Genomic DNA, 110635 nt, shown 5'->3' with positions numbered 1-110635 from the left:
GTATGAGGTTGTAGTGGATATTATATTAATTAAATAGTAGGGTGAAGTAATGATTGTATTGAAAGTATGAGAGAGAAAGTAATTATAAATAAAAGAAAAAGGGTACATTAAAAGAAAATGGGGGGTTTTAAGGGGTAAAAGTGGGATAAAAACTTTCTAAAAATAAAAAGTATTCTAAAGTGCAAGAACTTTTGAAACCACCTGTTATAGTAATGTCAAATGTGGAATATCAAAAAAGAACGTAGGGAGTATCAACTTTTTATAAATTTTACTCATGAACAATTAGAGATATTTAAGATTGAAGACATATATTGATAAATGTGTCAAAATTAAATGGGACATTTGAAGTGAAAAGGAAGGAGTCTATAACTTATTTTATCATTTATAATTCAATTTTTACATGAATTATAATTTGAATAATAATACTTGTTAAAAACTACTATTAGTATTTTTAATTAGTAAAATTTTAATTAAAATTAAACCATTCATAATATTCCTAAAGCTTGACCAAACACAATAATATTAAATTTTTTAAAAACAAACGAATCCACAGTTTGCTATTTAAAAGGTCATTGTCAAACCTTCACAAAACTCTTGACTCAAGACTCCATACAATACAAATTCATGTCAACCGTAAGTGACAAGATCATGATTTTCCCCCCATTATTTCATAAAATAATTAATTATTATTATCCATCAAATATTTGGAAAAAGGAAAGGAATATCCCCTTACCATTCTGGTTGCATATACACTTCCATATTTGTATGATACATATTTTCAAATCACACCATTTTAGTAAAATCATTTAAGATTTTTGGATTTTGGGTTTTGAATCAATACTATGCTAAGATAAATTTTTATCCCAATAATTTCTCAAATTTAAGTTATGTAACAAATTTAAAGGGACAAATAAATATATCGTTTACAATTCTCACAATACTTTTGTCAAAATTTATAAAACTGCAATTGATAATAACGATTTATGATAAAATTACTGATGTCGTCAAAGATTTATTTTTAAAGTTTTAAATCATAAACACCACACTTTATATATATATATATATATATATATATATATATATATATATATATATATATATATATTTCTATAGGCTACTAAGTTTTAATTATTGTTAATTAATAACAATAATTATTTTATGTTTTTTTTGCCTGTAATCTTCAATAAATCATAAAAAAATCACGAATGGTATTCTTTATTTATTCTATCTATTTCTTTTTGTTTGTCCACTTTATTTTTTTACACATTTTTAGAGTAAATTTTGAGTATCAATATCTTTAAATATACATAATAAAATTTTAAAAAACTTTACAATAAAACAAATTAAAAAAATCTCACAATAAATTAATTCTACTAGCTAACTTAATAAAAAAATTATTCAATAAACTATTTTACTAGACAATGCTATATAATCACCTAAATTATTTTTAGAGCGGTGGTGCCTGGTGCGGCTAGCGGGACTGTCTCCTTCCCCCCTTTTTTATTTCTTCCTCTCCTATTTTATTTTTATGTTTCTTTTAAAACTTTCTTCAAAACCTGCCATTGGTTTTCTTCTTTCTCCAGAAATTTTATCTTTCTCTCTCCAGAAATTCAATTGAACTCTACAACCTTCTTCTTCCTTCAATCCTTAGGATCCTTATTTTCATATCTCTTTTTTTCAGATCTTCTCTCCTTCATCCATTCGCTCACCCAATTTGACTTTTCATTTTCGAGTTTCATTTTTTTCAAAAATCGCGCTTTGTAATCAATTATCAATTATCGCAGAAAAAGTAAGCCTAAATTATTAGGGTTTGTGTTTTCGGATTTTTTTTTGCGATTTTGGTTTCTTTTTGAGTTAGAAACGAAGCAAACAAATTCAAAATAAAATAATTTGTTGTGCTGATGTATTGATTTTGAGATATGAAGCGTGAATTAGCGGCATTGGAGAGTAATTCTCCGTTGCCGATTTCTATTGGAAGAATCACTCGTTCGAGTAAGCAACTTTCTGGTGTTAGTAGTCCGAGTGGTGTTTCTAAGAGTTTAGTGTATAAGAGAGTAAAAAGGTCTGTTAAAGTTGACGAAGGTAAAAGTAATGGTGTTATTAATGGTATTGCTAACGTTGTGAATAAGGAGATTGTTACTAAAGGTTCTTCAATAGAGGTTGTAGTGGAGGATATCAATGGGACTTCCAATGTTATAGACATAGTAGATGATGGTTTGAATAATAGTTTACAGTCTGAGGAACCAGGGTTAGTGTCGCACAAGGATTCTCAGGAATTATCTTTGGTAAAAATTGGAGATACTAATGGTGGCAGTATGGAAATTGATAAAGATAAAATTGTCGAAGGTGTTTCCCCGTTGAAGATTGTTAAGGGTACTGTCAAGAAATCGTCTGTTGAGAGATATCCGAGGAGGTTTACGCGATCAGCATTGAAATCCAAGGAGGATATAATGCCATTAGGGAATGTTTTTGAGTATCCAAATGAAGGAAAGCTAAAGACGGTAATGAATGAGACCAATGGGGAAATTTGTAAGGAAATAGTTGTTTGGGAACCTCAAAAGAGCGAAAGCAATGGGGAAGTAAAGAGTTCATTACCTATGAAATATACTAGAAGGTTTACTCGTTCATCTTTAAAGCCTAAAATTGATGGTATTAATGGCGAACTAGTTTCTGTAGATTTGAAAGAGGTGGTGGTACCCGTTACGAGTAATGTGGAGGCAGAATGTGGTGTGAAGAAGCAGGAGGAAAAACGTAAATCAGCTACTCGAGGTAAGAAGTTGGAGATGAAAATGTCTAAACAAATATCCCATGTAAAAGCCATAACAACTGTTCAGGAGCTTTTTGAGACGGGTTTGCTGGAAGGTTGCTCTGTATATTATGACGGCGGCAAGGTATATTTTGTAGTATTGACTAACTTTTCCAGTTAATTGTATGTAGATTATTGACATTTTATGCACGTAGTGGTTGATTTTATGTTTTTGGCGGAATAAGCTGTTTTATTTTCTTATTTTTTTGTCGCTTCATTTGAAAAATAATGATCATAAATTATAGGATGTGAAGCTTACCGGAAGAATCAGAGGTATTGGCATATTATGTTCTTGTGGCTTGTGCAAAGGTTGCAAAGTGAGTATCGGCAATTAACCAATTATCCTCATATAGGAAATTAGGTTTTGGATTTGATGATTCTTATTTTTTGATGTGTTTTTTTTATTGTAGGTTATTCCCCCTTCTCTATTTGAGATTCATGCTTGTAATAAGTACAAGCGGGCTGTACAATACATATGCCTTGAAAATGGCAGGAGTTTAATTAATATACTGAAAACATGCAAGAGTACTCGCCTTAATACTGTAGAAGCCACAGTTCAAAATGCTGTTGGTCCTTTGCCTGAAAAGAAATTACTTGTTTGTCAGAGCTGCAAAGGTGAGTTACTGCCCTTGTTTCTTCTTGGTTAAGATTTGTGAACACTGATTTACAAGTGTATATCTCTTGATGCTCTGTCTTTGACCTTGGGCTTTGTTTGATTTTAGAGCCGTTTTCCTCCATGGACGGAGAAAGTTCAGAGCCAGTGTGCGGTAGATGTGTTATGTCAAACTCATCCCCTATTGGTCCAGTCTACTCAGCTCGTAAATTCTGTAGGTCTGATTTTTTTGAGCTCGATAACTTCATTCTATTCTCATCGGCTAAAAGTTTTGCAACATATATTTTTGCAGTGCAGGCCTGTTATGAATGTTGAGTTATTTATCTGTAGTATATTAGATATTTGAGTCTAGAATATTAATCGAAAAATACTGTTTTATGAGAAATTTCATTTTTAGCCCTGAGCCTGTAGTACGCTGTATGTAGATTGTAGGTTTTTTGGATCAAGAGTGGTTTTAGATTAGTCTTCTGGCATTTTTATTTGTATGATGAATGTCCTTTCAAAGATCTTTCTTTATTTCTCGAGAGGAAGGCACACTTGATGCATGAAGTGGAATTGAAATTGAGGTTACATTATTTGCAATATTTTATGTAATATTTTTATTGAAGATTACTTTTAATAGTTTGATTAGATTTAAGTTCTTTGATTTTGCATTATAATGGACTATATTGAAACTCATCAAAACACGTGTTCTATTTGAAGTTGCTGATGATAGTTTGCTATTAAAGGTGAATCGAAATAACCTCTTTTATATCACTAATAAGGTCAAGGTAGTATACACCCAACCTCCAAACCCCACCTAGGTCTGATCCACTATGGCATTGGGTAATAAAATGTTGTTGATACTAAAATTTCGAAGAAAGATTGATAGTGTTAGATAAAGTAATGTAATTGTTGTGTTAGACATGGAAATCTTAGCGGCATAACAAGAAGATGTATTGATTTTTATATCCTTATTGAGGCTTTTGGAGGACCAAGTCTTTATTGAGAATGGCCTTTTTTTTTTTAAATTCTTGATGTGTGGGAATTGGGGATTTGCTAAAGAGGAAAAGAAGACATAAAGAGCCTAAGTTTTGATGAATCACAGCTTGCTGTTTGATGTACTTTTGGGAAAATTGATACTTTGACTTTCAAGCTTCTCTTAGTTGATTTAATGATATTGTCGTCAATAAGTGGTACTTGGACATAAATAGAACAAGATTCAAATGCCTGTCTCACTCATTCTTTTTTTGTTTGAGAAACATTTGTTCTTCACTCTTTAAATTTTTGCTTCCCTAGCGAGAATGATAACTAAATTGCATATTATGATATAAAATTAAGTGAAGTGTTAGGATTTGTATTACCCTAAAAGTTGCTTGCAACAACAGAAAACAACCACAATGGTTGAGTCTTAATCTTAATAAATTGGTGTCGCGTACATGAACTCCACATGAACTCTTCTTCTCTATTCACTTTGATTTTCTACCATCTCATCAGTAAGTTTAAATCCTTCATATCCCTTTCCACTCCTGTCCTCCAAGTAAGTTTTGGGCTTCCTCGTTCTCTTTTTAAGTCTCTCGAGTTTTAATTTTCCATCTTTATTATCGATTTGCAAATACTTTGAATTTGCACATGCCCAAAGCATCCAACAATTCTTTTTCATCTTTTCCTCAATATTTGCGACTCTATAACTTTTTCTTATATCTTGTTTTCAAAAACCCTTTCTTATATCTTTATTTTTAATTCTATCCCTCAAGGTACTCTACTCATTCGTCGAAGCATTCGCATTTCTGCTACTTCTATATTCCTACTATAATACTTTCTAAAAACCCAACATTCTCATCTATCGAAGCAATTTGCATGCATTAGTTGAAAATCAACAAATTTGTAATAAATCTTGAGTTCAACACATCAAGTTTAGAGGAGGAACACAATTTCTTTTTGCTTATGGTCAACAATCGCTTATTCTCAATCTTCCCTTGGGGCTAGTAGTTTTCATTTCTTTTCTAATGGTAGACCCTTTTTACTTCATTTGGCGTTATTATTGTTACCCCGTTAGAGGTATTATCATTTTTAGGATTTAAATAATCTGGACTATCCTATAAATACATGGCTAACAAAATCTTGTGTTCAGAAACAAAATAGCGAATAACTGGCCCAAAGGTTTTGAAGCAAAAACATTATTAAAGAAAAAAGACGCGTTAATTAATTGAATGAAGAAATAGACTCATCATTGTATTTGAATTGAGTTTGACACTTTTGGCCTACTCAAAATGAATCAATTACACATTTTAATTTAGTATTAATTCATGTTTCACTTTGAAGTTATATCTAGTTGTGGTCGGAAAGACTCACATCCAATACTAACACGTAGTACCTACTTGTTGTCCTATACTCTATCTTTTGGAAGTCTAATTCGATAGGGTATGAATTAAGCTTGTTGTTCTTCCTTTCTTCGAACCTAAGAGCTTTATTCATCTATTCAATAGGACCTAACTTTGCTTTGATTTTAATTCATTTACAAAAGTTCAAAATAATTTTTTACATATTCATTAATCATTTGGGATGTTCACTTTCTTTCTACTAAAAATGACCCTCACTTCCTTAATATTCTCACATTTTGATAATAATTGTAATATTCTCTCACTTTTCGACGTACAATGTTCACTTTCATTCTACTAAAAATGGTCCCCACCTTCATGTAATACCCCATAAGCCCCTTAATTAAATTTAATGAGTGGCACCGCATCCGCCCATAAATAATTTTCATCCTTAATGCACAGTCCCCTTGCCACAGACCTTTCTTTCATGTAATTCTAACTCATTTTCTCATGCTAACATGGAAATAAAAATTGGAGAAGGGAGTTTATATGTAAATTTTTAGTCCGAGTAATAAAAGTCCTTGAATATTTTATTATTCGTAATTAGTGATATGTTTTGATAACATGACTAGAGTTGAGAGGATAGGTTCATTATATTCGGAAAAGGCTTGAAAAATCGCCATACATAAATGAAAGAGAGCCATTTGAATTAGTGGATTTAATTTGGGTTTTGGAAAGAGCACAAATATTCAAGCTGAATGTATCTCTTACATTTTTAAAGGAATCATATTTGAAAATGGCTTTTCTGCCAGAACAAAATGATTGAAGAAAGTTCAACTCTCTTTTAAACCATTTATACATGCATGAGGATCCTTCTTTGTAAATCTTTTAATCCTTTTCTTTATGAGATGATGATATTTTATCAATACGTTATGAAGGATGGCTAGTCTCGATTGCAAAGTTTTGGCTTGTGAAAATACCAAGGATTTTTGATCCTTGATCCTTATAATTTAATATTGTTGTTTTTGAGCGATAGATAAATTTGTCTATTAGTAGTTGTGAGAGGAATAATGTTGATTGTTGTTCTTACAAGAACAAGTGATTGATTTCCTTGTTCAGATTAATTTGTTATGAAGCACTTCGTTTGACAAAATGTATCGATTTATGTAGAGTTGCTTTCTTGGCATTATAGATAAAAAATAAATAGATAATTTTAGTTGTGGCATTTATGTTTAAACACATGCTTCTATTTTGGCATTTGACCCTTATTTAGGGTGTATCTTAAAAGATATGATTATATGAAAGATTTTCCTCCATTCTATATATGGCTTTCATCTTATTACGATGTACTTAGGAAAAAAAATTTTAGTTCTATATTACTTGTAAGGTATGTTTTTAGCTCTTTTATTGCGTGCAATTTGAGCTGGTTCTTGGGGTTACTAGAATTCAAACCAGTAAGATCAAAGATCCGCATGTAGTTAGGAAGCAATTCCATTGATTAATTGATTTTGAAGCCTAGAACTTGGTTCAACCGTCATTTTGTGGTGTAGTAGCAAAACAATTAGCAAGCATTTTTTTTAAGTTAAAGTTTTGTTTTTGTTGAAGCATTTGGCTGCTTGGAGATGAATACTTCATCATGAGCGTCTCTACTTTTTTTGACTTTGTAGATGGAAAAGGAATCATGCATGATCGTTTAGTTTGATGATACGATTGCCTTGTCTATTGTCAATGTGAATATCTTGTGTATTTTAAACTTATGACGATATTTGTTCTTTGCCTAAAATCACATAAAATCGTTTTTTTTACCTGTTAAAAGAAGTGGATTTTTTTACCTTGATGGTCATCTTCTAGCATTGTTATTAAGGAGTAGACATCGATTAGTTTATATTTTGTTGGTGGAATTTGGCTATTTTTGAGAGCATATATTATAAATATCGACTAATAGCCTTTTTACCAAGATATATTGAAATTTAATTCTTATATTTTGGATTTTTAGTCATGTAAGAAATGCGTTCTTTGGCTACTGGAGGCTATTTGTTGTTAGTATATCATTAGAACATATCTTTGAAATGGTGCCTTAAATTTATTGTCGAGTTTCTGGCAGCAGGAAATGGTGGATCACCACATTTTGCTGTGTGTGTAACTTGTCAATTTGGGAAACTTGATCCTTCCCCGTTATGCCATAATTGTCTTACATTTGCTTGGATATGTGTTTCCTCTTTTGCTATTATCGTCTGATGTATAGTTTGTAACTATGGATGATTTGTTCCTAGATAGGATCTATGTTGAAGGTTATGTATGTTGAGTTTGTGGGTAAAGTATTCCATAATTGTTATTTTCCGGGGATGATGTTATTGCTGGATTTTTTTATGGTGACTTGGCAGTTATCGGTGAAGCGTAAAAGTTATTTTTGTTTGTGTTTTAATTTTATCGTGTGAGTATATCATTCCTTCTCTTTTTCAGGTCTTCAAAATTTTCTATTTCTTCTCAAGCTGTTCCAGCATGTGATATGCCTCAAGATAGTAGTCAGAAAAAGTCAGCTGTAAAGTAAGTGTTTGTTATAATATTTTTCTAAAAAGCTTATTTCTGTTTGGATCAAACTCCAGGACCGGTGCATTTATCATTTTCTGTTAGGGCAGGATTTTGGTGGTTTTTTTTATTGCCGACTGTCACATTAGTCTTGTATTTAAATTTTATGCTGTATATTTGTATGGCAATCAGGTCAGCCAAACCATTTACTCCAAATTCTGTCAAAGTTGCTTCCAATTTACTTAAAGATACAAATCAATTAAAAGCAGTTGAAAAGTAAGTATTTGTGTGAGTTCTGGTTTAATATAATTTTGCTTTTGTTTAGCTTATATATTTTATATTATCTACCTTACACAGATTGGTTCATACCCCCTTAGTTATCATTTACATATGCTGTTCCACTGCAATTGATTGTGTCTTCATTTAATGTAGATCTATGCCAAGGCTTCGCAGCAGTTCTAGGGCTGAAAAAGCTTCAGAAACTAAGACATCCGAGGAAATAGTAAAAAAGTATGTGCATTCGGATCCCTTTCTGAATTATGTAAACTTGAGTGATTACCAGTGCGAATGAGACAACACATTACAATAAGGATCGCATGCCGATGTTTGGGTATATAGTTCTAAATGTACCTTGCTTTACACATATTGTGAAAGACTAATCTCCTATGTGAATGAATGTTTCATGTCCTAACTAGGGTTTCTGGAGCCATGCAGGAGGAAACTAAGTTTTTTATTTTTTATTGTAAGTGTACTTTTTTTCTATGGAGATTTTTAGGCTTTTAATAGGTGAGGTGTATTAATTTTGAGATTGAAGTGTGGAAAAAGAGATTGATAGGTTTCTAATTCTGTGAAATGTAGTACATGAGACTCGAAATTCCACAAGTAAATAGTGGTTGTTGATTTTTAGTATTTGAACCAATAAGCAAGGGATTGGGACTGTGGCGATCCCTCCTTGGTGTGAGGAATAGTGCATGGAAAAATCAACACAGTTTCAGATACGTTTGTGGAAATGGTCGTGGGTATTAATGAAATTTTAACGAGATGCTAAAATTACTTTTTACATAATTGAGGAAGATGTTAGAACAAATTTTGTTATAACCTTTTCGACAAATAAAGTTGTAATATCATTGTAAGAGTGATATATCTGTAGTGTACTTGCAAGTTACACAACAGTCTACTAGATGTTTTGACTGTGAAATTTTTGTTTTGTTATATTACAATATTTAATGTTGCGAAAACTCTCAAACATGTTACATAACGATTAAACTAATTGCCGAGTTTTTATCCATGATATAGTGCTCATTTTATAGTACTTTATCTCTTAAGTAAATTTCAATTTAATGTTGCGAAAACTCTCAAACATGTTACATAATGGTATAACCTAATTGCTGAGTTTTTATCCATGATATAGTGCTCATTTTATAGTACTTCATCTCTTAAGTAAATTTCAATGCATATAGTCTTACATTTGCAATGCAACGTTTCCCTCACGGTAGCTAATTCTTCTGAATCTTGGTTTATCCTTTTCAAATCAGAATTCTAGAAACCAAGGAAGTTTTAACTTAATAATAAGATGTTACTTTGTAATTCATGACGAGATTTATGTATACAAATTTTTATTTACGTTTGTCTATGTTAGTGTAGCTACAATTTTCAAGGACTATGATGAATTTGTTTATTATCAAATGGTGGTAAATGAGGAAGAGAATGAAATGTAAGAGAATTGTGTGGGACCAATGTGAAAGTTGTATAAGAGACCAAAATTTTCTAGAGGTGTGAATAGAGAGTTTGTCCGACTTTTTTAATTTCTTTGAAACGAGTTGCAAAGCTTTAATATTGACTATGGAGCTTTACAGTAATAGTGAACTTGAAAATAATTGCGGAAATGAACTTGGAAAATATTAAGGATGCGTTTACAATGTACAACTACAAATAGTCTAATCTCCGACTAGGGTTATCCAACTCATAGTGTTTTAACCTCTTTCATCAACTCCGAGCCTTAAATCAAAACCTAGAGGGGAATATCGATTCCAACAGTTAACGATAGAGGGTTTGAAATCCTAGGTTTTGATAAGGAAGAAGTTGTAGTACGAGTTGGAGAACTCTTGATGGGATTAGGTTATTTTGTGGCCGAACTTCGTAATTGCATCCTTTGTTTCATCAAAAGTTCATTTATGTAATTATGTTCAAGTTTACTATTCTGCAAGCAGAAGTTTGAAGTCAATATTAAAGCCTTGAAACGTTATTTAATGACATCAGAAATATCAGACAATCACTCAATACACCTCCTTCTAGAGAGCTTCTCCTATACAATTTTCACAACAAATACAAAAGTAAGGGTAATATGGATAAAAGGGTATAACAAAAAAGAAAAGGCTCTTAAGTGAACAAATAGAAGGAAGCGGGTTCAGTAGAGAAGTGAACAAGTTGCTAAAGCCAAACAACTGAACAGCTTCATACTTTTACTATTCACTTTTCTTGGTTACAAATTCATATTAATATATTTGTATTCCAGTAGAAAAATAGTATTCATGATAAGTATAATAAATTAACACAATTAGATTTCTCTATGTTGAAAAAGTAGCTGCGCTCATTGCAGAAAATAGGTTTTAAAGGTAGCTCAACTAATATATTGGTTATAACATCTAAGTGAACTTTGTAATAGGTGAGGGATGAAATCGAATTTAGGAGGAACCGGTTCTTGCTTTCTATGTTCTTAATTTTCAGTTTCTAAGAATTAAATTGCAAGTTGCAAGAACCTAGTAATGAATAAAGCGAGGAAAATTTTGTAAAATATATTGTTTGAACCGTTTGGCACATGTCTAAAGATAGTACATTTTTCGTGCAATAATTGTGCTGCTTAGGCTCTTATGTACTTGTATTCATTTTGGACTCCTTGATGCTTTTCAATGTTGTTTTCATCTTTGAATCTTAATCTCAGAAATCTGCCATTTGATTATTCTAACATGAAATTAGGTAGTTTTTAAAGGTTGATTTTGGGCTTTCGGGAGAAAAAGGAAAATAATTAATATGAGATGATATGACTTGATATGAGTTGAGATTGAAGTTCTGTTTCAATGCTTTCACTTCTCCGGTGTAATTAAACTTTAGTCGTGCTTGGCCTGCATGGTTTTTTGGGCCTTCTTTAGTATCCAATGCTTTTTAGTTTTGTCTATGGGCTCGCAATTTCATTTATTGCGGTGAATCTTTTTAGGTCTCATTTACCTTTGTTTCCTTGTTAAGTAGTGCCTCTGTTCCTTTTAAAGTTCAACATAGATCTGAAACTCCCTAAACATTGCTGTCTTACTTTTGATTTATGTTATGGCTAGGTAAGAAGTTTTTGTCTTGTTTTTTTCTTGTCTAGTGAAGAAATTTTCTATGTGACATCTACATTTTTCCAAAATAATTGGAATTTCATCAAATTTTCTATCATGTTTTAATTTTAGTTTGCAAGAAGTTGCTGATGTGGTTAAGACTTGTAGCAGTCCTGTGACGCAAAAATCTTCAAAAGCAAAACGTTTGAAGGAAGTGAAGAAAAGGTATGGCTAAATTTCGTTCTGGATTCATACATTTTATTTTCTTGATGATGCCTGAGATGTATTGTACTGAATTTATTGATCATGAAATAAATATCTTGTTTGAATTTAAATCTTCAATGGTTGCTTTTTTACCTTCATGATATGATTTTTATCTTTTTAACATGAATCTCTTTGATTATGTTTGATTAGGTCATTTAAAGCAACATCATCTACGAAGCATTCCGAAATGATTCGTTCAAGAAAATGTTCACCCAGAAGTGACTCTGCAAAATCAACGAAAAAGTATAGGCTTCATCTGCAATCCTTGTTGATTTGTACTGTTTTTGGTTCTAAATAACTTATCTCCTCTATACGGCTTGTGTATTTCATTCATGTGAAATATTCTGATCATGTTTGTTTAGGTTAAGCGTGACGCCCAAGCCTCCAAAGACTCCTTCGTTTTTTAAATCTTCAGAGAAGAAAACCAGTGGCAAGATTACGAGAAAGTGTGTTTCCTTTGTTTTTGCTTTCCATCTTTTTTGTTTCGGTAGAAAAGGTCATATCTTTGAGAATTCTTCTTATTCTTCGCTAATGTCTGAATTTATCATACGTGTTCTGTTCTTCATTTTTGAATTTAATTGAAATTCAGTTTGGTTTTTCTTGCTTGTGGGAAATTTGCTCGTCATGCTCAGACTCTGCATAAAAGCTGCATGCTGCGTTAAGGAAAAATTTAGATTTTCATGGACATGGTAATACAAGTCTAGCTTTCATAATAAATTTTTAACGTATGAATTGTTTTCTTAACCATCAAATCACGATGACTTTAAAAGAATTACCCAAAGCTAGTATATGAATTATGAATTACTGTCATGTTCGAAAGGTTGCATTTTCCATCTTGCCAAGAATGATGGAGACACTATCATACTATGCTGATTTGTACACACTAAAGATTTGGTTTTTAGAAAGGTTGCACATGTAGAATTTTCAATGTTACTGCAACAGTTTTTAGAATTCCCTGCTGTTCTATTACTGTTTAAATGTTTCTGTTCCAATGTAATGATTATATTGTCTTTTTATTTCAATTATAAACCAACAATTTTGAATCATTAATTTTCATGATTTTTGGAGTTGTCTTATATGATATTTTAGCTATAGCTAGGAAGAGACTTCCTTGTGTGCAAGTGGGATGATTCTTGCATGTTTTTTGGTTGTCTTGCTTTCCTCAAATCATATCTTTTTCAATTTTCTGTGAGAAATAAGGATTTTCTTCCATTCCTCTTAATGCTATCATATGAACCTACTATCACACTATTCTCCCGCTCATCCTGCCTTCATCATCCATCTTTTTCACAACCTCAGGAATAGCATAACCGCACCACCTTCACCATTTAAGTGTCTACCATCACCCGAAAGGCCAAAACCCTCCACCATCACCATCTTCCCTTTTTTCCAATTTCCTAAAGACTCCTGACCAAAACATTGTGCAATGACTCTCCTTCAACTTTAGCATCCCAATGACACTGTCATTCCATTTCCACTGAAATTGCCCGTTAACCTTTTGGTATGATCTGACTAAGAAAAATTCAAATTTGACTGTCGGAAACGCAGGTTAGCAAATCTACCAAATTGAGTTATACTCTCTGTATTCTTGTTTGTTCTTCCTATTTTTCTTTTTCACTTTATGGGTAGATGATAAATGAGGTGAGGACGCAGTTCGTGGGTGGTACATTAAGAGGGGGAATTATGTAGGTGTGGGCATTGGAGGTGTGAACCTTGTGGGTAGATGGTAGTTGAGGGGACACTTTGAAGAAAAAATAATCAAAATTAATGAAAAGGAAACATAGAACAAAAAGAATATAAAGTAGAAAGAATAAAGATGAATAGAGGGTGGACCTATTTTGGTCTCTTCCCCTAGTAATAGATTTGTTGGACTAGAAAATTTAACCAACAGTTTTTAGGCTATGGTATCTCGTATGATGACATAAAGTTTCTTTTAGAGTTTTGTAGATATATTATCTCGTGTTAGGTTTTGACTTTTTTGCTATATTTGATGTCACTTATTTCATTGATTGACCTGAGTAAAATTTTCCATCCCTGCCTTAGTACATGGGTGATGTGTCTTTGGTGTCTTTTTAATTAATCTCAACGATTAAGAAACTTTTTTTTTTTTTGCTATTTGCAGCTGTGTACTTTCTCTATGAAATGCCACTTTTGAATATTATTGCTTTTTGTGGTCATTGCTGTTCCACTGTATGGCACAACACTATTTAATGTAGTTGTGTATTTAAAGCAACTGTTGTCCTTTTGAAGTTTGATGTTTACACCTACTGAATAGACTCTTATGTTTGTGTGACTTTTTTGTTCAGAGATCTTCGGCTACATAAGTTGGTTTTTGAAGATGATGTGTTGCCTGATGGAACTGAACTTGGCTATTATGCAAGGGGGCAGGTTCGAGTAGAAAAGAGTCAATTTTCACTTGCCTGTGTTTTGTGCAAACTTATCTTCTTAATGTTGTAATTTCTTGTGTACAGAAATTATTGGATGGCTTCAAAAAAGGTGCTGGTATTCTTTGTAATTGCTGTGATACAGTGGTGCGTCTTCTGTTTTTACTTTGAGACCACTTGTCATTTTCTTTGAATTTTTGTTTTTTCACCCAAACTATAATACTCAGGTTAGTGCGTCACAGTTTGAGGCACATGCTGGCTGTGCTTCACGAAGGAAGCCGTAAGTCTTGAACATAGTTCAACATAACTTTTTGGAGCTTTATTGTGTTTATGCTCAAGGTTTCATCGTTGTGAATGATCCAACAGGTATTGTTATATATATACATCTAATGGGGTTTCACTGCATGAGTTATCTGTAACTCTAATTAAAGATCGTCGTCATTCGGCTAAGTACAATGATGACCTGTGCTCCATTTGTGCGGATGGTGGGAATCTACTTCTTTGTGATGGATGTCCTAGAGCCTTTCACGTGGGTAAGTTATTTCTTTTTCCAATATGGGGAGATGAAAGGGGAATGTATTCTTTTAAGGCTTCTCAAATTGGGTCTTATTGCAATTTAGCTCGTCTTTTTGGACTTGTGATAGCAAAGTAACTAAGGGTTTTTTTATGGTCGTTTTTTAGTTCAAAATATAGGATGCAGTTCTGATCGAATAGGCTTTCCGTAATGTTGATCAAAGTTTGAGCTTAAGTATAATGATGTACAAGGTTACATGGTGGCTTTTGGCTTGTGAGAGCCTGGTATCTGGGTTTGTATCGGAAGACACTTTTTGAGGGCTGTGAAGGAAATAAGAAATTGGAAGGGGGTGGAGGAGGGGGGTCGCAATTTTCCTTAACTTAGTGGCTAGGATATGGGAAAGCTTTGCATCATTTGACATTTCTGTAACTCTTAAGATAACTGCAAAAATGCTAGTACATATGACTTGGTCCCTCCACCCCTTTGAATTTGTCCCATTTCGATTCCAATGTAGGCTTGTAAATAGTAAGGGGAAACCTCCAATGGAATGAGGGAGTAGTGATAAAATATCCGTAAGCAAAATCTGCATTATTTAGAGTTAGATTAGAAGTAAGCGGATTCATGCAGTCAATGATGATCTTAAAACTGCTACTTAGATGGAGAACATTTCTTAGATAGTTAAGAGAGTCGTATCCATATGCTTCTCTTGGAGGAGTGATGCTGTAAAAAAATTTCAATGGAGAATGTGATGGTCTGTTTTGAGACCCAACCTGGACCTGCCTTTTGAAAACCTCAATCTTTGATCACCTTTGCCCTACCATCAGTGATGGTGCCAGTTACTTCGAATAGGCTCTCCAATCTTCTAGGATTTGCCTCTCAAATAATTTCTTCTTCCATAGGCTTTGGTTCAAATTCTTTATAAGGCTTGAGGTAAGGTGGAAGATGACCATGATTGAAGAATCTTTACACTTAAAGCGTGCTCATTGGTAGTAAAATGGTATTGAATGGTGGGAATGATTATTAAATTAACCTAATTTAGGTAGGGAAACTACTTGACAAAATTTATGATCATGCTTGTCCTACTCTAGTCCTCATCATTTGTCCTCATCGTTACCTATTGTAAAGATGGTAGCTGCTAATGGAAAATTGTGAAGAAAAACATGTTTGAAGATGAGAGTTTCATTACCATGTAATACCATAAGACATTTCATGAAATTAACAATAAATGTCATCCTCATTACCCCCATTTAATACCACCAACCTACACTTGGTTTTTTAGTTCAGCTCGTGTCTTTAAAACCAAATACTTCTCAAGAGAAATAAATTTTAATGAATTAGTACTGTGAAAGCGAAGGAGGTAATTTGAAGCTTAGCTGTTACAAAATTTTGACATTTGCACTTTGGATCGAGATGTTTAATGTATTGTCAGACTGCATGCTTTTAAAGATTTCAGTCTTTGAATAGGTGAACTTCAGGGGAATTATTATAATTAAGTGGTACGAAATAGAGATCTCACTCTTTCCCTTTACTTTGTTAACTACTACCTGTAATGCTTTATTGATGATTTTCTACATGATAGCTTCGATTTCTAAAACAATTTCTGGATCAAAAGCGTTTATCGTTTTGAGCATCTCCTTGTTTGGACACTAGTTTGTACTTACTAGTTGAAAACCACCGGTAACACGACTTGGTATCAAAGTTTCAAGCCAGATATAAGCTTCTTCTTTTTCAGGAATCCGAATTCATCTTGTCTCTACTGATTATGATTGATGCTCTAATCTTTCGTCAAAGCTGTTTTAGAGTCAATGTCTTACTGCTGGATCATAGGATACCTATTACATAATATGGAGTGAATTTAATCTGTCCAAATCTTGATTGTTGATTCGATTTCAAGTTTGCACAGCACTGAGTCTGTTTGTCATAAAGAAGCATGCTAGCTGCTATTACGATTTTTTCCCTTAAATTTTGAGGCTGTTTTGTAGAACTTTGCTTGACAATGAAATGTTGTGGAGTTTTTGTGATAAATTTGGCTCCATTGATGAATAGGTCAATGGTTTGTTGAGAATCGCATCTTAGAAAATCATTTTGGGCGACGCTGAAAGGATGAAAATCTGGAGTTGGAATATTGTGAGGTAGTGTTTAATGTCATCAAGAGTTAGAATACTGAGGCTGTTTCAGAAAAGTTCAAAGATGGTTTTCTTCTGCTGTTCTTTTGGGTGATTCTGAAATAGGATGGGAATCTGGCAAGTGTTAGATCTGGAAAGGGTTTTGTATCCAATATCTATACTTTGAATGCTTCCGGTGCCTGTTTGTGTTGCTTGCATTAGATTGGACTTTTTACGTTATTTTAGTGGTGCTGGTGCCCCATATTTCTTTACCCCCTCTCTTCTGCCCCTAAACGAAAATAGCTCCTATGTTCTTCCGTCTATTAGTTGAAACTTGAAAGTGTGTTAGATTTATATTAAGATTTACAGATGACTTGTATTGTTGATATCCTTCCTTTTAATTGTCATTACAGTTAACTTGTATATTTGGTATCATTTTTTTGAAATTGTCAAATGCATGTATTTGATATCATTAGCTGTATAGTGTGCTGACGTATATATATTCTGTTTTGGATTTATTTTTAAATACAGAATGCGCTTCTTTGCCAAGCATACCTCGTGGTAAATGGTATTGTAAATACTGTGAGAACATGTTTGAAAGGGAGAAATTTGTTGCACATAATGCTAATGCTCTTGCCGCTGGAAGAGTCTCTGGAGTTGATTCCATAGAGCAGATCACCAAGCGGTCAATTCGGATTGTCAACAATCTAGCATCTGAAGTTAGTGCCTGCATTTTGTGCAGGTTTGGCAATTCTCTGTGCTTGGTGTTATCATCCATCTGCTGAAATTTATTCGTGAAGCATGATTTCCTTATATTCATCTTTTAAAATTGTTTTTTTATATGGTTTTTATGTGCATTTTTCAGTATGTGGAGCTAAATAGGATTACATGTCTTGAAAATACAATTTCTTGGAAATGTTCATTATAATTTTAGAGGAAAAGGGTGTGGTATGTGGATGCTTAGGTTTTCCACGGGTGCATCTTTACATTTGTTATGACTTATGAGTTATGACTATGAATGAAGGCTATAATTACCGTTTAGATCATGAGTATATCTTTGCTTGCTTCATGTCATAAGTAAAAACTAACCCACAAGTGTTGTCCATGTTTTTAATAGTGTACTTCTGCCGTTCTGCATCCCATTTGTTTGGATGTGATATTTATGCATGCTTTGGTTCTGTTCTCTTATGAATCTGTTCTCTTGTCTTGACATTAATTGATTTTGGATTAATTGTTGCTGCAGAGGGTATGACTTTTCTAAGTCAGGATTTGGACCGCGTACAATCATCCTCTGTGATCAGGTATTATATTTTCATTTTGTGCTCATGCACTGTTATTTCGGTGGTCTAAGTGTGTTGTTTTTTTTTCAAATGTTTGTTCTATGCAAAGTGTGTTAAGTTTGATGCCTGATAATGTTCTATTTATTGTTGTATTGATTCAAAAAATTGTGAATCTCTTTTGTCATTTACAGAATAACCTTCCCGTGAAAATTTTTTCATGAAGCTTTCTAGTGTTCAACTAGCTTATTGGCATGGTTCATCTCCTCTCTTGAATCTTCAAATTTAAAATGGGGGAATCGTTAAAATAAGTGGAATGTCCACGATCCACCGTTTCCCTTTTGAACTTGAAGCTTTGATGACCATGGACCAATTGCAAAATGCGGTTTTGGTTAAGGTCACGATAACATCTTTGAGACTTTGACCTCTTTTTATCAATCTCTATGTTAGATGGAATTGAAGGCTAAGCAAGATAGTTGTCCAAACCCCATGAGCGCAAATCTCTCTCTTCCTTAGTATGTTTAGCTTTTGAATTCTCTATTTGTGTTGTATTCATGATGTTGATGTCCAACTTGGCTTTTTGTGGGTGATGCATCTTCCTGTTGCTGTCCATTGAGAAAGAATGTGTAACACCTACGCTACCCACTACTCTCAAGACTTATCAAAGGAGGAGAAAGAGGGGTGGGGTGATGGGTTAGTTCTTGGATATTATGTGATGATGTAATGATGTTTTGTATTTTCTATTTTTAGATATGTGCTTAGGTGGCTTTGTTTTTATATTTTTGGCTTAGGTGGCATTAGTGCTTTGTCTATATAAGCGCATCTTGTATTCAATAAAGGTGTCCAGAAAATTGAATAAGGAAATTGAGAAATAAAGGAGTTTACACAACACTCGAAGTTGTGTGGGAGTTTGCATAGCACTCTAAGCTGTGTGTTCATTCTCTTGTGTTTTCTTTAATTCAGTTGTGTGTGTGTGTGTTTGGAGTTTTTGAGACAGGGTGTCTCAGAATGACACAACTTTACAACAGTCAACAGGTGATGAATGAGACTTTGATTTTAATCTGTGATGAGAGAGACTTTGATTGCAATGGATGATGAGAGAGGGATAGGAGGAGGTTTTTTGAAATTGATGGCAAACAACCGGATTGAATGGATAAAGATTGTGGAAAGCCTGGAAAATAAGGGGGAATAATAAGCAATTAACATGTATTTGTTGTTAGAAGTTATTATGAGAACCCACTTCTTGGATTAGGTAGTGAGCATATACAGAAGTTTACTTATTTGTTTGCACCTTTTGCTATGGCATGTGATGTGCCTATGTGGTTGCTTTTGCGAACTAACAATCTAACTGTATTCTGTATTTTACCTGATAAAATAAAATGAATAGTTTAATATGAAAGAACTACCATTTTTCAGAAGTCAGAACATGTTCGAAAAGGGGAATTAGATATTCTTAAATGCAGGCCAGAATTTGGTTATCCGTCTTCTATGTTGACGTGGCTTTTGTTTGTTTAATATTGTTTGTTTCTGGACAGTGCGAGAAGGAGTATCACGTTGGCTGCTTGAAAGAATATAAAATGGCAGACCTCAAGGTGTGCATTATGTTCATTAATATAATTTGTCTCTGAAATACATTGGTGCATTATTTCCTTTTTTGTCAATCTTTTTTATCAAGTTATTTGAGCTTGAGATGATGTTGCATCCATATTTCAGGAATTGCCAGATGGAAAATGGTTTTGTAGCACTGATTGTGGAAGGATTGAATCTACGTTGGAAAATCTTCTGAGTCGAGGAGTTGAAAAGCTTCCTGGTTCTCTTGTGGATGTTATCCAGAAAAAGAACATACGAACTGGTCCGAATAGTGGAACTGACGTGGATGTGAGTTGGAGACTACTTAGCGGGAAAATTGCATCTCCTGGAACTAGACCTTTGCTCTCGCAGGCTGTAGCTATCTTCCATGTATGTTCTTTCAACGTTTTATAGACAACTAGTATAGACACTCGTGCATGCACTGAATTTTTAGTATTGATGTATAAAAATACGATTTTCAAACAATGAAACAAGTATATATTATCGTTATTAACTTAAAAGTTTTTTCATTAAAATGCAACAATCGAATTAATGATACAACCATTATAAAAAATTGATATTAGACAATTGAATGTGAAGAATGATGCAAGTATACATATTTATAATAGGATTAAATAATAATAATAATAATAATAATAATAATAACAATAATAATAATAATAATAATAATAATAATAATAATAATAATAATAATAATAATAAAATGTAAATAAACATTAAAGTTGTTTATAATAAAATAATAATATTAAATAACATTTTAGAGGTTTTGGAACACCTCTTGATATACAACATTCTCATAAATATAAGCCTTTTCATCCGTTGATGTTAAATCAATTGCATAAAGTTCCCTTGTCTTTATGTTCCCATAAAAGAGTGACCTTTGGTAATCTTTTAATTTCCTCTATCCTTGTTAATCTATGAAAGAGTACCGTTAACATAAATTTTTCTCCTTATTGAATTAAGATTTCGCCCCTACCATAACATGTAATTATTGATGTTCTTATAAGTTATAGTTTATTTATGTTTATGAATACAAGATGCATGTAATGTGAAACAATGTCTTATGGATTCCTATTCCTGTGCTCTTTATTGACTTCAGTACTTAACGTGTGATTATATTGTAGCATTACAATTGACATGTTAAAATGACAATGTTTGTTTTGTAAAACACATTAATGTACTCTGTTCACCTCGGAAAACTTGTTAATTCAACATTCTAATTGTGTTTATTCATTATTTTTTCTTTTTTCAAGCAGTATTAGTTGATAATCATGACTGAGTAAACCACATTGTCAGCGTGAAAATTACCTTTTAAAATAATGGTGTGGATAGATGCCAATGCATGTTATTGATTAAATATCTGTTCTGATTCAGGTGTTCATTTATCTCATTAGATGAAAGAGCAAAAGTTGTTATACTGAGGTTTTTAGTTATTCACTGATTAACACTGGATAAAAAAGAGTTCCTATCATATTATCAGCCATGTGCTTACCTTTTTCAACATTAGTATTTAGCATATTAGTCTCTTGTGTAGTCTGACTGATAGCCAATCAATGCAGCAGCCGGTGATCCCTTCTATGGCCTTAGATGCATTTCTTGTTCTGGCTGTGTGGTTTTGTCTTAATGTGATTGTCTTTTCAAACTTTATGAAATACAAGATAGGAAGTAATATTTTGGTGATGCCTTGTTCTGGCTTTAACTTTTCTTATTCTGCTTGTGTCTTCATGTCTTAGGAATCTTTTGCCCCAATTATTGATGTGGTGTCTGGACATGACCTTATACCTGCAATGGTTTATGGGTACTCACCTTCTCCTTTAATAATGAATTTATTATCCTGGGCTTTGTTGGGTAGCCATGTAACTATCTGATCTGACATTTCTATTTGGTTCGGGTTTTTTTCTCCTTGGTAGGAGGAACGTGGGTGGCCAAGAATATAGCGGCATGTATTGTGCTGTGTTAACAGTCAAGTAAGGAAGTGTCCTTTACTTTTTTTTTTTTTTTTGAAGATAACAAAATTTTTAATTTGGAACTCAGTGACTCGAGTTTTCCCTCACTATGTGCAGCTCAGTGGTTGTATCTGCTGGTATTTTCCGTATATTTGGTTCAGAAGTTGCAGAACTCCCTTTGGTTGCAACGAGCAGCGGTAACCATGGAAAAGTAAGTAATTTGTTTAAATGTAGCTCTGTAATTAGTTTTTTCTGCATCAGTATTATCATTCCATGTGCAACTTTGCTTTTATAGGTTCTCCAGAACTAACAAATTTATGTTTGATGTTATTTTTTAAAACTGAAAATCCTGTTTGGAAAAGTTAAAAATTGTGGGAGTATGACTGTATGAGCAGCCAACTCTATAATACTAATAAAAATCGCCTGATAGGAGGGCATGTAGAATGTATTTGACTTAAGAGAACCTACAAGAACATTTACTCCTCAATGATGCCCAGAGTTAACATTTCAAGAGACACTTATCATATATTTTCTTTTTTTTGGGGGGGGGGTGTTGTCTTGAGTTAGCCTGAATTGAATATAGTAAGGACCCAGTAAATTAGATTATGCTTTAAGCTTTCTGATCACTCCCTATTCTCTAAATTAACTGCCGCTTACGCTTCATTTTATGTTGAACAGGTTAAATTGCACGTTAAGCTGTCTTTACTTGCCTCATAAATTTGTTCTGAAATGGTGGTTGATTTTTGTATAGGGTTATTTCCAGACGTTGTTTGCATGCATTGAGAAACTCTTGGCGTCTCTCAAAGTTAAGACCCTAGTGCTTCCAGCGGCTGAGGAGGCTGGGTCCATCTGGACAGATCGTTTTGGCTTTAAACAAATGACATTTGATCAGGTGACACTTTCTGCATGTATATGCGCTTTTGCCTTCAAATTTTTATCAGTGAACAATCTTAGAATTGTGTAATTCTTTCGCAGATCCGTGAACTGAAGAAAAACTTTTGGTCATTAGTGCGGTTTCAGGGAACTTCTATGCTACACAAAGCAGTTCCAGAGTGTGGTGTAAAATGAGAGTTCAGCTAAATAGTTGGCTCTCTTAGCAGATTTTGGTGCTGTCTTGTGTCTGACAGTGCGGAGTACAGCCTACCCATCTATAGTTTATACAGTCTGAGATAATATTTTCCGTTGCTCATAGAAGCATCAAATTTCAATTATAGGTTTTTTCCCTTAATTGTTTAAAAGAAAGAAATGCAAAACATTTGGACACATTTACTAGCTCTTTCAATTCTTCCTTCCCTCCAGTTGGAAGAAGTTCTGTAATTAGTTAGGGCATTCAGCCTTTTGACTGGAAGGTTCTATTTTTGGAGTAAAGGGAAGAACGTTGTACCTTTTATCTTCAAATGTTCAAATTTTGTCTAGTTTAGTAGAAATCAGCGGTTTTTTGGCCTTTGATAAAGTTTTTTTGTTCATAGCCTTTTAGCACAAATCAATATGTGTGTTTTCTGGATTCTGGAGTAGAAAGTTTTTAAGGTTTTTGTTATATATGAGCTGATTAAGTTTGTGCTCGAACATTGAAAATTCTTGAATTTACTTGTGTTGTTACAGTGGAAAAGACAATATATCGAATTTGGAACTTCATTCAGGTAAGTACGTTTACTATAAGCCAATAAGCATGATGGACCGATGGTAAATAATCCACCCGTCTTCACATTTTGGCTAAATCGGTTGGGTTTAAGGCCAGGTTTAGATGAAATGGCTAAACCGGTTTGGTTCTATAAACGAAGTTTTTTATAGAAGAAAATTGAGATAGATCATCTTGCTTCTTTGTTTTAACCAATAATACAAGCCATCCACTATCACATGTACAACTTCAAAGACACCATTTTTCATCCAAGATATAATCTCTAAAACTATTGGGTTTGTTTGAAAAACAAGTATTGGCCCGTTTGACTAGTGAAAAATACTAGCTGAATTAATATTTGTTTCAACCGGTTATTGTGGAGGCGTTTTATAAAAATTAATTGTGACCGTTAGTTGCTTATGTGAGAAAAAAAAGTGTCTTCAAAAGCCAATGAAAAAGGTAATACTTTTCAAATTTGGCTTTAAAACTAATTTTTTAAATAGCTTAATAGTCTTTTTTTCGAATAAATTTATAAATATTGACTAGTCAAAAAGTCGTTTGTTAAACACACTTATCATCTCATTCTGATCATATTATATTGTGTGTGAAGGGGAGACAAGTCCATTTGTATAGCGATGAGAAGTTTTAACTCTATTGATTACTGATACTACTAGACTTTCTACTAACCCTAAGAAATTCCCATTCAGATGCTTGGCCATTCCTATTTGCAATAAGAAGATACTTAAGTTAATTGTCAAAATTCATTTGAAAAGCTTTGTAGTAGAAGAAAAATCCGGTGTTCAAAAAAAAAATGCTAACTTTATTCTGCAATTAAAGACTTTGATATTGTTATTACTCGATAATTACGTTATAAATAAATTTAGGCAAATGTTATATGTAGCCCTAAGGGCTACATATAACCATTAATGCTAATAAGATTCTTTTATATTCCCCATATAAATCATGAGTAATTTTTTTTTTCAATATAAGAGCAATTTATTACTTTAATTTTGTGGTGAACTTGTCAAAGATTAATTATTTTACAAGGCTAATTTAATGAGTAATTTGTTGATCTATTAATAAACTTGTCAAAGATTCCATTGAAATTAGTCCATGTACATTTATTATAGGAATTTGCTAATTTTTATACATAGCCCTTAGGGCTATGTATAACAAAGTCCATAAATTTATCTGGTTTAAAATCATAATCATGTGGTAGAAAAATATGATATTTTAATCAATAGAATAAATCACACATAATAATCATTTTATTTTGTGAAATATTCTAAAAGAAACTTAAAAAGTAGTCCTAGTGTATCCTGCTATTTTGAGTAGGGAAGAAAGGCAACAACCAATCATACTTCCTTCAATCCGATTTACTTGCAACATTGCAAAGATAGTACTATTCATTCATCTTCATATCTAATGTGTCGCTCGGAAGTAGGGTCTAGGTGAGGAAAGGTGATGGACAATCCATACCCGTACTCCCTTCACATAGAGTACTAGAGGAAAGCATTCGAATTCATTCATCATCATTAATTTGTGATTAGTTTTTAATTAATCTATAAGTTAAAACATAGTCAAGTGGGATCTTGTTTAATTCTTCTCAATATAAAGATTGTTAATATCGAATTTTTACAATTTTTTTATTATACATAAATAGAGATATTAATATTTAAATTAGTGCTTTGGACTGCATGAAAAGTCAAATATTACAAGTTTTTTGAAACGGAGGAACTACAATCTAATAGAAAGACCGCAAAATTCCACCTGACATTCTTAAAATGATTTGCCACACAAAATTATTCTTGCCTAACCTAACATCAATTTATTCATTTATATATGAGTAGTTTATTGCAATTAGATCTATTCTTTTAAGTTCTTTTAAAATATCATAGTTTTGAATTTAAAAGCCACATAAAATTTTCAATTAAAATTTCTTATAATATATATTTGTTTTTACTTTGAAGTATTTTCTAATTAATATAATTTTTTCATTAAACTTTATGATAACGTTGTTAAAATGGACGGATTTACTTGGGGGCACATGGTGGCACGTGCCCCATGGTCAATTTTTTTTTTTTTTTTGAAAGTTTGCATCATTTGCACAGCCATACGCGACTTTCTTCAGCAACAACAGACCTTAAAATTGGTCGCTTTCCTTCAGCAACAACAAACCCTAGAACCCAAAAACCAAATGCATTTCCTCGCTGCTCAGGCTCGCTGCCTCAATCTCCCTCGCTGAACGCTGGCTGCTGAATCGGCTACAAGGCTACACTACCTTCTTGATTTGACTCGAAATTCAGGTATGATTTTGAGATCCCAAAAATTTAGGGTTTCGTGATTTAAAACATCAATGCTCTTTATAAGTTACTTTTACTGATTTACTTATTATTACTTATTAACCTTAGAAAGCATTAATGATGCAAATTTGGGTGAAAGAGAAGGAGATTTGAGGGAAAGGGTTTTGCCTAAAGTTATGAAATTGTTGAAAGTAATGGGTTTAAAGGAAAAAGAGCTTTCTTTGGAGATATTGGAAGTGTCATTGATGTACATAATGGAATTGTGACTAATAATAAGATTGGAGGAATTTAGGGGGAAATATAGTTAGTATTGCTATTAAAGATCTTGATTTGGGTTAGTATGGATTGTGATTAATAATAAGATTGGAGAAATTTAGGAGGAAATTTCTTTGGATTAGTATGAATTGTAGGCTTTCTTTTTTTATTTTTTTTTAAATTGATTTGGTAATGAGCATTGTGCTCAATTTTACAAATGCAATTCAGTTCCATTTTCGACTTAACCTTAATTCCATCTCTATTTCAATCGAGTTTAGCTTCCGATGTTTGCCTATTTTTCAAATTTCAATCGAAACTTCATCCTTACGGAATTTCAGTATCTTTTCCTTTAAATTTTTCAGCAAATGTGTAACCCTTATTAATACTCTGCTGAATGGTTGTTCACTTAAGGTAATCAAATCATTTTCATGTTACATTTTCTATGTGAATTGGTTGTAGTTTGGTATGTATCACCGAATGATCTTTCACGTTACTGCTTCTGTGTTTTGGTGAATTTTGTTATGGATTATTATATGCTTCTTCTTTGGTATGATGTCATTGTAATCATCATCTTAAACGTGTGTAATTTATTTTTTCAACTAGCACTACTTGTTGTCTATTGTATGACGTTGTTTAAGAAATGGGAAATGGGTAATGTGGGAACGAACTATTTCACGTTCTGGGTTGGGTTGCCGCTTTCCTTCCCTCCAAACTTTGATCATAACCTATAGACGGATACACCAGGTACGATGATGATATGCCCCCAAGAAGTTTGAACCCTAAATCCGCCCCTTCACTTGTTGGAAGATTACTCAAATTTGCGTTTAAAAGTATGAGAACTTTAATTAATACTTATATTAACAACTAATTTTTTTTTTCATTAAAACCACTCTATATACTAAAATTCTTTATCTATTTTATAAGAAATATTATAAAATTATATTGAAAATATGTAATTGCATCTCTATGTAAAATTTATTTTTATATATACTTTTATACTAACAACTTACATTGCATGAGTTTTTATACTAGTAGTGCAATATTCTTAATGTTAATATATTATGAAACAGAGGAGATATATATTATATACAATTATACATACACTATTATTCTCAAACTTTATTTCTATCCTAAATACTTTCTTTAATAAACCCTAAAATTACTTAGCGGTTCAGCCGTTTCATTCATCTTGCTCTGCCTTTGTTCGTTCTGAAGCTCAAACAATCCATCTTTCAAACATTATTACGCTCTTTCCACTTTTTAATCTCAGGTATTTTAATTTCTCTGGGTTTGTTAATTTTCTGATATTTATAATTCAAAAGCAAGGTATTTTGATTGAAGTTATTGTTTTTTTATTCTAAATTTCTTGTTTAACAATAATAATAAAGTTTGGATTTAAAAATAACACCTCAAGACCTGTTATTTCCAAATACATTATTACTCATTATTTCTATGGAAAAGAAGAGATAAACATTGTTCCATTGCATCTCAAAAAATCCCCAAACCCTGATTTTCTTCGTGAACTAGCCTAGTTTGCTTCCTCTCTGTTCCAGATGTCCATCCAATCCAGCCCATAACTTCCTTCATTGTTAATCTTACATCCTCCATTTTCGAGTTCTTCGGATCCTCTTCTCTCTTGAACAAGGTGTGTCTTCATAATTAATTTCCGAATTTTATTGTGAGGTTATTTGAGTGGGCATGCTCTTGATAAACTAGGGTTTTAATTAGGGTTTCAAATGGTCAATTTGTTGGATCAATGACATTGATTTGTCTATTTTGTAGAATTAGGCAAGCTTTTAACCATTTTATTGAAGCCATTAAAGCTGTCTGAATGCTTATAGTAAATCTAAATGTTATTTTTGAAGCCAAACAAACTAATTTCTATGCTTTTCATCTCCTTTACCTTTTCTTAAATATTGATCCGATTCTATTATTGTAGATCCTATTGAAGCAAACTTTAGCTGAAATGCAATTTGTAATATATTTAGAATTCGTGTTAGGAAGTAAGATCTATTGGCTAGCCAGTGTTTTGTGTCGCAAAATATCGTCAACTTGAACAATTATGATATATAATAGAATTATCATTTAGCCGGTTGTTTTCCACCCAAATATAATTCATGTAGGATTAGTTTTTGGAATTACAACTTCTTACTTTTGCCAAACAAGGTTTGAATTTGAAATTTAAAATTTAGAATTTCCAATGATTTCCGAACAAACTTTGTGATTTATAAATTTAGAATTGAAGATTATAAAGTTTTCCAAACATTGAATTTGGATTTGAAAGTCATAGTTTAAAAATTTTAATTTGAAATTTAATTTTCAAATGAAATTATTACTAACGTTATTTGGATGCTTTCCGGTCTTAAACTTTTAGGGTTTTTTCAATTGTCATCTGTCATTCGATCAAGAATATTTCTGGGTTGACGATGATTTTCTCTTATGGATTTACTTGTTTTTATTTGGTTGTTTTGGATCGAAATTGTTAGCATTTGACTAGCTATATTTTTGTTATATTAATTGGGAAATATATCTGAAGCAAATCAGGCTTTTTCCTTATTTCCCAGATTTAGGGTTCTTAGGAATTCTGTCATCCAATGGGGGAAAACTATTCACCGACGGGTGATAACAAAGACCCAAACATTGATGATAATGGTGAAAACAAGATGGTTGAAACTAGCATTGACGCGATATCTCGTAGGGTTCAAGAGTCCTTATCCATTGAAAACCGACACAAGTTTTGGGAAACACAACCTGTTGGACAATTCAAGGATCTTGGTGATTCGACTTTACTTGAAGGCCCGATTGAACAACCTACCCCGTTGTCTGAAGTAAAGCAAGAGCCTTATAACTTGCCTGCGCCTTATGAATGGATTACATGTGATATGGATACTGAGCAAATGTGCAGTGAGGTTTACAATCTTCTGACTAATAATTATGTTGAAGATGATGAGAATATGTTTAGGTTCAATTACTCTAAGGAGTTTCTTCAGTGGGCCCTTCGTCCACCAGGCCATTACAAGTGTTGGCATATTGGTGTGCGGGTAAAGGCCTCGAAAAAGCTGGTTGCTTTTATTACAGGTGTGCCAGCAAGGATACGTGTTCGTGATGAGGTTGTTACCATGGCTGAGGTTAATTTCTTGTGTGTGCATAAGAAGCTCAGGTCAAAGAGGCTTGCACCTGTCATGATTAAGGAGGTGACTAGAAGGGTTCATCTGGAAAATATATGGCAGGCTGCTTATACTGCCGGTATTGTCATTCCAACACCTATAACAAGCTGTCAATATTGGCATAGGTCTCTTAATCCTAAGAAGTTGATTGATGTTGGATTTTCAAGGCTTGGCCCGAGAATGACTATGAGTCGTACTATTAAGCTCTATAAGTTACCCGATTCTACGGTTACACCAGGTTTTAGGAAGATGGAACTGCGTGATGTTCCAGCAGTTACTCGACTTCTGAGGGGTTATTTAAAGCAGTTTGTTGTGGCACCCGACTTTGATGAAAAAGATGTTGAGCATTGGCTTCTACCTAAAGACAACGTAGTTGATGGCTATGTTGTTGAAAGTCCTCTGACCCATGAGATCACGGATTTTGTCAGCTTTTACACCCTCCCTTCTACTATCCTTGGCAATGCAAATTATTCTACTCTGAAGGCTGCCTATTCTTACTACAATGTGGCTACAAAAACCCCATTGATTCAGCTCATGAATGATGCTCTCATTATAGCAAAGACCAAGGACTACGATGTTTTTAATGCCCTGGATGTCATGGAGAATGACACATTCCTGAAGGAGCTCAAATTTGGGCCCGGAGATGGAAAGCTTCATTATTATCTTTACAACTATCGCTTAGGTAATCCCATCAAGCCTTCAGAACTAGGACTTGTACTCTTGTAGTTCGAGTTTCTTAACATTATCGGAATTGCAGTTCACCATATCCATGTAAGGCCTTGTTTTACGGAGTTGGGAGTTTCTAGTGGTTATGAAATCGTTGTTATCTCTTCCTAATTGATACTCTATTGGATTCTGTTTTCCAAATTTTGCTCTCTTATAGAAATTGCGTCGACTTGTTAACTCCTGCAGTTAATAGGTATCAGCTATGCCTTCATTTGCTTAAGCTAGATTTGCACTTTGGTTGCTGATTAGTGACAGAGTTTTCTCTTGTTTGATTGTCATAGTTTTTTTCTTTTTTTTTTTTTTTTTTTTTTTAAATAATTTATGTTTATCATTGACATTGTCATGTATAGCAGTGTAGAATGAGTGCAAATTTCTTCAGTACTTTCTTCAGCCTTTTGCGGAATTTTTTTTGACAATAGCCCGTTTTGTATTAGACTGTCTCACGGTGAGACGACATCAAAACAAGAAGCTCATAAGCTAAAAGTTTTTATATAATTGGCTATTTAACCCAAGTATTAGGCATTTCTCACGGTGAAACCGTCTCATACAAGAATTTGTGTTTTGACAATGGATGTTATGGGTGCATCTAGGAGTTGCTAACGTGGTGTTTCTGTTGGATGAATTAAGTTCTAGTATTCATAATAGAGGATGTGGCCAAAAAGTCTGTTAGGTAAAAAAAAACCTAAGAATAAGATATATGTAAAACCCATTCACCATAAACGTCAATACAACAAGTATTCAAAACCGTAATTCAAAGCTAGTTTTGCAACTTTAAACTTATTCAAGTCTTTTAACATTATATTTATGTTCATTAAAAATCAACCTAAACCTAATTAGAAGTTTAAAAAGATGATTGGAATTATGAACATATGACAACTCCATTACTTTTAACACCATCAAATGATTTCTATCGCGAAGTTACATTTACACAATCTTCTCTTGTTTGGTTCAACTGAATCTTAATAGCAATTATTATGATCTACAAAGAAGTTGATCTTATATAAAAGTATTAAATCAATGACATACGTCACTATGTTGGGTCAAATTACATCATTTTTTTGAAGTGCTAAAATACTTGGTTCAGATGAGAATGACATCCACACGCAGCAGCCATCTACCACTTCCCATTATAATCTCTCGTCATCTTTTCATCATTTTTTTCGTGTCAGGAAATCTAAATTGAGACCTGTCTAGATTATGGTGCGAGTTATTTGATTAAAATCCTATTAATATTAAATTATGTAACATTTTAAATAGAAGTATGGCTTTCCAATTTGTTTGATTTGCATGTAAAGATAAATATTCAGTCCATCCTATACTAATATCTTGAATTCGCCAACAGTGTTATTTAACGAACGTATTGATAATCCAATGTTTAGTTTTGGCGCCCATAACTCCTATTCTTTATTTCCTAACCTCTTTACTTCCAAGCAAGAAAACCCCTAATTGAACTCCAATCTTGTACGCTAATCACCCTACTTTTTTACTTGATCACATACTATAAAAACCCATCATACCCTTTATCATCATATTGATAACCTATCACAATCACATATTTATATCCTATCTATGAAACTCAAAAACATCTCCTTTTTATGGCTCTTTTCTTTTATCATTGCATTAATTTCCATCATATTTTCCATTTGGTTAAACATTTCTACCTCCAACTTACCCTTTGTAAAACAAGACATTTTTGAGGATTATAACCTCCTAAGGATTTTGAAGCATAGCATTTGGACAAGCTATAACCACGACCAGGACCATGACCATAGGAGAGCAATAAAGGCATGTGAATTAGATGATTCAAAATGGATGTCTATGTTGCCATCCTTATACCCAATATCTCTTACTTTAACAGTGGATTTACATGGTTGTGGAAACTTTACTAGTGTTCAACAAGCAGTTGATGCTGTACCAGATGTTATTAGCTCTTCTTACACTCATATCATTATAGCTTCTGGTCTTTACAGGTCAGTCTTAACTAATTAAAGTAACCAAATCACATTAGAGCACTTTTATGCTAGAAGTGTGAATACAGTATAGGCATTTCTCGTATATCTGACGCTTAATATTCCACTTTAAATGAAGTGTGTTTGAGATTCAAACTCGTGAATTTTTTATTATATTGGCTCTGATAGCATGTTAAGGAACCTTATCAAACCAAAAACTTAAACTAATGGTTGAGTCCCAAGGATATGTCATATATTCGAACACAGGTTCTATTCCAAATTGAAAGTTTCATGTGCTTATTAATAGCACCATTATAACTAAAGGCTTAAGTTGAGTGTTGTTATCTTTAAGTTTGATATCTTTAACTCTCACACCTTCACACAGGAGCCTAATCCTTAGATTTGTAAATACAATATATATATATATATATATATATATATATATATATATATATATATATATATATATATATATATATATATATATATATATAAATAGAATCATTTTAATTCTCAAGAAAAAAAATAATATTTTAAATTTAAATTTTTTTTATACATGTAATATTTATTTAATTCTCAAAATTTGAAAGGATTGATTTCCTCTCATGTATATAAATTTCTTCAACCTTATCTTTATCATATTATTTTAAATATATGAAAAAAAATTTTGAATAGCAATGAAATGAGATATTTTGTTTTAAATGCTTAAAGTTTTTATTTTGTCCTCCATCAAATTTATTATATAATAAAATAATATATTTACTAATTAAAAACATTTATTTTTCTTAATTCTCATGAATTTTAACTTGTGAAAATAACTCTATGAAACGGAGAGATGGGTGGGAGCAAAATTTGAGATTAATTAAAGTTAATTTGATGAATTATAAAAATGATGGCAGGGAGAAGGTGATGATTAATACAAAGAAAACCGAGATAATATTGGAGGGTCAAGGATACCAAAACACAATTATATCTTGGAATGATACTTCTAAATCTTCCGGAAGCACAGCCAATAGTGCTTCATTCACCGTTTTTGCGCCTGGATTTATAGCTTTTAACGTTAGCTTTCAGGTATATATTCATTCCACTCTTATCTTTGCGCTTCATTCACTATTTTTAATTTATCGATTTGGAATAGACCATTTGTTCGAGTATATAAATATATTATGTGGCCTCAACCATTGATCTCGCCTCTTTTAAAGCAGAATATTTAACATCAAATATGATATATAATAGATGCTGATATTTTAACTATCAGCTTAACTTTTTAGTTGAGTTGATTCTTTGACGCGATCCAAAAACATTAGTTGACATGGGAAATATATATATAATAATTGGAGAACAGAATACAGCTCCACAACCATCTCCAGGAGATGAAGGAGGGCAAGCAGTAGCAATGAAAATATCAAGTGATAAAGCTGCCTTTTATGGTTGTGGCTTTTATAGTGCTCAAGATACTCTCAATGATGATCGTGGCAGGCATTACTTTAAAGATTGCTACATTCAAGGTTCCATTGATTTCATCTTTGGAGACGGTAGATCGCTCTATGAGGTATTAAATTTTAATATTTTTTAATTTTAATACTTATTATTCATATATATTTTAAAATAATTTTAATTTAACATTCTTACACTATTTATGAAAATCTCAAATATTTTCAACTAATTTTATTTTAATGTATTTAATGTGTGTAGCCCACTGCCCTCGTGTTTTTTTTACTGGTTTTTTTATAGATTTTCTAACGCTTATGATTCTCACTTTTCTTTGTTCACTACATTATTCAATAAAATAATATTTTCATAATCTATAAAAATTAACTTTTTTTCGAATAGAACCTGAAGTTGTTTCTTGCTACCTCTCTTTCTTTCCTTCAGCCTATCCAAAATCTATGTCCATGGACTAGTAAGGGTAAAGCGGGCTACCGCTTAGGGTCTCAAATTTTTTAAGATCCAAAAAATATTTTTTCATATACAAAATTAATATTAATTTGAATTAAATTTAATTACAATTTATATTTTTTGTTATGACATATGATTTATTAGGAATTTTTATAAAATATTTAAAATTTCTAACAATACAAAAAAAATGAATATTATATTATTATTTAATCCTTAAAATTTAGAAGATCTTTATATTTTGCTCTAGAGCACAAAAATAAACGAGACGATCCAGCCAAGATCATACATGTACATCGGTACATATCTATTGATGAGACAACATCAACAATAGTTTAATATATGTTATGTATTTCCTTAATTTTGTAGAATTGTACCATAAACTCAATAGCTCAAGAGAGTACACAAGGAGTTGATGGATCAATAACAGCACAAGGAAGGCAATCAAAAGAGGAAAACACAGGGTTTTCCTTTGTGAATTGCAATATAATTGGAAGTGGTAGAGTTTGGCTTGGCAGAGCTTGGGGAGAATATGCTACTGTTGTCTTCTCCAACACTAACATGAGTGATATTATTTCTCCTGATGGATGGAATGATTGGAGAGACCCCTCTAGAGACACGTAAGCACTATTTTATATCTTTATTAATCATAAACCATTAATTGCGTCATAAATCTTAAATTATAGAAAAAAAATGTTTGGTTACAATAATTTAGAAAGTTTCATACTGCTTTTCTTAATAAATTCTCGTTTATGGCATTTCTAACCGTCCCTTAATAAACATTAATAATTAGTTTGTTGAAATTCGCTCATTAATAAACATTGATCGGTAGCATCCCAATCATTTACTCCTCTCTGTCGAAATTGCGAAATTTAATCTTAAAAAAATTCTCACATCCATATGTTTAATGTGTTAGATAGAAATAATATTTACATGTGAGGAAGATTTAATATTACTAAAATAATGGATTGTAAACTTCTATATAATACTTGGTGGATAATCCTCTTAATAGCATATGGTTCTGGGAAAAAGTAAACCTTATTAAATATGTATACAAATCAAAACTCCTTAATCGTGGGTTTGTGAGCTCGAGTCTATAGGTGGCTCGTGAGCGTGTCCCATGAATGGAATCACAAGTGATATGTAATGAATTAAAAAAGCCTAACATTGATTTATAGAACTTTGCCTATAAATACTTTATATTTAATTTTGATGTCAAATATTGTAAATTAGAGTAAGGTAACAGAGTTTATTGTAGGTCAATGAAAGCAACACTTTAAGAACATCATATCTTATATGAGTCAAATGTGATCTTTTGTGGTTTATATAACGGATTCTATTACTAATTTTAGCTTTGTGATTTTTTTAACAGAACTGTTTTCTTTGGAGAATATGGATGCATGGGATCAGGAGCAAGTGACAGTAATAGGGTTAATTATAGTAGGCAGCTAAAGCAAGATGAGGCTGCTCCATTTATGGATATTTCTTATATTGATGGGGATGATTGGCTTCTTCCTAATCCAAGCCTTTCATTGAACTCTATTGACATCAATAAACAAAAGATAAAATCTCTTGAGTTTTAAAATGTGCGTATACTGATGTAGAACTTCTTTTTGAATTTGCGTCATAATAATTAGAAAAAGTATAAATATTAAATTATATGGTGCAAATTTAAATAGACTAGAGTAGAAGTTTAGATGATAATGAAATAATTTGAATCATTGTTTGGTAGACATGATTTTATCGTATTTTGATGTTATGAGTTATTGATAAAGTATCTTGACATGCTAACGTTTTACATGGATTGTGAAAATTAATAAGATTAGCATATATATATATATATATATATGTAAAACAAAACTCATGCTTAATAATTGGATAATTATATAGTATAGCTATAAATTATGTATAAGTAGTTGGAATTTGTAATTTAATTTATCGTATAGTTTTTAAGTAATTAATCTTGAGATATGAAAGTAGTTTTTAAGTGATTAATCTTGAGATATGAAAGTTGACATAGGGGCAAAAGCATGGCAGATTTAGCGATGTCAATTGACATAACTTAAATTCAAAATAAAATCAAGTGCTATATAGTAAATATACGTATATGTAATATACCTTAGATGAGTTGGTTAGTATAGGCGAAAACTTGGTGTATGGTTTGGCCTTTTATGTTAACCATATCAAACCGTATTTAATTATGTTCTATAAGTCCAAATCTAAATGATATTTGTTCCAACACCGAACCGTATTTTGAAACATCAAACTAAATACAAATCGTACAAACCGAATGCAATATTTGTGTTTGTCAGCTGATCTCCAAAGAGACTGTCTCTTTGAGAGTCGTCTCTTAGGCCTAGCTTATTAAAGTTTAATTTCTACTTGTTGTATTCTTAATGCCTATTTACATCATCTTTAATGCGTACTTACATTATCCTTAATGCTTACTTGCAATATTCATAAATGCCTACTTACAATGTCCTTTAATGTTTACTTACATCATCCTTAGTGTCTACTTATCGTATTATTAATTCTTACCTACAATATTCGTAATGATCGTCGAGTAAGCGTGCAGTATTTACAATATCTTAAATACATACTAATAATATCCTTAATGCCCACACAAATAACGTACTATACTTTTTCTTTATAAACCAGTCTAATTATAAATAGTATCTCAAAACAATTTGTGTTTGTGAAATAAAACAAATCATGCAGACTCTTTAATTAAATATTATATGATAATGTCTAGCAAATTAAAGTCTTACATGAAAATGTTATTACTAGAACAATATTAAAGGTTAAATTTTTATTTTCTCTTTAATTTTTATTAATTGGGCTATTTAGCCTATATATCAAATGCGTCTTTCTAAAAGATCATCTCTCATGATAATTTGTGATTTCAATCGTCTTGGGACACATCGGATCTTTTTCATCATCAACGAACATTATGAGCATGTCTACAATTGTAGTAAAAACAAATAATTAGAGCAGATCGTGAGCAAAGGAAACATCAAAAACTCAATCGGTAAACACAAATTCTTGTATGAGACGGTTTTACCGTGAAACATGCCTTATATTTGGGTTAAATAGTCTAATAATAGAAAACTTTAGCTTATAGATTTCTTGTTTTGAGGTCGTCTCACCGTGAGATGGTTTCATACAAGACGGATTGGTTTGTAAACATTTTGTGTTCCAAGAGTTGTTCTATGAGTCTATTCCAGAAAATTTGAAACAATTAAGCAATTTAAACAAACAAAAAAAAGAAGCTTCGGGTAAACTTAATTCCAAAAATAAGCGTTTTTATGTCCGAGCTTAAGATTAGGTATGTTCATAGTTAATAACTGCGAACAAAAAAAAATTGGTAAAAAAAGTCAAAATTACTTATTCGCACTTAATAACTGCGAACAAAAGTGAGACATTGTCATAACGTTAGAAGGGACGGAAAAAAACATATAACTGCGAACAACCACGGATTCTACTTTTTCCCCTATCCCTTCGAACGTTATGACATTGTCTTTCTTTTGTTCGCAGTTATTAACTGCGAACATATCAAACCTTAAGCTTGGACATAAAAATGCTTATTTTTGAAATTAAGTTTACCCGAAGCTTATTTTTTTTATTTTTTTTGTTTAAATTATTTTAAATGTTTCAAATTTTCTCTATTCCATGGGCCAAAATACTCGTCTTTTTTTTATTTTTTTTGTTTAAATTATTTTAAATGTTTCAAATTTTCTCTATTCCATGGGCCAAAATACTCGTCTATATTAAGACATTAATAAAGGCCCAATGCCAAGTAAAAACCCTTCTATAAAGTCTTCATAGACCCCATTTTCGGTCCTCTTTATTATCTAGGGTTTTCGCACATTTCTCTCGTCAGCTCTCGCAACCCCTCGATTCGTCATCGGCGCTTCAGCATACAACCATGGTATTTTAATGGCGTCTCTATCTATCTTCCTTTATACCTCTTCAATTACTTTCAATTGTAAATCTGTAACCTAATTATCTTACATCTCTTGATCTTTCTTCAATGGCAGCCGTCACACAAGACTTTCAGGATCAAGAAGAAGCTTGCCAAGAAGATGAGGCAGAATCGTCCGATTCCATACTGGATTCGTATGCGTACTGACAACACCATTAGGTTTGTTAACTTCGTGAATTTTAATTGTTGCTTTTCATGATTATGTTCTTTGATTTTATTTGACGATTGTAAATACCATCCCTTTTATTTTTACTTGATTTGTTTTGGTTTTTGAACTACGCAACAAAATTTGACCTTAACTAGCTACTAATCTATAAAAGTTTATATTTAAGTAGTCGAGATCTTGATGGTGAATTGTTGTCGATACATAATCTCAATATATAAACTGTTTTTGATTTTCTTACTTTTTGATAATCGAAGATTTTTGGGAAAGTTGGGTAAGAAAACGTGAAAAAATTTATAAAATTGAGGGCGTTTATTTCTAAATTACTTGGTTACTGTGATACTTGTCAGGTACAATGCGAAACGCAGACATTGGCGCCGTACCAAGCTTGGATTTTGAGGTGTTTCTCAAATTTCAGCAGGTTTTCTTAGTATTTACAGTTGTAGTTCTGAAAGGGATCGTGTTTTGATTTGATAGTACAATGGTAATACTACTAGTTGAGTTTTTTTTTTTGGAAGTCTGAACTTCATGTAATGAAATGCTCTTTGGAGCAAATTTTTACCTAATGCAACTGTTTCGTTTCGTTTCCCTTCATTTTTTTGTCAGTTTTGATGCATAAGATGAATTTACATTACCGCTTATGTGTCTTGTTCAATTGAGTTTTTAAGTCTGCCTCTCGAGTGTATGTTCTGGTAATTATAGAATGCTAATTTTGTTATTTGATCATCGCTGTTACCCAATATAGCTTCAGAAATGATATTTTTTTCTTGGGATAGAACTTCTTGTTTTATTTTCTGTGAGCCCTTTATATTATGCCACAAACAATAAACTATGAATAAATCCGCCTGTGAGTGCCATTACTATTGACGCTGGATAGAGTATGAAGGCTGAGCGGTAGAGTGTGACAACTAAAAGCTACACCCCTCCCATGATCATGATCTATGAATGTATGTTCAATTATATTGAAAGGCTCCACTTATCGAATTTGATGCTTAGAAGTTTTTGGTGAGCTATGTTGGAATGGTTAAGTGCACCTTATTATTAGAACTCGAGGGTGTTTGGTATTTTTATTTTACTGGAAAGGGAAAGGAATCCAATAAAAAAGGTAAGGAAACTAATTGTGTTACTTTAAAAAGTTGTTTGGTTTAGTAAGTAATGTAACCAAATCCTTCTAGTTATTGTTATTCATGAGCTTTTTCAATTAAGGGAGATAGATGAATTTTTGTTTCCACTAGTTCATAAGGAGCAACAAAGTAACGGATTTCAATACTCCATAATAACTGACTATTACTTCGCATCAAATAAACAAGTTGAAAGGGTATTCATTAATTGTTTCTGTTACCTACTTGAAATTTTAGCAAACCAAACATCCCCTTAATACGCAGTACTGCACTGCTGTTGAGAGAAAATGGGAGCATGTTGAACATTTTTGATTTGCTTCGTAGGTATTTTATATTGTGGTGAGTTTTGCATTGTTGTGTAGTATGTTGTACTCATGAATAGTCATGTCAGGATGTGGTTTTTGTTAAAATGTACTTCAAATTGAGCAATTCTGCTCTTGTGACTTCTGTAAGATTAGATTGATTATTAAAATGGTGCACTCCCTTTTAGCACAGGATAGTATAGCTCAAGTTGAGGTATTCCCGCAATCTTCACTTTAGAGCATTAGCAATACCCATTTGCCTCCCTATATATATTTGTATTTTCATGTAATAATAATGTATAACTTTTGAAGTTATATATCTTGTATTTGTTTTGTAATTAATAATTAATCAATTTGTAATTATTCATGGGCCAAAACTGCCATGAGCCGTATCGTGATTACGCACGCTATATATTGCTTGCGGCTGGAGTGAATCTCACATCTCCGGTTCATTTTTTGTGTCGTGTTGGGCTATGACACGGGTCGTGGCGTGTAATAACTAGAACAAATGATTTTTTTTGTTAATCAATACCTACTAACTTCGAAATATTAGCCTAATGGAACCTGTAGACGCATTTGTAAACCTAATAAAATCTTGTGTTCTTGTATGTTTTTAACATTGCATTTCATTTTATTACTTGCACAATTGTCTAGATCATTTGGTACGCCTTCAAGCCCTTGATTTTGGCTTGATCATTGCTTCCACATCTCCACTGCAAGTCTCCAATTATAACAATTTTAGCATTACATTCTTACAGATGATTTCACGAAGAAGATTTGGTGACGTTTAAGTATGTAATGAAAGAAAGAAGGTTGTGATTTGTGCAAATTTTAACCTGAGAAGCTGATAAATTAGTGGGTAAATAATCTGGAAATTTTGACCCATGACTTAAAAATAATTCAATCCAACCGACCTTTTTTACATGTTTGGTTGAAACCTTTTATCAAAGTATGGTTGCAAAGAAATTAGCGGAGATACACTAGGCAAAGTTACGCTGGACTACTGTTGGGAAAAAATATTTTCTAAGAGTATGTGTTTGTAAACCAATGATGTTAAGAACAAATTACTCCAATATTTTCCATATCACTTTAAATTTGCTTCAAAGAAAAATTTAAATAGAACTTTTTAAATGTGTTATAATGAATTTAAAAGGAAATAGAAAGAAAGAATGATCATGGACCTGATCTAGATTAAATTTGACTGATTTAGCCCTATACAAATTTATGTTTTACGGAGTCAGACTAATACTTGGGCTCATAGGGTCTAAGAATTTTAGACCCAAAGTCATAACCCACGGATTTGAAGGTTTATAGTCTTTAGTGGTTTTTAAGCGAGTTTGAAGTCAATTCATACTATTTTTATATTTTAAGATGTATAGAACTCAAATGGCTCTATAGGCTGTATATAGGTTAAGAATAAATTTAAATTAATATAAAAATAAGTTTGAAATAATTCTAAAATTCATTATGAGTTGGATTATGGTTTGAGTCTACGACGGATTTGAGATGGGTGACGCTGAACCTAGATCCAGGCCCATTTTTCGGACCATAACCTTGTTTTTATAGGCCTAGCCCTGTAATCTTATTCATCTATACGAAGTATTATCGCCAGTAATTTGTTAAACCTTTTTTCTATAGCTCAAGTACTCTTACTGTCTGTCTAATCGAACAGAAGAATTAAATAAATTTTATAGAGCAAGTTGAGATGATCAGAAGATATTCAATCAACCCACGAGACATGCTTCTTTGATTGTCTTTGCCAAATTGTCTCTGCATGCTGTTTGCTATTCTGTTGTGTACATGTTGGAAGCTTGCAAAATGACTTTATCTCAATTAATTGCCCTTTCTAATTTCTAACAATTCGATTTTGATAGCTACAAAATATGGGCCGTTATAAGAATGTGTAAAGTGTTTGAGTACATGACTCAAAATGAAGGGACCTCAAACATAGGTTTACTTGCTTTTTCGGGTATAGGATAACCCGGAGAAAAGAGAAATTGAAGGATGAGATAGTAAGAAATTAAGAATCTTACACAACTTTTTCCGGAAGATAGTGGTGTTATAGTAACATTTAATTGTTTATTTATTTAATATTTATCATTGTAAAACTACTTAACTACCCTTTGACTTACCAATTGACCTTGACTCATAGTCAAGGGGCTTTATGACATGCTGTTCAGCTTAACCAACAAGTAACTTCTTAAAACCCTAAAGTAACTACCCACTCATCATAGTGACTAATTATTTCCTCTTCACAACTACCATGATACCCATGATGTTCAACTTATTCTCTGCAATAACCGCTTCTTCATCCTTATAAATAGAAGTTGGCATCCCTATTTACAACCCTAAGAAACAATACCATACCGAAACTTTGCCAAAATCTCTACTCACCATCTTCATCAACACACCCAAAATATAAACAACTAATATCCTGATATCTACATTCTTGCGTTCAATTTTGTTATCATTTATTCATTGATCTCTCATCTCCGATTTGACTTGAGCATCGACGGGGTTTTCCAGGAGATCACCACCCGAATAAGGCTAACGTGTTGTGTTGCAAGACTTCAGGTTAATTCTACAGAAGGATTACATCTCACTTCCACTTCATTGACCGTTGACTTTGATAACACTTTCACTTCAGGTATTTCAAGTGTCTCTTACAGTTCCTCGTTTCACAAACCAAAACAAGTGGTATATACTTCAACTGTAACAAGACTTGACTCTCTAGTTAACAATTTTTGCTTTAGTTCAATTACTTGTGTTTAGACTCTGAAATTTTATAAAACTTGCTAATAACAGAGTCTTAAAAACTATGTATTTTTCTTTGCCCCTAAATTTACGAAACTAGTCTTGATCTAAATATTACCAACATCATCTAAACATTATGTATAAACATCCCTTTTCGCAATAAACTCTCTTATCTCAGTTTCATAAAACCAATATAAAAATGACTTTTTTTTTATTGAATTAACTCTCATTCACAATGTTAACTCCTTCCTTATTTCTTATACCCATTCCCTTCCTCATCCCTCAAAATTATACCAGTCCGCTATTACTCTCATATTGTTACATGTTCATTAAATTTAGTGAAAATACTTCATTAGGTTATCCAAACGACTTACAAATTTAATTACCTAAATTAGTTTGAAGACTTATCTATTTTAACTAGATGTTTATTGAATTTCAATTAGCAATTAAAGCTTAACTACATTTCAACTAATGTTAACTACACTAAACAGATTAACATATTATATTATCTTTTTATTGCGTTTGGTTAGGTGTAGAACATGGTGAAACTAATGCCAAGAAATAATAGCCAAACTTATTAGATATCTTGTCATAGAATCTATTTTCACAAAACAACACTAAGAAGTTTGCCTAATTAATTCTATCTAAATAGTGGAATGTATGTGAATATGTGATGATAAGTGTAACATAGGTGTTCCCAATTATTGAACGTCTTGAAGTTAAGTGGATGGTGTTTTGCATACAAACCTTTCCCTAGGGTAAACTTCCTCTTGTCAAAATATATGAAAAAAGTTAGATATCAATCATCTATCCTATTCAAAATTGGATGGGCAAGTTTTGAAAGATCGATAAATTTATTATTAGATTTGCACAGGAAAAATCTACTTAACAGCTGATGGTTTTCAAATAAATTTATTAGACTTGTACATAATAAGACTTATACAAAAGGATAGTTGACTGGACACAAACTCGATGAGATTTTATCTTAATACCAATTGATAATAAGAGTAGTCCATTAAGTTTATATGTTAATTAACTTCTCCCTTATTTTTTGATATGGAATCACATATGACTTATTTATCCAAAAAAATATGCAATCAAATTGACTACACTTGATTGGATTTGAGTTGCCATTAAAGGATGACTCGGAATGATAAATTAGTAGCTAAATCTAACACATTAGTACTTCCTCTTTCACTTTGAATTTGCACTTAAACTTAAATGTTTATTAGTTTTCGAGTCTTACGATGCAAATTTAAAGGGACGGATGAAGTATATAACAAATTGTGTTGGTCTTTACTCTTAGCCTTTTGTACAATCACTAAACAAAATCAAGATATAACTATAATTGAAAAAAAAATTTCATTTTTGATAAAAACAATATCATAATCAATATATGATCGTAAATTTGAAATCATCATATCATATATATACAATACTCCTATAATAAAAGAGTTGTAAAATGTTAAATGGCATCTTCAAAGGAATTCGCCAAATAGGGCGTTATTACAGGTTATTAACTACTGCCTACTTGCATGACATTACTTCTTCCAACATGATTAAGAAATCATTTTTCAATTTTATTATATTAAGATTCCGATGAGAATAAAAAGTGTCATTTTTTAACTTTTGCAATTCTAATGAGAATATTTGTCACAAATTATACATTGTCATATAAAGTTTTAAAAAAATTTGTCAATTACAATTTTAGTATTACAGCTTAGTTTTTGAAAAAATTAAATAGCCTCAAATTTCTATATTGAATTAAAATTACATACTATCTAATAAAATAGTGCGATACGTGCTTAAAGATTCGTGGAATGTTAATTTTAATAATATTTTATATTTATATGTAATTATGATACAAACAAATTGGTGCATTTGGGATCTCTAAAGTAGAAGTATATCTCAAAAATGTTGATGTTGTGGGTTCGTGATGTTTGATGTACATATACTCCCATGTTCCATCCCAGTTACTATAAACATTTTTACACGCCAGCTCAAAAGTCTACTTCCTCTTCCACCTCATTCTCGCTTCCTCTCCCTTTCTCTCTCTAATGTCAAAATGGCCTCATCATGTTCCGGCAGTTCAATTCCCGCTCCCGGTACTCCCAATCTTCTTCCAATTTCAATCACAATAGAATTTCAATCCAATTTTCCAATCCATTGATCATAATTTGCATTTTCATGTCTGTTTCTACAGAAGCTGTACAGGTTTTAGTATCGTTGCTTGCCGATGAATCCTCCATGGTTCGACAAGCTTCCATGGCCTCTCTTAAAGACATTGCCGCTCTGTACTTTCTCCTTCATTCAACTTTTTTTTGAATTTTGTTTTCTCTCTGCTTTTGGTCGCTCAATTTTACTCCCCGTAACTTGTAGGAACCCTCTCCTGGTGCTCGATTGCTGCGCCGCTGTTTCACGAGGCGGTCGTCGGGTATAATTTCGTGATTACATAATAGAATTTTTGTTGATTATGATGAATGTTGAGTGTAAATTGGTTGTTTTGTTTTATTATTGGTGAAATTTTTTGCAGAGATTTGGTAATATGGCTGGTTTATTTCAAGTGATGGCGTTTGGTGTTAAAATTCTTGATAAAGTCGATGCGGATCATACATTTATGTCGAAGCTCGCGAAGATTGCTACTTCTGAGATGATCTCATCTAAGGTCATACTTGGACACTTTGAATTTTTATAAGCTTATGTAATTAATGTACTTAGTTGTTTTGCTTTTGATACGCGATTTAATTTCGTTTTATAAAGGTTCTAGTTGGTAATTTCATCTGCTGATGCTAAATTACTATTAAATGGTTTGACTGGAACACTAAATAGTTGTTAGTGTTTAGAATTTTTAATAACTTGAATTGTAGCAACTTTGTTGGAACTCTATGAACTGTTACTAAATTATTTTTCCATTACCGTATTGGCATTAATTGGCTCACTGGGCTTGAGGTCGGATGTGCACAACCTTACCTGGTGCTGTTTTTATGACCCTTGATACCCAATGTTATCCGCAACATCACACAAATAAGAATGTAATTGATTTAATAAGTCATTTAATTATTGTCCATTATCCATTATAATTCAAATTCAAAGAATTAAAAATCTTTGGTTCCATCAAGAATGGAAATTATAAACCATTAATGAGTGGACTTTTTAAAAAATTTTGAGGGAGGAGGGTGCTTGCTTGACTAGTGCAGGACATTATGTATTACTCCCTCCATTTCTATTTAGTGTCTCATTTGCTTTCGTAAGCTATTCAGTATACTAATTTAATCATTAATATCTCTATTTGTGCATTATTAAAAAGTATAAAAAGTTGAATCAAACATCATTACACTTGACTATGTTTTAACTTATATATTAAGAATAAATTATAAAATACATACTAAAAGTAATTGATAAATAGTCCAATAAAGCAAATGGGACACTCCAAAATAAATAAATGGATATATTTTACACGAAGCTCTTTCTATGTTTTTTTTAATCTTGATGATATGGGAGGTTTTTGGTGCTGTTTGTACTAGGATATTTGTCTCTATCACTCAAATGTGCTCGGATGAAAATAAGTTAAGCAGTTTGAAATATGAAGATGAAATACTTCATTTCTTTGTGATTCACAGAATCATTGGGGATGGTTCATAGTGGACCAAAATCCTAGTTTTAAAAGGTTCAAGGTGCTAAAGGTTTTTAGTTAGCTCTAGGTGTCATGTGAAGGCGCTAACTTTTGGGTGTGAGGGGCCTTATAACAGTAAAATATATGTTCAAAATCCTAAAAAAAACCCAAATAAATTCAAAAAAGAAGACAAATAAGAAGAGAGAACATACATGATGGGTGTTCGCATTAAATAATTTTCTCTTGAGGCTGAGACCATAAAACGTTGTAGGGCGCTTGCCTTTAAGCATTTAAAAGCGTCCACCTTAAGGAATCACCTTGGCCAACCTATCGCTTGCACAAGGGCACTAGCATTAGGGGAACCTAGGCTATCCTTCTAAAACTAAGACAGGTTATGCTAAATTCCTAGAAGTTGCTGAAGGCATAATACGTGGGTGAGGAAGTTTGTGCTGAAGTGAAATGTTATTCCATTAAATGCTATAGAGTCTACACGAGTCCTTTGTTTTACATTCCTATACGGTGTTTCTAGATGATTGGGCGTGAAGGCAAGCGGAAAGGGAGTACAAAAACATCCCATTAAGCCTATGTAATTCATAGGACGATAGATTCATTTTTCTGTCTGGATATTGTCTTTCAAAATCTTGTTATTGATTTAGATCTTTCTATCAAGTTTGTACTTATAAATTTGAGAAGATTCTTGGATGGGTGTCCTAAAAGGGAGTAGCCTTGGTTGTATTAATGATTCAGGTGACCACTAAGATATTACGGTACATGGGAGTGATATAACTCCTAGCATGTTTTAGTCCTCAAAATGTTTGTTAGATAACAACTTGTTTACGTTTAACAAACTGTGCGGTGAACATTTAGATTGTGTGATTTTTTATGAAAAATAATTGAACATCATTGTCTCATCTTTTCTCTAGGGCCAATGAAGGTTGAGTTTCATTTCCTGGTGTATGTCACATCATTTGTAAATTCAAATCGATCAATCAAAATGGCATTGAATTTGTTGCAGGAAATTAATTCTGACTGGCAGAGAGCTGCTTCAGCATTGCTTGTTTCAATAGGTTTGCATTTCCCAGATTTGGTAAGTTTTTTATTTTTTATTTTTAATGTTGTTGTTGTTGTCAATTGATGGCTCGATAGCATAATTTTTGTGAAACATGGAAGTAGTTTGGCACCAATATTTGATTTTGATATGGAGATTTAGATAAGGAAGGTTTAGCCTCAAACCTTTTCTCTAATTTTGTAAACCTGGCTATATGTCCTTGATGATTGTTAATGTTAACTATCTTACACCAATGAATGAATTGTGCTGGATAAGAAGGCTTATGACCTTTTGTTTTTCATGTGGTGGGAACCTTTCAACGTATACTTAATTGGTAGTGGGCTTTGTAAGAAAACGTAGGAAATGGATGCATTTCTATGTTCTTTGATTTTGATCTTCCGCCTCAAAATATTATGTATTTGGAATAATAAATTTCTATTAGAAAGGGCCAACAAGTTCAAATAAGCTTAGTGTTGGAAAAATAAGTTCAAAATGATAAATTATAATAACAATACGTTTTTAAAAGCTCAAATTTCTGCTATCCACTTTAGAATCTTTATTAAATTAAGTCATGTTCTTTAATTGGTTAATTAATTTAGTTAAGTTCAGATATGGGAGAAATTAACATGATCACTTCAAGGTTTACTCCAGAGGATTAAGCCTATAGGTCATTCTTCTAGTGTCATTTTATTGTTGTTAAAATGAGTTGTGTTTAGATCATTTCCTTTCTCCCTACAATACTCTTACGAGTTTCAAAAAATTTCAGTTTTGTTGATCTAGTTGAGAGTAGTTTCACCAAGTTCAAACAAGTTGCAATGAGGGCTATTTAAATTGGCTCAAAGAAGTCGACTTCATGTGAGGATAACTCATCTAAGTGAAAGTCATGTAAAGAAAAAACATTGTCAACCTTTTGCTCTTTTCTAATGACACTAATTCTTTCCTTGCCTTTCCTTTTTGGAACCTAATGAGAGAATTTTTTTGGATGGGTTAGTTTGAACAAGAAGAAAAATATGATAACTTTTTCACTAAAGTTGATCATGTTTGGCTTGCTTTTTGTTCTCACCTATCTTGTCTTAATTCTAATCTGTTTATTAAGTGTGGTGCCTCTAGCGTTCCTTTAATTTGGATTTTTTTATCAAGCATATGGTTATGGATGACTTGTAGGAGAGGTATATGAGGGAATTATGTCATTACGGTTAATTTAGCAAGTTGGGATGTGTTGATCCAACAGTTGTCTACAGAGTGCTGGAATGACCTATAGTAATTGAGATTTAAGAGTAAGTAATTTCTGCACAAAATTGCTTTGCAGTGCACAAACAGTGCAAATATGTTGATCTCGATCTAGTTAGGAATAAATAGAGAATTTTTTTTGCGTGATCTAGTTCATCTTTTTACAGTCTATGTTGTGTAACAAATTACAGAAGTTAAAGAATTAATTTGACTAGAAAATTTGTGTAGATTGGTGATTTTAATTCAATCCAGGTGTAACACTGTTGGATTTTCTCCCCAATGCAAATCAAAGGGAGGATGTATGGAGAAAAGATGACGAGATACTGTTTTTGACTTGAAAATTGCTATTAATATACTGTTTAGCTCTCTCAATCATTTGTAACTTGCTCAAAGATAACGTAAATACCTATTTTCCATTAGCCCATGAATTAGACATAAGGATGATGATGCAAAACTTATTGCTTTGTTGTTTCTTTTTGCATGCTTCCATCTTTATTCACATCTCACGATGCAGCTGGTGCTTTTCTTTTCCGAAACTTAACTTTAGAAGTGATATCCTTAAGTGGAGGTTGGATGAACTTGCAGACATAATCATTGGTCAGATGGAAAACATATTAGTGTGCCTCAATACAAAATATCAACATTTGGTTGTAGGGTTGTGGAATTGAAATGAGGTAGAACTTTTGTGCTGGTATTCTTTTTGGAGAAAAATTAGTACTTTAGGTAAACTCAAGGTGTTTGTTTTGGTGCATGTAGCTGCCCCCTGATTGGAATTAAGGTTTTGATAATTTTGTTGGTAAACTCTAAGTGTGGGGATCTCAATGGGTAACTTTGTGAACTGTGTTTTTTTTGTGTCTTGCTGGAGAAGATATGAGCTTCATTAAGCTTTGAAGTTTAAGTTTTGGCCTTTTCCTCATGGACCAAGTTCTTCGATCCAAGTGTGTTGGCTTTTGTCCTCTGAACTTTTGAAGTTTTTGCAACTTTTGTGTCGGGAAAAACAAAAGGCAATCATTGGCTTTGCTTCAGATATGAGTGATTTTATTAGAAAGAAACTGAAGACAAACCTCTCAATATCTCCTTGCAATTCTTTTTAGGGATACTCTTGTAACTAGATTCTGTTGGGTACAATCGCAAAGCTCTATGTGAATTCATTTTTGGATGTATGGAAGAAAGTAAAGGTCCTTGCTTTTCTTCTGTGTTTTAGATTTGCCTGGTCTTTTTAAAGTCATAATTGCATGTCTGATGAAATTTGCTTTCTGATGATTCCAATGAAAATTTTGCTTTGTATTAACAAATCCATTGTTAATTCTGTTGTCTTATTTTTTTCAATGCATAAAAAATAGTTCGAGTGATTAACAAGAAAGAACTGTCAGAAATGTAATTTCACTTTTTGAAGTTTTTGGGTTTTTCTATGGGCTGGCAAGTGGATATTTCAGAGTGCATTTACTCTAAAAGAGAAAGCCTAGCTTATCCTTAAAATGAAAGAATCCTCAGGAATCCATTAGCAATCCAATCTTTTATCTTTATAGAAGCATGTGAAGAGAGGTTAAAAAAATTAGCTTAACTTTTTATTTGGGTAGGATACAAGAGCTAAAAAAACACGAATAATCGAATTTGTAGATATGTGGTAGGCTAAAACATAAAGTATTTAGCATGAAAGGGTTTACGTATTTTTGTATCCCTTTAGAAAGGGTCTGTTGTGTAAATTTTATCATTGTATTCCGTGTTGCTATTTGCATCTTCTAACCTTTGTTTTTCCTGCAAATCTTACTTAGGGAACTTGTTTATCTAAATTTCATAGTTTTAATATACTTTTATATCTCTTGTTTACATGCCAAGAGTCAAGGATGTTAATTTATATTAGGTAAATGAGCTAGTAATACTCGTTTGTTGATTTGCATTTTGCACTATTAATTCTTCAATTCCTTGGGTTTTATTGCTTATCTTGATTTTTGATTTGCAGATGATGGAGGAAATTTTTATTCATCTAACGGGAGCAAGCTCTGCTCTACCAGCTATGGTTCAGATACTTGCAGACTTTTCCTCTGCTGATGGTTGGTAATTTTTATATCCCTTTTGTAATTTACTTTAAAACAATAATGTTCTTATATCTTAGATTCTTATGAACTATTTTTTAAATCTAATTCAAGCTTTGCAGTTCACACCACGTTTAAAAGCTGTACTTTCACGAGTTCTTCCCATTCTTGGAAGTGTGAGAGACGTTCATCGGCCAATTTTTGCCAATGGTATTGTCCAAATTCTAACTTGATAATGTATTGTTTGTCTGATCTGGTAAGCAAGTCTTGTGCCCTTTCCTTGTTCAGCTCTTTGCTTATGAATGATGGTGGAGCTATGGACAATACACCTGCTGAAATATAATGTGCATCTAGGGTTTCGTTTGGCCGTCGCACCTTCCATATATTGTGTCCACTTGACATTACTAATTGTGGACACATGATATGAACCGACTTGGTTAAGTCTTCAAATAATTGTTTGAATTGATATTGTTGGTGACGGAGTCCCAAGGATCATAGTGCAATAATTAGATTGCATCGTATTATAACGGATTTGAGTCCTCTTGTTTTAGGTCTAGATCTTAGTTTTATTCTCATATTCGATCCATAAACCCTTTGAAGTAAAAATTGCTTAAAATTTTTTTTTTATTGCAAATTGGTCACATAACTTGATTGAATGATTCTTTTATACTAATTTGATTACACCCCTTAGTTCAAGTAAAAGTAGATTTTTGGTGAAAATTTATAATCGTGTATTGAATATATAAAATATTCGATAAATATTTTGTGTTCCGTCATCAGTGTTCCTTCATTGACTTGATGTTGGTTATTGTAACTTTATTAGCCTTTTTATTCAAACACTTAACTTGTTTACTTACATTGGTACACATTTGTTTGATTTTAAACATGATTGTTTGATTTGAAATCTTGTTTGTTGTATTGTTTATTTTGGATCTTGGTTTGTGTTGTAACTTGTAAATTAGGAGTGTACTTGAACATTGCTTGACATATATATATATATATATATATATATATATATATATATATATATATATATATATATATATATATGTTTATTTTTCAAAAAAGGCAGAAAGGTCAAAATTTTGGAAGACTTGATCAATTTGACTATTGCATCAACACTAGTTTACCCTCATTAATGAAAAAGTGATTTGATAAATTCTATATTTATTGATTTTATATTATTGATCATATTTTTGTGTAGATTAAAAGTTGTTTTGAACCCTGTATGAATTTGGGTTAGGGTCTAATTCTTAGACCCGTTTGGATTAGGTCAAACAAAAAAATTAGGGTTTGGATTTGGGTCATATGTGACACATGACAATCTCGTAACCAAAGTTTGATACAAAACATATGAGTTGAGTCATAGATGCTTTCAATTCGAAAAGATTTTTGAATATGCAGAACCGATAGTGTTTGCATCTCAAGTTTAAATACCGTGTTTTAGATTAATTTGAAGGATATTTCATGATTTTAGACAGAAAAACTTTTGGTGTACGACAACACCACCCTCATTACTGCATCACTGCGATCATCATTGCAATCACATCTGTCACTTGCCAATAATCTATTATGGCATTCATCAAGTGGTAGAATGGTGGGGATTTTTCATTTGGGCCTAGATTGTGCATTAGAAAACACAATGGAAGTGATCCAAAACTTTTTTGGGTTTTTGGTTGTGGCAGCTTGAAGATGAATTTGCAATTTTAGTAACCTTTCTCGTGGCTTACGCACCATGACTAGATACGTTGGTAGAATTTCATTTTATAAATGTAATTCAAGATTATAACACCTTTTTTAGATGTTACTATTTTTTAGTATGAACTACTTGCTCAGTATCAATCACTTGCTACATTTCTTCTCTGCAAGCGTTCGATGTATTACTTTGATCCATATCTTTAGTTATGCGTGAGTCAAAATTATGAAAATCGAAGATTATAATTGTATACATTGATGATTCAATAGATTCCACTTGTGTGTTTTTTCTTGCATATTGGGAGAAATTATTGACAAGTTTGATAGAGGAACAATTATTACTGTGCATGTGTTGTATGTATGTAATTGTAACCAGAGGAAGTATATGTTGAATAACCTCTCTAAGTTTAGCTAATGGATCAAAGTGGCTAATGTGGTAAAATAACATGTCTTAGCGTGATATTATATCACACGTTACTTAATGGGAATTCATGGTTCGACAAGTTGAAAACCTGTTACAAATGTAAATGTGCTGTTCTTAGTTGTGGAAACGGTCATGAGGCTGTGGTTATGCGATTGTTGTACAGCCAAACATTGACCTAAAATCTTTTCTTAACACCTTAAGAATTACAATGCAGTTAGTAAAGGCTGGTAATGCAGGTTCAATAAGTTCAAAAACTCTTATGACTTGACCAATAAGGCGATACTATGCGATGTACCCTTGTTTTAACACTATGCATAGAATACGTGTAGAAGTGAACTGCTTTGTTAGACCGTGGTCCTTTACTTTCATTAATGTGATCTGTTTACACTTGAGAAAAGAATGTGATATTGTGGTTGTTTTCCAGTAAGACTTCTTTTCTGTACCTGTATATTGCATCATGCCCAAAAAGTAACTTTGCTCTAATTTAATTTGGTATTACCAGCCTTCAAGTGCTGGTGTCTGGCTACATCGCATTACACTACAGAGTTTTCCTCTCACGAAGTGCTTGATGCAGATGTCATGTAAGCTCAAATTGTTTATTCACCAGTTATTTACTTGAAATTTAGGTGATCATCTGATTGATTTGTTATTTCATGTAGTGCAGGTCATTTTTGAATTCTGCCTTTGAACTCTTCTTAAGAGTATGGACGTCTTCAAGGGACTTGAAGGTTCATGGATTAAGCCTTCCCTCACAATATTAAAAGTCATGAAATTTTATGTGCATGCTATCAAGTAGGGATGTAGTAAAAATACACTACGGAATACTTTTTTGATTGGAGCATGGATTTTAGTTGTTTAGTTGATGTAACTGATTTTCATGCATTTTTTTTATCATTGGGGTTAGATAAGTATAATGCTTTACACCATGCATAACTATTTGTTGTCTTTGAAATTGACTTCTTTAAAGTAGACATCATATTTTACCATTTTGGGCAGTCTGTTTCCTTATTCAAAAACAAAGAATTTCATTATCTAGAGCTGGAAAGTTTGCTTCTGTGATTGACCTAATTATATGTTACCAGTTGGTAAAAGACTGATATGGCGTAATATGGGCTGTTTGAGTCTGTCGTATTTCAAGGCATTCGATTTTCAGTTAAGGATAAGAAGACTCTATGGTTGATTTTCATTTCTCCGCTTTCTTTTTGTTATTTTGGGAATGGCATGTTCACCCTTTAATTCTTTAGCAAAGGCGGAGAGAATGAGAAAAAGAAGTGGGAGTTGAGGAGTTTGATCTCTAATGTTATATTGCACATTTGCACGCAAGAAACATTTCTATGATACTTTTGCTTCTAACATGTGATTAATTTGTTTCAGAACTATAGGAGTATAACATCTAAACTTCATTATTTATGGCTCTTTATTTAGGTACGAATGTCCACTGTGGATGCTCTTGGTCAGATGGTGGGTCTAATTGCTAGGCCACAATTTAAAACAGCCTTACCTCGACTTATCCCAACTATGCTGGAGCTGTAAGTGCTATATGTCCTTTTGTTAAACATGTGCAAAGGTTTAAGTTGATAACACTTATCTCTATACTTGCTTGCTTCCAATAGTGCTTCAGTGAAGTTTTGTGGAATTCTTCATTTTTAAACTGATTGATGGGACCACTAATATCTCTTTTATGTGGGAGAACATAGATTATTTGAAAGCTTCAAGATTTTTTCATAATAGGCTCCGTGGCTCCTTTTTGTTTACCAGGTATAAGAAAGATCAAGATATTGCTTATGTTGCTACATGTAGTCTGCATCATCTCCTTAATGCCTCTTTATTATCAGAGACTGGCCCTCCGATGCTTGAATTTGAGGTGAGTTCTCATCTTGTTGTGGCAGGAACTTTTTATTTGTTCCTTTTAATTGATGAGGCTGCATTCAACAGATTCAGAATGGAAACAGAAGGACAGTAATCTTAGATTCATTTAAAATAAGGATGAGAACTGTTAGGAACAAAAATGGGAATAGGCTAAAAGTATGACCTGGTTGGAGGAGAGAGGCTGCTGACTGTGGTTAGTGCTTGAGAGATCTCCCCAAACGCTCAGATGAGGTCACAAGGAGTTATAAGAGAGGCAATTTAGTGTGTCTTAATTGACTGTACGGCCACAAGCAAGGGAACTTGCTGGCAGTAATCTCAGACATTTTTATTCTTATATACACAGACATGTGATACTTATACAGTTATACCTTGTTCTTTTTGGCTGTGAAGATAGTCACAGCTGATGCATGCGATTCTTTTTGGCTTCCAGCATTATTATATGCATTGCCAATACAAATAATGGTGTGTGTTTTTTTTATAATAAGTGATTTTTATGTAAAAATTTAAACTCTGTAGGACCTTGATAGTAGCCATGCACTCCATACACCCAACTAGACTTGGAAAAAATTGATTTCATCCAAGCTCCAACAGGACTTACGGTCTTGAACTCGAATTTCAAGTTGAAAACACCCACAAAGGTAGTGGAAAGTAGATTTGATCTATAACAAACTCAAGACTATTACAACGTACGTGTAACTAACCCTGTCCTGGAACCGACTTAGTAATCTGTTTACAAGGTCTAGGTATAATGGATCTGGGTGTTGACCTCTTTTTGCTAGATGTAGATATGACTAGATCAAAGTGCCACATTTATAGTACATAGGAATTTTCTGATCTGTTGCAGAGCTGTCATGCGTCCATCTTTAATTCAGACATATAGACTGATTGATAAAGTATGCTGTTTCTTGGCAAAGTTGCAAAACCAGTTATGACTATATGTATGGTCTTAAACAAAGTTATCAAGATGTAATTAATTTTCATTGTAATCATAGGTTTGTATTATCCATCTAAAACAGGTAGTCTTGCGATGTTTCCTGATCCGATGCTTACCAAGCCCTCTGACCTTATTTTTCTGTCTGCAGGATCTTACAGTTGTCCTATCTACACTTCTTCCAGTTGTATTTGTGAACAATGACATCAAAGAACAGTCGAAATTTTCTATTGGGCTAAAGGTTCTTTCCTTCTCTTCCTATCTACACTCTGTGTTTGGCATACATGCAATTCTTCGTTCATAAATCATCCATCTCGTAGTTCCACATTCCAAAACGCATATATCCAGGTGGTCTCAACTTGCAAGATCTCCTCGATCATGATTCATACTGTATTCACAACTTTGGAGTTTGGTGTGTCTGCTGATGTGGGGAAAACTGTGTGACATTCACCAGTAGATCTCATAGTCAGATATACTATATTCATATTAGAAGCATTGGAAGCAATTGTAGTTCTTTTTTGATATTTGCTTGCTTCCTCATCAGTGTTTCCTTTGACATGTCTAGAAATTATTTGCTTGACACCTGCAAACTCATGCTCAAATTGATTGACCCTTTGTGCACTATTGGTGGTCCCAGATTCCATCTCGAGTAGATGGGTATGCTTTTTTAGTATTTAAAGTTTTCTCTTCAAATTTAATCTTATAAAGATCCTTACATGGTGTAAGATTGCGTTAACAATCGCAATCGCGAGAACGGGAGTGATGTGGTTATCGTAACGCCTAAATATCGGTTCAATCATACGATACCCCTAGATAGGCCCAAAACACAGGGTTTTTACACCTTTTTAACGCGGAAATATCGTTCTTTTGTTTTGAAAACCTTTACAATGCAGCCGATGTGTTGTGATGCGACACGACACGGCCTTGTTTTAACACTATGGTTCCTTAACCCTGATTTGGATATCCTATGCCTGTTGAGGATAGTGTGTGGTTGTGCCTGAGAAGTAGTTGATAGATGAGTGGCAGAACGGGCCTATTTCTACGCATCTTCTTGAGTCCTATAAGTCATTTGCATGGCTTTTTATGTCTCAAGGTAGAATTTGGACTTTTACTAAAGTGGCCACTAAGATGAGATATCAACTGACATGCCATTTTGTTCAATGCTCGATGGGATTGATTCAATTATTAGGGATTATAATGATGAGTCATGAGACATAAGAGGCTTTGTTGGTGAATGTTTGCTCTTTCTGGCAGAGTTTCGGGTGGAGGCGTGCAATTTGAGGGTGTAAAGCTGTGGGAATCAGGTTAGGAATTTTTTATGAGGATTTAGTTTATAGTTAAATGAAGGTGATTGTCAGTAATTTGTCCAATCATAGGTTAGGTCTGTGACTTGGATTCCAGGGGGAAACATTATCTTTGCATAATCAAGATGAGAGCTTGGTGAAACAAATCATGATCCATGAGATGCAAGGGGTAATTTTTGCCGCCCAACCCTGGTCATTCTATCCAGCATTTTGGTATCCACTAAAGCCAGGGGAAATTTAAATGAGTGGCAAAAGTTTTTGACAGTATTACATTAAACAAGCTGATACAATGGAGAAAGAGCAAAGGCCCATTGCTTGAACTTATTTTGAACTGAAATAGGGGACAAGACTCTAGAATATTTGATATTGGAGATATCTGTGAAGCCACTTGTCTCAAAGAAAGGCATCCATAATAAGGCTATATTTTTTAATGTTTTCCTTGCGCTTTTGGAGTTCATGTTATTGTTTTTCATGTATCTTTTTATTTCCTCGGCATCATCGCACAAATGTTTTTTGTCTAAGAGCTTAAAGAAGGTATAGGAATTTAGGAACCATGGGGCTAGAATGATTAAGATTTTGAAGCTGTTCAAATATCTTCAAAGAATTTTGCAACAGAAAATCATGATTGTGGGGCTAAATTTATTGATGTTTATGGATAAGAATATAATTGAGGGTATTGCAGAAGGGGTCTTTCCCACAGCACTATACAATAATGTTTGTGGTAGTCAAATGAAATAGTTACCCTTCGACATATACACACACACGCTGACACATAGATATCGAGCAAAAACTTGATGATACAACAATGGCATTGCCATTGCCATTGCCAAAGCTTTAAGCCCAACAATATGGAGACAAAAACTGATGAAAAAATGGTTAATTTTTTATGCCTTTTTTCTTCCACAGTCCGTTAATTTTCAGGTATTTATTGTTTGTCAGTTAGAAAATGATATATTTCTTATACGTTGCTGGTTTCCTCAAAACTAGAAAGGGGTGATAAGTTGCTGCTGAGCTTCGAATTTTTCTTTGTAATTTTTCTGTCCTGTCATTCGATGTAACTTGTTATGTTATGTCATCATCATCTGGTCACTAATATTGTCAAGGGTATTGATGTTGCAGACATATAATGAAGTTCAGCGTTGCTTTCTCACAGTTGGCATGGTGTACTCTGAAGATCTTTTTGTATTTCTTTTGAATGTGAGTAGTAGGAACTGTCATATGTCACAAGACTATGGAAGCAAAGATATTCAATATTTTTACTGTCAACAGTCAGTCTGTAAATTTAGCATTGGACTTAATTACATGCTAAAGCTCCCTATTGCAGCTTTGTTTGGACTTAATTGGAGTTATTTTGAAGTTCAATATGTTTATTAGCTTCTGTCGGTATTTGTCATCAGAAATGCAGATTAAAGGAAGAAGCTTTGACTTTTGGAGCACTCTATGTCTTGAAACATCTATTGCCCAGGTTACTTTTCTGCTTAGTTATGCTACACCAGATGTGAAACCAACTGTTACTTGATTTGATCTCCCTGTGATTTTTTGATGCAGGTTGTCAGAAGCTTGGCATAATTGCAGGCCGATGCTAGTTGATGTTGTAAAATCATTGCTTGATGAACAAAATTTAGGAGTTCGGAAAGCTCTTTCAGAGGTATTTTTCATTACATTTTTAGTCTTGTCTTCTGGTTCTCTTCAACATTGCAACAGCAGGAGATTTCTGTTTACTATTGGTGCTACTTGATGACAGCTAATTGTGGTAATGGCTTCACACTGTTATCTTATTGGTCCTTCGGGGGAGTTATTTGTGGAATACTTAGTACGCCATTGTGCTCTTCCAGACCAGGAAAAACATCAATCAGATTCTAGAAGTGCTTATCCTGCCTTAACATACAGGAGATTTGAGGTTTGTATTTGTTTCTGTGATTCCTAATGACTTCGGTGTTTAATCATGCTTTGTTGGAGATATGTCATGTGCATGACCTCCCATAAGCATGACCTCCAATAAGGTGATCATTAAAAGTGCATCTAGTATAGTTGTTATTGTGGGATTATTTATCTAACTAGGCATCATATTGGAGATGTTTATGTTGGCTTTTGTCCTCCTAACTCCCTTGTACATTTTATTTCCCTTCTAACTTCTGTCTCTTCTCCCTTTTCTGTGTTGCATAGAGTATGATGAATGAACCGTATTTATGCCTTGAGAGGAATTTGAAACCAAAGCAAAGCCTTTAATATCTCACTATTTTTCCCGTCCTTGTTTTTTGACACAATGTGATTCCATTAAATTAATTAATTATGAGATGTGATCTAACTGAAATACACAAAAATTTTCATTATTTTCTTGATAACTATTGCTCCTTGGCCAGTGACAGTTTTTTCAGGAAATTCCTTTCCTGTAAACACCTTCGAATTTCTTATTTCCTTAGTTGTATGTACTCGTTTTGATGCTATCAGAAATTTATTTTCAAGTTGTTGGCACAGAATGTATTAATTTTAATCTCCATCTTTGGAAGAATAAAATTTTACTAGTCATCTCTAAAAACGGATTTTTTCTTGGCAGACATGCTGTGTAATTGTAGTCTATAGATGGCATCCTTGCATATGAGATTGAGATATTGAAGCATTTCCTATAAAGTTCAGATCTTGGCATTTGTTACCACACTTTTCATCTAGTATCTTCTCACTGTTTTAGATATGGAGTAACTGATAAAATAAATAGTGGTATATTATGACTTATGAGCACAAGGGACATCATTCATGTAGACACGGAGGGCTATAGAACAAATGCTATCATGGCTTTGCCTGTTATTTGAAGTGAAGAAGCTGTCAAAGATATCTAGCTTTCTTCCCTTTTATGCCACCTCTTTGCAGAATGAACTAGCTTCCATAATTTAGTGTTCCAAATTCCAAACTGTCTTTCTCTCTTTCTCCTTTGTATGGAGGTACTAGGTTATCTTTGGTCTTACGACGTTTACACCCTAGCTCTCCCATCGATCAATAAGCTTGAGTGCCAAAGAGGGATTTCAAAGGCGTAGATCTTTCTTACGATTAATAACAAATAATATGTAAATGTTAGTTTTGGCAGCTGTTCTGGGAAAAAAGGTTTATTAATTCTAATGATACTGTTGTGGATGCTCTCAGGTGAAGATGGGAATGGTCAGTATGACAGAACTAAGATCAGTCTGTGAAAAAGGTTTACTTCTATTGACTATCACAATTCCCGAGATGGAGGTAAATTGAATTAAGTCTTACACACACACACACACCCCCCCCTCCCAGTAATGCTTTTTGGAGATTATTAATTTCCTTTGTAACTTGCATTTCATAAAATGACTCTGCAGCACATATTATGGCCTTTTCTATTGAAGATGATTGTTCCTCGGGCATATACTGGTGCAGTTGCTACGGTATTCTGTGAAGAATTTCACCTTTTTGATTGCTTTATGCATGTTTTCCATTTTTTAATCTCTTCTTTTCCTGTTTTATTAGCTTCCAAGTGTCGGAAGCTAGCCCACAATGAATAAATCTAGTTGTCAAACACTCTAGGATTACTATATCTGGGTTTCTGTTGATTCTGGTTGTCCGAATTGTCAGTTTGCTTCAGTATAGAACTTCTGTGACAAGTTTACTTTGAATTGCTCTTTAGGTTTGTAGATGCATTTCAGAATTGTGCAGGCATAGTTCTAGTAGTAGCAGCATGATGCTGAGTGAGTGTAAAGCTCGCACTGACATTCCGACTTCTGAGGTTGCTGAGTTTTCTTTTTTGCTCTTTTTTTTTGCCTTTTCCATTAAGTTATGTGAATCATGTAGTCATCTTCTCCAAAAATTGAAAAAAATTAATTAATCAAAAACCTATGTGCCTGCGCTTATGTGTAGTCTTGTTGTATTTGAACTATCAGGAACTCTTTACGCGCTTGGTTGTGCTTCTGCATGATCCTCTAGCAAGGGAGCACCGAGCTACTCATATTCTTTCTGTGAGGATTTCATGCACTTGTTTATTATTATTATTATTATTATTATTATTATTATTATTATTATTATTATTATTATTATTATTATTATTATTATTAAAAAAGCTACTATGATTTTGAAGACTGGCAACCATTCAGGTTCCAGGTTTTATTTTCTAGTAGTATTTATTTCTCGTAGGTTCATCAATAAATTTGTGCACTTCTTTCTTTTCATAAATCAAAATTGACTTTTCTTATCCACGGACCTTGGTGCCTTTTGGTACAGCCTTCAGAAGTATATACAGAGAATATAATTAATTTTTTCTGTTCTGAAAATTTTCTTTATCAGGTGCTCAATTTCCTGGGGCCTCTCTTTCCAAAGAACATAAGTTTGTTTTGGCAGGATGAGGTATACTTACTTTTAGTGACTGAATGGTTTTAGGATAGTTTGTTTTGGCAGGATGAGGTATATTGAATAGGCCTCAATAATGTGTGTGAGCTTATATATTTTTCTACACACATAAACATGGTAAAGTCATCCTTTTGATTAATTCACTTCATGCAAAACATTAAGGAGAATTTTAAATTGTTTGAGTGAGCATCATCATAATGACTGATGATCAATGAAAATGAATTTAGATGCCTCAAATACTGTCATAAAGTGTGAGCTGCAAGATTGTGGCTCGAGAAAGTTACAGACAAAATTCTTTTTTTAGAACACTCTTAGATTCTGGAATGACACACTTAATAAATACTTTTGTAGGTTGTTTGTTTAGGTGAAGATTCCCTTTCTTCTTGTTTTGCAGTTCTCGGTGTTTAATCTTTTTTGTAGTTGGTGCTTTGGAGAAAAATATTGGGCATCAATATAATACTAATAAAATGATCTAATTGATATGTTTCAAACATGTATTCCATAAATACCAGCTTTTGCTTCCGAGTCAAATGGCTGTCGACATAGTGGTTATCAATTTTAGTATTTATGATCCTCATTGATATTTTCTTTTGCAGCTTTTTCTGTAACAGTAGCTTTAGAACTTTTGACCTAGTTTATTGTCATTGTATATTCTAGATTCCAAAAATGAAAGCATATGTCAGTGATACTGAAGATTTGAAGCAGGATCCTTCATGCTGTGAAACCTGGGATGACATGATAGTTAATGTAAGTGAACTCACAGCCTCAATATTTTTCACTAGTCACTGTAGCTGCATATTTAGGGGACATTGATGTTTTAACACCTATCGACTACTTTTGAGGACATTGCTGACTTGTATTATCATTATTTGTGCGCTTTATACCCAAAGGATGTTCAAATTTGGAGTTAGTTTTCACTTTCAAGAGTAGTTAACTTGAGTAGGCTGTCTTGTCATGATTTCACCTCTCTTGGAGGATTGCATAATAGTTATCTGAAAACAATAGAAAGAATTTCTTGTCTGGTCTAGTTATCTTCCTCTTGACCATGTTGAAACATCATAGACCTTTGAAAGGAATGACTATTACAGCATTCCAGGTTCCTCATTATTTAACTGTTGTTCAGTTCAATAGAAAATAATACCCCTGGTTTCAGCAAATTGATAAATTTGTGCACTTTTACTTGGTAGTTTCTTGCAGAAACGCTGGATGTGGGTCAGGATGCTGATTGGATAATTGTTCTTGGAGATGCTTTTGCCAAACAATACGAGCTGTATACAACTGAGGACGAGCATTCTGCTCTACTACATCGGTAGAATATGCTTGTTTTATTTGAATGTGAACTCATTACCATCAGTTATTTTCAATGGATTATGGATGTTATTATATGCAAATGTTAACAACTTAATTGTTATAATCTATTCAGTTTCTTTTTTTTTTGATAAGGAAAATATATCAATAAAAAGAAAGTACACTTAAGGGACAAAATGTCCCATCCATAAAACTACTTACAAATAACCCTTAGTTCGCTTTGATAAAGATCTCCAAGAGAAACATCATTTGAAATCCAAAAGCTTTCATCCATAAAGATGCTGAAAAAATAATTTTCTTTCACATAATTTCTCCAGGCAAAAATTAGTCTCTAAAAATACGACGATTTTGTCATTTTGTTCTAACCAAATTGAGTCAAGAAACATGTATTTCAAATATTATGTACCCGAATCCATAAAATTTCACCCCCAAGAAATCACAAATATCATGTGGAGCAATCCAAAATTCCTCTTTGATGTGAAAGAGTCTATCCCACAATCCTATTGCATAATCACAGTGAAGTGATAAATTATCATTGAACTTCTAACTTTTATGGAGCATGATACACTGTTAGGGTTGGGAGCCAAATTGGGATGATGATTCTGAAGATTTGGGATGAATTCAGTTTAGTACATATCAGGTTGAAAAGGGCAGATCCATCAGAAACTTTGGGTTGAACATAATATTCTAAACCTAACCGTAAAGGATACATTTTTTAGGAGTATGAAATAATATTTTTCAAAAAATATCACAACTGTTGTCAAGTAAGAAATTCATTACAGCGAAAATATTGTTCAGTTGCTAAATTGTTAGTCTTCCCATATATAGCTGTCTATCAGAGGAGACTTTGGTTTCTTAAAACCTTTGTAAATATGTCGAACATCAAAAGCTTCAATGTTTCCTTAATAATTCTAGGTTTTTTTCTTATCACAGGTGCCTTGGTATGCTGCTTCAGAAAGTTGATGACAAAGTTTATGTTCGTGATAAAATTGACTTGATGTATAGACAGGCTAATATAGCAATTCCTAGCAATAGGCTAGGTTTAGCAAAGGGCATAGGATTGGTAGGTTTTGATATATGTCTTCTAATGTTTAGCTTACAAATACTTTCTAGCATATTTCCTTGTTTTTTTTAGTTTCTTACTCGAGATTTCCCTGCAGGTTGCAGCTTCTCACTTGGATATGGTCTTAGAAAAGCTAAAGGAAATTCTTGACAATGTCGGCCATAGCATATTTCAAAGGTTTTTCCTTGTTTTACATATAGAAGTACTACCTTGCCAACTTGATCTTAGTCTCTTACTTACATGTCTATGCAGGATGTGTGTGTTTCTTGGCGTAAAGAGAATAAAAGTAGATTTGGTTCTCTGATAAACAACCGTAATTGATGTTACTTTGTTTTCCTTTTCTTTATACTTAAATTAAAAATTTTAATTAAAAAGATAATGAAATGAACTCAGTAAGCAACAAATAACAGAAACACAGTGATAATGATGATATACCTGCTCAAAATATAAGCTTTTCCTTGAACGGGAAACCTCGTTTTAGAAGAATCCAATGTCTTTTATAATTATCTGTAAAGGGTCAAGTCCAAAAAAGTTTGCTTAAACGAGTTTTGCAAATCGATGAGGGACACAAAAGCTTGGAGTGTTATGGTGCATTCAAAGTCTCCTTTAAGTCTGAGAATGCATTGATACACAATGGCTTGGGGCGCGGTGCTTGGAAGAACAGAAGAATAAGTTTGATTGTTTTTATTAGCTTATCTGTTTCCTTGTCTTCACTGTGAAACTATGTGTTTCAACTTTGATTGTGATTTAGACTTTAGAGTTTGTCACCAAATATCTTTTTACTTTGAAATTTTAAGATGCTTACCTCGTCTTGTTACAGCTGGAAAGATATTTTTTTTAAGAAAACGTCCTTTCCTTTGCTTAAATCTTAGGTACTATATTTTTTTGTTTGATCTATATGGTGAAAAGTAATGATAAACTAACTGTATTTTGGTATTTGTAGGGTACTGGCTTTCTTCATTGATAAAGCTAGAGTTGAAGATTCAGATGATATACATGCTGGTTTGGCTTTGATGTATGGATATGCAGCAAGATATGCTCCTTCAACTGTTATTGAGGCACGGATAGATGCCCTCGTGGTATTACTTTTATCTTGAGAATCCTAATTTTATGTGTACAGAAATTCTAGCTTAGTTACTGTGTGCACTTTTTTAGTTCGTAATTCGCTCAAAATGGCCCAAAATTGACCATGTTTTGCATATTCCAATTTGCGATTTACGAGAAGATTAGGGAATCGATTGGCACTTCCCAAAACAAATTAGCCTAAGAGGTCGTGTGTGACAATACATCTTTTCATTCATCCCTATCCAATGCTATATGGTATTTCATTCAGCCACATCTACTCCGTCATTAAATTCATTTTTTGTTTCCTTTAACCTCATATGTAGCCTTGACTTTTGTAGCTCTCAATTGTACTAACAGGGGGTTGTCGTCACACATGCCTAAACCAACAGAGTCTAGTCTCTTATATCTTATGGACTATATCTGTTGCACTTGACTGTAACACCCCGGCCCCTCAGACCGCTGGTGACTACTCATAGAGACTGTAGACTGGCCCCACAAACCAACACAAGTCTTTCCAACGCACTTTGGCCTCACTCGTGCGCACCCGGGAACACTTCCCAGGAGGTCACCCATCCTAAGATTGCTCCCCACCAAGCACGCTTAACTGTGGAGTTCTCAGCAAATGGGCTCCCTAGAAAAGAAGATGCACCTTGTTGATATGAGTAGTCTATCAATCTTTTTTCAAGCTAAATCTGGGGTATTACACTGACTTCATTCGTGCAACTTATTTTCTTGTGCAGTGATGTATCAATTATATTATCTGTATAATTGAAAGCTCACTCACTTAGTATTGGTGTGAGCGCTTGAGTGCATGAATTCTAATGGCTATTTCAACACCTTAACCCTGTAGTGTATAATGGACTATAGATTTCGTCTATACTGATGAACTGAGGAAATGAGAATGAGCTGGTTGAAGGACACCTATATTCTCGTATTCATTCATTATGCATTTCTAATTTGTTCTTGTGTAACTTTCAGGGAACGAATATGCTGTCACGTCTTCTCCATGTATATCATCCTGTTGCAAAGCAGGCTGTTATCACTGCTATTGATTTACTGGGTATGTTGTGCTGAGAATTTTAATTTATATTGATTACAGCGATAAGTATTCTTAATTCTAGTCACAGGAAGAACAGTTTGTTTAAGGTTTAGGTGGATTTGCGTTCAACTGATCATCTATAATCAGTTTCTGTTAAATTCTAGATCAGCTTTTTACTTTTCTTTTCCCTTTTATGCATATTCTAAAAGTCACTCCCTCTTTTTATTCATTTTTGCCGCTTGCTTCTTCCTGGTTTAAAGTTGCAAGCTTCTGATCTTTTTTATATTCTACTCAGGTATTATGAAAAGTTTTAAAAACTTGATTGTTTTAAAATCGTTATAACAGTAAATATAACAAGATTGAGATATATATTAGTAAAAATTTGCACTCAACTTACAAAGTTTGACCTTAATTTTTGTAAAACAGCTAAATAAACATGAAGTCTTGGATGGAATTTAAACTAGGCAAGACTTAGCCAGTTAGAAAAGTTATTTTTCAGTATCTATGTTTTGGATTGCTGAGTTAACATTTTTATGTTTAAATAAATTGAAAAATCACTTAAAATAAAATTAGGGTTAAGAGGACCTCACAAAAGAGCCACTTAGAAGTTATTTGTTCCAGTTTTCATTTGATGCTCCATTAAGTCTTTTACGTAGATGGGTGCTGCTAGTATTCGCTCAAGCTCTGCTCTTTGTTGCATAAGTAGCTGCGTACTTTATGATTGTAATGACTCCCTTCCTCTAAGTTTTTGAAAAGTAAAAAATCTAAAAAAAAAGGCTTGTTGCCAGAGCTCAAGTTTAACTGTAAGCCTTTTAGCCTAGATTTCATTTGTTATCATATGTTGCTCAACTATAGTATTCCACAAGAACAACAATCCCATAGCCTTAATCATAATGTGCTCGAGCATAGTAATTGATGTATAATTTTGTGCAAGAAATCATAGTAAGGGACTAAGCGTGGGTCATCTTTGTATCAAAGTTACATGCCTTTATATTCTCATGTTAATAATGAATAGGTTCTTTTTGTATGCAATGATAAGAAATTGAGAAGTGTAATCACTTCTTTGGTTATTATTATGTTATATATAGTGTATATCTAATATTAGCCTCCCCTCCCCCTCCCCCACCAAAATATACATATATATATATATATATATATATATATATATATATATATATATATATATATATATATATATATATATATATATATATATATATATATATATATATATTATATGTACTTTGAACCTCAGAACTCAGATGTATACAAAATTTCTTTCTGATTTGAACTGCAAAAACAGCAACATGATAAATTCTGTTTTTCCTGTTATTCCATGCACGTCATTGTACATTGTGCCCTTAATATTTTACTAGAATATTGTTTTGAATTTTTATGATGCTTGCAGACAGTGAGTTATTTATGCATAACAAATTCGAAGTTTTTTAAATGTCTGTTGTGTAGCTCAGATATTGTATGTACTGCAGGTAAAGCTGTCATTCGAGCAGGAGAAAATGGTGCACCATTCCCGCTTAAAAGAAGGGATCAGTTGCTAGATTATATTTTGACTTTGATGGGTCATGACAATGATGATGAATTTATTGACACCAGTGTTGAAATTCTACGGACTCAGGTCAAGGCATCAACTTGGGACATTCACATTTGAAGTATAGCTTTTTGTTTAGTCTCTGTCTTCTCATTGTGCCTTTTTGCTTCTTTTGTTTCTTTACATAGGCTCTTGCTTTAAGTGCTTGCACTACACTAGTTTCAGTGGAGCCAAAGTTAACAATGGAAACTAGAAATTATATAATGAAGGTACTGATTTTTAGCATTTTTTGAGTCAGCGAATTTTAGTCTTCTCTGTTGGTGAATGAAATTTAAAAATGTTTCAGGCTGTCCTGGGGTTTTTCGCTTTACCTAATGAACCATCAGAGGTTGTCAATCCCCTCATAGACAATCTCATAACACTTTTGTGTGCAATTTTACTTACTAGGTAATAACTTTTTACCAGTTCAATTAAGATTTGTTGCAATCCTATTTTAAAAATTTTCGAAAAAATATTGTGGGTCATGTAATTGGAGTAAAGCTACCATAGTGCTATTTTCATTTTAGTGCATTTACTTCTCATCGACAATAGTTGGAATGTGCTCAATAGTGTTGCTGTTCCTTATATTTGTGGTTTTACAGCTAATTCAGTATTCGAGCTTTAAAAATGGTAGCTTTACTCCAAGTATATCGATTCTATAAATCTCGAAAATGCCCAATAGATTATCCAAATCCCAACTCTAACACTACGGGTATCTTGTTAATGGACCTTTTTCTCGTGAATGTAATTATCACTCTAGATTTCCTGTAGATTTGGTAAGAATTATTACCTTATTTTGTTTCTAAATTTTTTGACTCATCCTTCACTAATCACTATTAGCTTCTTATGGTCATATTATACTGTTGAACAGTGGGGAAGATGGTAGAAGTAGAGCTGAGCAGCTTTTGCATATTCTGAGACAAATTGATCCATACATTTCCTCTGCTGCTGATCATCAAAGGACAAGAGGTTGCCAGGCTGTACATGAGATGCTTATTAAATTTCATATGCTCTGTACCAGTGGACACTGTCCATTAGGCTGTCATGGAACTTGTGTACACAGCAAGCTTATTGATCGAAACTCTCATGGAAATTTCCCGAATCTTCCAAGTAAATATGCTGTTTATCATCTTCTCAACTAATTTATTTTCAACCTAATATACTTAAAAGGAAATTTTTTTATTTCAATACTAGTTACTGCTTTTGTAGAGAAGTGGTTAATGGGGTATCCCCCAAGATTATTAGAGATAAGCTCACAAGTTAGATTGGTGGCATCTTTTAGATTTCTAACATTTTTAAGACAAAAAAAAATTGTATTATCCTTTTTCCACTATAAATGATGGAGTGAAAATGTTTTCCTTAATCTTGAATTCCTCCCTCAAACTATCCCAATCCCTCTGTTACCATGAACTGTCAAAGGTCATTTGTTCACTTACACTTCCCTTTGAACTCCGTCTGCCACCACCCACCCACGTCCCTTGCACCAAATTCGGCTAAAAGACCAAGTTAGGTGTTATAGAAGGATAAGTAGTTGCACCGGTCCAACCATGATGAGAACACCTTACTTTTCTTACTAAAAGTTTTACCTCTCAATTAAGTTAAGCTTCACTCATTCCACTTGCACGGATTTTTTATGATTCTAATAACTTGCTTCACTCACGAATAAACAGCACAAAAAACCAATGTAAACTGCTAACTAACTTTGTATCAAGAAAAATTCGAACTTTGTGTTATTCTTGGCACATAAAGGCTAAAGCCCCAATTTATAAGAAAATAAATCCTACTTTGATTCTAAAACTAAATCTAATCTACTAAAAAACTTAATCTTCTAAGGACTCTAAAAGATAATATATATATATATATATATATATATATATATATATATATATAACCCAGAGATAAAATGTGAAACATACACTACGCGCACGCCTGTATCTTTGGTCAGAAAATTTTGGTCTACTTGTTTTAGCTCTAATCACTTCATTACAAGTCTGATTCTGGGCTTATGAACAGTTGTTGGAAAGTTCTCGGTCCTCTATCACATCCAACTGAACCACCTTCATCTTTGCCTTTACTTGGAAGATGAGCTATAATCACACATTAAACATGTAAATTAATGTTTTTTATAAGTAAATCCATGCACCCATGCATCATGGTTCATCCTCCTCACCCCACTGCTACCACCATCACCTATTGATCACCGCCTTTTTCAAACGTTAAAACCTGTAAAAAATTCCACACACTAGTGCCTCCTCACTACGCAACTCCACACCACTATAGAAAGAGAAATTTTCTTAACTGAAAGCCACATACCACTAATGCTCCAATCTTCTCCATTTCAATTGCCTAGAAAAGGTACAACAATCTCACTATTTCAACAAAGATATCTCAGATCTTATATCTTGAAACTTACCGTAGCAAACATAATAAATGAAGATCAAGTACGGATAGCTAAATTCAATTTCTAAGATTCATACAAAGGAGTTTTGTGATCGAGTTAGATTAATAAAGGTTGAACCTAACGACCACTTACTTTTGGCCATCTTACTTTATTGAAAAGCAGTCATGGGAGATGAAGGTTGGCAAACACTATGGTTGTAGATTAGATGGGCATCTATGGGCGTTGTAGGGTATTAGGATCTAGAACGAGTGGAGAGGAATGAGAGGTTGAGAGTTCTGGAAACAACCAACTGATGTGAGAAACTCTAGAAACTATACATGTTACTTAATTTCCTTTCTTGTTTCCTTTCATTTCATTTCTCGTTCTTGTTTCCTTTTCTTTTCTTCATGGTCCCTTACAGTTTCTTAAAGTTTCACTTTTCTGCTGCTAAACTTTAGTGCTTATGACTTGGCTCTATTGTCAGCTTCTTTTGTATTGCCTAGTCGTGAAGCATTAACTATTGGAGAGAGGGTCATTATGTATCTTCCACGTTGTGCGGATACCAATGCGGATGTCAGAAAACTCTCATCACAGGTTAGCATCTTGGTAAATCATATTTTGTGTCACGTCTATCTTTGCTCTGAAGGTCACACTTACCTGACTTATATAGCTTATTGACGAGATTTTCTGATTTTTAAACAGATCCTTGATCTCTTCTTCAGTATTGCACTTTCACTTCCAAGGCCAACAAATTCCTATTTCAATGCAAATGTTGAAATGTTTTATGGAGCCTTGTCTTCTTTGGAGGATGTTATAGCTATGCTGAAAAGTGTGAGTTTTTATTTTCATTTTTTTTCTGTTCTCTCTAACATAGCCATTTATATGATTAAACTTATATGACTTCCGAATTATTCAACAGGATGCTTCTATTGATCCTTCTGAAGTTTTTAACAGGGTTGTTTCGTCGGTCTGTACATTATTGACAAAGGATGAGGTATGTACTTGGCTATATCTTTGAACATCCCCTCACCAACTCCTCATTGTCTATGTAAAAGGATCGTGTATAAGCAAGAAGGTATAAGGTAAAGTGCTAAATGTACTAATCATTAATGAAAGTTTATAGAATAGTAGCCAATGATGTTTGGACTCCTCATTTGTTCATAGTGTAAAAAGCGATTGCGGTCACGGCGATGCGGTAATGATGATGATGTGGTTGTCGTACTATGTTAAATATTGATCTAGACCATGAAATAGCACTTGAGCTGTCCTAAAAAACGGTTTTACACTTTTACAGTGTGGGTTGTATCGTTTGCTAGAAACTAAAACCTTTACAACTCAGCCCATACAAATTTGATACGGCCTTGTTTTTGCATCAAGATTGTCAGACATGACCCAGTCACCCAACTCTTTTGCGATGCAGATTATGCATATGATCAAACTCACCTAGCAGAAAATGGGTGTGGGTCGTGGCATGATTAAATTCACTAAATGATGTTAACAATCAAAACTCCCTTTTTCATCTCTGATTGTAAAGCCTCAATTAAATATTGAGGCACTAATGAAGCAATCGTTCCTTTCAATTGTTGATCCTATTAAAGATAGGAGAAAATTTTCATAATTACAAAAGAAAAAAAAGGAAAAATTTGTTTATATCAGAAATTTGCAGTTTTTAAATTTAACTTTATTTACCTGAATTTTGAATCTCCAAATTCTTCTTTTGCATTTTTTTATTGATTTTGACGCTCCTATCATGGCCAAGCATCATAGTCAAAGAGAAAGGATGTTACTTTGTCCCACATAATTGAAATTAATTTACTTTATAATTGTTCATTACTTAACGCCATGGGTATTCTGTCTAAAGAGATGTCATGTATGTTTCATTTTCTTAATCTAATTTTAAAACAAGTTGCCTCATGTTAAAGTACGCTTTCATTTTTCAAGCTTTAAAGTGTAGCTTGATATGCTGGAATTTTACTCTCAGCTTGTTGCTGTGTTGCATGGTTGTACGACTGCAATATGTGACAAGATCAAGCAATCAGCAGAAGGTTCAATCCAAGCGGTGATTGAATTTGTGATTAAGAGGAACAGTGAGCTAAATGAATCTGATGTTTCAAGGTTTCATGACATTTGGAATCTTTAAAATTTTTTCATTGTTTTTTATGGTGTATGATGAGTTTCTTATCTCTATCATGCATGACTCTGCAGGACAACACAGTCCCTTCTCTCTGCTGTCGGTCATGTGACTGAAAAGTATTTGCGGCAGGAAACTCTAAGTGCCGTATCCTTTCTTGACTCCTTAAAAGAATTTATGCAGTTGCATAACTTGCATTGTCGTGAAATATGAAACTTCTACTATTGTGTTATGCCTTTCCTTGATTGTAGAAAGATATGTGCTCTAGCAGAACATACAAGTTCAAAAGTTGTTTTTGATGAAGTCTTGGCTACAGCGGGAAGGGATATTGTCACAAAAGACATATCTAGACTACGTGGTGGCTGGCCAATGCAAGATGCATTTTTTGTGAGTCCTTTGTGTTTTAATGGATTATTAGATCATAATTCTTGTGGTTCTTCATCAGCTTGCATTTAACCTTTAATATATCTTCATAACTAAAGTTAGTACTCGTGTAACATCACGTTTAAATAAAATATGATTGGAGTGTTTCTTCATGGAATGTCAAAGATCAACATTTGTCAGATACGGGGTGCTCATTTTTAGGGAGTTTGAGGGCTTGGCACTTGCAGCTAACCTATATACACTTGTCTTTTACCAGATTTTACCAACAAAGAGAGAAGAAATGAACCATGTCACTTTCTAATTCCTCATAACTTCTGCATTTTCTTAGTGCACAAACCTACAAAAATCCCATTAAAAGTTATTGCATATGTAAATTCTCTTCTCTGTATATAAATGTATCAAACATTATAATATGATTATCCAATTTGCTAGCTTGTTATGTTTAATTGGTCTGAATTACGCATCTTCGTTGCAATTCATATGGAGATTGTTGAACCATGGAATTATATTAGCAGTAGTATTGCTGGGTTTTTTGCAACTCTTCCTTTGTTTTCCTTTCCAGTTTTGGTGGACTCTGCATCCGACTTCAAAACCTGTCAAAAATTTGGAGTTGGCTTAACATTGGGGTTTGGGAAACACGTGTATCAATAAGATTGTATGGATTTTGTTTTTATAGCTATTGGGAGCTGAAGTTTTGGTGCATGATATGTACAGGCTACATTATTTTTCTTTCTTTGTAAAAAGCATGCTGCTTTTAGAAAAGTTAAGCCTTTGCTATACACTGACACTGGTTCATGTATCTATGGGTTGTTGGACTATATTGATGGGCGGGGGAGTTTTAGAGTGTAAATTGCCTAATATTGAAGAGACAGGTTAAGGGCTATGTGGATCTTTTTTGCACTGTGTGTATTGGCTCATTCAGATTGGCCCATTCGTATTTTTGAAAAATAGTTAGGATGCGATAGATGGTTTATTGGGAAAAAGGAAATGGCAATCGTGGATCTTTTTTGCGAAATCAATATATTATGAGATCAGATGTCCAAGTTTATCTTTCATATTTGATGTTGAAGTTGATGAAATTAAAACAAAATTTTAAAAAAGTTGTCATTTTGTAGCTCACCTCTGAATACTACGACATTGATGGAAGGGGATAGCACATGGAGATTGGATTAGTAGTTAGGTTGTCTCCAGTTGTCATCATGGGCTAAAATGGATGGATTGTGTGTTTGGTTAATTTTATTTATAATGATTGATGAAGGTTGACATTGCATGGTATATATATTCTGAAAAGTGGATGTTTATTTTTTTTCTAAGTGGTTAATTTCTTAATGAACCTCTCTTTTTGTCACTCGAATTATGTTTTTCGGTTTCTAATATCTATAGTTTTTTTAATGCAGGCTTTTTCTCAACATAATGTACTTTCTTTTTTGTTCTTGGAGCACATTATATCAGTCCTTAACCATACCCCTATAAATAGTCTTCCTGAAAAAGGAGACATTTCAAGTCATGGTGCTAACCAGCACTGTGAGAATGAAATATTGCAAGCGTCTATATTTGGTCTTACGGCCTTCTTCAGGTTTATATACGCCTAAACAAATAATTATACTTCATGTAGTAAAATATGAGCTACAAAAATAACAACAAAAATTCTTTCAGGGGTGGTGGAAAAATCGGAAAGAAGGCTGTTCAGCAAAATTATGCTTTGGTTCTTGGGGCACTTACTCTGCAACTTGGAAGTTGTCATGGCCTGGCTAGTTTGGGCCAACCTGAACCTCTACGGTAATTTTTTCTTAAGCGTCTGAATTGCTTGTGTGGCAATGTTTCAACTTTCAAAGTTCAAATTCATCTCTCTATGCATTGTTGATCAGTTGTCCCTTTACAATTTTGCAGAGCTCTGTTAATTGCGTTTCAAGCATTCTGTGAATGTGTAGGTGATCTTGAAATAGGAAAGGTGTGTGGATCTTTGTCGTCTTACTGGTGGGTTCTAATTTCAGAAATTTGACATTACAAATTTTTGATTATTATAGATTTTGGCGAGAGATGGAGAGCAAAGTCAAAATGAAAAGTGGGTGAATCTTATTGGAGACATAGCCAGCTGTGTGTTTATAAAGAGACCAAAGGAGGTAATACAATAGACTGAGCATTAATTAATCCTCATTGCATCTTTTTTCTTTTATGTCAGTCAAAAGGCACTTGGCCATAGTAAATATAAGAAACTTTATAACTAACTTTAGTTTGTGAAGCATGAATCTGAAGTGAATGGCTTTTGTTTTCCTTTCATCTTGCATAGGAAAAACTGAATTTCTTCCTCTCTTTTCCGTTTCTTGACTTTCTTCTTTGTTCCTCTCTCTTTTACATGGACATGTCCAAAAATGTGCAGAGCAGGAAATCCATTCTGTATCTGGCATAAAAGTTTTGAAATTTTGAACAAAGATACTGAATCCCAATCCAAACGTGATTTTTCCCTCATTTTTAATTCCTTGAAGGATACATGGATTGATTTTATAAGCTATTAAAAATGTTAGTAGTTCTATTATTCAAGACTTTCCTAATGCTTTGTCTAATTCTTATTACACTCTCAGTCTTATTGCTATGATGTGCAACGTATCTTCCTAGCTCTCACATGAAAAGGTGTAACATGACGATGATGAAAAACGAGTTAATGTATATGACAAGTTCACTCATATTTTGAACTAGAAAAAATAATCTGAATATTGCTTTATTATTATCAAAGGCAGGTTTGGTAAACTTTGAAAGTTTCAAATGGTGAGATATTGGATCGAAATCTGAACTTCTAATTCAATAGCATTTACGTTGTTGCTAAATCCCCATGACTGTAATTTAGAACTTCGATCATCAATTATGGGTTTGCAAGAATTGTTGCACTTATTTCCTTGTATGGTGGTTCATGTGGTAAAACTCCGCTTGTGAATGATGCAGCATTCAATGTCGAACACAAGCCCGAGTAATGTAGGTTAGAATTAATCAGCATAAAACATCACATTTAATGACATGAGCTGAATCCAGGTCATCTAATGGGAAGTATGTTAACTACCATTTCCTGTCTACTGGCCAGATTACCATAAAAAAAACTCCCATTTACTGCTTGAAGTTGTTTAGATGTGTACAATAAATTTCCAATTTGACTAATTTATTAACGAATGATATGCTACACCTTGTGAGGTGTTTTGAGTTGTTCGCGTAATCATTACCATGGTGATAGTTCTCCCTTGTTTTTTTGCCTAATTATAGAGCATCTGTGATCTGTTACTCCTCTCTGATTCTTAAATCATAGCTTTTTCGAAGTTGTCATTTATCGCTACTATAATGGGTACATAGCTGCTAAATGTTTGGAATTTCTAAAGGTGAAGTCACTCAGAAACATTTTTCCAAAACATGGTGGTGTGAAGAATTGCTTATGATTTATGTAATTTTCATGTGATTAAGTTATTATCCTCTCAGATGATTTTCTAATTGTGAACTTCAATTTTCACAGGTTCGAGCCATATGTCTAACTCTAAGCAAGTTCTTAGATGAACATCAAAATTTCCAAAGGGAAGCTGCTGCTGCTGCATTGTCAGAGTTTGTCCGCTATAGGTATTCCAGGAATACCATCCTTTTTAAAAATTTTGTCACCTTATATTTGGAAAAGGTTCTTTACTTCTATAGCTCTATTTCCATTCGCCTTTGACATTTATTCCTTTTGTCCTAGCCATTTTTCCTTAGTTCTTATATTTGGCTGTTCATCTCCCAACCATTTCACTCCATTCTTATTTTTGATTTTAGGGATCACAACTCTTTTCCTATCACTCTAACTAGTAACTAGTCTCCCTGTATATATAAATGCAACCTTTAAAAAGTTGGAATAGAGAATGTGGCAGTGTGGGCTGTGGCTGGGAGTAGGACACAAGGAGCACAGTTCAACGAGCACTGAAAATACTGTCATATCATCTAATTGTGTTTGTTGACGCTCCGTTCAGTTTGCTTCATAGTTATCCTGATGAGCACCAACAATTTTATTTTTCATGTATTAGAAGGATAATTGTGGGTCGCGATTGTGGTTACGATCAGAAATGGTGAAACCAGTTCCGCGGTCAATGTGGATCATTTCACGTTTTACGAAGCCTATGTTGCGGTTGCAATAACTTCAAAACCTCCAAAATGCGGTCAGAATGTGGTGATGCAGCTGATATTTTGCACTACCTTTAGTAAATATCTTTATGAGAAACTACTTTTTTTCATTTCCTTTTTTTTTAGAAGTGATTAAAGCCTGACAGATTCAATGAATGGGCTCTTAGTGAAATAACTTTTTTCACTCTAAAAAAATTGTCCAGAATTACCTTGTAAAAAACAATATTTATGCAACAAATTACCTTTCAGAAAAAATATATAATATCTTCAGGTAGTTTCCCGTGAATAAAGTGTTAATAGGTTGTTTCTTAAAAGTATCTATACCAGAGACAAATCAATTTATCGAACAACGCTAAGTGGTAGTTCGTTTATTTGAAAAAAATTAAAGTAGTTTCTTGCAAAAGGTTGTTTAAATAGAATTTCAAAACTTTTATCTGGGCAGCTTCATGGAGCAATTCCATCTTTAGAATAAGCTGCTGGTGCTTATATCCAATAGGGTGCTGTTGCTTAATGTCAAGGTTCTGTATTTAGCTTGTGGAATAACAGGCTGCTAGTTTTTCTGAATTCTGAACTGGCTTTCTATTTGTGTAACATGATTGAAAGGTTGAAGAAATCTGAACCTACAGAAACTAAAAAATAAGTATCATGCTTTGGAGAGGCTTAAAATTTCTCCCAAAAATGCTAAATGGCAAACATAACAATTTCCATTTGTCTGATGCTTTTCTCTCTCCAAATTATTAATTTTGGGAAGGAGTTGTGCATCCTTTTCCTCCTTGTTTTTCTGGCTTCTCCCCCAAGCTTCTTTATTGTATGCTCTCTGAAGCCATTCCTATGATGCTCTTCTCGTAGTGCCCTTGCTTTGGGCAGGTCATTACAATACCAGCTATCCAAATTTCCACCTCGTCCTCAAGATGGATTCTAAGTGCCTTAGACTTCAATGTAGAGTGAGATGCAGGCTGATGAACAAGGTATAAGCTTGGAGAGTATTTGCAGGGAATGGTATAGTGGACTAGTGGTAGCTCACTCGAAAATAGTCACACCTATTTCTGGCAACTCTCTAGTATCAAGATCCGAAGTGTACCTTATTCTCTTTCCCTTGTAGCTACAAGTTCTGTTGCACGGCAATTAGCTTAAATGAACACAATCATCAAGGGGGCTTCTACTCATATGCCCACTGACACTCCAGATTAGAGAGAGTGTACCAGGATCCCAATTTCCAAGGTTTGCCACCGTATGGAAAATGGAATTTAGCTCAGCCCCATTGTGAAGTTCAGTTGCCTCCATCCATTCCTCTCAAATAACTAGAAACAATGGTGACATAAAACAAGTTGAATAAATAATTGATGGCTGTGAATAAGGATGGCAAGGAACAAGTCAACTCGAATGTTTTGATTCCTGCACTGCTTTTCACTTTCTCTATGGTATAGGTGTCTTCTAGCTCTACCAACTGTGCATTGAGTTTTGTGATCCTAAGCATAATAGGATCTGCTCCGTCAATGATTATTTCCATCACTTTTGAACTCTGGTAAATTATTGGGTTTGCTTCTTTTTAGACAGCAGCGAGCTTTGGACCTGCAGCATATAAGCCACACCACTCAGGTCTCATATCTGCAGAACTGCAAATCATATCCTGACTCATTCACCTCACATCATAAATCATGGTGCTTGTATCTCTGCCTCTGACTACGTCCTCTACTCTTTTCATCCATGAAATCAGGTAAATCACAGTGACACTCGACGGCGACAAGTGTCACCATATCTGTTGAATTTCCTTGACTTTGGCGAATTTCTGATTTCTATTTTCTTGCAGTGTTGCGGTCAGTGGTCACGGTGAATCATACCTGAAAGAAATATTTGCCTTAAATGTTTCTTTGTATTCCATTTATACATACATGATTTTAGGAACTGAATATTACACAATAGTAAATATTGCTAGAATAAAATATTTACAACATTAACCTGAAGAAGGTGAAACATGGCTACTCGAACATACGATGAAGATGTTGAAGATATTGATTGTAAAAATCTTAAAATTCAGAAACTAAAGGACGAGTATCAAGCATTGGAGAGGCTTGAATTCTCCAACAAATTTGAAAGTCACAAAGCAATTATCAATAAGCTGATGCTTTCCTCTCTTTCTATTCCTCTATTTAGAGTCATCTCTTAGCTTCCTTTTGTTTTTGGCTTCTCCTTCTTGCTTCTTTGGTTCTTTCTAACAAACTAGCTGATCGTTCTCACGGATTCCACACCAACGGAATTGCGATGCACTTCCTATAGTGACTTTCTTTGGGCCAATCCATTAGAAAGTGATGTGTATGTAGAAATTTGGAGTATTTGGTGAACTCCAGTTAAGAATTATTTCAGCCATTTTACTGGTCTTTGAAGAAGAAAATGTGTATACTATAATAGCAAACATTTTTAGAAAATAAGCAAATAAAAAAATCATGCAAGCAGCCTCTGAACCACCTCAAACAATAAATACTGGAAGCCTCACTAGAGGGATGCCAAATAAGTTGCTCAAACTCGCTCCGAGGTGCAATATGATTTGGAAACCTAGATAAGTAAATTATATTCCGGCCACAATTACCATAGAACTTCATGATAGCATTCCATTATTGTAACTCTGTCCTTTATCCTGCCCTCGGAATCCCTTCCCTACCCCCCCCCCCCCCCCCCCCCAAAGAAAGTACTTATTGTATGTATTCTTCTTCCTGCGCAGTAATGTACTTATACTTTATGTGATGTTGCAGTGATGGATATGAGAGTCTGTTAGATCAGATGGTTGAAGCACTATGTCGACATATATCTGATGACTCTGCAACGGTTAGACGGCTTTGTCTTAGAGGACTTGTTCAGGTATCAAAATATTTTGGATTTTCCTTTTTTATCGAGAGGTACACACAGCGTGGATTATTACCACTGCCAGTCATACTAACCAAGAAAACTTGTCTTTGAAGTGAATGACAGCACTGTAGTCTGTATACCCTGAAACCACACTCATATCATCCAAGTACGATGATATGTTCTTGGCTTAAAATATGAAATAAACTGAAAGTATCTGAAATTTTCTTCTTCTAAGTTTCTATTTTTAATTTTAAGACATACAACCTCCCGAACCTTGCTTAGGTGAGAGAGTCTAGATGGGAGCCACTCAATAGCATTTGGGTACTTGAATGGTGTATTTATTGCATTCATTCTATCTTAGACAGGCAGACCGCCTAGATGACTAAGCCTTGAATGTTTACTATATACTATTATCTAATCCTAAATAGCACAAACCGATGGCTCACACAACCTGAAATCACCTATGATCTAGATGATAAATCTACATGACAGTAATCAGATCCAAGATAGACTTCGCCGATATTCTCCTGATTCAACAGTAACTACCGTTACAAAATCTAAGCCAAATATTACATACCGGGAGTAGACTTGTTCTTCAGTATCTCTAGCAAATGTGGGACTCATCTCTTTTGGAATGCCACTGATGCATGTGATTGCATGATTCTGTAGATACCATACTACTCTTTCACCTTTTTTGTTTTTATTTACTTTTTGGCTTTATCTCATCATCATTATTTTCCTTTTTTCCCGTTTTTTGTGTAGATAACAAATTATGCTACATTACTTCCGTTTGGTCCCATAAATGGTCCATTCACAAAATGTCTCTACCCATGTGCATATCTAGGTTTGTGTTTGTGACTACAAATTATTAATTGGGAGGAGATTCGAGTTAGTAGTACATAACCGGATTTCTGCTGTCTCTTAAATGTAATAGGCATGGCATCCTTTGTTTTTAGTGAAATATTATAAGAATGAATAACGATACACATTCCAATTTTTAATTCAGATTTTGTTTAGGCAGTTGACATGTGTTTGCTTAATTGAAACTTTGTGCTTACTCCGAGAGAACTTTTAACTTGATTGTGTAGATACCTTCTATTCATATTAATCAGTATGCAACCCAAGTGCTTGGTGTGATACTAGCTTTGCTGGAGGATTCAGATGAATCAGTTCAACTGACTGCTGTGTCATGTCTAAATATGGTGATTTCTTGAATTCTTATTATTAAAGTTTTCATGAGTTCAAAATGTGAATCTTCACTCTTATGGTTTTTTTTCCTAAATTACTTAGGTACTCGATTCATCACCCTGTGAAGCAGTAGAACCGATTCTACTTAACCTTGTTGGACGAGTTCGCAATCTTCAGGTGAACTTTTTGTTAATGCCTCTACATTTTGTCAATTTTTCCATATGAATTAGCAAATGTCCCTCAAGTTGTGTCATAGTGATGTTGTTATGGCCCGCCCCTCCAACATATGCTTGAGGACAATTTCAGAGTAGTGATGAGTACTCTCAACTCTCAAGAAAAGGAAACTTCATTGATACAAGGAAAACACTTATTTGAGGATATGTAGTCTTCAAACAACATGGAGGAGCTACTATAATTGAAAACTAATCCTTTGGGACTTTTTATCTAGATGAAATGACTCCTATACTCCATTTTTAATCATCTCATGAAAGATTTATTTTTTGGAAAAATTACCATGAATAATACAACCTTTTAACTTTTCTCCTACAATAACACCAACTTTTGATTAACCATAAATAATATGAACTTAAAGGTGTGTTTTCCTCTAATATCCCAAATTACCTTTAACTTGTTAAACAAGTTTTGGGGCAATTAAAAAGAAAAGAAAAGAAAAATTGAAACAAATAAAAAAAAACAATTCCACCCCTCCCCAACCTACCCCCACCCCAAGCCCTCCCCCCTGCCACATTCCCCCACCACCCCTCAGCCCAACCAGAAAAACCCCCCTCCGCATTCAGCAACTTAGTGGTGCACCTAACCCTAACACCACCACTACCTTCATCTTAACCCTAAACCCCAGTCAAAACATCAGCCGCCTCAACCAATGTTGCGCAACCTGGTGGTGTTTGAAGGTGTTTTATGGGCGATAAATGAATGGGAATTAGCCGATTAGATTTGGTGGTGGTTAGGGTAGTGAAAATTAAGTGGCTTCAAAACTTGTCAAGTTAACCAACACAATTGAAGAACTATTAGCAATTGCTGGTGAAAATTTCAAATGCAATTATGTAAAGTAGTCTCATCATTAGAAGGAGCTGAAATTGGTGAGATAAACTATCTTTGGTTTGCGATCACAATAATCCATTTTTGTGAACCACCGATGCAAGAGAGGGGGTAGGTGGTGCTGTTTGAGAGGGTGAGTGGTTGAGATGGGGTGGGTGACTGGATGGGAAAGGCTTTTTGGTAATGTGGGTTAGGGATGGAAATGGGGTTGTTCGGTTATTTCATGGGGTGGGAAATCGTGCTGGTTGGGGTGGGGTGGAGAGGCCGCTGGCACTAAGGTAAGGTGGGGCTGTGGTGGTGGAGTTGGTGGAGGACTGGGTTGGGCCGTTAAAGGGTGGTAAAGGGTTTTTTTCCCTTTTTTTACAGTTGACCTATAATTATAGGTCACGTACTAGTCAAAGGATGTTCGAGGAAAATACCCCTCAAAGGTTGTATTATTCATGGTTTTAATCAATAGTTGGTATTATTGTAGGGAAAACTTGAAAGGTTGTATTATTCATAGTAATTTTTCCTTATTTTTTTGACATGAAAAATTGCAACATTATGTTCATTTGGCATTGTAAGGTTTTTGTTGATTTTGGGAAGCTAGACCATAATGAAAATTGCTTGTGCTTGCATGATCCATGAATAATGAAACAGCCCCCTGTTTGCGATGATTAGCATTAACCACCTCCTACTCCTATATTTTCGTTTGACAAGACAATCTATGTAGAGTATGGATTACCCACACATTATTGATATGTTGGAATAGGTATGCATGAATACAAATATTAGAGCTACATCTATTACAGCGTTCGGAGTATTGAGCAAGTTTGCAGCTGGTACACAACATGATGCCTTCTTAGAGCAGGTTTTTCTCCCTCTTTATGTTCAGCTATTAATTTCTATTTGCATCTCGTTGAATGATTTTTTTAGCTATGTTCTTGAGAGTCCTGAAATTTGTTTTTGCTCAGGTGCATACTGTACTACCACGTCTGATTTTGCATCTTCATGATGATGATGTCAGCGTTCGTGAGGCCTGCAGGGTATAATTTGCTCGCCCTTGTTTCTACCCTCTGCTCCTCCATTATCCCAGTTTATTATCCATCACAAACCCATACGTGGATGTTTTGTTGTTGGGAATTAGGAGGGAATGTGTATGCTATCTAATACATTCTAAAATCTTCTTATGCTGAAGATAACAAAATTTTATTCATTTCACAGAAAACGCTGAAGCAAATTGCTTCATTTATGGACATCCAAGCAACTTCGACACTTGTCACTACCCATTGTTTCCATTCTGACCATCGGTATGATTTTCAATTGTGACTACAAGAGCTTTAGTTAGTTGATGACCTCTTACTCCTTAGGTTTGATTTACTCATGTAGTATTTTTTTGCTTTTCAGAAGTGACTATGAAGATTTTGTCAGGGACATAACAAGGCATTTTACTCAACATATGGCTTCCAGGATTGGAACTTACATGGTTTCAGCTATTCAGGTCGGATGTTGTTCAGCAATAATAAAATAAAAAAAAAAGGACTGCTTGATTCTGCCGACACTTCAAAATAGAAACAAAAATCATAGATGCTTTTTTTATTGTCAATCTTGCATTATCACAAAGCACCATGCAGGCTATGATGGAATTTATGACCATTATCGCTTGAACTGAACCTAAAAAAGATCAGTTTTGTCTAATGCAAGATTCTAAAACAATTATTAGATTTTAGCATATATATACCATACAGAATACTGATGATTAGTACTAGTATTGCAGTATAACGCTTCGCATGGTAAAATAATATTTTGCAACGAGTGACATGGTTATCTCGTGTTACTTACTATGATGTAAAATCTCCATTAAATCTTTACTTTGCTCAATACAAAAACTTCCATAATATATTTTTGTGAGAGAGAAAGAGATGTGCAGTCATCATCATATGTCATCCACAGCAACGTCTCGTGGACATGGCTAAGTAGGCTAGAATATTGACGTTTCTCTATGGACTTCAATAAGATCTTTCATTTTTCTGTGTGTCTAAATTCATCTGTTCACATCTTTTTGATTTACAAGAGCATCTTTGAACATGAGCTCTGATATTTTCCTTGATGATACAGGCATTTGATGCTCCTTGGCCAATAATTCAGGCTAATGCAATGTACTTCTGCAGTAGTATGCTCTCACAGACAGATGATCAACGCATCTTAACGCTATACTACTCACAGGTTTGTATTTCTTAACTTGAGGCTGAGAAGCAATTTATTCTACAAATTCTCATTTATATTGAGTCTTAAGTGTGTGTTTCAGGATTTTTATTTATAATGAGTGTCAAGGTCACTACTTCACTTATGGCTTATTCTAAGACTGAATGTTGAATTAAAAAACTTACCATGCAATTGCTGTATGATGCATTTGTTTGCTTTTTATAGTCTGTTGATTGAGTTGTGTTTTAGTTATTAAAGATTTAGAAAGAATACTAAGTTATTTATTTATATAGGTATTTGGCATGCTGGTTAACAAAATGAGTCATTCTCCTGATGAAATTGTTCGTGCGGCATGCTCTTCTTCATTGGGAATCTTGCTGAAATCTAGCTATTCACTTTCTTGGAGATCAACTCGACTTGACCAAGCAGAGTTAAATCGGAAAGGCCCTTGAGAATGAAGTAGTATCTAAACATCCATTGCAAGGATCTGGACCTAATGAATTTGAATATAAGCAATGTCTAAAATCTGCTCACACGAGAAATGTTTGAACGATTATCATTGGTGCAGCTATGTCGAAAAATGGAAAGTTACAATCTTTCAGGAAAAGGAGTGCTCATGTCTGTAATTATGCACAGCCGATTTGGATAATAGTTTGCCAGAATGTACAGGAAAGGGAGTTGTGCTAACCACTGAGAAAGTTGTACACATGCATGTAATTTTGTAAAAAAGACCAAGTGTAAAGTTTTTTGCAAGAGGTGAGGATCAGGATGTAAATGCTTGTTTGTTCTGTATATTTATGTGAGAGCCTGGATATGTTAAAACTAATGTCAGGAGTAAATTGTTGAAAATGCTGGACTAATTAGCATTGAACACTAACCGCAAGCAAAAGGACATAATTTTTTTCCATCTGTTCATTTTATGTGAATCACTATTAACGACTTGGGTCTGTAATCCATCAATCAGCATGTGTTGGCCTCTCCTATTTTGCTACAATCCGAATGGCCATGAGCAGCTAGCTTGATGGTATGGAAGTATTACTATTTCGCTTTGCAGGTTAGCAGTTTTTTTTTTTTTTGAATAATTGCAGGTCCGCAGTTTACTTGCAGTAATTTTCTCTGAACGACCCGATCAGCAGAATGATGGTGACTGGTGTGTTTCGATTCTAATCCTTGGCAAGGATTTTTACGAAATACATGACTACGTGAGTGTATTTGCTGAAACTTGTTTACGTGCATATTTCAATTTTTGTCTGATTTCATTATGCAGTATGTAACATCATGCATGTAATTTACTTTGTTTGTCAGAATTTCTATCTCAAGTTTGGTTGACGGAGTCTTCAAGATGACACAGGCTTCAATTACTGGTTTGTACTTTCTTAAACATAACCTCTATAGGGTTTTGACAGGAATATGTCCCCTACTGCTAAAATTATTAGGATTGTCAGTTGCGCACTTTTTTAGTTGCTCAACTGACTAGTGACAACTGTGCCCTAAAGCCTACCTTGAAATTGAAGGCATAGCAGCCTTCATTAATGAATGGTCAAAACTAAAGCAACCAAGTAGAAGTACTTCATAAGAGAAGGTTAACCAGCCCCAACTAACAAGGGAAAAACTTTTTTTTGGGGTATGGGTAATTTACAAAGTCCGAAGAAAAATTTTTTGGGTATGGGGTAAAGTCGTAAAGAAAATCTTCTAGAGGGTAGAGAAAATTGATTTTGTCTGTAGATAGTGAAAATTAAACTCTTGTTACAAGTTTTAAAACTGAAAAGTCTTTAATTACTAAGTTAATTCATGATTTTCTCAAGTCCGTGAGCTTAACCATTCGCAAGACCCTCATGAGTAGAGTCATTAATAAGTGCAGCAAAATCTAATGTACCAGGCAAAATGTTGTGAAGCAAAATGAAAAAAGGAATAATATAGGAAGATGAACATAACTACTCGAATAGAAGTTTTGCATGAAACTATAAAAGCGCTTGATTATTAATAGTTTTATTGGGAATCAACATCTGTTGAAATGCGTTCATAAAATTACTAGTCGTAGTGATTTGTTTCTGATACATTTATTGTTGATTGTACCAACCATCACATGGTATTGGCCTATTAGGTTGTTCTCATGACATGTCTATAATATACATGTATCATGTAAGGTTTGAAATACGACCTCAGAGATTGACTTTAAGGTTTGTTATTTTGGTCATGGTATTACATGACATAGTAGTATAGAAAACTTTTGGACCCTTAAAGAATGGTGTAACAACTTTGTGCAAAATCTTGAGGGTTAAGGTTGTTTTGATTGGTAAAGGACGCTCCAAGACTTGAAAATGGAATACATGTACATGTGCTTGGTGTGCAAGGAACAAGAGGAAAGCGATTGAAATGGATTTAACGTTGGTGATCAAGGCAATTAGCACAATGTTACAGCTGTTGGAATATGCTTCGGGAGCAAAGGGAGACCGAGGAAATATGGGAGAGCAAAGAAACTAAGCAAGCATAAGTTGCAGCGCAGGTGTTCGTTCAAGCACTATATATGCTCGTTCGAGCACCCTGATCCAAGAGCAATTTGATGCGTGCATTTTGTTGCTACTCATAACTCGTGTCAACCCTATCTTTGCCTATATAAATGTTCTATTGTTGTACGTTTTAACATGTAGAGCCAAGCTAAATGCTTAAGCCTTCCATGTCCTCCATTACCATATAATTCTCTACTCTATTTCATTGATGTAATTCCTTCAACTTGTACTGTGCTTTTAGCTTTTATATCCTTTAAACACATAATGAATTCATTAACATAGAATGGTGGATTTAGCCTCATTAATGTTGAACCACCTTAAATCATGGTATGGTGTTGGTGTTTACATTAGTTTTTCTTGCTTAAAATTACGTTAGTACTTGCACATGACCTTATTTCATTAGTGCGTCTTCAAGCCATGATCTTCAATTGTTCTTAACACTATTAGGCTTCGCTTTTGCACTCGTTAGACCTCCCTAGCACGACCAATGTCCAACATTCACGTTAAATGTTTTTTGGATAGATAAATTAACGGTAAGGGTTTTATGAAGTTATATTATTGCTTACATTACAAGATCTTTATCAGAGGAATATTCATGTTAGAGGTATGAACGCAATTAATACCTACTAGCCACTTGGTGTTTGTGTTTTAATTTCAAGGCTCTACACAAACCATACCCATAGACATTCAAGATGACTCTAAATACAAAACAAAGTTGAAATCAAATTATAGTAGTGAAAAATATCAATAGTTAGAAGTACAATCATAAGAAAACATCAGTAAAATCTACTCCTAATAGATGGCTACATATTTCACAAACCTTGTCCAAACCTTGCTTTCTTTATTTCATTTGCTGTTGCTGATAGATTACACTAGCTCTATGAATAACAACCCTTACTCCCTACCACAGTTACTAGCTTATGTGATTCTTTGTTTAGTTAAACATTTAAGATAACATCTTTGATCTTCCTAGCATCCTTTTTGTGTCTGCTGTATGACGTCTTGGATCATTAACCTTAAGCCTCTACTGGAGGATCCACCCTCATCCACTGCTTTTTTTGCCCTTTCTGCGAGTCTCTCAGCTCTTTCTCTCAGTTCTTTCCCTTCCTTTCCATCGTCCATAACTATCTGAACCGCCTGCTTCACACACTCTTTCTTCAGGGTGATAATTCTCGCTTCCTCACCTGGGATCATCCTTGGGTTTTCGATGTTGATGTTGATACCAACTTTCAAAACTTGCACTACAAATTTTGAGTTAAGAAACTGTTCTGAAAAAAGCGGACAAGTAATCAACGGCACACCAGCAGATATCCCTTCAATAGTCGAATTCCAACCACAATGAGTTAAAAATCCGCCTATAGAAGGATGTGATAATATTAGCACTTGTGGTGCCCAACCCATTATGATTAACCCTCTACCTTCAACCCTGTTCTTCAAACCGTCTTCTTCTATCAATCTCTCAACTTCGTGTTGATTATGTCCTCCTCGAACAGCTAAGATAAATGGTTGTTTTGATGCTTCTAACCCTAAAGCCAGCTCCATAATTTGTGATGAATCAAAGTTACAGAGACTTCCTAAACAAGCATAAACTACTGATTTAGGTTTATGTGATTCAAGCCATTGCATGCACTGTTGAACAGAAACTGCAGCTTTATTACCTCTTTGTTCTTTATCCAACTGATCCTGATTGCACAGTGAAACAGGGCCCACACACCATATTGTATTCTTCCCCTTTGCCTCCTTGTATCTTTTATAGTACTCTGATTCTAGCTCCTCAAAAGAATTCACTAACATCCCAAATGCTTCACTCTCTGCCTTTCTCATTTCCACTCTCAAAGGATGACCTGCATGATGTACTGCATTAGGTACCTGAGTTCTAGTCAGCTCAATTCTATCAGGCAAACCCGAAACCATAAACGAGTCAGTATCCGATTTTACACTTCCAAGCATGTCATAGGTGATCAAATTGTGCAAACTTAAGAGAGAAAAACAAGATGTGCCATTGAATACAACCCTTGGAATATTAAATTTTCTTGCAACTTCAGTAGTCCAAGTAAAACCCAAGTCAGAAATCAAGCAACTTGGTGTAGGTTCCAACTCTTGAAGCAAGTTTTCCATTGGTTCTTGTAGTTTAGCAGCAGCTTCAATGAAGTTTATATTATAACTTAATGAAGGAAGTAAGTCCACATTTTCACATCCTTCTGGTAATCCAAACTCTTTCCAAGGAAAGCTAAGGATTGAAACCCTTATATCTAGGCCACCTTTGATTGCTCGGTCTATGGTTGATTCAAAGCGAGAAGCATTCACTGGTGTAGTAACTATAGTGACTGTAATGTCTTCTTTTGCTAACAACTTAGCAATGTCTATGATTGGAATCATGTGGCCTGGTGCCATTAATGGAAACAGTACAAAATGAAGTTTTTCTGGGTTGTTTTCCATGTTTGCCTTCTTTAGCAGTAAACTGGAAGGAAGGACTAAGAACTGAGAAATGAGTAGCTCAAGTTTTATCTTAGTTAAAGGGTTTGAAATTTGAAGAATGTTCAGGGCATACCTCATTGAGTGGTTAGGAGTAGTTTTGAAAATTATGTTTTGAATTCAGTGTATTTTTGTTATTTGACTTATTGTGATGTCATAGGCTCATAGCCATTGCTTTTAACAAAGTCATTTGATGCCCCTCAAACAAAGAAAACCTCTTTGGAGAAATTTTGATCAAAGTAATGCTAAAATTAATTAAATTTCGTCCAGAAAGATTATTATTGTTTTATTTTCTACCAAACCATTTATCTATGTGGTTTTCTCAATTTTATTTGATCCTATAACCATTGAATATGTCAGAAATGTTGTTTTTTGAAATTAACGACAATGTCACCCACTGTTAAGTATAGAGAAACTTAATTCTCACTTCTCATCCATTTAAAACAGATAAAATATTGATAATGTCATGATTACTGTTGTTTTATTTTCCATTAAAACGTCTACGTGTAATCAATATGGGTTTTTTTTCAATTCCATCTAAGCCTATAACCGTTGAATATGTCAAAAATGCTTTCCGATCATATCACCCATTTAAACAAGTATAAAGAAATTTAATTCTCACTTAGCCACTTCTCATCCAATTTAAACAGATAAAATGGTTGAGAATGTCATAGTTTTTCACAAGTAAAAATTGTTAACTTCTGCTGCTTTATTTTCTTCAATAAATATGGTCTGAATTAAAAAAGAGTACACCAATTTGATTATTGAAGCATTAATTTGAGGAGGAAAAACAAAGCAAGTATCGTAGAGTTCTCAATATAGACGACACTTCTCCACACTTCCACGTGGGATAACATCATTCTACTCCCCAGTGGCTTTTTGCACACCTTTTCATTAGGTATTAGCTTTTGGATTGTCATTTAAAGAAATGATCTTATAATAAAAACTTCATATTTTTATTTTCTTTTTAATTCATATTAATTGGACATTTAGCCTATATATCTAATGTGTTTCTCGGAGAAATCATCTCTCACAATAATTTGTGTATTATTTTTTAATTGGGCTTAAGGGTGTTTAATGGGCTGGAAAGAGGCCAGGTCGGGCCTAAGTAAATATGAGTTAGGCTGGAAAAGGGCGCTTAAAAATTAATATGGGCTTTATTTGGATCAAACTTGGAAAAATCGGCCCAACCCATTTTCATTTATAGAAATTATTATTATCCCCATTGATCAATTAGTCAGTGTTCTGAGAGACATCTCTCAGGTCCACTCTATTAAAGCTTAATACCTACTTTTACTCTACATTTTCCTTTATGGGCCGACCTAATCAGAGATGGTCTCACAAAGAGATCGTCTCTCACAAGAATTTATGCTGATCAATTTATAATAATTAAATTGTGAAAACATTAATAACCCTCTTTGACATTGTCATTTATAATAATAATAGTAGAGCTCATTTTTTATTTATAATGACTTGTTTCCGGCTCTTATTAGACCATTTTAAAGTCGAATCCATTGTAATTGTACTAAAGCCCATTTTAGGACCGATCCATATTCAACCCTAGATACCCTTACAAAATCCTTACACAAATAGGGAATTTTTGAAAAAGGTGAGCGAAAAAAAAAATTAATTGAATAAACTATTATTCAAACTATTTCAAAAACTGAGCGTGAAACTCAAGGTTTGGGGCTGTTCGCAGTTACTAACTGCGAACAGGTCAAAAAAGACAAAATAGTTGTTCGCAGTTAGTAACTGCGAACAGCTATTTGACCTAAAAAAAAAAATTTTTTTTTTTTCTGTTCGCAGTTAGTAACTGCGAACAGCTATTTTGTCTTTTTTTGACCTGTTCGCAGTTACTAACAGCGAACAGCCCCAAACCTTAGGTCCGGGAGTTTCACGCTCAGTTTTTGAAATAGTTTGAATAATAGTTTATTCAATTAATTTTTTTTTTCGCTCACCTTTTTCAAAAATTCTACAAATAGGCAGGATAAGGACTCAAAATAAAGACCCAGTCCGTTAAACACCCTTAGAGTTGGAATCAAGTCCATTTTTTTTACCCGTTCAGCTTCCTATATAGAAACAAATAACCATATATTAATGAGCTTGAGGAGTGGTAAGCCATTTCATCATCATCCCTAATATAACCCGTTTATAAAAAAAACTATGATCATAGAGTGGTAAGCCATTTGACGCTAGAAAAGGTTACAATATGTCATTTGTTGTATTTCTAATTAAAAAATTATCAGTATTAATTTAACACTTTACTCATATGCTATGGATAATGTCATATATTGATTATTTTCTATTAATTACATCTTTAATATATAGTTGCTTCCAGCATAATGGTGTGGGAGAGGAGAGGTAGGGTTGTGGTGACTCAGATCACTGGGTAAGTTGAGAACAAATACGTAGCAAATGTTGGATTAAAATAATAATCCAATGGTGAGATTATTTGCAGCGGATAACGACATATTAGATTACTAGATAAATTACCGTGTCAAGCACGGTTTATGAATTATTTAAAGAAAAAATTACTAATTTTATATGAGTAATTAAGTTATTATATGACTCCTAAATCATATTGAAATTATAAATTGATTTGTTTTAAAAGCTATAAAAAATTATTATTATTAAATTGAGATATATATTACTAATATATATAAAACATAATCATAAAATCATGCCCTAAACAATATAGATTATAAGTAATTACATAAAAATAATACTCATAGAAAATTTCAACACATAAAAAAATATATAAATAATAATTTAAATGTTTAATGTCTTTGTAAAACCGTAAAATAAGTTTTCAGCCTAAAGAACATACTCCCTTTAGTCCTTAAAGAAGTTCCCATTTACAACTTTTTTGTATTCTATTTGTTGTTTCCATAAAAAATCTTTTTGTTTATGTGACAAATTTTGAACAAAAATAACCTTGTTCATTCTGAGTTAATATTTTAATAATACTTATGATCCCCAGATTTCTTCCATTAACTTCATTTTAATACTTTTATATTCTTTATGGTCCTTATATATTTTCCACTAACTTTATAAAAATATTTTTTATTAGTTATGATCCCTATATTTTTTCCACTAACTTTTATTTAATGTTTTTTAATGTTTATGGTCTCCACTTTTCCTCCATTAAATTTATTATTTAATAAAATAATATGTCTAATATTTAAAAGATTCTATCTTTCTTAATTCCCATAAACATTCCTTATGGGAACTTCATTAAGGAATGAAGGGAGTATTATTTTACTATAATAATCAACTTATAACCTAATTTATTTATTTATGTGTTATAACTTTGTCTAACATAGATGATGGAATTATTTTTAAATTTATTTCATCAACATTTTTTTCTTATTATTTACTTAAATAATTAATGTATAATCTATTTAATTTGTGTGAATTTTTTAATATAGCCATGTAAGTAGTGTATATGATCATTTTCAAAATTATTTTATTTTGATCTTAATTTATTACAAAAATATTTTAATGAAAATAAATTTTTTACATAAATAATTAATATGTTATTCAATAGTTATCCATTGTAATTAAAAGATACTACATATCTTAATTGATTGTATATGGTAAAAATTAGTAAATAAGATATAGTTTTAAAATCTTTTGTTACTAATCTATTAAAGAAATCTAATCAGAAAGATATTACATGATATGCTAAAAAACTATTTATTTAATAAGAACATAAAAAGAGCGGAAAAAATTTTAAGCACCGTCATCTTGTTTGATTCGTCTCAATGCAAGGATTATTAATATCAACTTTCCATAATTTTCAATTATGTATAATTAGAGATATTAATTAAAAATTGAATAAGTGTATTTGATGAAGTTTATAAAGCAAATGAAACATTAGTAGTGAATTGGAGGGAGTATAATATTTCATCTGTTTTAAAGAAATTGCTACACTAACAAACAATGCGAGGATTAAAAATTGGTAGAGACCATTAAATGGTTAGGTTAGATTAAAAGTGGGAATAAATGAAAGAAAATATATGGATAAATTTTTAAGTGATAGGAACACTTTCTAAAACAGTAATCACAAGTTCTCAAATGAAATGATTTTTTTTTTCTAACTTAATATATATTATTGTCTTTAGAGTGATTGCTTATAATTTTAAAGTGATCATTTTTATAATCTTAGAATCATTATTTATAATCGATCAACTACAATATTAAAGTGATTAATTAGAATAATAAGTTAATTATATGAACTCATCTCATGATAAGACAATATTTTTACAAGATTTACTAAATAAAAATGTTACAAAGTTTATTAGATAAAATAAAATAAAAAGTGTGATATTATCTTAAGAACCAAGAAAGTAGTTTTGGTGCTTAAAACTTTCACAATATTGTTTTTTCAAGTAGAAGTGGGTTGAACTGTCCGGCCCACAAAAAAAAAAAAAAAAAAAAAAAAAAAAAAAAAAAAAAAAAAGTTAGAAGAGAGACAATGAGAATTGAAGGAGGTCGTAACATGCCGTTTCGTTGAAATTCGTTCCCACACCCGAAACTTAAATTCCAAGAAAGCCTGTTTACGTTCCGCAGTGACGCTAACATCAAATCGAATCTCAGTCGTCCATCCAACGATTAAAAACCCGGCAACCACTGAATATCCACCAATCAAAACACACCTCTCACTTCTTATAAATTCCCTGAGAAGCTTCATTCTACAATCTTCATCTCATTTTTCATCGCTTCGATCACCATCACCAACCCAAATCGTATTTCTCTTTCCTCAAGAATCCATCTCCAATGGCTCCTAAAGCAAACAAGAAACCTGCTAATGCCGAGAAAAAGCTTCCTAAAGACGCAGCACCTTCGAGTGACAAGAAGAAAAAGAAGGCCAAGAAGAGCGCAGAAAGTTACAAATCCTACATCTTTAAAGTTCTCAAACAAGTTCATCCTGATATTGGTATATCCGGCAAAGCGATGAGTATAATGAACAGTTTTATCAATGATATGTTTGAGAAGTTTGCTCAAGAATCATCTCGCCTTGCAAAATATAGCAAGAAACCTACCATTACTTCTCGCGAGATTCAGTCTGCTGTAAGGCTGGTTTTGCCCGGAGAATTGGCTAAGCATGCTGTTTCTGAGGGTACTAAGGCTGTCTCTAAATTTACTAGTAATAGTTAGGTCTTTGATTTGGTAAATTTTAGGTTTTGCGATTTCTGATTTGTTATGTCAATTTTGAAAACTGGTGTTCTGCTTGGAAATTGGAATGAACAAACTAATACTACTACGTAATGTGGATATAATAGTAACTCTGATTTTTCTCAAATTGAATATCCCCCAATTCTTAACTTCGTTGAAATTAGTTGTTATAATTAGGTATAATGATTAATGAGTATACTTAATATACTTGTTTTGATTCTAAAAGTTCTTTGATTATGATTGATATATATATAAGATGTTGAAACGTATTTTTTTTATATACATTGATTTGTAATTTTTTGATTTTTTGATTTTTAGTCTTTTCTAATTCATATATCAGTAAATATATACTCTATTATAATGTTCCTTTTTATACCTATAATAATCTTTTGAAATGAAATTTCTTAAAAAAAAATATTTTTTAATATATGTATATATATAGAAAAGGTATATATTATAAGAATATGAATGGATAATTTTGATATCAAATCATGATCAAATTTAGAGTTACCATAAAATGCATCATAAACTTCAAAGTTTATACACTTTAAAATATCTAATTATTCTACTCATATAAACTCTAAAATTTTTAGCTATAATGAGAGGTTGTACCTACAAAGCAATGGAGAAAAAAATACAAAGACAATGCAAATTTTGATTTAGATAGAAAAATGATAGATAGATCATTGATTTAACATGCAGCACAATTGCATAATTATCCGATTGGAGACAACTTCCTTTATTATGAATAAATTTCAAGATCAAGAGAAGTGAAATAAATCATCTACTTTTCTTCTGATTGTAAGATAATATTATCAGAAACCCTATAAAGAATATTAACAATCTTTAAAAGACTATTAACATCAACTGGGATGGGACTAGTCAACTTCTCAAGAGCAATTTTACAATTTTGATAGTCAAAATCAGCAGAATCCAATTCCTTCTTAGCAAATTCATAGTCTCTTTGGTACAGCGAACTCATTGCTTCTAGTAACTTCTTCCCGAACTCATCAATTCTTGAAGCACACAAAGTGTACGTGCTAGTGATATTTTCCTTGGATGCAAGATCCGTAAACCTTTGGTTGAGTAAACTTGATGTGTTGTAGGTGCAATACATAGCATCGGCCGCTAGTTCTCGAACGGTTTGTTCGAGCGCTGCGGTGCTATCTAAGCATTGATGGCAATCTTTTGGGTATGGTGTTTTGGTGCAAACATGGGAGATGAAAGCGGCGTCGCCATTGACGGATGTTGAAATATAGAGATCGATGATGATGATAATGAAGAGGGTGTTGAGTAGAAAGGTTTTTGTTAAAATCATGTTCATGACTTTGGTGATGCTTGTTAGGGTACGAATATATATATATATATATATATATATATATATATATATATATATATATATATATGATCAAATAAGATGGATTTTTAAATGAGAAGGATGAGAAAGATTTTTATTTGACTTCGTTTGGTTACTATATATAAAAAAAGATACTATGTTATAAATTAAGAACATTTTAAAATTATTTCATAGTTACTTTTCTATGTAACATAGATACTTTTACAATTACGAACATACTCAATGGATCTCTCCCATATATATATATATATATAATTTACTTTATTATATAGGCAAAATTTCTACCAAGTACCAAACATCCAAATGGAAAAGATCTTAATTGTAATTAAATTTATCTAGTTAAATCACGGTTATTTGTTAACTTGATAAATTACCCTTATTTGTCATGATTTAATAGGGAACGAATTTCGGAATTTTATTTTAATTTTAATTTTTTTTACTTTCTTTATCTTTTTGTGGTGATTTACAAACCCGTTACTAACTAGAAATTTCTAACTTATAATTAATAAGAGAGAATTTTTAAAGATTACTTGTGCATAAAGCTCGTCAACACATGAAAATCGGGAGATGGTTGTGCATTGAATATATATATATATATATATATATATATATATATATATATATATATATATATATATATATATATATATATATATATATATATATATATATATATATATATTTGAAGTAAATACAATGAAGCAAAGAATATTTCTTATCCTAAAATGATTTTAAACTTGAAAGTTTTCAAAGAGATTAGACTTGGTCAAAATATAGTACTAAAATTTATTAAGATGATTTCGATGCATATAGAGTTTATCAAAATAAAGTTGACCATCCTCTCATGATCTGAAATATTTTTAAAATATAGTTTTTGTTATTTAAAGTTGTTTTCATTTGTTACTTTAGATCGTTTTATTTGTTGTTCTATGTAAAATCTTTCTATTTATATTTTAGATTTTTAAACATAATTAAACCTATTCAACCACATTTAAATATTTTATTAACACAAAAATTTGGACGAGACAATCTCATTATGGGATTGTTAATATGGGCCGACCCAAGTCCAATTCCCTCATTTTCTTCTAACTTCTTTAATTAAAATTTCCTTTTTTTTCTCTATTTTATTTCCTTTCTTGATTCTTGTCATTTTTATTTCTTCCTTCTGATTCTTGCCATTTTCCAAAGGTTTTGAATCAATTATTCCTCTTCAAAATCGTTAAATAATTCAACGTCAACTTTTTAGTAGTTTTTTATGATTATTGATTTTAATTTTCAAGAATCAAAAATGAGAAATTAATTCAAAGCATAATTAAAATAATTTAGGATTGAAGATTACTTTGAAAGAGAATTGAATTGAAGGAACAAGACAATAACACAAAACCCTAAAAAAAATTATAATGTAGTCGTTGGATTGAAAATTACGTTTTCAACCATGTTAAACACACGTTTATATATATTTCTAAATAGTTATGATATAAATTGACAGTTATGATATAAATATATTAATAATTAAGTTATGACATATAAATTAACAGTTGATATTTTATGATATAACTTAAGCTTCAATTATCTTTTTAAAAATAAGTATTCAAAGTTTATAAAGATATTGTATAGGTTTTATATCAAATTGAATATGTTAATAGTTTTAAATTATGACATATAATTTGACAATCGATGTTTTATAATCTAACTTAATTTTGAACTTATAATCTTCAATTATCATTTTAAAAATAAGTATTCAAATTATATTGTATAACATTTAGTTCAAATTTAATATATTAATAGTTAAATTGTGACATATAAATTGACAATTGATATTTCATAATCTAACTCAATTTTGAATTTATAATCTTCATTTATCAATTTAAAGATAAGTATTCACATTGACTAGAGTTATTGAAATGCATTAAGTTCAAATTAAGTATGTTAAAAATAAAATTGTGATGTTTAAATTCACATTAAATTATCGTCTGCATCTTTTCATAATGTATGTAAAGTCATTTCCATGTCGAATTCATTCATTAAATCCTCAATTTGAGAGATTTTTGGAGTTTTACATATGAAATGTCAATTTTCTTGATAGTTTCTTGAAAATTTACAGAGATTTGTGAAGAATTAAATGTGCAAATTTTTTTTGATTTTCGTTCCTTAATGTCGAGCTTGAAGTTTGGCGGTTTTAAAATCCTTTTTGTGAATAACACTTTTAAATATGGCAGTTAATATATTATTCAGTCAGTTTCCTAAGAGACCAGCCCAATCCATTAAAACTTAATGCATACTTTTACTTTATATATTTTTTTATGGGCTGACCCAATTAGAGATGGTTTCTCAAAAAGACCGTCTTTCATAAAAATTTGTGTTTTTCTTTCAGCTAGTCTTGGAAGAGACGACCTCATAATGAGACCGTCAATTTGGGCTGGCCCAATTCGCGCGTGTATCAACCACACATGCTTTCTCTCGTTTTTTTTCATTTTCTGGGCATTTTTCAATTTTAATCTTAAAGACATCAATTTTGACCTTAAAGGTATCAATTTCAACTTAAAAGTAAACTTTAAACAGATTAATTAACATCAAAAGTTTCAATTTTGACCTATTTGTGATCAATTTTGACGTTGAACTGATCAATTTTTACCTAAATGTAGTTCTATTTCACAATTTGAGAACAAAATTAATAAAATTGTATTATTTTATTATTATACGAAAGTTTTAAACAATAAATAAATGGTCAGTAACACTATTAATGATAGTGTTAAAACATTGTACAATACACGTAATTTTATTCAATGCAATATGATGGTTCTAATGGAACATAAGAGTACTTATACTCTTTAATCATCGATCAATAATAGTGGTATTACTCTTTCTTCAACACGTTTATATATATTTGTAAATAGTTCAAATTGAATATGTTAATAGTTAAATTATGACACATAAATTGACAATTGATGTTTTATGATCTAACTCAATTTTTGAACGTATAAGCTTCAATTATCGTTTTCAAAATAAGTATTTCAAACTCTATAAAGATATTGTATAGGATTTAATTGAAATTGAATATGTTAGTAGTTAAATTATGACATATAATTTGACAATGATGTTTTATAATTTAACTCAAATTTAAACTTCTAATCTTCAATTATCGTTCTAAAAATAAATATTCAAATTTTATATATATATATATATATATATATATATATATATATATATATATATATATATATATATATATATATATATATATATATATATGTGTATATATATATATATGTGTATATATATATATATGTATATATATATATATATATATATATATGTATATATATATATATGTATATATATATATATATGTATATATATATATATGTATATATATATATATATGTATATATATATATATATGTATATATATATATATATATGTATATGTATATATATATATATATATATATATATATATATATATATATATATATATATATATATATATATATATATATATATATATATATATATATATATATATATATATATATATATGTATGTATATATATATGTGTGATTTTATTACACGCGCGAATAGGGTCGGCCCAAATTGACGGTCTCATTATGAGGCCGTCTCGTCCAATGCCAGCTGTTTTTCTTTTCTTTTTTTTTATACTGGAAATAAAATTGGACTGAAGAGAAAAATAAATTGTCTCATAATGAAACGATGTGGTCCAACACCAACTGTTTTATTAATGCTTTATGGAGTTAGAAAACGTGCGTTTGTAAATAAAAATGGCTCTACCATTTGAAACCAATTGATATAATATGTATCTTTTGGCTTTTGTGAATAAAAACGTCTCCTTTATTGTATTTGTATCCCCTAAATCCTTGTAGATATTTTTGTTTTTTAGGTCTTCCAACAGACCAACACTATGAAGTGGTGGTAATTAAGGACTCATTTCTTCGAGATGAAAATGCAGTCTCAATGTCATCATCCCCGATTCGACGACTCATTTTTTCAAGCCCTTTTATGTTCAGACCAAAGTTATTACAATAAATTACATAATGAGATTTTTTTTTTTAATAAAAGCGATCAGACCGCATCTTCGAGCTCGGTCCGTGTAAAAATCTATTAAATATAAAGGGTTTTTATCCAACCCGATTCATATTTGCTTAAAAATGATCTCATTCGTATTCGATCCATTAATTACAACTAAATTCATGACTAGAACTTTTTCCATCACAATTAGGATTGTAAATTTAATTTGGTTTGATACAAATGCAAAATAAAATTAAAACCAGAACTTTAATTGCTTTTTATTTGCAATACAAATCAAATTACACTTTAAAAATCCAATCAAGACCATAAAATGAAATTAGGTCAACAAAAAATAATTAAAAACTAAACAAATATGTGATAATCATAATTTCAATAAACCAAATTTAAAATTTTAAAAATCCAAACTGACTTTATTAAAGTCACAACTAAATAACATATAATAATTCTAAATTTAAGTGTTGAATTTTGTTTGTATCAAATATTAAAAGCACAAAAGTGAATCCTTTAAAAGAAATACAAAAGTGGATATATATTTAATTTAGTTAAGTCTATTTGGTCAAATTTAAGATTGTCTCACAATCAGAACGAAGGGAGAAATTTTACTTTGGGAGCCATTTAGTCAATATATGAGCACAAGTTTTTAGTGATATGAAGGATACCTATTGAAAAATGACCAATATATTAACAAAAATTATGGTTAAATGATCAATACACTAGTAAAAATAATATAGTTAAATGATCGACAAATTAACAAAAAATTTATAAATGGATGATTGACAGTAGCAATCTCAGCAGGCTGAAAAGTAATGTATTTGAGAAATCATTTTTATTTTCTGACACATAAAAAAAATATAGAGTAAGTTATTTCGTGGGCATTAAAAACATTTTAGGTAGGCATTTAAGATATTGTAAGTACTACATGCTTACTTGGTGGGTATTAAGGATATGATAAATATGCATTAAGAATGATGTAAGTGGGTATTAAGAATGATGTAAGTAGGCAATTAAAGATACTGTGATTAGATATTTAAGAATACTATAAATAGACATACATTATATATATTATAAGTAGATATTAAAAATGATGTAAATAAAGATTAAAAATAAGTGCTAAATTGTTCTCTTTATTCTTTTACTTAGTTAAAAGCGTTCATAACTTAGATAGAGCCTCCAGCAAACTAGGTTCTTCAATGGCGGTACCCGAGCGAACGAACGGTATGATTGGAGACGACGACAACGACGTTGAAGATGGCCTCTATGAAGTACAAACTGTCGTTGAATTCGAGGAGACTCCTCCCCACCTCCGTGACCTCGCCGCCGCCTCTCAGTCCGGTGACCTCCCTGCCCTCCGCCAAGCGCTCGGTAATTCCTCTTCTCTTAATTCCTTGTTTAATTTCTTCCCTCAATATTAATTTCTGTTTCTAGGGTTTACGCTATTTTTTTTTTCATTAATATTCGATTTTCTTCTTTTTTTGATTCCTTTCCTTGATAATAATTTGGAATTTTTGATTCATTTTCTTTCATCCCAATTTTTTCCCGTATGTTTCGATTACTATTTACTAATGTAGACCTCATTTCGTTTTCATGTTTCTGTTTCTTTATGAATTTACACACTTTAAGTTCTAATTATGCGTTTACACTTGTTTATGATGAAAATTTTGCATTATTTATTTCATTGTCAATTAGGGTGTGTTGAATATAAATTTTGTTAATTTTGTATCAACAACCCTTTTATTGCGAAATTTTTGGGTTGAAAGAAAATAAGAAATCAATGTGTTTTCTGATCATTGTCATGTTAATGTGGAAGCAATTAGTATCTGGGTTTATTTTTGTGTATGTATTGAATGCCAATTTTGCCTATTTTCTGGTGTATATTGTTATTTGTAATCTAAACTTAATTGTAAAACTGATGTCAGTTTCTGTTTTTTCGATTATGTAAGTGACTTTATGTTGATAAGCTGTTTTGTATTCTACTCAATGCGTATGTGTAGATGACTTGGATGGCCATATTGATGAGCCTATTGAAGACGGAGATACCGCTCTCCACCTGACATGTCTCTATGGTCATTTGCCTTGTGTTCAGGTACATGTCTCAGTATCACAAAGCAATAGTTATTTTCTGCAGTTTTTAACAGAAAAGGTAAAACTAATTGTATTAAATTGATTATTGTAATGAATCATACAACCTACTGTGAGCATGTGTCTCACATATATATATATACAAGGAGCTAGCAATACAAGGTGAAATGTAAAGCCTACACGTGTCCTATCATCATAACTAAAATGTACACATGTCTAACAACATTCTGTTATTGCCTAACAAACTGATATTACTAATACTATATGCACTAGACTATATAGCTTGTACACAAACAGCTTCTGCTTATCCTTGTGTTGCTTGCCTTGCATATCTATGCTGCTGGGAATTCTTGATTATCCTCCTTGTTATCTGATGTAGCTGCACTACATGGCTTAGTAATCTTAATATCCCCCCTCAAACTAGGAGGCGGTTCACTAACACCTAGTTTGGTCAAAAGATACCTGAACTAAGAAGAAAGCAATATTTTGGTCAGAATATTTGCCAACTGATGTTGAGTAGGTAGATAGGAGAGCTGGATAGTCCTTCTAGGACTTTATCCCTTGTAAAATGGCAATCTATTTCAATGTGTTTGGTTCTATCATGAAACACAGGGTTCTTAGCTATGTAAATGGCAAATTGGCTATCACAATGCAATGTGACAGGCTCCAATTTATCCACCCCAAGGTCTTTTAGCAACCTTACTACCCAAGTAATTTCAGAGGCAGCATTAGCCACTGCCCTATATTCTGCCTCAGAGCTAGACCTAGAGACAGTTAGTTGCTTCTTAGACCTCCAACTGACTGGAGAGTTACTAAGCAACACTAAATAACCTGAAACTGAACTTCTAGTTGTAGGGCATGCTTCCCGGTCAGAATCAGTGTAAGCTTGTAAGGTTAGGTTAGCACACCCTTTTAGAACAATGCCTTGTCCTGAAGTAGAAGATATGTAGTTCAGAGTATGGACCAAAGCTTCCCAATGTGGACTCCTAGGAGATTGCATGAACTGACTTAAAGTCTGAACAGTGAATAATATATCAGGCCTAGTATGTGTGAGGAAATTCAGCTTCCCAACTAGGCTCCTGTATAGCTCACCATTGGACATAAGGTCTCCATCAGTGGAATTTAATTTTAGATTAAGGGGCAGAGGAGTGACTACCCTTTTAAAGGTTGGCAGACCACTAGCAACCAATAATTCTTTAGTGTATTTTTGTTGAGTAAGTATCATCCCTTGAGATGTGTAACTTACTTCAATCCCTAAGAAAAAATGTAGTTGTCCCAAATCCTTTATAGTGAGTATGTTGTCCAGGTGATGTTTAATATAAGTGATTTCACTAATATTATTCCCTGTGATCAAGATATCATCAACATACACGGCCATGATTGTGATAAAATTTTCTTGTCTTTTGATAAACAAGAAATAATCATTTTTAGACTTTGAAAATCCTAACTTGTTTAGCTCAATCATTAACTTTTCATGCCATTGCCTAGATGCTTGTTTTAGGCCATATAATGATTTTTTGAGCAAACACACTTTATTGTCAAGATTAGATATCCCTTGAGGCGTAGTCATGTATACCTCCTCATCTAAGTCTCTATGTAAAAAAACGCATTATTTACATCCAATTGATGAACTATCCATTAATGGTTGGCTGCAACAACTAGGAGACACCTAACAGTGGTTAGCTTAACTACTGGACTAAAAGTTTCTTCATAGTCTATGACTTGCTTTTGGTTATACCCTTTGCAACCAACCTTGCCTTAAACCTTTCTAGGGAACCATCAGACCTTAGTTTCACTTTATAAACCCACTTGTTGCCAATAGTTTTTTTTCTAGGGGTAGAGATACAATATCCCATGTATGATTGTGGGATAAAGCCTTTAATTCTTTTTTCATGGCTTCTACCCATTTAGGATTCTGAGTTGCCTCATGATAGGACTTTGGTTCAACATATTTATCATGGGTCTTAACAATTTTCTTATGTGTACTAGACAAAGCATGAAACTGAATCAAGTTACACCAAGGTGTGCTTGTATTAGAATTGCACTGATAATCTTTTAAGTAGTCAGGCCTCTTTTTCATTCTTGCAGGTCTGTGAGTATTGATAGAAGTATCATTGATGTTATCAGAAAAAAACTCAATCTTGTTGTCACAATTACTACTATCATGCTTCTTAATATTTTTCACTTTTGGACATGCCATGTCCTAGAGTTGCATGATCATCAAATTTTTCAGATATGTCAGGGACATAAGTTTGTGAGTGCTCATCATTTACAGGATTAGAGGCACTCATATGATAGTTTGACTTTGGAACAAACAAGTTTTTAATAGGAGCCTGATCAATGTCATCAAACCTATATGGAAACATTTTTCATGAAAATATACATCTCTGGAAACCATTGTACATTTGGTCTTAAGATTGTATAATTTGTATCCCTTTTGATGTTGAGAATAACCTATGAATATGCATGGGTCTGCCCTTGCTGCCAACTTATGCCTATCCCTCTTTAAAGTAGAGGCAAAGCACAAACAACCAAACACTTTGAGAAGATCATATGAAGGTTTTGTGTCGTATAACTTCTCATGTGGTGTTATATTATTTAAAGGAACTAGGGGCATTTTGTTGATAACATGTGCAACAGTGAGCACACAATCACCCCAGAAGATAATGGGAACTTTAGATTGGTGATATAATGTTCTAGCCATCTCTAGTAAATGCTTATGTTTGCGCTCTACTACTCCATTTTGTTGTGGAGTTTCTGCATAACTAGATTGATGTAGAATACCTTTACACCTATAAAAATCTAGGGTTTCTCCTTGGCTAAATTCTTTTGCATTGTCCGTTCTTACTATCTTAATGTGCTTACCAAATTGGGTGTGAACAAGTTCATAAAAGTCTTTAAAGATTTTCAAGAAGTCACTTTTTATTTTTGAGGAATATAACCCATGTAAACCTTGAAAAGTCATCTACAATAGTACAAAACATATTATATTTTAGTCTTGTAGAAAATTTCATTGGTCCCCAAAGATCTATGTGTAACAACTAAAAAGTATCATTCATTTTTATTGAACTTCTTTGAAATACTTTCTTGGTTTGATTTCCCAATGGACAAACATTACATAGGTAGTTCTTCTCAAAATTATTACATTGTAAATCAGGAAAAACAACTTGAAGTCTACTAAAAGGGATATGATCCGGTCTTAAATGCCACAACTTGATTTTCTCTATGTTGTTGGAGCTTTTATTATGTGCACACACAATAGGATACTGTGTCTTTTTATCTTTATCCTTGATAACAGAAGAAGTTGGAAAGTATGACTTTCCTAATTGCATAAGCATAGTTGGTGTTGCAAGAGTCATATTTTCTTCAACATAGTAAAGATTGTTTCTCAATCTACCAAGAAGCAAAGGCCTCATCAAAGGCTCCTGTATAACACAAAATTCAGTGACAAAGCTAACGTTTATAGTTTTATTCCAACACAATCTATGCACAGAAACAAGATTGTATTGGAATCCAGGCACATATAGGACTTCATTCAGTATCAAGCCATTATTTAGGTGAACTGTTCCTAGATATTTAACTCTAACATGTGTGCCATCTGGGATAGTCACAACATTCTGTTTATTGTGTTATAATGTTTGAATAGAGAAAGGTCACAGCATATATGGTCAGTAGCCCCACTATCAATAATTCATCGAGGGGCTCTAGAAAAGTTAAAACAACACTGACCTTCAAGATGTGCAGATGCAACAATAGAATGATCTTTCTCTTCTGTCTGTTTGTTGAGTAAACACAAGAGTTTCTTGTACTGATCTTTAGTTAGTTTGGGCTCAACATCTCCTTCTTCATTTTATGCTTGGGCTGCGTTGGTTTTGTTAGTTTCATCCTTCTTCCAAGTGTTGGGTCTATAATTCGCAGGGTACCCATTGATCTTCCAACACCTCTCCATGCTATGCTCATACAACTTGCAATGATCGCAATAATAGCTTCCTTTCTTGTTTTGATTGAATTTCCCCGTTTCATTATACTTTCTTTTATCAACTCTACATGCAATGGGTGTTTCTTAGTTGTCATTGATTGACCCCTTGCTCAATTCTTGATGTGTTTGTTCTTGCATCAAGATCCTGTATGCCTCTGCAGCAGAGGGTAATTCTTTCATCATCAAAATTTTACTCCTTATGTGTTGACATTTAGGGTTCATCTTCATTAAGAATTCCATCAATCTACTTCCTTGTTGGATCTTTACCATTTTTTTGATGAGTTCACAGCTACACCCTGAGCATACACATGTTGGTGCTGGATCTAAACTATCTAACTCATCCCATAAGCCTTTCATCTTTGTGAAGAAGCTTTCAACGCTCTCATCTGATGACTATATAGCTTTCCCTATCCTTTCTTGAATAGAGAATAATTGGGCACATGAGGTTTGTCCATACCTCTTAAAGTTCATCCCATATGTCTTTAGCTGTTTTTAACCACTGCAAGGTATTTGCAATTTTTTCATCAATGACTGACAGCAGCCAACCCATTACAACATTGTTGACTCTGTCCCATGCTTTTCCATGTATGGCACTGGTTGTTGATCTTTTAACAGTGCCTTCAACAAATACTAACTTGTTCTTCCCTGGAAATGCAATAACCATTGCTCTTTTCCAATCTTTAAAACCCACTTCATTAAAGATTTTGGTAATGATCTTCTGACCTGAATCAGTAGGGTGTAGAAAGTACACGCTTGATTGATTAGCTGTTGGATCAGCGTTCGTAGAATGGTTGGTTCTGCCCATTGATAACATCAGAAAGAAGAAAAAAATGGGGAAAACTGGATTTAGAGCAAACCTGGCTCTGATACCATAACAGAAAAGGTAAAACTAATTGTATTAGATTGATTATTGTAATGAATCATACAACCTACTGTGAGTATGTGTCTCACATATATATATATATACAAGGAGCTAGCAATACAAGGTGAAATATAAAGCCTACACGTGTCCTATCATCATAACTAAAATGTAAACATGTCTAACAACATTCTGTTATTGCCTAACAAACTGATATTACTAATACTATATACACTAGACTATATAGCTTGTACACAAACAGCTTCTGCTCATCCTTGTGTTGCTTGCCTTGCATATCTATGCTGCTGGGAATTCTTGATTATCCTCCTTGTTATCTGACGTAGCTGCACTACATGGCTTAGTAGTCTTAATAGTTTTCAATGTTAATAATACATTACTTACATTTCATTTCACTTGTTTAGCTGCTCTTGGAACGAGGAGCCTCCTTGGAAGCCAAAGATGAAGATGGAGCAATTCCGTTGCATGATGCTTGTGCAGGGGGTGAGTCAAAAGTCTAATGCACCCAATTTGCGTTTGATCGGATTTTTTTAACATAGTGGACTTAATTCTTATAACTGGTTACAGGATTTACTGAAATAGTTCAATTCCTTATCAGCAGAGCCTTCGATCCAGAATGCTTGAGAAGGATGTTTGATGCTGTTGATGTCGAAGGTGACACTGTAAGCAGTTTATGAACACCATTTTACATTCTTAAATATATGTATAATTGTCATTTTGTCTCAATCTTGGAGCAGATTAATTGATGAGCTATTCCTAATGTTATTTTGTTTTGCCTTTCAATTTTGCAGCCGCTTCATCATGCAGCACGAGGTGAACATCTAGATGTTGTAAGGTTGCTGCTCGCTCATGGGGCTTCTCCTAATAAGAAAAACATATATGGCAAGGTGATTGAGTTAAATGGTTGGTTTTACTTTGATTATATTCCCGTTCAATGTGAAGCTCAGATATATTTGATGTTATCGAACAGATTCCAGCCGAGCTAGCTGAACCAGAGACGGAAGTGAAGAGGCTTTTAGAAGCTGCTGCAAATGCTATATCATCTTAATGTCAGTCCCCCATAAATTTATAGACAAATAGGTTTCATTTTATGTGTACTTCTCAGTACTAGACATATTCATGTACTAGACAAATAGGTTTCATCTTTATCATAGGATTTGATGGAAGTTTTAGTGTTTTTTTTTCATTATCAAGAGAATACCCAATTTTTTGTTTAAGAAAGACAGATTCCCACATTTCTGCCAATGCCCCTGTTAACAGAGGATTGAAGAAGATTGATTCTTTGGGAGATTGTAAACATTTCAAATATGTGAAAATCTTAGCTTGTTTATGTCACGTCTGCTTGTTTATGACATGATAATGGCGTAAACACGGTCTGTTCAGTGTGTTTTGACGTCTAAATTGAACCAAATTAGTTAGTTGAACATTTTTTTATCTAATTTCAACTATCAGTTATCAGCTAATATTTAATATTGCATCACGATAGACGTATAAGATAGAAAATTAGGGTTTTTGTAATTGAAAAGATATTGTATTCAATCAACATATCACACAAATTAGTACGTTTTTTTATTCTTTTTATTTGTCTCATTTACTTTTAAGTTACTATTCACTTGTCACTCTTAATATATATTTTATTTTTAACTTATAAGTTAAAACATAGTCAAGTGGAATTTTGTTTGATTTATCTCAATGCAATGATTATTAATATCAAATTTTCATAATTTTTAATTAAACATAATTAGAGATATTAAATATTAGAATGTTATCTCAGTAAATGTAAAAAAATAAATGTGACTAATAGGTTGAATAGGAATAGGAGGGAGTAATAGATAATTTATGTTGTTGCGTATGATTTTACCTGTTAACATGAAAGAAGTATTAGCTATTATGCTTTCAAATAAAACTCTGCTGATCCATTTAATTAGTGGAAGTTGATACTTAGGCCCTGTTTGTTATGGAGCTTTTAGACGATGAAAACGGATTTGTATATTCATTTGCGATAATTGTTGTTTGGTTAAAGTTTTTAATAACCATTATCGTTTTTAAATATTAATGGACTCCTTTTAATTGTTTCCACTCCTCACTAAGCAGTAACAATTATATTTCCAAATCTGGTATCACTAATTATCACTTTATCCATCATTTGCGATACTTGTTTCACAATGATTCCATTACTTGTTTGAAACCAAACATATGATAAGATCAACTCTTATTATTATCTTTCCCTTTCTTAAATATTTTCATTCCGTTCCATGTAAACAATGTGTATTTTCTTTTCAAGGAATCTCATTTGCTAAACACTCTACAGTCAAATGTGTTTGGTGGGAACAATCTTAGGATGAGAGATCTCTTGATAAACTTTTTCCAAGTTTGTACGAGTGAGGTCAAAATAGGTTGAAAGGACTTGTTTTGTTTGTATGGTCAGTCTACAGTATTAATAAATAGTCACCGATAGGGAAGGGCATTTAAGAGTCTGGATTGGGTTTGGACCCTTCTCGGTCCCAGACCCTAATTTTAGAGTAGGGTCCAGATCCGGACCCTAATTTTAAGGATCTAAAAAATTAGATCAGGACCCAGACCCTTAGGGTCTGAACCCGGACTCTAAAATAATTATTTTTTTTAATAAGATAAGATTTAAGGGTCTAAAATATAGACCCTAATTAAAGTCTTTAAAATTAAATTGAGATTACAAATCATCCATTATTGAAAATCCATCCAAAAAAATCATTAAACATGAACATAATAAAATGACATTTTCATAAACATATTTTGTTTTTTAAGGTCCCAAATTAGTTAGATAAAAATGGAGTTTGAGGAATTGAAAAGAATAATTACTATATTGAACATGGATTAAACATGAACATAAACAATAAGTCAAGTTCAATTTGTTTAGCTAAAATGGCGTTGAATTTCATTAAAGAAAACAACGAAAAAGCTCTTCAATCGTCTGCAGTAAGCTGTTACAAAATTTCTTCCCAAAAGTATGAGCTTAAGTAACAATTTCCAAACTCAAGAGAAGTTAAGAGAAGAAGCCAAATATCTAATATTAATGACATTAAACATAGAAAAAATTGATGAAACCCTCAAATTCTTAGAAAGAAGGGAAAACTTAAGAGGAGAGAGAAGTGAAAAAGAGGAACAGTACCGAATCTGATTCAAGAAATGGCAAACGGTAGTAATATTAAAAAAATTATCAATACCTAAATAAGCTCTCACCCTCAAAAATAAAAGTTTAAAAAAATAAAAAGGGTTCAATGGTCGGGTCCGGGTCTACTCGGATTCAGACCCTTAAAATATTTTTGGACCCGGATCCTTAGGATCTAAAAAAATAGACCCTTACCCTTAAAAAAGGATAGGGTCCAATAGGGTCCGAGTAGGGTCTTAGACCCTTGCTCATCTCTAGTCACTGACAATTCGATTGGGTCGGGGTATTACACTTCATCCAGACATCCACGATAGGTTAACGTGATCTACTATGCATATGAGCTATCCACTTTGAGTTTTGCTACTATTTTCTTTTTCTAAATTGTCTCACTCTCTCACATAAAGATATAACATATGTATAATATATGGATTTCAAATCACATTTGTCCCAACGAATATGAATTTGATGGATAGAAAATAAATATGAATATGAACTATTATATTTATAGTTAGTGGATAAGTTGTGATATGAGGTCTTATGTGCTCAGTATCCATATATTTTGTTTATTTTATACATGTCCATTTTATATATATCTATCTCATACTATAAATACACTACTTTATAATAATTTTACATATTATTTTTATTTTTCTATTGGCAAATAAAAATATTAAAATTCCTATTATGATCCAATAAGAATATCTATGTTTCTAAAATAATATTTTAAAGATGTTCAAACATATAAATATTAAAATTTGTAACATGACCCAATTCAATCTAGATTATGTTTCTAAAACTAATAGATTAAAACTTTTCTAAGATATCAATTTTAAATACTACATAAATTTTTGATTTTATTTGTAAACTTTTCATATCTTGGATAGAAAAAAAATTCAATTTCATAAAGAATGACAATAGTTTGAAGTGCAAATAAGGAATGCAATGGATATGGTCAATACTATAGTACTGAATATGCTTATTTGGATATTAAGTAAAAATAATTTTAGATACGGAATCATGTGCATAAAGGTGACTCGCACAAGTGAAAAATTTACCTACCATAATTGAATACTCAAATGGATATGACATATGATTACATATAAGAAGTATTCAAACCTACCAAATTATTCTTTCATTCTTAATCATATAAGTTGGATTGATTCAAAATATGTTAGTTATAGTTAAAGTAGTGATTCAGTAAGTAATTACTATTTAGGAGTTATTTTTAATTTAGTAGAGTAAGTTATGGGATTATGAGATAAACTCCCTATTTTTATGTGTAGGTAGTTATTTAGTTCTTCTATTTAATAGGTACTTGTATTCCGTTTTAGTCTATATCTCCCAACATTCAGTGGCGGATTCAGGATTCAGAGTTTCATGGGGCACCAACGAATAGACAAAGTTTCTACAGAGTTTCGTTTGTATAATAAACAACAAAATATCTTTTATTTTGGCAAAATGAGTTGTAGAAGCACAGTAATTTCAAGACAAAGCCAAAACGCACTAATCCCATGACAAAGCCAAAATTTTTTTAGAATGTTGTTTCTTGTAAATTTTGACATATACATAGACCCAACACCATTAAAACTCGTAAATCCATGATTTTTTTTCAAATTACCCAGCCAAACCAAAATTCCAAATTCAGTTTTTTTTAAAATTTTGGAGTTTCATTTGCAATGAAGCTAGTATTATGATAAGAATTTGCTCATCCATCACCCTAATTTTCTACTCGAAATCGATGGAATAACATTCTAAAAAAATAGAGAAACAACATTCTAAAAAAGAAGCAAGAAACAAGATTAGAACAACAAGATTAAATATTTAAGATTAAAGATTAGAACATAAAGATTAAGATTAAGATTAGGAGTGAAAATACTTTATAAAAAATAATTATTTTTAAGGTTTTTGTAAAGAAGAGAAGACTGTCAACTGTGAGGCGTGAGCATCCAGCTCTAGCAGTGTCTGATACTCATACCAGCGATAGGCTGTAGTGGATCGTCTTAGGCAGCAGGAGGCTATGGTGGCTAACAGTGGCGACAATGAGTAGAGTTTTTTTTAGGTTTTTAGGAGTAGAGGGACGGGAGAGTAATTTAGAGTTTTGACTTTTAAATGTCTAAAATTGCTGAAAATCGTGTTTGAAATCTGACCCTTAAAAATAAGTTTTTTTTTTTTTTTTTTTTTTTTTGCCCGGGGCACGTGTCTCGGGATCCATATATAGATCCGCCCATGCCAACAT

At 32.9% G+C, this 110635-nt stretch overlaps 8 protein-coding genes across 13 annotated transcripts; 7 read left to right on the top strand and 1 right to left on the bottom strand.

Moving 5' to 3' along the window:
* The first annotated feature begins 1470 nt into the window (after positions 1-1470).
* LOC130813359 (increased DNA methylation 1) lies at positions 1471-23668 on the top strand. 2 transcript variants are annotated; one of them, XM_057679186.1, is made up of 23 exons: positions 1471-2891; positions 3052-3123; positions 3217-3421; positions 3529-3637; positions 8183-8266; positions 8441-8524; positions 8681-8758; positions 11695-11787; positions 11977-12069; positions 12189-12272; positions 14133-14214; positions 14298-14357; positions 14438-14490; positions 14577-14743; positions 17361-17571; positions 18073-18130; positions 19642-19698; positions 19820-20065; positions 21430-21494; positions 21607-21663; positions 21760-21853; positions 22394-22534; positions 22618-23668. In XM_057679186.1, exons 1-23 carry the CDS (start codon positions 1920-1922, stop codon positions 22708-22710), a joined length of 3258 nt encoding a protein of 1085 aa, XP_057535169.1. In that variant the 5' UTR covers positions 1471-1919; the 3' UTR covers positions 22711-23668. The 2 variants fall into 2 exon arrangements, with proteins under 2 accessions (XP_057535169.1, XP_057535170.1); XM_057679187.1 differs by lacking the exon at positions 22618-23668 and having other exon boundaries at positions 21765-21853; positions 22394-22533.
* A 1692-nt stretch (positions 23669-25360) lies between these two features.
* Positions 25361-29931, top strand: LOC130813360 (glycylpeptide N-tetradecanoyltransferase 1-like). Of its 2 annotated transcripts, none has more exons than XM_057679189.1 (2): positions 25361-25566; positions 28363-29931. In XM_057679189.1, the coding sequence occupies exon 2, from the start codon at positions 28413-28415 to the stop codon at positions 29709-29711; it is 1299 nt and encodes a 432-aa protein (XP_057535172.1). In that variant the 5' UTR covers positions 25361-25566; positions 28363-28412; the 3' UTR covers positions 29712-29931. The 2 variants fall into 2 exon arrangements, with proteins under 2 accessions (XP_057535172.1, XP_057535171.1); XM_057679188.1 differs by having other exon boundaries at positions 25362-25566; positions 28383-29931.
* A 1326-nt stretch (positions 29932-31257) lies between these two features.
* Positions 31258-35435, top strand: LOC130813361 (probable pectinesterase 15). The gene is made up of 5 exons (XM_057679191.1): positions 31258-31681; positions 32560-32731; positions 33006-33212; positions 33926-34176; positions 34929-35435. Exons 1-5 carry the CDS (start codon positions 31281-31283, stop codon positions 35137-35139), a joined length of 1242 nt encoding a protein of 413 aa, XP_057535174.1. The 5' UTR covers positions 31258-31280; the 3' UTR covers positions 35140-35435.
* A 1908-nt stretch (positions 35436-37343) lies between these two features.
* On the top strand, positions 37344-38295 carry LOC130813865 (60S ribosomal protein L39). Its single transcript, XM_057679764.1, has 3 exons — positions 37344-37484; positions 37594-37697; positions 38052-38295. The coding sequence occupies exons 1-3, from the start codon at positions 37482-37484 to the stop codon at positions 38098-38100; spliced, it is 156 nt and encodes a 51-aa protein (XP_057535747.1). The 5' UTR covers positions 37344-37481; the 3' UTR covers positions 38101-38295.
* A 5458-nt stretch (positions 38296-43753) lies between these two features.
* On the top strand, positions 43754-83663 carry LOC130813222 (protein SHOOT GRAVITROPISM 6). 4 transcript variants are annotated; one of them, XM_057678999.1, is made up of 51 exons: positions 43754-43983; positions 44082-44172; positions 44258-44312; positions 44412-44543; positions 46507-46578; positions 49733-49823; positions 49920-50015; positions 52427-52505; positions 52589-52652; positions 53350-53453; positions 53683-53788; positions 54876-54965; positions 57148-57225; positions 57426-57493; positions 57577-57676; positions 57773-57928; positions 59167-59256; positions 59367-59432; positions 59672-59770; positions 59925-59999; positions 60325-60384; positions 61045-61134; positions 61575-61696; positions 62629-62758; positions 62856-62935; positions 63702-63837; positions 64802-64883; positions 66350-66495; positions 66597-66677; positions 66755-66855; positions 67319-67557; positions 69312-69421; positions 69530-69658; positions 69747-69821; positions 70809-70942; positions 71033-71105; positions 71214-71345; positions 72740-72918; positions 72999-73121; positions 73233-73293; positions 73370-73465; positions 74839-74939; positions 78224-78329; positions 79406-79519; positions 79608-79682; positions 81316-81414; positions 81518-81589; positions 81768-81853; positions 81951-82044; positions 82662-82769; positions 83042-83663. In XM_057678999.1, the coding sequence occupies exons 1-51, from the start codon at positions 43815-43817 to the stop codon at positions 83198-83200; spliced, it is 5274 nt and encodes a 1757-aa protein (XP_057534982.1). In that variant the 5' UTR covers positions 43754-43814; the 3' UTR covers positions 83201-83663. The 4 variants fall into 4 exon arrangements, with proteins under 4 accessions (XP_057534982.1, XP_057534983.1, XP_057534984.1 ...); XM_057679000.1 differs by lacking the exons at positions 43754-43983; positions 44082-44172; positions 44258-44312; positions 44412-44543 and having other exon boundaries at positions 46558-46578; positions 49733-49827; XM_057679001.1 differs by lacking the exons at positions 43754-43983; positions 44082-44172; positions 44258-44312; positions 44412-44543; positions 46507-46578 and having other exon boundaries at positions 49928-50015.
* Positions 83664-85998: 2335 nt separating this feature from the next.
* LOC130813224 (UDP-glycosyltransferase 73C2-like) lies at positions 85999-87850 on the bottom strand. The gene is made up of 2 exons (XM_057679003.1): positions 86917-87850; positions 85999-86832 (listed from the first exon to the last, which is right to left on the bottom strand). The coding sequence occupies exons 1-2, from the start codon at positions 87812-87814 to the stop codon at positions 86228-86230; spliced, it is 1503 nt and encodes a 500-aa protein (XP_057534986.1). The 5' UTR covers positions 87815-87850; the 3' UTR covers positions 85999-86227.
* Positions 87851-92253: 4403 nt separating this feature from the next.
* Positions 92254-93084, top strand: LOC130812900 (histone H2B.9-like). Its single transcript, XM_057678539.1, has one exon. It carries the CDS (start codon positions 92513-92515, stop codon positions 92891-92893), a length of 381 nt encoding a protein of 126 aa, XP_057534522.1. The 5' UTR covers positions 92254-92512; the 3' UTR covers positions 92894-93084.
* A 6363-nt stretch (positions 93085-99447) lies between these two features.
* Positions 99448-106753, top strand: LOC130813308 (uncharacterized). Its single transcript, XM_057679115.1, has 6 exons — positions 99448-99678; positions 100308-100399; positions 105656-105734; positions 105819-105913; positions 106043-106138; positions 106222-106753. Exons 1-6 carry the CDS (start codon positions 99507-99509, stop codon positions 106297-106299), a joined length of 612 nt encoding a protein of 203 aa, XP_057535098.1. The 5' UTR covers positions 99448-99506; the 3' UTR covers positions 106300-106753.
* The last annotated feature ends 3882 nt before the right edge of the window (positions 106754-110635 follow it).

This window comes from Amaranthus tricolor, chromosome 5 (assembly GCF_026212465.1).
Source record: "Amaranthus tricolor cultivar Red isolate AtriRed21 chromosome 5, ASM2621246v1, whole genome shotgun sequence".
NCBI classification, from domain to species: domain Eukaryota; kingdom Viridiplantae; phylum Streptophyta; class Magnoliopsida; order Caryophyllales; family Amaranthaceae; genus Amaranthus; species Amaranthus tricolor.
Note: the sequence above shows the minus strand (reverse complement) of the source record. Positions and strands in the feature narration are given on the sequence as shown.

What these genes read in the sequence shown, in the direction of transcription:
- LOC130813359 (XM_057679186.1), top strand. Translation starts at nt 1,920, where the DNA reads ATGAAGCGTGAATTAGCGGCATTGGAGAGTAATTCTCCGTTGCCGATT. An exon ending in TCAGCTCGTAAATTCTGTAG is followed by an intron (nt 3,638 to 8,182) that starts GTCTGATTTTTT and finishes TCTCTTTTTCAG; the next exon opens with GTCTTCAAAATTTTCTATTT. An exon ending in ATACCTGCAATGGTTTATGG is followed by an intron (nt 21,495 to 21,606) that starts GTACTCACCTTC and finishes TCTCCTTGGTAG; the next exon opens with GAGGAACGTGGGTGGCCAAG.
- LOC130813360 (XM_057679189.1), top strand. Translation starts at nt 28,413, where the DNA reads ATGGGGGAAAACTATTCACCGACGGGTGATAACAAAGACCCAAACATT.
- LOC130812900 (XM_057678539.1), top strand. Translation starts at nt 92,513, where the DNA reads ATGGCTCCTAAAGCAAACAAGAAACCTGCTAATGCCGAGAAAAAGCTT.
- LOC130813222 (XM_057678999.1), top strand. Translation starts at nt 43,815, where the DNA reads ATGTTTGATGTACATATACTCCCATGTTCCATCCCAGTTACTATAAAC. An exon ending in TTATAGCTATGCTGAAAAGT is followed by an intron (nt 69,659 to 69,746) that starts GTGAGTTTTTAT and finishes ATTATTCAACAG; the next exon opens with GATGCTTCTATTGATCCTTC. An exon ending in GGTCTTACGGCCTTCTTCAG is followed by an intron (nt 72,919 to 72,998) that starts GTTTATATACGC and finishes AAATTCTTTCAG; the next exon opens with GGGTGGTGGAAAAATCGGAA.
- LOC130813224 (XM_057679003.1), bottom strand. Translation starts at nt 87,814, where the DNA reads ATGAGGTATGCCCTGAACATTCTTCAAATTTCAAACCCTTTAACTAAG. An exon ending in GTTGGATAAAGAACAAAGAG is followed by an intron (nt 86,833 to 86,916) that starts GTAATAAAGCTG and finishes ATGCTTGTTTAG; the next exon opens with GAAGTCTCTGTAACTTTGAT.
- LOC130813865 (XM_057679764.1), top strand. An exon ending in CGTACTGACAACACCATTAG is followed by an intron (nt 37,698 to 38,051) that starts GTTTGTTAACTT and finishes GATACTTGTCAG; the next exon opens with GTACAATGCGAAACGCAGAC.
- LOC130813308 (XM_057679115.1), top strand. Translation starts at nt 99,507, where the DNA reads ATGGCGGTACCCGAGCGAACGAACGGTATGATTGGAGACGACGACAAC. An exon ending in GCATGATGCTTGTGCAGGGG is followed by an intron (nt 105,735 to 105,818) that starts GTGAGTCAAAAG and finishes AACTGGTTACAG; the next exon opens with GATTTACTGAAATAGTTCAA. An exon ending in AGAAAAACATATATGGCAAG is followed by an intron (nt 106,139 to 106,221) that starts GTGATTGAGTTA and finishes GTTATCGAACAG; the next exon opens with ATTCCAGCCGAGCTAGCTGA.
- LOC130813361 (XM_057679191.1), top strand. Translation starts at nt 31,281, where the DNA reads ATGAAACTCAAAAACATCTCCTTTTTATGGCTCTTTTCTTTTATCATT. An exon ending in CTTTTAACGTTAGCTTTCAG is followed by an intron (nt 32,732 to 33,005) that starts GTATATATTCAT and finishes ATTGGAGAACAG; the next exon opens with AATACAGCTCCACAACCATC. An exon ending in ACGGTAGATCGCTCTATGAG is followed by an intron (nt 33,213 to 33,925) that starts GTATTAAATTTT and finishes TTAATTTTGTAG; the next exon opens with AATTGTACCATAAACTCAAT.